This window comes from Camelus dromedarius, chromosome 2 (assembly GCF_036321535.1).
Source record: "Camelus dromedarius isolate mCamDro1 chromosome 2, mCamDro1.pat, whole genome shotgun sequence".
Taxonomy (NCBI): Eukaryota; Metazoa; Chordata; class Mammalia; order Artiodactyla; family Camelidae; genus Camelus; species Camelus dromedarius.
The window spans coordinates 61,177,794-61,301,838 of record NC_087437.1 but is presented as its reverse complement, the minus strand read 5'-3'; the positions used below and the strand labels follow the sequence as shown (position 1 = coordinate 61,301,838).

The following is a 124,045-nucleotide window of genomic DNA, read 5'->3' as shown; positions in this document are numbered from 1 at the left end:
TATATCTTCCCCCTCGTGATTTACTTTTAACTTTCTGAGCAACCCCCCCTCCCCCACACACACAGAACGTAAACTCCACAATAACAGGGAGTTTTGTCCAGAAATAGACTGGCACAGGCACCTAGAACAATGCTGAGCACACAGTAGGTGCCAACAATATTTATTGAATGGATGAGAGTGCATCACAGGTAGTGTAACAGAGCAGGACCCTCTGCGGCCTTCCCCAGACAGACCCCCACCCATCATGTCCTCTGCCTGCCTCTTGTCTGTAGAAAAAACTTTAGCCTCCTAGGCCTTCCCCAAGTTCCAGAGAATAAATTTAATCAGAGAAGTGAGAAAATGCAGAAAGAACGGAAAACAGTCAAGTATGAGAAATGATAATAGTTTAGCCATTAAACAAGGACACGGACCTTTGAAAGTTGCTCCTCAAGGGCTATAAATTGAGCCCTGTCCTTTGAGCTGTTTTGCAGATACTGAAACCCCCACCAAGTTGAAGTTAACTGTATGCTGCCCACACGCACATAGACCCCAAGTGAGTTGAACCCAAAAGGTTGATGATGTTGACTCCCAATTACTTCACCAACCAATCGGAAGAGTCTCCGCAAACTGATCACACATTCCACAACCCCCCTCCCTCATCCTGCCTTTAAAAACCTTTCCCTGAAAGCCACTGGGGAGTTGAGGTCTTTTGAGCACTAGCTGCCTGGATTCCTTGTCTGGCGTGCTGCAGTAAACACTTCTCTTTCCTTCCTCACAACCCCGTGTCAGTAGCTTGGTTTTACTGCCCACGGGCCCATGCTCCCAAGCTTGGTTCAGTGACAATAGTAAAGGTATGGTTTTTGTGATATTTTTGTTTCATTGTATATACACATTCTACGTCTTGATGTAAAATGTGTTCCTTTCAGTAGGCAAAACTTCTGAAGGCCAGTTCTCCAACTTGAGAAAGTTGTGGAGGCTGTGGTTTGGGCCAGGGAGGTGAGCATGGGTGAGGCAGGACAGTGTGCTGAGTAGACCAGTGCTTCTCAAACGTCAGTGTGCCACTGAGTGACCTGGGCACCTCGTTGAAAGGCAGGTCCTGATTCAGCAAGTTGGGAAGGGGATGCTGAGAGTCTACATTTCAGTCAAGTTCCTCCACTTTGGGTAGCAAGGCCTTGAACTCAAAGATTCTCAATAATGCTGCGTTTAAGAATCCCATGGGAAGCTTTTAAAAACATTGCTGCCCAGGCCCCACCCCAGAACCATTAAATTGGAATCTCTAGGGTGGGGCTCAGCATCCGTAGGTTTTAAAAGTTTCCCAGGTGATTTCCACGTGCAACCAGAAACGGTAAGTTCTGGTTCCCTCGAGTACCCGCAGTGCCTGAGCAGAGGTGGGAGGGAAGTGAGGTGTGGGGTCACACCTGGTATCTGAGCAAACGATCAGTTTGACAACAAGCATAAGATTTCTTAGGAATGGACCATTTGCCTCTTAGTGGAGGTGAAGGGAGGGATTTCTGAAGGAATTTTTAGGCATGGGGCTGTCTGCTAACTGAAGTCGCTTCCTCCCAGGACCAAGAACAGACCGTGCCTTCACCTTATCCAGAGAGTCAGAACTCCCCAGAGCTGGCCACGGGGCTGGGCTCACCTGCCCCCACACAGTTCAGACAGTTTCAAAACCTTCCTAGGGCATTGGCAGGAGGTGCTGCCAGCTGCTCCCCGGCGCCTACACCCTCTGCCCAGATAGAGAAAAGGTCAGAGGAGCCAAGAGATTACAAGCCCCGGATCAACGTGGACTATTCAGGATGAAGCGCCTTAGTTCTGGGTTCTCACGCCCCCTGGTGGACACCTAGAGTTGAAGTTGGAGACCAATGGACTACCAAATCCAGGTATTCTTTTTAATTTTTTATACAATTTTTAAAGGTTAATTTCCATTTACCCTTATTATGAAATATTGGCTATATTCCCCATGTTCTGCAAGATATCCTTGAGCCTATCTTACCTATACCCAATGGTTTGTACCACCCACTCTCCAACCCCTATGTTACCTTCTCTCCCCTCCCCTGTTCCCCAGTGGTAACCATTCGTTTACTCTCTGTATCTGTAAGTCGGCTTCTGTTTTTGCTTTACTCACTAGTTTGTTGTATTTTTGATTACACACTTAATTAATATCATACAATATTGGTCTTTCTCTGACTTATTTCACATAGCAAAATGCCCTCCAAGTCTATCAATGTTGCTGCAAGTGGCAAAATTTTGTCTTAATGGCTGAATAGTACTCCACTGTGTGTGTGTGTGTGTGTGTGTGTGTGTGTGTAATATTTACATCTTCTTTATCCAGTCATCTGTTGATAGAAGGTACAATTTTTTTTGGCCTCAGAAAATTTGTAATTTTTATTGTATAGTTGATTTACAATATTGTGTTCGTGTCTGGTGTACAGCATAGTGATTCAGTTATACATATATATATTCTTTTTCATATTCTTTTCCATTATAGTATATCACAAGATAGTGAATATAGATCCCTGTGCTATACAGTAGGACTTTGTTGTTTATTTTATATATAGTAGTTTGTATCTGCTAATCTCAAACTCCTTATTTATCCCTCCCCCTCCTTCTCCTTTGGTAATCATATGTTTGTTTTCTATGTCTGTGAGTCTGTTTCTGCTTTGTAATTAATTTCATTTGTGTCATTTTTTAAGATTTCACATATGTGATATCATATGATATTTGACTTATTTCACTTAGTATGATAATCTCTCTCTGTCCATCCATGTTGCTGCAAATGGCATTACCTCATTATGGCTGAGTAATATTCCATTGTGTGTGTGTGTGTGCACGCACATGTGCACACACACACATCATCTTTATCCATTCATCTATTGATGGACATTAGGTTGCTTCCATGTCTTGACTATTGTAAATAGTGCTGCTGAAAACATTGGGGCACATGTATCTTTTTGAATTAGAGTTTTTGTCTTTTCTGATACATACCCAGGAGTGGGATTGTTGGATCATATGATGACTTTATTTTTAGTTTTTTAAGGAACCTCTCTACTGTCCTCCATAGTGGCTGTACCAATTTCCATTCCCACCAACAGTGTAGGAGGGTTCCCTTTTCTCTACACCCTCTCCAGTATTTGTTATTTGTAGACTTTTTGATGATGGCCATTCTGACCATTGTGAAGAGATACCTCATTGCAGTTTTGAGTTGCATTTCTCTAATAGTGATGTTGAGCATCTTTTCATGTGCCTATTGGCCGTCTTCTTGGAGAAATGTCTGTTTAGGTCTTTGGTCCATTTTTTGATTGGGTTTGGTTTTTTTTTTTATATTGAGCTGTGTAAACTGTTTTTATATTCTGGAAATTAATCCTTGTCAGTTGCATCATTTGCAAATATTTTTTCCCTTTCCATAAGTTGTCTTTTTGTTTGTTTATGGTTTCCTTTGCTGTGCAAAAGCTCTTAAGTTTAATGAGGTCCCATTTGTTTGTTCTTGTTTCCATTACTCTGGGAGAAAGATCCAAAAAAATATTGCTGCAATTTATGTCAAAGAGTGTTCTGCCTATGTTTTCCTCGGGAATTTTGTAGTATCCAGTCTTATACTTAGGTCTTTCATTCATTTTGAGTTTATTTTTGTATGTGGTGTTAGAGAATGTTCTAATTTCTTTCTTTTACATGTAGCTGTCCAGTTTTCCCAGCACCACTTACTGAAGAGACTGTCTTTTCTCCATTGTATATTCTTGTCTCCTTTGTCATAGATTAATCGACCATAAGTGTATAAGTTTATTTCTGGGCTTTCTATCCTTTTCCTTTGATCCATGTGTCTGTTTTTGTGCCCGTATGATACTGTTTTGGTTACTGTAGCTTTGTAGTATAGTCTGCAGCCAGGGAGCAGATTCCTCCAGCATTGTTCTTCTTTCTCAAGATTGTTTTGGCTATTTAGGGTCTTTTGTGTTTCCATACAAATTTAAACATTTTTTGTTCCAGTTCTGTGAAAAATGTCACTGGTAATTTGATAGTGATTGCATTGAATCTGGATATTGCCTTAAGTAGTATGGCCATTTTAACAATATTGTTGCTTACAATCCAAGAACATAGTGTATCTTTCCATCTGTTCGTGACATCTTCAGTTTCTTTCATCAGTGTCTTATAGTTTTCAGAGTACAGGTCTTTTGCCTCCGTAGGTAGGTTTATTCCTAGGGGTTTGTTTGTTTGTTTGGCTTCAGTGGTAAATGGAATTGTTTCTGTATGGTCAGGCCACTCATGATGGCTTTCTCTTGCTCTCTGTACATCCCTTGCTCAACCAGTGCCTGCTTCACCTGCACCCTGTTCACACAACTGGCCTTCCTACATACTTGGCCCAGACCCCAGCTAGTGATTGTTCTAACTTTAGATAAGAACTCTTCACTTCACTTATCACAGTGGCAGTGAGGGGCATACCCCTCTGCTGGTATCCCTGGTAACCAATGAGCCAACCTGACATCAATTCTCCCTATAAATGCTGACCTCCCCTCACCCCAGGAGTAACGACTGCTGCTCTGTCATGCCCACTGCCATCTGCCACACACTGTGGGGTGTTGCTGTAGGACCTTACTTCAGATGTGTAAGATCCCCCTATCCATTTAACTATTGACTTCTTTGTCACTGACTTCAGGCTATTTCTTCAGTCTTGAAGCTGGTCAAGTACAGGCCTGTAGGGTACAGCCCCAAATTCCCTTGATTTCTTTTTCCTATATTTCATTGTTAGCATATAGAAGTGCAACAGATTTCTGTATATTAATTTTGTATCCTGCAACTTTACCAAGTTCATTGATGAGCTCTAGTAGTTTTCTGGTGGCATCTTTAGGATTTTCTGTGTATAACATGTCATCTGCAAACAGTGACAGTCTTACTTCTTCCTTTCCAAATTGGATTCCTTTTATATCTTTTTCTTCTCTGATTGCTATGGCTAGGACTTCCAAAACTATATTGAATAAAAGTGGCGAGAATGGGCATCCTTGTCTTGTTCCTGATCTTAGAATGCTTTCAGTTTTTCACTGTTCAGTATGATGTTAGCTGTGGGTTTGTCGTATATGGCCCTAATTATGTTGAGCTATGTTCCCTCTGTGCCCACTTTCTGGAGAGTTTTTATCATAAATGGTTTTTGAAGTTTTTCAAAAGCTTTTTCTGCATCTATTGAGATGATCGTACAGTTTTTATTCAATTTGTTAATGTGGTCTATCACATTGATAAATTTGCGGATATTCAAAGATCCTTGTGTCCCTGAGATAAATCCTATTTAGGCATAGTGTATGATCCTTTTAATGTATTGTTGGATTCTTTTTGCTAGTATTTTGTTGAGGATTTTTGCATCTATGTTCATCAGTGATAATGGCTTGTAATTTTCTTTTTGTGATATCTTTGGTTTTCGTATCAGGGTGATCCTGCCTCATAGAATGAGTTTGGAAGTGTTCCTTCTTCTGCAATTTTTTGGAATAGTTTCAGAAGGATAGGTGTTTAATTCTTCTCTGTTTGGTAGTATTCACTTGTGAAGCCATCTGGCCCTGGGCTTTTGTTTGTTAGGAGTTTTTAAATTACTGATTCAATTTCAGTACTTGAAGATCGTACCTTTCTAAGAATTTGCCCATTTCTTCCAGGTGGTTCATTTTACTGGTATATAGTCACTCAACTATTGTTGGCTCACCAGTGGGTGGAGTCAGGATCTCAAAGACTCTAGAGCTGTTGCCCACCCCCTGGCTGGTGAAGCCAGATCCTGGGGTTAGTGCCAGACTACTGGCAGGCAGAGCTGGTTCCTGGAGTCTCACTGCAGAGCCCAGGGATCCCTGAGCTTGTTTCAGATTGTTGGGTGGAAGGGAGGGGGGTTTCCTGACACATTTGGGTATGGAGCCCAGGGTGTCTCACAGGTTGCATTGGCCTGCCAGCTGGTCCCAGGGTAGAGTCTGGCCTGCTATTTGTTGGTGGACTCAGTCCGCAGGCTGCAGGATCATAATTTTCTTGCTTCTGGTGTCTGCTCCCTCTTGAGTGAGCCTGGTCTAGAGGTTAGTACAGGCTTCCTGGCAGGAAAGGCTAGTGCCTCTCCACTGGTGGTGGAGCTGGGTCTTGGCCCTCTGGTGGTCTGGGCTGTGTCTAGGGGTGTGTCTAGAGGTGGCTGTGGATACAGGAAGTCTTTAGGCAGCCCGTCTGCTGATGGGTGGGGCTGTGTCCCCTCTTAGTTAGTTGTTTGGCCTGAGATGTCCCAGCATATGGGCTGTTGGGTGGGACCAGGTCTTGGTACTAATGAGCCAAGATGACTGCTGCTGGCAGCAACAGTGTTCATGCAGCTGAAAACTCCCCAACATGTCCAGTACCAGTGTCTACATCCCCAGGGTGAGCCACAGCCACCCCATACCTCCCCAGGAGACTCTCCAAGACCAGCAGGTAGGGCTGGTCCAGGCTCCTGTTAAATCCGTTTTTGCCCTGTGTCTTGGTGTGTGTGAGATTTTGTGTGTGCCTTTTAAGAGTGGAGTCTCTGTTTCCCCCAGTCCGGGGGCTCCTGCAATTCAGCCCTGTTGGCCTTCAAAGCCAAGTGCTCTGTCTGGGTTCGTCTTCCCAATGCTGGAACCCCAGGCTGTGGAGCCTGGCATGGGACTCAGAACTCTCACTCCTGTGGGAGATCCTCTGCAGTATAATTATTCTCCAGTTTGTGGGTAACCCACCAAGGGGATCTGGGATGATTATATCATGATTCTACCCCTCCTACCCATCTCATTGTGGTCCCTTCCTTATGTGTTTAGTTGTAGAAGATCTTTTCTGGTAGGTTCCAGTCTTTTTCATCAATGCTTGTTTTGTAGATTGTTGTGATTTTTGCTGTGCTTATGAGAGGAGGTGAGCTTTCTACTCTGCCATCTTGGCCGCTCTCCTCTTCTCTTTTCTTTCTACTCCTCAGACTGGTTAATTTCAATTGTTTTATCTTTAAGTGCGCTGATCCTTTCTTCTGTCTGTTCAAACTTGATGTTGAATATGTCTAATGAATTCTTCACTTCTGTTATTTCACTTTTAATCTCCAGAATTTGTTTGGTCCTTCTTATAATTTCTGTCTCTTTATTGATATTTTCTTTTGTTCTCCGTAGTTTTCCTGACTTCCTTTACTTCTTTGCCCATAGCTTCCTTTAGCTCATTAAACATATTTAACACAGTTGATTTAACATCTTTAACTGGTAATTCCAATGTCTGGGCTTCCTCGGGAATGGTTTCTGTCCAATTCTTTTTTTCCTCCATGATAGGGCTATACCTTCCTGTTTCCATTTCTTGTAACTTTTTAAAATTGAGAAATAGACATGTTGAACATTATATTGTCTTAATTCTAAAATCTTATTATTCTACTCCTCAATGATTGGTAAATCTTGCTTGTTGAGGGCTGGAGCCATTGTTTATGACTCTTCCAAACTATTTTTGCAAAGTGTATATTCCTTGTGGTGTGTGGTCACTGAAGTTTCTGTTTTATCTCCATACTCAGCCAGTGACCTGACAAAGATTTCCTTAAATGTCTGGCTCCCAAAGGGAAATATTGTCTCTAATCTTCTGTAAACCACTTCAGTCCATGGGGTTGAAACAGTGACCAGCCTCTGTGCTGGCCCCTCAGTGATCAAAAGCAGTAATCATCAATCAAAACACACAATCCTGATATTTGGAGGACAAGGTACTTGTTGCCCACGCTGGCTCCAGGAAGCTACACCAGGAATGTGGGCCACTGTCTTTCCTCTCTGCTGCCTGCTGCAGAGGATGGTAGCTGGGGAATGGTATCCACTATGTGAAAGACCAACACTGGCTAGAATTTACTGAAATTTACCAGCCTCTTCATCAAGCTCTACCTTGGACATTCCAAGTGTTTAACTAGGCTTCAGAGTTTTCAAAATCGTTGCTTTAGACAACTCAATAGTTGTTTAGGTGGAGAAACGGCTTCCTACCCTGCCGTCTTCTCTGATGTCATTTCATTTGTTTTTACTGTCAGATAATAGTCCATTTTGTTTATCCATTCATCAGGTAATAAACATTTGGGTTTTCAATTTTTGACTATTATGAATAGTGCTGTTATGAACTCTCACATATACATTTTTATGTGGACTTATGTTTTCATTTCTCTTGGGCATGAGATTGCTGGGTACAGTGATAGTATTATTAACAATGATTACTGTTATTAAGCCTGCATTCCTAGAATAAACCCTACATGGTCATAATATATTATCCTTTTATATTGCTAGTATTTTGTTAAAGATTTTTGCATCTACATTCATGACATTGTTCCTGTAATTTTTGTTTTTGTAATGTCTTTGTCAGGTTTTGGTATGTTGTATTGTGGTTTCCTCCACCTCTATTTTCTGAAAAAGTTTGTGTAAGATTGGTAATATTCCTTCCTTGAATGTTTGATAGACTTCACCATTGAAACTGAGTCTAGTTCTATGGAAAGTTTTGATAAATTCTATTTATTTGATACAGAGCCATTCAGATGTCCTGATTTTTCATTTATTAATTTGGTAAATTGAATTTATCAATACATTGTCTACTTCATGTAAGCAGTCTAATTTGTTGGCATATAGTTGTTCATGATACACCTTTATTACTTTCTAATGTCCATAGAGTATGTAATGATAACCTTTTCATTCTTGATATTGGTAATTGTGTTGTCTTTTTTTCCCTTGATCTTGATTGGTGTGGCTTGGGGTTTTTCAATTTTGTTTTTCATTGCAAAGAATCAGATTTTGGCTTTGTTAGTTTTATCTATTGTATGATTTCCATTTCACTGACTTTTGTTCTTTATTATATTTCTTTCTTTCATTTCATGTGAGCTTAGTTTGCTTTTCTTTCTCTAACTTGTTAAGGTGGAAATTTAGGTCATTGATTTTAGATGTTTTTCTAATGTAAATATTTAAAACTGCAAGTTTCCCTCTAAGCCACGGCTGTGCAACAGAACTTTCTGCAGTGATGGAAATATTCTCTTTTATACTGTCCAATATAGTAGCCACTTGCCATATGTAGCTACTGAGCACTTGAAAGGTGACAGTGTGTCTAAGGAATTAAACTTTTTAATTAAATCAATTACATTTAATCACATGTGACCGGTGGCTGCTGTATTAGGCAATGCATCTCAAAGCACTGCTTTATCTGTATCCACAAATTTTATGTTGTAATTATCATTAAATTCAAAATATTTTCTAATTTCCCTGTGATTTCATCTTTGATACATAAATTAGTTACAAATGTGCTGTTTAATTTCCTCGTGTGTTAGAGGGTTTCTGGTTATCTTGTTACTGACTTCTAATCCCATTGTGAGCAGAAAATACACCGTCTATAATTTCAGTACTATTCTATTTATTGAGACTTGTTGTACAGCCAACATATGACCTATCTTGAATTTACCATGCATACCTGAAAAAATATTTTGCAGTTGTTAGATGTAGTGTCCTATAAATGTCAATTAGATTGAGGTGGTTTATAAACTGGTTCTATTTACTGCTAAGTTAAAATCTACTTTGGCAGAATTATCTGTTTCTCCCCACAATTCTGTAACTTTTAATTCATGTATTTTAAGGCTGTCAGGCAGCCTACATACATAAAATTGTACTATCTTCCCAATTAATTATCCCTTTTATCATCATGAAATGTTCCCATTTTTATCTATGGTAATTGTTGTCTTGAAGTCTATTTTATCTGGTGTTTATATAGCCACTCTAGTCTTATGCTAATTTGCATGTTTCTTTTTTCCCATTTTCTGACTTTCAAGTAATCTGTATCTTTAAAGTGTTTCTTGTAGGCAGCATTTAAATGGGCTTTTTAAAAGCCCACTGTTATGGGGAGGGTATAGCTCAAGTGGTAGAGCACATTCTTAGCATGCATGAGGTCCTGGGTTTGAACCCCAGTACCTCCTCTAAAAATAGACAACAAAACCTAGTCACCTACCCCGTGCAAAAACAAACAACAACAAAAAGTTAATTATAAAAAATGTTATTTTTTAAAAATTAAAAAGTAAAAATAAAAACCTAACATCAGTATCTTAATTAGAATGTTAACACGTCCATAACATACTAATTATTGATACAGTTGGACCTTGGCATACCATTATGTTATTGGTTCTTTGTCCCCTCTTCGCCTCACCAACTCTCACCTTTTTTTTTAAGGTCACTGTTCCAAGCTTTACTCTTGTCCACAGTCTGCTTGCCTTTGTTTACTTCTTAAAGTCTGCAGGTGGTTCTCTTTTCCTTTCTTCTTTTCTATTTTGCCCAGAGTTTATCATCGTAAGCAGTGGGAGGGATGGGTTACACCAGCCACATTGTGATAGTGGAACCAAAACCCTTTTTATGAAAGTTTCACAGCTCTTCCCCCTTCGCACGGACTACTTTGAAAGTATGCACAAGAAATTGGTGACTGGAAATTTTGAGGGAGAAACTGTGAGGACCAAGAGGAAAAACTTACTTTTCAACACAGACCCTTCTGCACTTTGACTGTCAATACGTGAACATTTTTCAAAAAAGGCACTAACAACTAGTCAAAACAGTCACTTTGGGATGGGTGAAACATTAGGCAGTTTAAAGGACAGATGTAGCAAACTTCAGAGGTTTTAACTCAAGCACCTAAGAAGGTAAACCCATTGGGAGCTACAAGAAAGATAATGGTATTTGATGTGTTAAAGTCCAAGGGAAGGTATACCTTGCAGATAACCAGATGTCTCTTCAAATATTTGTTTAGGGCTGCCTCCTGGCCCATCACCTCAAGATGATTCACAGACCTAAATATAAAATGCAAAACCGTAAAACTCCTAGAAGATAATGCAGGAGAAAATCTAGATGATGTTGGGTTTGGTGATAGATGAAAGAAAGAATTGATAAGCTGGACTTCATTAAAATGAAAATTTTCTGTTCTACAAAAGATACTATCAAGAGAATGAGTAGACAAGCCACAAACTGGGAAAAAATACTTATAAAACATAAATAATAAAGGACTGATAATCAAAATATACAAAGAATTCTTAAAACTCAATGATAAAAAATAAACAACCTGCTTAAAATACAGGCAAAAGATCTGAACAGACACCTCACCAAAGATACACACTCGGTAAATAAGAGTAGGAAAAGATGCTCAACATCTTGACATCAGGGAAATACAAATTAAAACGAGATACCACTATGCACCTACTAGAACGACCAAAATCCAAAACACTGACACCACCAAATGTTGGCAAGGATGTGGAGAAACAGGAACTCATTCATTACTAGTGGGAATGCAAAATGGTACAGCCACTTTGGAGGACAGTTTGACAGTTTCTTAAAAAAGTAAATATACTCTTCTCAAGTGATCCAGCAATTGTACTGCTTGGTATTTAACCAAATGAACTGAAAACTTATGTCCACATAAGTATCTGTACATATGTTTATAGCAGCTTTATTCATAATCGCCAAAGTCTGGAAGCAACAAAGATGTCCTTTAGTAGGTGAATGGATAATGTCATATCCAGACAATGGAACATTATTCAGCGCTGAAAAGAAATGAGCTATCAAGCCATGAAAAGACATGGAGGAAACTTAAATGCATATTGCTAAGTGAAATAAGCCAATCTGAAAAAGCTACTAATTGAATGAAATGTATGATTCCAACTACATGGCATTCTGGAAAAGGCAAAACTATGAGACAGTAAAAAGATTAGTGGTTACCAGGGAGGGAAGAGGAAGAGGCAGAGCACAGAGGATTTTCAGGGAAGTAAAATTATTCTGTATAGTACAATACAGTACTATACAATACATTATTCACCGATAATGGTGAATATGTCATTATACCTTTGTCCCAACACATAGAATTACACCACCAAGAGCAACCCTTAATATTAACTATGGTCATTGGATGATAATGATGTGTCAAGGTAGGTTCACTGAAACAAATGTACTTCTCTGTAGGGGTTTGGGGACAGGAATGTTGATAGTGGGGGAAACTGGGGTGGGGGAAGTATGAAACAGAGTATTTGGGAACTCTGTACTTTCTGATCAGTTTTACTGGGAACATAAAACTGCTCTAAAAGACTAAAATCTATTTAAAAAGGACAACTCAGTGTTCAAGCATTTTATTAAATCAGATAATCTCCACATTGTTGCACATAGCAGCTTGTATACAATTATAAGGGCATATCACTCATTTACAAATATACAGCTGAGTGATAAGTTGCCAAGTCTAATAAGCCATCTTTAGCCAACTAAAATTTCAAGAACATGCAAAGAGGAAACACAGTAAAGGTCATGCAAGTTCTAGAATAGGTGACTCATGACAAAGCTCACTCATTTTATTCTTTACCTTCAAAATGCACATGACATCTGAAACCAAAAAAAATTCTGAAGACCAGCAGGTTGTCACCAGTCAGATATATATTTCATTCAGGAATATTAAGCCCCTTGCCACTTACTTGTTTGATTGGAAATAACCTGATCCTTACCACAGAAAGATTTTCCAGAAGAGATTTACTGCTGTAAAATGTATACCCATTCATATTCTGCCTTGAAGTCACTGAGCTTTCAGTAAAGTATGATAAAGCATGATGCCCAAACCAGGAGTCCCAGCTATGACCTTTTCACTTACCTACACTAAAGTATCAGTTCAAGAGAAACTCTGTGAAGACTAAAACAGACTGAGTAGCGAAATGAATCAGCGAGGCTGTAATAATCTAGATCTATTTTAGTTTACATAAGAGACGCTAAGTTTAAGAACCTTAAGAGACCCTATGGGACTTTCTCTTAGGTGACAGTAGTAAACTGCCCCACAATAAAACCTTTGATTATCAGGTTTATAACAATGGCTGACTAGAAAATAAAGCCCTACCTGATGAAGCCTCAAACTTACTTGTTCACATCTACATATAACTTATAACCACCAAATGCTAACGGTTAGGGAGACATGATCAAAGATCCTTTTGCAAGCTTTGCCTCCTCACACCCTTCACTCTCCCCTCCCCCCAAACTCCCATAGAAATTTCCCCTGCTTTAAGCTAAAAGGTCAATTCTGGATTCAAACTTGTATGAATTAAGTTTATAGGAGATAACATGCAAATAAGGGATAAAGTTCAATTCATTTGACAACAGCAAACATTATAAATGTATGCTATTATCCCACTAAACAGACGACCTGGGGAAACCACAAATACAACAAAATATTAGGTTTAAAAACAAAGAATGTTGAAGGAAGTAATTTTCCAGTGGTTGAAGTTATCCACCAAATATGCTTCATGACCACAAAATTTTCTGCCACTAAAACTAAAAGATAGAGAATTATAGAGAGCTGGGAATACATGTTAGATACTAACGATCTTCAAGCTTTGAAGATGTCATTGCATGAAGACAATTATGGGAAACACTGTTCCCGATAATTACGTACACCCTTAGTGTAACATATGGAGATCACTGTCTCCGATATAGACACTGTGGTAGGCAAAAACTACCTTGTTCTTTATACATTATGGAAGACACTGCTCCCGATAATGTGAGTTAGGTTTGTGACAAAGGTACTGGAAATTTTGCAAAATCGAATTAAAGTTACACCTTAGATAAACTGAGCTGTAAAATTTTGCACATATGAGTACAATCACAGCCTTTAAGTGACATTAATTTATAACTTGGTCACAATTCATTGCATTTCGGAGAACTGCCTAATCTGGTTGGCTAGATAGACGTCTAACTTGATTAGCAACCACTGATTAAATTTAATTCTTCTCTAAGATTTAGCTTTATAAATTTTATTTTGCTTGCAGTTGTTTTCTAACACCCTCAGGTGTTGACCATATATGCAAAACTTCCAGTATCTGTTGGGTTTTACTAGCAGATGCTGCTTTTATTTAAAAAAAAACGACAGTATAACTGTCATAATTATGGAAGGCACTGCTTCCGATAATTATCTTCTATAAAAAAAAAAACACCATTTATAGTGAACTCTGTCACTGATAAATAAACAATAAATATCTCAGTGCCAAAATGACAGGAAGCTTTTCCAAAAAATTAACACTTTGGCCAGAATTTGGCAGTGTGTTCTTTAAAGTCTGACAAACTGAGTATGAAATTAAACACCTAAAACTGGTTCTCTTTCAAAATACCTTGAAAAAACAAAAAACAACAAAAAACTTACAAAGGCTTATGGGACAGGGGACAGAAGAAAAGAAAATATACTAGGTCTTTGGCTTCTGGTATCCTCTTTTCATTAAGAATCTTAACACATTAAGGCCTTACTCCTGTAATAAACAGTTGAACCTCATTTTACACAGTTGAAGGACCTCTATTTCACACATCACTGGCAGGAAAACAAGTTTCATCTCTTCTGAAACTGAATTGTTTCACTCAGGGATGTGGAAACCAGCTAAATCCTTAAAGGAGACAGATCTCACTTGGAGTAAAGCCTTACAACCCAGAATCTCCTAATTAGCATCAAATGAAAATGGAGGATCACACTAAGCTACCACTTTTCACCTTTAGCAGATGTCACCTTCCTCCTCCAATTCAAACAGATACCAGTTCACATCCTTAGGATTTAGAGCAATAGTTCATGTAACTGGTTCCGACTTTTTCATAACTATAACAGGAAAGATTTTAAGTGGTTATTCAGTTTAACTTGAAGTGCAGGTACCTATCCTGTATTAAAAGTTGCTGCCTAAAGACATCTAGTAGTACCAAGATGATCATGTAGAATTTTAACAACATTGGGTTTTGTAGCCCTACTGAAAATTTAGCACAACCAGCACAAGTCTACAAACAACATTACCCTGATGTTCTTAGATAAGTTATGGGTATCACATTTAAAGATCATTGTCAATGTCCCAAATGTCACCAGAGAGGGCATTTGCAGCTCCCTGAATAGTCCAAGTTGCTAGAGCCAACTGGTTTTTCAACAGTGTTTGATTAAAAGCACTGTTATTTTTCCGACGCAGCTTCAAGTGTTCTAGTAAAGCTGATGCAGTGTGAAAGCCAAAACCCCAAAAGATATGTCGGAAAGGAGACTCTCTTGGAGATACGTAAGGTGAGAGGAAGTGATACTCCACCTATGAAAACAAAACATACAAGTGTTTACATGGTGCTATAATATTGTTGTGATGAATGGACACGATATAGTAAAACAACTGTCATTCTCTCACTTCAAGCGTTAAAATTTCCACAAATTTAAGAATGTTGAGAACCAGGCTACCGATCTTCTAATGTTAAAATTGTAAAGCAAACTTTCAATTTCTTTGTGAACTCTAACTGCATTGGTTTTTTTTTTTTTTTTTTTGGTTGGAACCTATATATGGAAAGTTTATAACAAGTTTCCACTGTAATGAAATCTTCTGCTTCTTCCAAGCAGACTAGTATAAAAGCAGCTAAGGGCTGAATTAAACAGAAATAGAGAGAAAATGAACAGCTAAAAATCATTAACGATCCCTTCTTTGAAATGTTTTTAAAACCTAAAAAAATTAATACTAGGTCAAACATCTCATATTTCCAGTTTAGATATGTTGGCTTTAGATCTTGCTAAGAAGTAAAAGTTAAAATTTGTGCTGAAGTCTAAAGCAGCAAAGGATTCTAGGCTCCTGGAATTGTTACTCTACTTTTTAGAAACACAAGATTTACCATTTAAAAATGATCATACTTGAGTACCTCCTCTTCTACGAGTTTACTTACTTTCATGATACGGTCATTGATTTCCCTCATAACAAATCTGTTTGTTCTCTCAGCGTTCTTATAATCTGTTGTTAGTCTGGACGTAGCCCGGAAAAAGTCTCCACGAGCAGAATACAGCCACTGTAGACTCAGACCCATCTCCTGAAGCAGAAGGACATCAAATCACTACCAGACGTTATATTTCCAAGAATGTTATTCTATATACCTTTCTAAATTTAGGTGTAGTAACTGAAAAGATTCTGATAAAAGGCAGTGACTCAAGGTTCAGTGAAAGCTAGACTTAAGCATTTGTACAAGAGATTCCAAGCCTATAAACTTGGAGTTTTACAACTAGAGTAATATGGTTTTATTTAAGCTCAGCAGATAGTACAATTATCCATTCTTAGTCTCCTATGAAAACCGTCCTCAACAAGAAATTTAAAATAATTCGTAAAAGTTTATAATCCTGGGGGAGGGTATAGCTCAGTGGCAGAGTGCATGCTTAGCATGCACGAGGTACTGGGCTCAATCCCCAGTGTCTCCATTAAGATAAGTAAATAAAGAAACTTAATTATCTCCTCCACCCCACAAAAAAACCAATTAAAAAAAAGTATATAACTCTGTGTTGTGTATCCTTTCCATTTCAACCTCCCTATGGTGACAAACTTCAAACATTTTGGTTTAACGAACTTCAGAATCTAGTTATTTCCATCTGGTAAGTCCCATTCTCTGATCAGTTGTAATTAGTTTCAAGAAAGCCAATCGTAATAATTAAGATTAGGTTATCAGTTACTTACTTCACTTACGGGATCTGTTAAAATGACTTCTAATACCATAATACCACCAATTGGAAGCCACTTATTAACTTGATTTTTATCAAATGTTTGACTGTCAGACACCAATGATCAACACTGAATAAGAGTTTAACTACTGGCTATGTTCTCTCTCTGTCCGTGTCATCTCTGAAAGGCATATATGCCCCAAACTCACAGATTCAAAAGTCATAATTGAGATCTTTATATTCTCTAGGTCCAACCTCTTTATGGGTTGCCTGGAATACATGAACAAGAGAAAGCTTAACACTGGTTTTGATTGTGAAATACTTGCTGTGGTCTATCCTATATCTATAACCCACAGCCTCCCGACTTCTCTTTCAACTGAATTATGGATTCTAAGCAAATGTACTTCACTTCACTTTATAACACAGTTTGGCTACCAATCATGTCTCCCCAAGAACAGCTAAACATTATTCTTCAAACTGCTTGATACTTCAGCAGTAAGAACTTGATTTTAATTAGTGCTCACCTTTATGTCTGTTCTGAATTGGCTCATATCCTTCACAAATGAAAGTATTTTGTCGTTATACATCTCATAGTTCAGGTTCAGCTCAACATCATGGATAAGTTTAATCACAAGCTGACCGGCTACTTCTGCTGCTGCACGTAACATTTTGTTCAGCTGAGGAACCTCTTGATTCAGGACCTCATAGGTATCCATGGTAGTACCCAAATAAGGGTAATCTGTGTTCTGGAAAACAAAGCTGGGTTAATGTACTCAGCTGGGTCATAAGACTAGGAGCCTCAAATTCCGGTTTCCCCATCAAGGTTAACAGTAACTATAATTCTTCCTTTGCTTCTAATATATTCCTAGTCCTCCTTCATGTCATATTTACTACTTAAAGAAGACAGCACTTTGCTAGTTCCTCTGAACCTAACCTGCCCCTAGAATGACTGCTTTCTTCTAGGACCTACAGAATCCCTGTTCTACCACATCATGGACTCTAAACAGATTTCTAGCCAAATTGCTTGAAGTTACATCTTTGTTCTCTTCCCTCTGGGAAGTTTGGCCCGTATTAATGAAAGAATAGGAGAGCATGCATGAAATGCACTTTCAATATGAAGTGCTACTTTTAGACAGAAATCTACTTTCTTCCTAACTGTGTAGCATTCATCCACTCATATGTTACCCTTCTAACAAGAATGTTTGATGCTCACAAGGTCTTCTCTCTGTCTTCACTAGACGACTTTAGTAACTATTTCTTCAACTCTATTCCCTACCATTGTCCTTGATGACAATTTCATTGGCAATCCTTTGGTCTGACCTCAATTCTTTACTTTCAGACTATACCATATACCTCTGAACCAGCATTGCTAGGTTTTTGAGATCTAAGGAGTCATTAAGTTTTTTAAAACATGACTTTTTTTTTAATATGTATTTTTTATTGAAGTATAGTCAGTTTACAATGTTGTGTCAATTTCTGGTATACAGCATACCAGTCATACATGACTTCAGTCATACATGAACATACATATATTCATTTTCATATTCTTTTTCACCATAGTTACTAAAAGATACTGAATATAGTTCCCTGTGCTATACAGTATGAATTTGTTATTTGTCTATTTTATATATATTAACTAAAAACATGACTTCTGAAGGTCAATTTAAATCATCCATAAATTCCCTCAAGCCTAGGACTTGACACTCAGTTCTTCCTAATGTACTAAACAGACAGACATCATGACCAGATATTTCAGTATCATTCATACTGATACTGTAGCAGAAATTTAAGGGAATTCCAGCTATGTTAATCTCCAAATCCAGATCTTTCATCACTCCCTCACTTCATGCCTTTCCCATCCTAGTCCCAGGCTAAAACACCCAGTGATAAGAAATCTAGGAAGGACCTGGTCTCTACTGGATCAACAATTTGATGGCAAAGTCAACAGCTTCCACCCTGACCTCCTCCTATAGTAACTCTGGGATCTCTTCACACCTTGGAAGAACCTGCTACAGAGCCAATTTTCCAAATCTAGAACTTTAGCATGCAAGCCTTCAAACCTTAGCACACAAGCCTTCATCATTCTTTTTACCCTGCCTGGTTTTCAGTGCCTTCTAGTTGGCTCTTGTACCAAGCTCATTAGAAGCCAAGTTGGTCAGTTCTAAGCTCTGTGTCTTGAAAATCTTACCTCTGTTTGACTTTTGTGCTTTTATCCATTATCCCTGCTTAAGAAACTAACATCTCGGGATAAACATCTACAACCATATTTCAACAGGTATTGAGAACAGCATTATCCAGTAGAACTTTCTGTTTGAAGGAAATATTCTACACCTGCACTGTTCAATAGGCCGCCTTGTTATTAAAGCTCATCATACACAACTGAAGAAGTTTTAGCAAGTAAATTCAAATACTAACTAAGCTCAGATAACAATTTTATGTTAAGACTGATAATAAGGGAGATTATAATAACTACACGCATATAAACTTCTTAAGACATACCAAGCACTCTAGGAAGCTTGGTCTCAAAATTGACAAAAGAAGATCTAAGATACAATGCTTAGCACTCTTCAGACTTACCTCACAAAAACAGAAAGAAACTGCTGGGATTCCAGAATATGCAAGGAAAGGGAAAGCAGCATTATCAAAAGAAAGTTTCTCGCTGCAAGGAAAGCAAGAATGTGTCTTTAGAAGGTTTTCTAAAGAACAGACTGTGCTACATGCAACCTGCCCTACCCCCAAAGAAATCCTTAAATTCAGTCTCTAGGTACAGGTCAGGTACACTCACTCCAAGGTTATGTTTAAACCTCTGCCTCACATCGAAGGTGCTACTGAATGACTCTGCTTTTCTATTAGCTATTTATTCACTTTTCTCAACTTACACTTTGTTGATCCAGTTGCTGTCCCGATATAGAGACAGTCCGGTAACTGGATTTTTCACCTGAAAAATAAGAAATTAATTTATCATTAAAATGAAACTTTCTGGACTTATTCAAGCTAGTCACTAACATATTTCTCTCTATAAATATTTAAAATATTAAATGTTTATTTTATCTTCTTGATAAGAATTTCTTCAAGGCAGTTAAAACAATCCCAAATTTCTGAGGTTATTCCTACCAGGCTCGTGCTGCTAGTTCCCTTACTTATGATGAGAAAAAAAAAATGTTTCCTTCTTAACATTTTAAAGGTGGTGTCACCACAATTTTAAAAGCCCTCTCTGGCCTTCACGATATGCCTATCTTGTTTCTGGTTTCTTCCTTCTAGCACATTTTATACTGCTGCCAGCCTAACCTGCAAACACATTACTGCCCTGTTGGAGACCTTGTAGTAATCCCTAGTTTCCCATGGGATCAAGGTCAAGTTCCCTGACCCTTGTTTCTCTCCAACTTTAATCACTCCAGGATAGTCTCTAATCCCACGAGGTAAATCTTGTTCCTTGATCATTCAAAACTATGGTCATTCTCCCTGTTTTTATTCAATGAGTATTTCATCTGGTCTTATTTAAGTCTTAGGTATAGTTCAAGTTCATTTAAAACTTCCTTAACACTGATTCTACAGAAAACCCCTTATGGGCACCTGCAGTACACTTAGCCCTCATGTAATTCTCCTATATATTTCTAAGTAGACTACATATTGTTTGAGATCAGAGCCTTCATATATCACCTCCCTCACTTCACATGGTTCAGAAGGCTTGGGGCAAATAAGCCAAGAGCATGACTTTAATGCTGCTATAGAATTTATTCTAAAATCCTGTTATTGGTTACTTATAATGGTTTAAATATCAATGTTTTTCATCCTAATTTTTTGTGTACTTTACATTACACTTTCATAATTAAGTATACTCACATCTTGCATCGTTTTCTCGATAAGCGAATACAACAACGGGCTGGCAGAAACCCTGAAGTTGTTGGTACCTGCAAAGAGATTATTTTTTCATTGCTCCTTCTCTAGTCAAGCAATTTTCACACTGCTATTTCTACAACTAAAACTACTTGGCAAACAGGAAGACAATAATCTAGATCAGTGGCATATACAACAACTATCCTCGTAATGAAGTATACAAGAAAGTGATCGAGGAGTCAAGCTCTTTATTGCTGCTGACCTAATTTCATTCAACTGAACTCTTACTCTTTGAGTTTGTATATTTAATGTTAATAATTTGTTTTTTGGTAACTTTCTGGTTCACCCATGTTAGGGCAGTCCATCTATTAGCTATAGTAAGTTTGCTATAGTCAATACATTCTGCTGGAAAGGTAAAATGGCAATGACTAATAAAATTTAGTTTAAAACAACTCCTTCCTTTTTCTTCCCAATGTAGACATTTCATTATTCTCCAGTTCATCCACTGGCTACATCTATACCTTTAATAATACCAAACTCTTTTAGAAGTTTGATTATCTGGTATCTTTATCCATGTCAATCTAGCACAATGTGAATTAGTCTCTAGAAGTACCATTCTATTGGTATGGTTTAGTTACTTCTGGTCCAAAATATTGAACTAGTGGTTCTCAAACTTCAGTGCATCAGAATCACTGGAGCGTTGTTCGAACAGTTTGCTGGACTTATGCTCCAGATTCTAATTCAAAAAGGCTAGGGTAGGGCTTGAAATTTTGCATTTCTATCAGTTCCCAGGTGATCCTGATGCTGTTGATGTGGGGACCACATTAAGAACCACTGCTCTAGACAAGGCAATCCACACCCATCCTGTAATTTAACACACTACTTAAGAGAAAGCTAAGTCAATCTTTTGATCTGGTTACGTCCAATGTAAATTGTAAAAACTAGTGCTGCACACACACAAAAAAGCTTTCTTCTGCTGTTTTATAAGTAATTTATAAACAGCTAATGAAAGGATACTTACCAAGAACAGCTTTGTCCAAATTAATGTAAGTGAAAGCTTTTAAATGCAACGAGGAAAGGTATCCCTAGAAGAGAAAGAAAAATACTAATGTACTAATATGTATTAATCTAATTCTCACAGACAGTAGCTATTATTAGAGATTTCTATTTAAATCCGGATTCTATTGAAACTAAATATACAAAGACAAATGATATAATCAACTCTAAAAAGAACACAGTTTCTAGGTAGCTTAAGCCAACATAAAGTTCAAGAGCCCATTCTGAGTATAGATGATATATAGATAATACCTCTAGCCATTCAGTGGCACCAATAGCTCCAAAGTCTCCAGCACTCCAGCTGGCAAAGACAATGCTTCTGCTGGGTTTAAACTGACCTAAAAGACAACAGAAAATTTTATCCTGGGAAATGTTATAGGTAGGTAACTAATTCAAGACTGCAGATGCAAAAATATTTCTTTTCCTTTTGAGGCCCCAGGTGAAAGAACCAAAAAAAGGAGTAAGAATAAATTTCAAAAGTAATTTACAAAGAACAGGATAGGAGATTGTTTGCAAATAAGATCTTAAGTACATGGTAGGGAACAGCTTACTAGAAGTCACTCTTGCAACTCCATTCTTGGAGTCTCTTAACTTCCAGATATTTGGAATCACAGTATAAGTATCTTCTTTAAAGACTGTTTGCTTAGAGGTAAGTCACTTACAACACTAGATTACTTTAAAAATAATTGTTATGAAATAGAATTAAAACTCACAAATTTAAGTTGAGGAAAGAGTGAGTTTTCAGAGAAATTACATTAGTGACAGCTACTCTGGGGGCTTATTTGCCACTACCCTCCATCCCTCCCCTTTCCCTGGGTATGTATTTTTCTGCATTAATGTACTTTTGTATAAAAGTACTGCAACTCACCCTCTGACCCAAAGATTCAAGAATGTGATGGGGGTTTGCATGTGCAGGTGGGGATAGCGGAGTGGCAAGTACCAAGGAAGAAACACTTGAGCCTTTCTTCCCTAAATGTATTACATATTATTATATATTTATAAATCAAATGTATAAATATGTATTCTATATTATATGTATAAATATAATATATAAAATTATATATTATTAGTTTATAACAAACCTATAGAACATTAGTACAGAGGTATGACACTGCTTGCTTTCAAATAGATTCCACAGGGACCACGTTAGATTTGCGATATCATTCCAGATAAGTCAAACGAAGACTTTAGGGCCCAATATAATGCTTTCCAGTGTCTCAGAGATTCCCTATATGATGAAGACACTGCATAGAAAGCTGTTTCAAAGTCAAAGGCAGATACAACAAAATACAAACCTGCTTGGTACTTAAGAATTCAGGGTCTAGCACAAGTGAACCATAAGAATATAGGCAAAAGTGAACAAAGCATATTATAACATTTAGAAATACAGATAGCACATAGATGTTCAGGTCCTCAAATTTGTACTCTACCTTTTAAGACCATATCAGAAAGTATCTGGGCAAGTTTCAACAGAAGACCTGTTCCTACACCGGACTTAGCAGCTCCAGGACCCCAGGCATCCCTCTGGGCCCCTATGACAACATAGCGATCTCAAAAAAAAAAAAAAAAAAAAAAAAAAAAAAGGATAAATTAGGTAATCAGTTTTTAAACTGTTTTCTAACTTGAAGTCCAGAATAAGCACATTAGTAGAAGGGTTGAAAAAAAAAATGTATTATGGGTGAGAGAGCCTTACTTCAGATCTGACTTAGAACTCCAGGGATTAAAAATTCACAAGATGATAATAAGATCTTTTTCCTTATTAGTATTGCTACTCTTTTTTCCTACATTACCATTTAAGTTTATTCACTTACTTTTGCAATCTAATAAGCACTGAAGTCCAAGGGCTTTCCTTACTAAATGACTATTCGATTGCATTCAAATAGATAAATCGGCAAACTACAGCCTTCAGGCCCATCTGTTACATATTGTCTATGGCTGTTTTCATGCTACAGTGGCAGAGCTGAAGAGCTGCAACAGACTGTATGGCCTACAAAATGTGTATTATTTGCCCCCTTGAGAAGAAATTTGCTTACCTCTGGCCTATTTAGTAACTTAAATGAGATTTTCTAGTCATGATGGTCAATTTTTGACAAGTTAATATCCTAGGACTTTATTACCTCCCAATAAAACTGACACCTGAGCAGTTCACTTTAGGACAGCTAAGATTTAGCATTTCACAAAACCAAACCAAGTCAGCCTTCCTGCACTCCTTCCCTCTGGCCACATCCTTAAGAGTGAAGAAAATAGAAAAACAAAAAACAAAAAACCAAAAACCCCAAGGTCTTTACCTGGTTCTTCAAAGCCCTTAATAACTCCAAAGACGTTAAAAATCCTTATCTCTTTCAGTACATTGTTCACAGTGAGCTTCACACTCTTATTCTCTGAGGATTCCAGCTTACATGAAGAGTCTGTTCTCCAACTGGAAGGACAGTCTCCTTCCATATTTCTACAGGTACAAAACAGAGATCAGGGTTCTGAGTTACTGTTACTTTGCCCAAGTTTACAAAATCATTCCTTCCTACTGTCCAGTAAAGCTCTAGGTTAAGAGGACATATAAAGAGACCATATAAAATTACTCACTAGTGGCCAAACATTTGTGTTTTACTTTGCTCTGTAGGTTAGTCATTTGAAAATCATGAGTTACTTCCTAGTTTAACCAATTTTTTTTTAAAAAATGTATTATTTATTCCTCATCTGATGTGTGCCTTTCTGCTAGGGACACAGCTATAGTTTACGTTTGAAACAGATACCAAGATGGACTCAGAATGAAGTCCTTATATAAAAGTCCATTAATATATTATTTCCTAGCTCTCCCCACTAATAGGGGTAGTATATATTCTTATTTCAGTTATAAAATAATACTCTCATGCTGATAGTAGTTAGGTTAGATATCTTCTCCTATTTGATTCCTCATGTGTTATGCAACCAATGACTGCTCTAAAAGGGCTTACGTAAATATGTCAAAACATTATTAACCCCCACTTCACAAGAATAAGATAGGGAGCTGGCTTCACAGGTCAGGAAAGATTTGTAGGTGGTAGGAAGAATTAGCTGATTCTTAGTCAAAAAGAATCACCTGTTACAAAAACCTTTTAGACAGCATTATTAATAGTCACATAGGATTTTACAAAGTCCTTACACGTAGATGTAGGCTCTTCATTTGATACCAATAACCTTGCTAAGCAGAATATATTTTAGCTATCCAATGAAGTCGAAGAAACATGACCAGAGGGGGTTAGAGTAACTTGTTCTATGTCACATAGCCAATAAATGCTCACATGAGTGTTTGAAACTAGACTGACATCCCATGCCAATACCAAGATAAAAATTAATGATTTGTACTCTAATCAGACTGGGTTCTATTTTTAAAGAGGGATACTAATACATTAGGGAGGATATTAAAGACTAATTATGAATATAAAGCCTCTGGAAACTGTCATGAGAACTGAGGATATTGAATCTATAGAAAAGGAAACTTGAACCATTCTGTTGCTAAAAAGAAAATCTAGGACTAATGAGTGTTACAGGGAATAAGATTTCAGCTCATTGTGAATTCTAACAGCTCTCCAATAACTGAATGAGTTGCCATAGGCAACAAAGTGCTTTACCACAGGAAGTACTCAAGCTATGTGGGGAATATTACACAAGGAATTCACTGGGTAGACTAAACAAGGCCTCCTTGAGTTTATAAATCCAATGTCTTATTAAGATCACTTTATGGAAGAAGAATTTCATTTTTATCTATACCAAATTAACAGCCAGCCAACCATCTCCAAAATGTCCCAAATGTGGAAAATTATAGCCAATTATTTTTAAATGTTATCAAATCAACTTAAACAGATTATTATTTCTCCCTAATCAGAAAACTTGACCCTTCAAGACAGTTTTCAAATAAGAAAGAACTTACTCAAATAGCTTTTCTGCACCGGCTCTGGAAATTGTTTGGACAGGTATGTTAGGCAATCCTGATGACTGGGATGGTGGAAACTGAGTGTGATTGAAAGAAGGGAATCCAGGTGTGTAAGGGTCACCTGTTCCCCGATGAGCCTAGAAAAATAAAAGAGTAATTAGCTCTATCAGACATTTATTCAAGAAATCCCTATAAGATCCAACTACACTATAAGGCTATAACCTGCGTTTAGTTTAGCAACTTAAAGCCTGAAAGTCTGAGCGGTTCTACAACACACGACTCTTGTTTTCATATGGCATGTCAAATTCTCAACTCAAGATACTACTGACAGAGTTCTTTTAGCAATAAGTAATAATTAGGCCTCAAAGTCATGTAAGTCATCTTTTCACTTACTGCTAAAACTCTCCAAGAAAAAAAGAGTATTTAAGGAAGGCACAGTTCTATTTCTATTAATGTAGATGGAATCTAGCAACAATTTGGAGAATCCAGTAACTCATTTACTCAAGAAACAAAAACTCACATGTCCAAAAACTGGAAGATTTGCATTAACAACAGGAAATTTAGTCTGGTCCATGTATATCAAGACACCAATTGCACTGAAACGTTCAGCATTTGCAACCTAAAGAAAAACATGTAAAGCTCAGAAAATGAAGATCTAATCAACCAAAATTAGAATACATAGTGGACTTATGCTGAAAGACAAAAGGTTACAGAAGACTACACCAGTACTTCCAATGTTTCAAATAGCTTGTCTTAAAATTTAACTTTTTAAAAAATTTTTAACTGAAATTTTTATTGAGATAATCATAGATTCATCTGCAGTTTTGATAAATAATACAGAGAGGCCTCTCTTGCTCCTTCACCTTCTAAGATGGCCTGCACTCTGTCTATGGAGTGTATATCTTTCTAAATAAATCTACTTTTACAAAAAAAAAAAAAAAGAAAAGAAAAGAAAAGAAAAGAAAAGAAAAGAAAAGAAAAGAAAAGAAATAATACAGAGAGATCCATTATAAACTTTGCCCAGTTTCTCCCAATAGTCAAATTTTGCAGAACTACAGTATAATGTAACAGCCTGAATACTGATGTTGATACAATACAATCCACTAATATTATTCAGATTTCCCCAGTTTTACTTGTACTCATTTGTGTGTTTGTGTATATTAAGTTCTAAACAATCAATCAAAATACTGAAAAGTAGTTGTGACACCACAAAGATCCTTCCCATTGCCATTTGATATCCATACCCACTTCCTTCCCACCCTCAACTCCTGGCAACCACTAACCTCTCTTCCATTTCTACCATGTCATTTCAAAAATGTTATTTTGGATGACCTGTAACATTATGCTAAGCAAACTAAGCCAGTCACAAGAGGCAACATGTTGTATGATTCCATTCACTTAAAATACCCAGAAGAGGCAAATCCATAGAAACAGAGAGTAGATTAGCGATTGCCCGGACTAAGAGGAGGTGAAGAATGGGGAGTGACTACTAATGGGTGTGGGGTTTCTTTAGGGGATAATGAAAATGTCCTGGATTAGATCATGGTGATGGTTGCACAACCTGTGAATATACTAAAAACTGAATTGTGCACTTTAAAGGATGAGTTTTATGGTATGTGAATTATATCTCAATTTAAAAAGTAAAAAATAAAACAGTTCAATATGGCTGCACAGCAAAACTTAACTAACTCTTAAGGAGAGTTCAAAAGATAAAAGAAATATCTTTTATCCATCCAAGACAACCATTGTCTTTTGATACGCTCCATTCAAGGCCCTTGTGTAGGTCTGACTTTTAATTTTCCTTTTTACAAAACATAGTTATAAATGAATTCTATACATACATATAAATAAAACTCTGTTACAAAGACATAATTTAAACCTCTTTCACTTAAGTATTTCTGATTACTTCATTTTCATCAAAAGACAACAGCCACAAAATACTCCAAGTGGATAGGCTAGTTTTGGAAGTACCCTGTAACTTTAGATAATTGGAACTTATTTTATTTGCATGTAAAGTACTTTAATAAATTATGTTATCAGGCATGAGAGTTTAAGACCGATGGTTTTCAAAATGTAAGAAAATCAACAATACCATTTAGCTAAAGAATGATAGGATACCAATGTATTTAATAACTCATACTCACCTTTTCAGCAAAAGTGATTTTCCCTGCTCTAACAATCACTAAAGATCCATTCACAGGCGTGTTTAAATCCTCAAAGTCTTTTTCAGTGCCAAAATTAGCATGGACCAGTTTACCCTAGAATAAAGACATTAGATTCAATGAGTATTATCGTATTAGAACAACCAGAGTCTGCTACAAAATGATTTTACAGGTCATATCCAAGAAAGAGAAGAAAAAGACCAGGGCCTAGAAAGGATATATAAGAGTTCTAAAGTCAAAACTGGTCAGGGTTAACAGTAGCGAAGTCAAGATTTCTGGTCCCCTATATTCATGTCTTTCATTATCCCATGATGTCTTTAATCTAATTAACATTGATCTATTTACGTCAATTAATTTACATTCCTTCAGATATTTTGGAGGAAGAGAAAGGATAATAAGATATCTTTTAAAAAAAAAGACATATATCAATATAAATATTGTAGGCTAGCCATGGCAGCATGAATTATATAATGTTCCCACACTTGAACCCCAGACAACTGAGGATATATACATAAGAATTAACTGAAAATGCTGATAATAAATCTGTCCAAAAGTTGGTTTACAGTAAAATGACCTGCATAGATCAACTTGTAGATGTTTATATAAGCTGTCATCATAATGTTCCTTAACTCCATCAGAGTTCACATGTACAGCCATAAACTGACATTAACAACCAAATATCTAAATATAGAAAGCTAGCAGGTGAACCAAAACTCCAAATGTTCTTTAATAGAACAATCTACCCATCTCCAAACCACTGGCTTGTGGGTAGCCACGGAAAGTGATACAGCACAGGTAACTAAGAAGACACAGAACCACTGTAAAACTTCATTTGACTTGGAAGGCATTCTCTGCAGACACCCCTGGCACACAAATATGTAATTTTTAACCTAAAAACATAGATAGATTTATGTAGCTGTTTTTTAATTTCCATAGTAGTTTGGCCATATTTGCCTAAATTTTAAAAGATCAAGCATTAAAGAATCAAGCTAAGATTAGATGCCAGTGAAGATGGTTATTCATATCTGTCCCCACATAAGGGGGTATCTGATATACGAATTCATTCAGCAAATAGTACCATGCATCAGGCACTGTCCAAGGCTCTGAGACACAGCAGAAAATGAAACCAACCCCTAGCTCTTCCTATAGCTTACATTCTAGTGTGGAAACAAATGGATAATGTCAGGTGCTGTGGGTCCTAGGAAGAAAAGTAAAGCAGGATGGGGAGAAATGATTAGAGGAAGGCCATTTTTGATAAGATAATGTTGGAGAAGAGACTTGCACAAAGTGAGGGGAAAAGCCATGCTGATATTTTAGGGAAGAGTGGACCAGGCAAAGGGAAAGACGATTTCTATAAAGGTCTTGAGGTAGGACTATGCTTGAGTTTGAGAGTTTGAGGAACAGCAGGGAGGTATGAGTGGCCAGAGCAGAGTAAGCAAAGAAGAGAGCAGTAGAATTACTTTGGGCCTTGCTGACCAAGAGGAGGACTTGAGATTTTATTTTAATTGTGGCATAGGAGGGTTGAGAACAAGAATATCCCATGATCAGTTACATTTTATAAGTAAATTTATACTGTAACTACTAAGAACAGTAAAGACAATGAGTTTTCGAGCTACTCAGCAGGGAAGTCTCGTGCACGGTTTGCCTTACTCACAGTAACTGTCGTAGTCTTACTATACGCCACGTAACCCTCAGGATTCTCCACCGAGTGTATCAAGCTGCCACTGCTTGAATCCACTATGATCACCGAGTTTTGAGCATTGCTAAAAAAAAAAAGATTAAGTTAAAATGAAGCTAAGGCATCCTTAGGGAAAAATTAAATGGCTTTAACACATTTAGCATTTGACTTGCATTATTTATTTTAAAGGTCTTAGCTATAATCAGCACACCTGAAGGTAGCTGCTTCTATAAAATAAGTTTACTATTGTTCAACATACCTGTCTTTGACCTGAATTTTAACAAAATGTTCATCATGCCAGACTTTGCTGAGTTTAAATTCACGGAACTGATTTTCAATGAAAAATGCAAGACTTTCATCTTTTTGAGATCCAGCCTCACGAGGGACGTAAGAATTTCCATTCAGCATCCTGAAGAAAAAAAGTCACTGTTAAATGAACTGACGTTTAACTGAAAATAAACAATGAACTCAAATATCAAGCAAATTGTTTTAAAAGCACCCCAAATCCTGGACTAACCAGATAGAGACAAACTTAGAAGAAAAAAAAATGTGTGCCCATATTTGAAGGAATTTATGATTTCAAACTTATTAAAACTTCTTTATCTACTGTAAAGCCCATTCCAATATCACATATCTGCTTAGGGTGGTTTTAGGGGAAATGAGCAGCTTCCAGGAGATCTGCTATAAGCGAAATGAAACAGGATTGATGAACTCAAGATGTAGTGCTTCAAGTTCACTTACTTTGAAGCATTCTGAATACCCTGGAAGAAAACTGCTCTTCGTTCTGAGTTCCCATGACTCTTTGTAAATATACACCCCATATTAGTTATACAATTTTTTTTTTCTGGTAGACTATATCCTCACTTTATCCATAATGCCTAGTGCACAGTATACACAAAAGTACTCATCAGATGAAGTAAAAATACCAAGATTCCTCATTTAAGACCAGAAGAATTACTGTACCATTGAAACTATAGGAAGCTAGCAAAAGGTGAAAGATGAGGTGTTCTTTATGCAGAGTTAGATATATATCTTAAGGAAGATCTTAAAAATCTAAGAACAAAAACCTTAAGGACACTTCTTGGAGTATGACTGAGTGAGAACCATAAAAAATCAAGAAATACTAGAGATGTATCAAGATGGGCAGACAAGTTAGTCCCGAGTTAGAGGATGAAAAAGGCTACCAGTGCTCTTGTGGATAGTAGCAGGGCTCAGCATGACTTACAAGGGGTTAAGATGGAAAATGAGAGCAGAAGAAAGTCTGACAGCAAGCACCAAGCTACAAAGAACCAAATGATCAAGAATCCGTGAATTTTCTTAGGAAAAAGGAGAGTTATGCAAAAGTTCTAACTTTTTTCCCTATCAATATAGTTTGAATTCTTTACGGATTCTTTACCCTCTAACTAAACATGGGAAGATCCCTATTTTAAAAAGCTTTTCCTCCAGATTATCACCTTTGTTTTATCTCACTGCACTTAATAATCACTGTTTGTTTGGGTGTTGAGGTTGAACTTGTGAAGTAGCTCAAGCTTACCTGAGGGTACCGATGAAGTCTGTGGTATCCAGTCTCTCTGACAACATTGATTTGAGGTCTGCCCAAAATAGACGAGGTGTTTCAGGAAGGTGCTCTTCTGGCTCAAAAGATTCTGTACCCTCTGTGCACGGAGACTCTGTTCCTGCTGGTCTCTCACATTGGGCTTTTGTTTCTGCACGTCTACAATAGCCCAAGTAGCCAATCATAAATCCTAAGGATAAAAAGTTTCAGAGCTGAATTCAGAATTTCATTTATAATCTATTCCTGTAAGAACTGTTAATGTATTGAACTAACCCTTGAAAAGACTGGTTTTAAATCAAATTGTAAGCAGTTTCAAAATTAAACAATGCATCTCAGTTTTGTCTATTTTAAACCATTCAATATATTACATAATAACTTTATTTTAAATAGTCATCTTTTCAAAGCAAAGGTAACTTTTCTTCCCAGAAGCCTTCCTTGAATCCTCAGTCAAGCTTCTATGCTACCAATATCCTGTACATATTCCTAGTGGAGCATTTGCACATCACACTGAAATGATTCATGCACCTCTCTTCTCCCACCAGGCTAACCTCAAAGGCAGGTATAGAAAATCCTAGCCATCATTATATTCCTAGTGCCTTGCATAATGGAATGTAAAGAGGTATGAAATAAATGTTTGCTGGGCGGGATCAGGAGAATTCCTAGAGCTGGTGACAAGGAACATTTAAGTTTTGAATGGCCACTCTTACCAATCAAGAAAAAGATGATTATAGCAGTAGTCCCATAGCAGATATATCCATTTAACCTTCTTGGTTTTGTGACACTGGTGTGGTTACCCATCGTGTTATTGTCAACATTTTCTTCTTCATCGGCAGCTAGTTTCATCTCCACGTGACTATTATCGCCATCCACTTGCCGAGCCAGACTAAACCGGGTATATGACAGCGGTTCTCCACCAAACTGAGATTTTTTTAAAAGACGGAAAGAAAGCATTATGAAGGAGAAGAAAGGGAATAGGGACATTTAAACAAAGTTTGGCCAGATGCGATACTTATTATTGGGCCATTGCTATGACTTGCTATACATTCTTAAGGAGAAAGAAGTTCCCCTTTCAAATCAGCATTCTGCCCTGTGCCCAGTTGTGTCAATGGCAGATGAGGCCTGGATCACACTGGCCCTCTTCATCTCATTTAGCCTTTTCACAGAGGGTTTCTGTTACGTGTGTCTACTGGTATACATTCTGACGTGTTTTCTTTAGTTCATCTTATCTATTTGGTTGTCTCTCTTTAGCATGCCCTGAAACTTTTTATAAGATTTTCCATGAAAACCCTACCCAAGACTGAATATACCCTTCTTTTGTGGGATCAGTTATACCTCAAGACTACCATTTCAAATGTAAATGAATACCTGATGATCGCTTTAGGTATTATTTCATGCTTACTAGGTGAAAGCCATTCTTGTGTACTTCATATTCATCCAAACTGGTGACACAGTAATACAACTTAAATCTTACCAAGTTAGAGAATGCTGATCTGGCTTGATCCATCATTCTGAGCTGTCACACAGAAGAGCCTAGTATTAAAACAGAGAATTAATATAATGAGTTAGATCCTACTGTATCAGATTAGTAAGGGCTTTTCATTACCACACTAGATTAAGTATTACTTATCATTGTATATTAAATTTAATTTTAAATATATTATCACCTTTCTAGAAAGACTCTTTAACCAAGATGTTTAGTTTATGTGACAACTAAATTTAGTGTGATCCTTGATTAGATCCTGAACTGAGGTGAGGTGGGAGTAGAGACAGCTTGGAGGACATTATTGAGAGAAATAATAAATTTGAATGCAGACTATATACTGGGTAATGTACTGTATCAATATTAGATTTAGGAGTGTGATAATGGTGTTGCTTTTTTGGAGGAGAACATCCTTGTTCTTAGGAGATTAATGCCAGTAATTTAAGAATGAAATGTTGTGATATCTGTAACTTCCAAATAGTTCAGTTAAAAAAAGTATACAAGAAATAAAGCAAATGTGGAAATCTGTAAAGAGTACATGGATATACACTGTAGTGTTTCAGTATTTCTTGTAGGTTTGAAGTTTTTTTTTAATTAAAATGTGAGGAAAACTAGTTAGAATGTCATCCATGGTAAGCAGAATTAAGTAACTGAATTTAGTAGTCAAAGAAAAGGGACAAATACAAAAGACAATAGACCAGAACCTTTAAAAAAAAAACTAAACTAAAATTAAGACTGGTCACATGCTACACAGATCAGTAACAAACCATCTCCAATAGAAAAGGAGAGACAACTTGATACCTCTGATTAAATGAATAGTTCCTAACAAATAATTTGACAGATCCTTCATGCAAAAAGAATAGATAAAAAAAAAACACAGAGTGTGCTATTTTATAGATGAAAAGGCCAGTTATTTGAGATATTAAGTGACTTGTTCAAGGCTGAAAACTGATAATCTAAAAATGAAGTCCAGTGGTTAGTGGGTTTTACAGAAGGCATGTTCTCATCTCCAGAAATTAAAGAAATTAATTTTAACTTTTTTCAAAGCAAACTACATCTCTGTAACCAAGAGTCTTAAAGCATAGGTATTAACTGAAATCTCGATTTTCCAATTAATTTGGTTTGAGTGCATCTAGACACTTGAAAGTGATATTATGTTAAGATGTATAAAATAGACACTTATTTCATACTATGTTAAAGCTTTTCCTATACTACAAGTACACTAACAGTGCATTTAACACCCACATAGCGCAAGGCACGCTGAGATACATAGGCAAATTGCAAAACAAAGACATATCAACTGGCACTAGGAAAGTCTTCCTATCAAAACCTAAAAACAAAAAAGTAATTTTTAATCCCCAAGCTTTAAAGACCAGAGCCAATAAGCAATAGATCTTATTCTTAGAAGCACAATCTCTTGCCCCCACCTGGTACAAAAAGCTTATCACTATCACTGCTCGAGAACTGTGCAGACCCAATCACTAGAGCCAGAGCTAGAAGGCTCCACCCTGAACCAATTTTAATCACCCTTTTCTAGGAAAAAACAGCTCACCAGTTTAACATTCATCTGACCCAGCCATCCTTCAAGGTTTCTAGTTTTAAACTAACGTTAAGACTAACATGACAACATATTTAACTAAATGATCTAAGTAAAGAATTTAAATAAATAAGAGACTGAGTGATTGCAAGTCTGCAGAAATAGATAGATATTAATAGCACACGTAATTATGATTTTGTATAACTAAAATCTAAGTATACTTTTTACTGAGAAAACAAATATATTATTTCTACTTCAATCCCCAGACACAAAATTAAGACTATAACATAAAAGAAATCAAGTCAGAGGAAAACAATTGTGACCTAGGTAATTCCCATTTTAACTCCATCATTTAACCTCACATCTGTGAAAAACACAGTTAATTCTATGGTATCTACAGAAGTTATTCTTGAAGTTTTACATATAAATGTGAGTCATTCTTTCAAAATAATCTCACACTTAGTAAAGCTTTCTAATTAAAAGAACCCCTTAATGAATTTTCTTCCAACTGAAATAACTCTAATTCATGTGCTCTGAAAGCATGAAAGAGAAACTTTTCATACCAGTTATATACTAGTCTATAAACAGGTAGTTCTGTTACAAGACTACATGTAAAAGCCAAACAACTCTTATTTGGCTTATTTCAAGATGTCACCACCAATGCTGATAATCTATTACAAGAGACAAACCAAACATCACCTTGATTTTTATTCATATTAGCACCTTGTATATCTTTGGTGTTCTCAATGGTAACGAAAAACAATTCAGTTTCCCACAATAATAAAAATTAAGGTGAGCAAAAACAGAGCCCTACATATTTCAAATATGAAATGGAAGCTCTAAAATGTCTTTAAGCCATGGGATGGGGGACAGGAGGTATGCAAAGGTACTAGCTACACTACTGTCCCAAACTTCTTTCAAGTTCAAATCATCCTATTCCTACTTTCTTGAAATGTGGCATTAATTTTTATTTAATTTTCAAAAATACGGTAGTTATCTTGAGGTCTTGAGGTCTTAAGCTATTTTGGGGTGTCTCAAAACCAAGGGTCTGCACAAAATACATACAGCTAAATGAGTGTGGGGATCAGGTGCCAAAATACACTTGCACATATATATAACATCCAGAGCTGCTACTCCATTTCACCTGAAATAAAAATAAGACACTTGTTTGTGACTACTGACAAGCCCACTTCAATTTAGAAAACAAGCCACAGTTTTAAGCCCTTGGAGCTCACATAAAATGAAGTTCCTCTGATTGCTTTTGAGGCTCTTGTTCCAGAGATCTTCACTTCTCACTATCTTCTCCAAAATGAGACAGAATCCAGCCCCTGCCTGTACCTAACATTCTCCCTCTGTTCTTGAAATCCTACTCATTTCTTACAGGATCAGCTCAAGGGCCATCTCTATGAAGCCTTCTCTGGCTGATTTCCCTATCCTATAATACCTGAGATGGAATTACGTGGTAACTGACAAAGAGTAAAGATACTTTATTTCTTAACAGTTATTAGGGCATGCCTAATGTATATGAGGTGCATTTTTCTTATCATTTGGAAATTATATGAAAGAGAATATAATGAAAGCCTTGGATGCCGACTCTTCTCATCCCTGCCACCATTTTGATTCATCCTGAAATCACTGGGTCATAGGGAAACTTTAAAAAGTAGAAAAATGTTAAACTTTACCTGGCAGGGCTCCAAGATCTCAAGCAACTGGTTATAGATACCCATTTTGCAAACAATTTCCCTAAACAATTATGCATTTGCAGGTGAAAATGAAAAGATTCCAGGAACTTACAAAAACTTCTGCACAGCTCTCAGAGTTCATATAATTGTGTATACGCAGAATGACTTGTAAAGAGATGGTTGGTCAAGGTTTCTTTACTAGCTTTAAGAGTCTAACTTTGTGGACCTCAAATGAAAAGGCAGTGAAGGAAATCAAAGAAACAAGCAAAAATCTTCATTCTTATTTAGCTTTCTGGAAAAAAAATTGCTCAACTCAAAGGTCGGGAACTTGAAGTCACTGCAGTCTATTTGAGTAGTGTTCATCTGAGAGAGCAGACAGACAGCACATACAGAGAAGAGTTCCAAAAGGCCTCAGAGGATCATTTTTAACTGGCTTTCAATTGTCTGATTCAAGTTTAGCTGGGAACCTTCTCCATTCCAGATAACTACATTATCAGAGGCAAATAACTGCCACTCCTTAGGGCAGAGTTAGCTGAGTTGTTCTCTGTCCAACAATCTTCAGCACAGGCTAGGTTCACAACCACCATTATTGACAAGATCATTCTATCAAAGAAAAGTTAAAGAGTGCTATGCTATACATAGACTTTGGAAAATATTTCAGCTCAATGATAAAAAATTTTAAATTCTGGATTTGCTTGTGAAGCATATTGAGTTTCTTATAGTCCAAAATTGAGAAGAAAAGAAATAAAACAAAACAGCAGGGCCAACAAATACTTTAGATAACCTACACTTAATTTCCAAAGTAGAAAACCACTTCTAGAAATCACTTTAAATAAACGTCTTTGACAATGTCAAATGCCCAAGCTCAGAGACAACTGAATCAGCATCCAGTATTCCAAATTCATAGCTAAGCCTCAAATGAAGATATCAGGTATTCAAATACTTCTGTAACAGGACCACCATTTCCTACTTCAATCTTCTTATCCGAAAAAGCAGCAATCAATTTCCCTGATATACCCAAGGTCGCCAAAAAGCAGTGGGCAAGGGGAAAATGTTAACCCAAGAATCAGGTCACAAAATATTATTTTCTTACCCACCCTCCCTAGTACTACCTTAGAGAGCTGTCCACCAGAAGCAGTGACACAATGGGCCTCTAAGGCATTTGTCAATACAGCACAGCACTTTTATACCATACCTCTAATTTCCTGAAGGCAAAAGCTGATTCCAATCCAAATAGCTTTTACTTAGCCTCTAGACCATAGCTTTCACAAAGCATAAGTCTTATCCCCAGTGGTCTCCCATCTTATAGTGAGGAGAGCCCAGTAACCTGAATATTCTTAATGTGAACACATGCGGCGTTCAGTTGGCTTCTGCCTCGGGAAAACTGAGAGCCCACACACAAGGCCAACAGGCAGCGCTGAAAGATCAGGTTGCACCAGAGTTCAAATATACAGCTTACAGAAACGCCCACCTAAATGCCCAGGACACAGTCGTAATGCAGTTGAGGACAGCTTTGTCCGTTTCAGAGTCTAGGGCCTGGGTGGGCCCCGAGGAATCCAAGGGCTATGAGCTCAAGGTCACCCACCACCCCGACAGCCATTCCCAGGGACACTTCCTGAGAGCCACGTGCTCCCCAGAGCGGGTCAGCTCCGCGGCAGCGTGGCTCACGCTTTGCTCCCGAGCCTGCAGCCTAGGGCTGTCCCACGAGGGCCTGCATCTTTTAAGGTTGAGTTAGTGAGGCCAAGAGATCTGGGTGGCCTGAGGAGGCTGAAGCAGAATGGCAAGGCGCAGAGCGACAGTGGGGCATCCCTCATCCAGCCCTCGGGGCCTTAACAGAGAATCCCCTACGCCTCTCGGCTATCGAGAGGAGGAGGGCACACAGATGAAGAGAAAGAAAGGGTAACCTCTCTTCGCAGCGCCGCTCCACCGGCGGCTCCCCGAGGCTGCTGGACCGCAGGCTGAAGGGAGGACTGGAGGGGTCGGCGAGATTCTAGCAGCAGCTTGTCACTCACACAGGCGCCTCCCCGTCTGCTACTCCCGTACCCGCCGCCCGTCGATGGTGAAGCTCTCTGATGGGACGGTCAATCCTCAACCAACCGTTTATTGCTTGGCCCCGCCCTCTCCCGCCCCGTGGAGCTTGCGTCACTTCCTGCGTCACGTACACCTTAGGAGGCGTCTTTCCTTTCGGAGCTCCAGGTCTAACCTTGGCCGATCTTCAGGTCCTGCAGTGCAAGGTTAAATGATGTTGGCATTTACTCCTCGTGCTGGGTACTTACACTGAGATAATTCCTTGAAGTGTATTTTGTTGGTGGCGTATTAGGTAGTCGCTAAAGCCATGTCTAAATGTTTTGCAGCGTCAGAAATACTTAGGATAAGAAAAAGGGGAAAAGAATTAAAAGCAAAATGCACATTTGTATTTAAGATGTGTGAAAGCTGCCCATGAATCACCAAGACTAGCACAGAGCTTTGCGGAGTGTTTTAATGCGTGAGGGGATGGAAGGAAAAATAGAAACAAGCGATTAGTTAGGGTGGTAGAATTGTAGAAAAGCTTTCATGTTCATTGTCATTATTATTATAGGACTGTACAATGCATAATAAATAAATAAAATGAGATTGTTATCACTTTCTAAACCTGCAAACGTTCTCACTCTCTCCCACTCTCTCCTTCGGTAACCTTTGAGCGAAGTTAGACAAGTTTACAAACAGCCACAAAATGAAAATAGGACTGGGGCCATAAAAGGGTTACAGATAAAGCACTTTCCAGGTTAGAGGGACGCACAACGGCTCTTTGAAATGCAAATCTGCTTTCCCGCCCTCAGCTTTCTGCCTTTCCCTTTAAGTGCCAAAATGAGGAAATACATGCGGTCTGCTCGCTGACCTTCGTTATGCTCCCCATTCCCTAAAATCTCTCCCTAAGGAGAAATGTTTTAAAATCTTATAAGCAGGAATATCACCACACCTTAGTGGATCTACACAGGAAAAAGTTAAAGCACGGGAAGGGATGGATAGGGATTCACTGTGTTGAGGCTACAGTGGAAAAGAATCTGAAAAAAGAATATATATACATATAGCTGAATCACTATGCTGTACACCAGAAACTAACACAACATTGTAAATCAACTATACTTTGATTTAAAAAAACCAACTATCCAGCATAACTGAAATTGATATTATTCAATTTCCAACCTTCCACAGACTTACATAAGACGTACCTTACAGTGGACTGAAAATTGTTGCAGTTCTTCCAAAAGTTACGCAGAAAAATTTTTAAAAATCATGCATGCTAGGATTTTGCATAAAGCAAACTGGAGGTTGGAGGGGAATGTACAATGTGCTTAAATAATAATAATAATAATAATAATAATAACAATAACAATAATAATAATAATAATAATAATAATACATACATACATACATACATACATACATACATACATACATGCAGGCCCTGGAGATCTAGGGGAAGAGCACAAAGCCTGGAGTCAAGGAACTGGAATTCTCAAATTTTTTGAACCTGGATTGAACCAGCTCTTAAATGAGAATAAAAATACTTGCCTCACAGGTTTTCTGTGGGTTTAAATGAGACAAGGCAGGTGCAATCTCCTAAAAACACACAGTAAACTGGCACATGGTAGACTCTTGGTTGAGTCTGTCGAGGTGGAACAGAATAGAATCAGACAGGAAAGTAACATGGGAGATGTCTGAAGGCCAGATTTGAGCTGATGAGGAAGAAATAAAGCATTCAGCTATAGGAGACCAGCTTGCTGTGGTGTGTATTAAAAATCCTACTCTACATAAACACCTCAGGGGAATTACATCTTCTGAGATGTTTACAAGAATCATCAGCTGCAAAATTGTCCCTCTCTCTCTCTTTTTCTTCACCTTGAGCTGAAAGCAGGAGTCTTCCTATTTCGTGAGGGAGGAATAGCAGGAAAAAGCAAACCAGGAAAGCCACTGAGGTAGTGAAAAGAGCCCCAGCCTAGAAGTCAGCAGCTGGTCCAGAGCTGTCACCCACTTGTGCTGTAGAACCATGCACTTAATGGCTCTACACCTGTTTCCCCATTGACCACATGGAGATAATGTCCCTTTCTTTCCTTACCAGTAAATTAAAAAGTAGGAAAACTCCTTAAACTACATGGCTATAGAAATATAAGGTGCTGCTAGTTCCGAGCCCAAGCCAAGTGAGTAAATATGGCCTGATGGAGGAAGTCTGGAAACTGAATATTTCTAAGCAACTAGCAATGAGGTTATGGCTCCAGAAAAGGAAAGTTGTCTTCAATGGCTTTTGAGCCCTGATTCCAGTAAAAATGACTCAGTTATTGAACAATGGCTGAGAAAGAAAGGTAATTAATTACCATCATTATTAACATTTTTTTGGAGTAGTATTGTGTGTCAGGCAAAGACATGTAGAGATTTGAAAGGAAGCTTTATCCCTGAAAAGGCAAACCATGTAGCTGAGGAAACAATTTATACTTAAAGGACAAACAGCAAGGATGCAAGTGTGAAATGTAAACAAAAATAAAAGCAAGTCAGGGTCTGTGACAGCCACATGCCCAGATCTGAAAAAAAGGGGGGGTGGGGAGACTTTGATATGCTCACCAAGGCACCCTGTAGTTCTCTAAATCTTGTTCCAAGTTATAAGCCTATTTAGATTCTAGTTAATTTTTATGCTTATCTGTTTTTTAATGTACAATTTTATAATGTACAATTGAATGTAAACACACTCTCCTCTCTAACTCAGTCACAGGTCCAAGACGGAACTTTTGCTACTTGCCCCATAAGATCAAGATCAAAACATATACCTCTTACGGAGATACAGACCAGGAACCTCGGAGGAAAAACAAGGGGGATGGAGGACAGCATTGTAAACCCAAACCTTCAGTATGATGCAAATTGGGGATGGAAGGTTTTTAGTTTTTAGACAAAGGCATTTAGGACTTTTACCCCTTATATTTTAAAACATTAATCTGTTTATGGTATGTATATTTAATCACAATTTATAAGAATACATTAATCTGTCAACTCAGTAATAGAGGATCCCAAAACGTTTGCTCTTTTTGGGATCCTCTCTGTGGCCCAGTGCTAAATGGGGTATCTTAGGTCAGCATTTCTCAAACATTCGTGACTGCGCTCCACAGTAAACATTCACTTTACTGCACTACTCAGTGTATGTGAGTGTGCGTGCACGTGAGTATGTGTGTGTATTCATACACAACACACAAGTTTCATGAAATAGTACCATTGCTGTGTGCAAAGCAGTCTGGAATTTTCTATTTAATTTTTTTAAATGCTGATTTCAACCCATTAACTGATTTCTCAGTGGGCTATAACCTGTGTTTGAAAACCACAGTGCTAATCCATAACCCTTCTCAGAGCATAGATCTTTCTAGTGAACAGGACAAGCAACTTGCTCAAGTTAAATATCAACTCCCAAGGCTTATCCCTGTTACTTTGCCCACTGTTTCAACTTCCTATCACCCTGCACTTCAACAAATATTGATTGAGGTTTTATGAGTTGGGAGGCAGAGTTAGAACACGTAAAGTCTTTTCAAATGCTTTTAAATACGTTTTGGTCAATGATGGCAAAACTCTGCCCAGTCACACAGAAGTTCTTCCCAGCCACCACTCGAGAAGCACTCCAACCTACATTCAGCTCCTATTTGACAAACTGTATCCACTGTCTTTACTTTGGAATTTGAAGCCCCGGGCAATTACGTTAGGACCAGAATCATAAAATAAAAATGTGGAGCTCTGCACATTGGAACGGGATGTGTTCCAGAGAATGAAGGTGAATGGTCAGCTCATATATTTGGGGTTGCTTTTTGAGGTTGGTACTATTTTCCATTTTATTTTGCATTTTTTCCTTTAAAATGTACTTGGAAACCTTCAGTTTCCTACCCTAATACTGCTGACTAAATTATTTTTTGTTTCCTCTGTGCTAAGAGGAAGCTCACAGAGGAAAACATGGAACAGGAGTAATCCAGATGACTAGGAATTTGCCTGTATGTTATAGCAAGTGGCAAAGGTTACTCAGGGCAGGGAAAGCAGAATATATAATTAATTTTTAAATTAATTACAAGAATATTTGTGCCAACATATATAGTGGTCAAAGTCGGAGTTTTGAGCAGGATATAAGGTCCTATTTAGCCCCATCTGGGCAAAATAGATCTAGTTTCATAACAGAACTTAAAGTTTGGAAGGAACTTTAACTCATGTATCAACCATGGCCTATAACAGATGTTCAATAAATATATATTGAACTCATTTAACAAAATTCCTCTACCCCATCAAGTGGTTGTCTAGCTTCTCCTCAGCCTTTCCAGTGAGATCAAATTTATTACTCCCCAAACCAGACTGTTAAAAAGTTTTTATCTATATTAAACTGAATTCTTTTTCTCTCTGCTTTCAATAATTTGGTTATTGTTTGAAAACTGCTCTTATGTCCACAGCTGTCTTCTCTCCTTAGGCTAAATACCCTAATCCCTTCTAAGGACCACCCCAGGACACAATTCCATGTCTCCCCACCCACTAGTCACTTTTGGAAGCACAGTTTGACCAATCCAGATTGTCAAATAGAGGAACAGAGCAGGGCCACAATTCCTCTGTTCTAGAGGCTACTGTCTTTACAAATCCCATCTGTCTGCCGCCGCATTCATTACCTTAAAAGCCACTGCACATGGTCATCTCGTGCTGAGCGCTCAGTAGGGTTCAATGGAAACAGATTGGCCTTTGGAGCAGAGACCTGGGTTCACAATATAGTTTTGCCATGTACTAGCTAATTGTGTTACTATTTCATAGTCTTCTCTTTTCCATGGATAATGTGATATCCACATATGGTTGCAGTCTAATAACACTGTACATAGACTACCTTCTCCAGTTTATCACCAGTCTAGTTAGGGAATGATGGGAAAGAACCTGGTCCATCTGGCTGAGAACATCCTTGATATTAGAGCTGAATGACAGACAACAGCTAAGATTTATTGAGCATCTATTGTTTGCTGGGAACAATTCTGATCCCTTTACAGTATTAGCTCATGCAATCTTCATAACAGCCCTTAAAAATAAGAATTAATATTATCTCCATTTTCCAGGTGTGGAAAGTGGATTTATACAGAAGGAACTTACTGCAGGTCACATGACTAATTAGTGGTGACAACCAGAAGTTAAACATAGGCAATCTAGCTTCTTGAACCCAGTCCTAAACAACACCACTGCACTGCCTCATTATGAAACTAACCATGACACAGACTAACTGCATACATACAAGGCTCTACAGACTTCTCCCCAAGGCAGAATTTTTTCCGCCTTAACGGAAGCACTGGAGATTGAATCCAGGATCTTGTGCAACCCAAGTACGTGCTCTACCACTGAGTTATACCTCCTACCCCTGCCCAAGGCAGAATTTTTGTTAAAAAGGTTCAGGGACCATCCGAGTGGGACAATTTGAGAAGATTTGAATATTTATGGGATCCATTGATTTTTCATTTGAGACTTCATTTTATTTCAAAATTTGGATTCATATTCATGCTGGTGGAAAATCTCAAATAATTCTAAAAATAAGACTTCATAGGTGTAACTGATGCTACAGAAATCTAGGTACATGTTTGACAGCATTGCAGCGTATGCATATTGTCCCTACAAGACAGCTGATTTATTTAAATTCTCAGAATGTATACTTCCCTTTGATAAGCAGAGTTATTGAATTTAAAGAATTGTATTAACTGTGTTTCCAAAATATCAATGGAATCAGTTTGGTTTTTCTTATTTTCATCTTCCTCATTTTGACATCTGCAGCCTGTAACTCTCACTTATAACTGAGTTTCCCTTCCTCTATGGTGCAAATCTGGCATCTTAAGCAATAATACTTCTGATAAACTGTGTGCCCTATGGCCCAACACAGCCTAAGTTGAGGTCTTTAAAAAAAAGTTTTAAAAAAGAGGTCTTGGAAAGGACAGTGTGAAGTTCTGGGTGGCCGCTGATGTAAAGGGGGAAAATGAACAAATGTGTAAAGAAAACACTTGCAAACAGATGATTAAATCTAAATCCTAAATCAGCAAATCCAGTGTTTGGAAAAATATCATGTCATCAGAAACTTTTTGGTTTCTTCAGCAAATAGACAAATGTTACTTTGGTTTAGAAAAGAATCCTGCCAAAACTTTTATTTCTCATACATGCAAACAAGAGAGGTGGTAAGGCAGGCTTACTGACCCTGGCTGATCAACAAGGGAAAGGAAGTGCCCAGCTGATGAAAAGACAGGACATTTCTCTCATCTCACAGCTGGCTCCTTAAAATCCAAGGATATACCCCATTATCTCTTCCTTTGTTCCTGCCGAAGTTTCTGCTAATTGCTTTTTGTTTCAGGGCTGAGCTCTGAGAAAGGACCCTGTTGCAGAAAATAATTATCACCACCGATGGCAGAGCCTTCTATCAAAAGACCCCTCAGCCCACGGGGGCCTGTCCCTACTGGCCATCGTGGCTGACAGCTCACCACTTGTAGTGCTTCCTTTCCCTGCTCGAGCACCCTTCTTTCCTTCTCTCTGCTCAAGCACTTTCCTTCTGTTTCCCCTTCTGAGCAATAAAGGGGCTGTTCACTTCGTCCCACTGCCTCTGCTGTGTGAATTCTTTCACAACCGGTGGCAAGGACCCACACTTTGGTGGGCTTCCTAATTTAGGGGTCTCTCTATCTGCTAACAGAAATGTGGTCAAGGAGGCAACTGTTTGGTGGTTACATCTGTGAGGCTGGCCTGGCTCCCCAGTTCATCTCACACAGTCTTTTACATGGGAGGGAAGCCATGTTCCCAGGTGTCAGTCTATTAATATTCACTGAGCCCCTGCCCTGTTCGGGACACTGGGCTGAGTGCTTATACTGAGTCAATTGCATCCCAACAATTCTGTCAAGCAGGTACCGTACCCATTCTATAGATGAATATGTGGGAGTGCAAAGAATACAAAATAACTGATCCCAAGTTGCATAGTTTTTAAGTGGCACAGCCTAGCTTTGAGACCTTCTATCTTAAAACCAGCTTTCACTACATCTCAGGTGTTGAAACCTTGAAATACTATCCAGCAGGCAGATGGTTGAAGTAGGTAGTGACTTACTGCCAGGTTCCAGCCTGGACCTTATAGCCATCTTAGGGAAGTTTGAATCCAGTTTGAATCTGATGCCTCAGGCACAAAATACAAGACCCCAAAATATATGGACCAGGTCACTAAGGGCAGTGGGCCAGGGATAACTATCTCCCAGAATGTTTCCTAGAAGTAACCTATGCTCAAGTGAAGTTTGGAATTTGCTTAACTGAAGACATAAAAATCCACAGCCTCCAGTGAGGTAATCAGAAAGCAGCTAACCTAAAATATAATCATGATAAACTGTCTCTAAACGTCATGAGATTACTGCCTCTGAGACTGGATTCAAACAGTGAAGCTTTTGAAGAGACCCGCTGACTCTGTAACAAAGTCCAAGCCAGGACTCAAAAATAGGCAAGGCAGCAGAGAGCTCCAGAGAGAGACTCCGGGGAACAGGAGGCAGCCCCGCCCAGCCCGGTGCCCTCGCAGCTGAGGCGGGAGATCCAGGGTCCAGCCCTGAGGGACCCTGCCGACAGGAAGGGTTCCCTGAGGGTGTTGAGATGAATCAAGCTGAAGTGGATTTTGAGATCCACGTGGAGCCTGGACTCTAGCCCAGGGCTTCTTAAACTATAATGTGCATGGACGTCCTGAGGGGGTCTGTTAAAATGCAGATTGTGACACAGAAGGTCCATGTGGGGGCCCCTGACTCTGCGTCTCTAACAAGATCCCTCGCGGTGCCCAGGCAGCTGGTCCTCAGAACGCACCTGAGTAGGTTTTAGAGGAAGAAGAAGTTTTTATTAGCAGTTTCTCCAGTACTCCCACAGAGAGGACACACTGTGTGGCCAGCTGGCATGAGAGTGGTTTCTGCTTGGCAGCTATTTTTGTGTGGCTGTAGTAGCCTATTATTCTCCAAAGCTTTTCAGTGGACAAGGGCATTCACTGGGGAGCAGCTTGAGTAAAACAACCCTTGAGACCACTCAGCTCCTTTGCTGGGACTCTACAATTTCCAAACAACCCACTCATGCTAGGGGCCCTGGTCTGGGAAGACTAGCTGAATAGACAGTCCTAGCAGATTCTACTCTAGAACCTCTCCTGGGACAGGGCCAGGGCTGGAGCAAGGATTGGATTTTTCAAAAACAAACACTACCACCAAATCCCCTCCATCTCCACCCCAAACAAACAACAAAAATGCTTACTGAGAAACTAAAGGGAAACAAATACTAAATCACTATTCTGGCTCTTCCCCCAACCCACTCACACATTCATAGGTTATGAAACACTATTCTGGCTCTTCCCCCAACCCACTCACACATTCATAGCTTATGAAACAAACAGATCACAGAGTATGTATTGACGGAATTTGGTTTTAGAGCCCAGTTAAAAGTCAGCTTGAGTGGGACACCAGCCTTGACCTGTTTCCTTTCCTTCGCCTCTCTCAGAGTTGGCAGAGGGGAGTGGCTTCTGGGCAAGGACACTCATACTCAGAGCTGGGAGGGTTGGTGCTGGCACAGTGTAGTTGGCACCGTCAGCTCCTGCTGGGGAATGTGCTCTCAAGGTTACCCTTTTTTCCCTCACCAGGTTGCCCTGACCTGAAATATCCCTAGCCACCCAGCCCCCACTCCCAGAGGATGAACCTCAAGGGAGCCTCTGATTCCTCCCCTGAGGCCCTGCCCCTCTGCACAGCAACTGCAGACACCACTGCAGCCTGTTTGGATATCTCTGTGGACGTCTGCATATCTGCCAGGCAGGCCAGCCCCTACCCTGACTCATTTCTCTCTGGCCACTTAGCAGCCACTAGGCTGGGTCAGGAATGGCCCTAAACCAGCATCCTGCCTGAGTGGCAGGGGGCACCTGTCCTGTGCTCGTCTGCATGGCATCAGCTCCCTCTGCCAGAGGCATTGCATTACCTCATCCTGTTCCTAAGCCTGAGCCTGATTTGGGGCCATCAGTCAAGTCCCTTCTCCCTGTTTAAGGGGTACCTCTGATTTTCCACATGTTCAGAGAACAGAGAAACTTTTTTCCATTCTTCTCACATTATTCACAGTGGATTTGATTAACATTTTCCAGGGATCTACTGTATGTCAGGCACTGTGCTGAGCCCTGATGATAAAGAGCTGCCTCTGAATTCTTCCCTTGGGTTCTCTCTAGTGACTTACCCATCTTCCAGAAGCCTATCATTCCACTTCTATAGTATCAAACGCCTTTGAAACATTAAGAGAAGTGTCCTTGTTTCATATTTAGATATCACTTAAAACAGACAAATGACCAGCACAGAGGGCCCAAGAAGTGCTTCATTACTATCCACTTCCAAGAATTTTTGTAAAAACAAGCTAGGCAACAGATGTACCTAATTATCAGTGTGAGTCGTCAGAAAGAAGGTGTGTGATGAGCAGAAGGTCAAGTACCCACGTGTTCCCATCTGGACCTCTCCATGGGATTCCTCCTGCTCACTATACAAATACCACTTTGTGCCTCCTCTCTCTCCAAGTGCCAGGTCTTTGTCCTCTGGTGCCTGCTGGACACCTCCACCTGGATGACCTGCTCAAATTCAACCTGTCCCAATGAGAACCCAACACCCCCCTCCCCAAACCTGGTTCTCCTGCCTCCAGTCTTCCCTGTTCCATGACACAGTGCTTTATAGACTCAAGGTCCAGTGCTGACAGTCCTGGGGACTCTCCCCACAGCCATCTGTAGGTGCTCAACACATGTTTATTGAATGGAGTTCCTTTGGCATCAGTTTGATGCCAAATGAAACCACCAATGCAAATGAAATACCAATGAAACCGCTCATTTATTGGATTACTTCCCCAAACTGGCTGCCCAGAGTTAAGAGATAATCACTAAGTGGGGTAATGGTTTCTCACTGCAGAGCACTGGGCTTAGCTCCAAGAGGAGGCAGAGACACACTAACCAAATGGCATTTGTAAAAGTGCATCAGTGTTTACATAAGTGCATAGAAAATGGTTGAAAGGGAAACACACCACACTAACAGCAAATAATAAGGAAAGCTAAGGGTGGGGGATATACAGGAACGCTGGACTGCCTTCACAATGTTTCTGTCAGCCTAAAACTGTTCTAAAAGATAACTCAATTTAAAGAAAAAAAAAGTAGGAAAAAAATGAAAAAGTGAGTTGTTGAAAGTTCAAAAGTTGCATAATGTATGCAAAAGCTGAAACTCAAGGCAAGAAGTGCTTGCTGAGGAGTCTTGAGACAAGGGCATCTGGGAGTGCAGAGGAGGGGAGGGTGTGACCAGGGATCTCTGGGAGGCTCCTGGAAGGAACAGATCTGGGGAGCCCTGAAGGTACCACCTCATCAGGCTGTGAGCATTTGATACCCCATTGCTGGAGTATGGAAGGTGTTCAAAGGAGGTCAAATGCAAAAAAAAGGCAGTTTTGAGTCAAACAAGCCTTGGTTGGAATCTCAAGCTCTCTAAGTATCTTAGACATACTTATCTCTAAGTAGCTTAAGCTCTCTAAATCTCTATGATCTCATGTCTGTAAAATGGAAATAATGATGCTTACCTCATAGGTTTAAGTGAGATAATGCATGTAATGTTCTGAGCGTGGTGTGGGCACCTTAGAAGAGCTCAAAACATGTTAGCTATTTTAGATGCTACTATCAAAACCTCAGGTCAGAATGACTCCTAAACTAACTGCGTTCCCAGTTTCTTCTCCCCAAGTCTCTCAGTCTCTGCTCCCATTGGGGTCTGACTGCATTTGCCCTCCTATCCTGACTTTCTAGGCTGATTTCTTGCATCTTTCTCTCTATCTTCTCCACTGAGGCCCCTGGGGTTCTCTGCCATGGTGATCACCCACTTCTGCCACGGACCCCTTTCCTCTTCTGCAAATAGGCTCTTTTTTTTTTTTTTTTTTTTTTTTTTGTCTCTGCCCATCACTGATTGTGGCTTCCTGACTCCATTTCCCCACACTCGTCCTAATACCTGTCAGTCCCTCTGGATCTTGTTACAACCAGCACTCCCAATGCCATATTTATTTGCCCCAGCATAGCTGTATCTTAAGATTCATCTTTAATTGGAATTCAAAATTAATAAGAAAGGGACCATCTTATCCTGTGATACTTCAATCCAAATTAATACTTTTCCTACATAAAAGACAAAACCAAAAGGGATAGCTAAAGCATTTTCTGAGAAATATACCTGTAGTACCCTATGGCAAGATACCATCTGGTTTATTGGCAAGAGGTGCAAAATATACATGGCCTGAGAGAAACCTCATATGAGAGGTTGAGATTATTAGTTTCGTGAGGAAAGAACACTTTCTGTCTCTGACAATAGTCCTTTAGTATTGGCAGAATGAGATGTCCTTGGACATCTGATGTTTATAAGGTGAGCCATTGACAAGGAAACATAAAATTAATCAAAGGGTCCATATCTCCCTCCTAGGCACACCCTTACTTTCCTGCGGTTTCTCATGGCCTTAGATCCATCAGAGCAGTTAAGAGTAAGATTAGCAGAGGGCCATAAATTTAGATCTTGGGTCATTTTAGCTGAAAAGTCCTCTATCGTAGTGTGTAAGAACTCTCATTCATTGCTGGTGGGGGTGCAAAATGGTAAGGCCACTCCAGAAGAGAGGCTGGCAGTTTCTTATAAAGTTAAACACAATTTTACAGAACAATCCAGCAATCATACTCCTAGGCATTTACTCAACTGATTTGAAAACAGGTCCACGCAAAAATCCTCACCTGACTGTTTCAAGCAGCATTATTTATAATCTCCAAAAACTGGGAGCAACCAATATAGACTTCAATAGGTGGTACAGCCATACAATGAAGTACTATTCAGCAATAAAAAGTTACAGGCTGTCAATTCATGCAACAAAATGGAAAATATTGCTAAGTGAAAGAAGTTGATCTTAAAAGGCTACATATGATATGATTCCATTTATACAACTTTCTGGAAAAGGTAAAAATATAGAGACTGAAAATATGTCAATAGTTGCCAGGAGCTTGGGGAGTGGGAAGGGCTGAATAAATGCACAATATTTTAGGGCAGTAAAACTATTCTGTATGATACCTGGGACTATGCATTTGCTAAAACCCATAGAACTTTACAGCACAAAGACTCAACTTTAATATATGCTAATTAAAAAAATAAATTCGTAGGTCAGGGGGATCCCAGAGTAGAATACAGACTGTGATAAAAGAATCTAACTGTTACTAAAATGTATGATATAACCTCACTGATGTAAATAAGTGCTGATCTAAGTGACTTTGGAAATAAGTGGAGATTGTAAGAGTAAAGACCAAAGGAACTGTACATGAGCACTATGCTCTAATTGACTGCTCCACATGGGGGTATGGATTAACAATTCTGAAACCACTATGCATGTAAGCTGGGATTGAACAAATAAGTAAATGGATGGCAGATAGTGGGAGGCAGGTTTCTCACTCTTGGAGTGTGAAGCAAGATAAACAAGAGGGAATTCTAGAGTGAATCATGCGATACTAGGTAGTTGCAGATATCAGTATGAATCTGTGTTTAGTTTAATATAGATACAGATGGATATATGTAATAACAATTATGGATGTGTGTATATACAGATTAGTATTTGCATATGAAAAAATAGAGAAAGTCCACAAAACCAAAGTTGGTCCTTTTGAAAAGATCAGCAAAATTGACACAACTTTAACTAAACTGACCAAATTTAAAAGAGAAAAAAAAATCACTCAAAATATGAAAATAGATATGAAAGAAAGGACATCATTACCAAACCTACAGAAGTAAAAAAAAAAAAAATTATGAAGTAATACTGTGAACAACTGTATGCCAACAAATTAGATAACTTGAGGTGAAATTTATAAATTCCTAGAAACACAAACTATTAAAACTGCCTCAAGAAGAAACAGAAAATCTAGATTGACCTATATAGCAAGGAAAGAGATTGAATTAGTAATTTTAAAACTTCCCACAATTTAAAGCCCAAACCCAGATGGTTTTACAGGTGAATTCTAACAAATAATTAAAGAGGAATGAATAACAACCCTTCACAAACTCTTTCAAAAAAAATTAAAGTGGAGGAAACACTTTCCAACTCATTCTATGAGGATAGTATTATCCTGATTCCAAAATCAAAGACTTTACAAGAAAAACAGAGCAATATCTCTTATGAATATAGATGGAAAAATCTTCAACAAAATAGTAGCAAACTGAAATCAATAGCATATAAAAGGGATTATACACCATGACTAAGCAGGATTTATCCCAGGAATGCAAGATTGGTTTAACATCTGAAAATCAATAGAATATCATATAGAATATCAATATCAATATCAATAGAATAAAGAATCAAAACCATATGCTCATTTCAACAGATACAGAAAAAGCTTGACAAAATCCAACACCCTTTCATATAAAAACACTCAACAAATAAAAAGGAACTACCTTAACCTGATAAAGAGCATTTGCAAAAATACCACAGCTAATGTCATACTTGGTGGTGAAACTGAATGGTTTTCCCCAGATCAGGAAAATGACAAAGATGTTCCTCTCTCGCCACTTCTATTCAATATTGTGCTAGAAGTTCTAACCAAAGCAATAACTCAAAGGGAAAAAGGTATCCAGATGTAAAGGAAGAAGTGAGACTACTTCCATTTGCAGATAATATGATTTTGTCTATAGAAAATCTTAATAAGTCCACTAAGAAACTATCAGGATACACATGTATATTTCCTAGCTCTGCCCACAGAGAAGGCTAGAAGCAACAACATCCAAGTAAAATACGTACAACCAGTGCCCAGATCTTGGTTTCTAATACCATTCTCCAATAAAAATAAAGCAGACTTTTTGGGGAAATGACTGGGGGAGGGAATACACAAGAAGAATCTGGAGTATCTTCTGGATCCAAGAGTAAGGGAGTGTTCAAGGTCCTGGGTTCAATTCCCAGTATTTGCTCTAATAATGAATGAATGAATAAATAAATAAACAAACAAACCTAATTACCTCCCCCCCCCAAAAAAAGCAGTTTTGGGGAGGAGGACACAGCTCAGTGGTAGACTGCATGCTTAGCATGCATGAGCTCCTGGGTTCAATCCCTAGCTCTTCTATTAAAATAAATGAATAAGCCTAATTACCCTACCCCCCCAAAAAAAAACCCCCAAAATAAAGGAGTGCTCAAAGGACAAAATGATGGAGATGTGTCTTTGGCACAAGAGACAACTAAAGGAGTTCCCAGTGGCCAAAGCTTGGAACAAAATAGCATAATACTGGGTTATTAGCCAAAATATAAAATAAATATTGATAAGATCCTGCAAATATAAATAAATGATTGACTACATAAATAAGTGGGAAAGATAGACAAATCTGTGCAAAAGAATTCCTATACAAGTTTGGAATTTGCAGATACTAACTACTATATAGAAAATAGATAAACAACAAGGTCCTACCATATAGCACAAAGAACCTATATTCAATACATTATAATAATAAATAATATGGAAAAGAACATATATATATGTATAATTGAACTGCTATGCTGTATACCAGAAACCAGCACAAAATTGTAAACCGACTATACTTAAATAAAGAAAAGAATTCTTATACAAATAATACATGTAGATACTGTTCCATTAAGGAGGTGCAGCATAACTCCCTGCCCCTAAAGTGTGGACCTCACATAGTGCATAGTGACTTCTCTCCAAAGAGTACAGTATGAAAAGGGGAGAAAAAAGAAAACCTTACAAATAGTACCTCAACTAGATAATCAAAGTCAACATCAACAAAGATAAGTAACATTGATAGTACCTTTGCTATAATGTGATGAAAATGGCACTTTACTTCTGTGGTTTTTCTCCCAGAAACACTTAACCCCAGTGTAATCAGAGGAGAACAATAGACAAACCATGATCGGAGCACATTGTACAAAATATTTGACCAACGCTCCTTAAAACTGTCAAGTTCACCAAAAACAAGTCTGAGAAACATTTACAGTCTAGAGGCACCTAAGGAGACAAGACTACATGTAATGTGGTATCCTGGATGAAATCCCAGAACAGAAATGGAACATTAAGTACAAACAAAGAAATCCAAATTAACAATAGACTTTAGTTAAGACTATGCATCAATTTGGGTTCACTGGTTGTGATAAATGTACCTTAGTAATACAACAGTAGGAGATAGTGGGCGTGGGGTGTATGAGAACTCTCTGTATTACCCCTGTAACTTTTCTGTAAGTCAACAAGTAATTTATAGTAAAAAGTTTATGTAAAAAAAAAATACAAGGGTGAAGGAGGTCAAAAAGCTATAAAGTTTCACTTTTAAAATAAATAAGTCATAAGTAAGTCATGGGGATGTAATCTACAGCATAGTGACTATAGTTAATAATACTGTATTGCATATTTGAAAGTTGCTTAAAAAACCTGCCATCTTAGCAAATCTCAAGTACACAAGATTATTAACTATAGCCATACTGTTGTACATTAGGCCTCTAGAACTTATTCTTTGCATAATTGGTATTTTATATCCTTTGATCCTCAAGGGAGTTCTCCTTGCACAACTATTCCTTAAAATCAAAAAAGAGAAAATGATTATTTGTTTATAAACCAAAGCTAGATTTCTCACTTCTATTTTATATCTACTTCTATTATATGTCAGGAAGCACCTCTTTCTCTTATGCTGAACATGATGCAGATAATGGATTCACGTAGGCAGCCAACTCGTACTGAGCACATACGATGTACCTATACATGTCAATCAATTCTCATAACAACTCAGTGAGGTGTGTTCTAATGTAATCATCATGCCCATTTTCCAGCTGAGAAAATTTAGAGAAGTTTGCCCAAGTAGTGAGAGATAGAGTTAGAATTTAAATCTGGGTCAAATGACTCCAGAGCCCATGTTGGCCTGTGCTATCATGAAATCTGCAGCCTAAGGGCTGGCTGGTGTTGGTTAGCACCCAAGGTTCAGAGTGATGGCAGAAGAGTAGGTAGGCAGGTCCTGAGCAACTCTGCCGGGCAGCCATCCAGGCCACTGTCCCCTTAGAGTTTCCTGGTCCCCCCAGGGCCCAACCACTGTGGACCCTTGGGGATGAGGTGGAGCCTGTTCTTCCCTCCTCAGTGGTAAGCCCCTTCTCCCAGGAGAGAGTGAGGTGAAATAAGGCCATCGTTAACAGGGTCACCGCATTACACAACATCCGCATTTGTGAATGGTGCTCCCTAAGCCGTGCAGCGCAGAGGTGTGGTGGCTGGTGGCACAGTCTGTGAGGTGAAGGGGCCGTCCCAAGTGAGGGAGCAGAGGGGGCTACAGTCTGGGGCAGCCTGGGCTTGGGCAGGACAAGTGAACCCAGGTTTCCCAGCCACTGAATCACCCTGTGCTCCCAGTGTGTGTGCACTGACAGCTTCTCTGTAGCAACGGGTCTGAGCCTGAGACACAGAGCCGCCTTGGAGAGAGCAGTCACCCCTCTCAAGAACCCTCATCAGCACTGTGAACACCAACTTAACAATAATGAGAAAAAGAACACAGAGCTCTGGCTTGGGACCACACTGTTGGCATCTCAAGCCTTCCCTTAATTCTTCTTTGGCATCATGCTATCTGCTTTTTTTGAGGGACTTTACAATGAATAAATCACATGAAACTCACTGTTGAGCTTCTGGAGCCATTAAAGAAGGTGGCCATCATCACATCGTGCCACGTGTGTCTCTTGTGAAGTTCTATGAGTTTTTCTGGGGTTTCGTTATCAAAAAAGGCTGAGCTTCTTCTGATCAACTGCAGGAGAGCGGCTGTGAATCTTGTTCCTGATTGTGTTTCTTTCTCGGCTGTAGCCCGAAGAAGTCAGAATCACTTCTGGAGCCCTATTCTAGCAACCGTGCAGGACTCCAGGATATGTATTTTTTAGATACAGGCCCTACCCACCTGGTTTCATCTTATCCTGTCATTCTCAGTAGGACTCCATGGTTAAAACAACAGACTTGGAGTCAGTCCAACCATCTACAATGCCATTTACCAACTGTGTGACCTTAGGCAGGATACTTAACCTCTTTGAGTCTGTATCCTTATCTATAAGATAATAGTACTGACCCTACAGGGTTGTTCTTAGAATTAATAAAATAATCTATGTAAAATAATTAGCCCAGTATACATCCTATAATAATGCTCAATAAATGAGCATTTTAAAAGTTGTATTTCAATTTTAAATTTGTATTTATTTGCCATTGCCACCTCAAGTCCTTTTTTTGGAATAGCATAGAGGTAAAAACAAGTATAAAGAGGAAACTGTTAGGTAGTCCAGGCTTTTTCCATGCACCTGCGTGGGGCATTCTTTCCCTGTTAGACAAACGCAGAAGAAATCGCAGGGTAATCAGAAGGGTGGTTGGTAGAATGGATTTAGGACAAGTTAAGTCTCTCTCTGAAGACTACCCGAGGCTGAAGAGACCTGCCTCCCCAAGATCATACCATCCCCATGGAAAGGGTTACCCCAGCTCCAGGGCTTCCTGATGTAGGTTCAGCCGAGGCCTTGGTTCTACCTGTAACCCAAGCCAACCTCTCTCAATTCTGCTGCCCTCCCTCCTCTGCAGATCTTAATCCTGAGGACATCTTTAATAAACTTCCTATGCACAAAGCTCCTTCTCAGTCTGTTTGCCAGACACCCTCCCTGCGACAGTTGTAAGGTTTGATTACTAAATGGCCCCATCTCTGACAGTCTAATGGGTTTGTCTCCACGATGGGCATGTACACTCCTGGTTCCCCTCATCAGGGATGCCTCTAGACCTGGCAACCTGTAGAAGTTGATCAAAATTAGAGACTGGGAGAAAATGCAGATGTCCTAGGTCTTCCTACATAAATGAAAAAAAAATTAATGATCCCACAAACCACTTAAGAGGAACAATTCAAATCATACTTCTCAGAAGTATTTGGCATTGAAGTTGCTTCACCCTGAAAGGTTCTTTAGTAACAACTGACTTTTTTGCTTCCCACACCTCCACCTCCATCTCAAGTTAAGCCAAAAGGAAAAACCTACTGTTTGTTCTGGGTAAGCAACTGTGCAAAAATCTTGAAGGCTAATCAAGATTTTAAATTTTAATAATAAGTTCCTTAATGGAGCTCTAACTGCCAGGAATTCAGCAGAGAGGGAACATACACAGAGGTGTCAAATTCCAGCAGGCAAGATGAAGCTTAACCCTGAAAATACAATAGAAACTAATTTCTATTCTCCAGGGCACTTTGCAGGTCACTGATTCAGCTACAGATACTAAAAATAATGCATCTGTAGTGGTTCAGTTGAAGGACTGTAGGTAGTAGTAAATCTTATGGGACCCAGAGATGTGTATTTTAGATTTCTAAAGAGTCCTCAGAGGTCCTTGACACAGTTTATAACTGTGCACACATGAAGTGTGAACATGTCTTTAAATGTGTATTTTACCACTTCTTTTGGCCATAGCCATAATAATAATAATTTAGCTGGGCAAAACTTTCTCAGTACGTTATTGGGGTGTAGAGTGGGTGCTGGCAAGTGGAGGAGCAGCTGAGGGAAGCTCTCTTCTCAGAGGAAATGGCTCCCAGTCCTCTGGTCTACAATGCCAGCTTTAGTTTTATCTATTTTTAGAGGAAGCAGGTCTTGGGTCTGTTGACCAAGCTCATTGTGATAATCTATTGTCAGATGAGATATGTTCTGGATTTCTAACTGACGCCATGCATGGGTTTCGCATCCTAATTCTAGTTATCAAGACCACACTGAGGGGAGGGTATAGCTCAGTGCTAGAGTGCATGCTTCGCATGCATGAAGTCCTAGGTTCAATTCCCAGTACTTCCATTAAAATAAATAAATAAACCTAATTATGTCCCCTCAAACTAAATAAATAAGTTAAAAAGTAAGCAAGTAAATAAATAAATAAATAATGAAAAGATCACACTGGCTTTATTTTGAGATAACTTAATTTTATGGTTTGCTTTTACTCACACCAGAATCACATATTTGTTCACTTTTTTGTATATGCTCTAGAATGTGCTTACTACTTAAGTTGGATATCACATTAGCCATTCCTCTGCACTATATACTTTATTAAATATCAAAATAGCCTTTCTTTTTCAAGGATTTATTGGTTGACGTTGCCTCTACTTCAGTTCCTATTGGTTGGTTATTTAAAAAAAAATTTTTTTTAAATTTATGGCCATAATATTTATTTGCCCACTTAGGTCTCTTGAGCAGCAGAACTTGGAAGAGAGATCCTTAGTGATCATCTCATCCCGCCCCATAAAGTACAGATGCACAAACCAAAGCCCAGTGAGTCTCTCTTTGAAGAGGAGTAGTTGCTGGTACAAGATTTCAGACACATTGTATTAACTAGATACTAAGATTAACAGTGTCTACTTTTTCTTCTTATGATCTTTCAATAGTTGCATCACCTTACACAGACAAAGGGGGACTTGGAATTTAACTAGGTAGACCAAGGTTTGCCAAACACAACCCGAGGAAGGATGAGACCAAAGGTCTAGGCTGAAGCAGAAGACCCAGGGCCTTCATGCTGAGAGACTGCCTTGTTGGCACTTGGAATTTAATCCATTACATTTATATTGTTTGTAATTTTATTAATGTGTATCTATAAGGAACTCTGATATAACCATATCATGCATACTATATAACTATTTAAAAGAATGAGGTAGGGCTCAGTGCACTGATAGCAAATCACATCCAAGATAGATGCAGTCGAAAAAGTAAGCTGCAACGTGGTTGTCTTTGAGAGGGCAGGAAGTGGGGGCAGTGGGAACTGACTGGAAAGGGGCATGAGGAAACCTCTGGGGGATGGAAATGTTATGTATCTCCTTTTGGGAAGTGGTTACATAGATGTATACAATAGTCAAAACCCTTTCACTGAATAATTAAGAACAGTGAATTTTATCACATATAAATTATATCATAATAAAAGAAAGTAAGCTAAAACAGAAAATAAGCTGCAGAGTAGCATATTCAATGTGATTCCATTTGTGTTATAAAAGAGGAGATATAAATATTTTTCCTTATATATGTTAAAAACAATTTCTGAAAGGACACATATGATACTATTGATAGTGATTAACTCTAGGGAGTGGGCCAGGGAGAAATTTTTCATTTTATAAACTTCTGTAGTATTTAAGATGTTTTCTTCCCTTTTATGCATATATTAGATACATAATATAGTATGTCATATATACAGGTATATATATATATAATATATAACATATATATATAAACTTGATTGTAAACATTTCTCTTACTTGTGAAAAAGTAGAGGACAATTATAAGATCTTAAGAAAAATTTCTGGACCACAGCATATCTCTGTGGAGAAAGATAAGTAACAAAATAGAATGTGAACAAAACCATAGGTTCACCATGACATACAGTGTTTACCAGACACATTCCAAAAGAAGTGAGTCTGGAAATCCCCTACAACCCCTGGAACCCCTATAAACTTCTATATGTGAAAACAATGAATCAGGAAGCTTGAAAATACGTGATGTTCTCCTTAACAGTAAATTCCTAATTAATGATCCAAACTTTGGCAATCCATAATTTCCTTTTTTGTTTCTATACAAAACCAACTTCTAGAGAGGCCCACAGTAGATACTAGATAAAAATCTTATAAAATCAAATTGAAAGAAGCCTTGTAATTCCTGTGTAAATTTAGAAAGTAAACACATTGTCTTCAATTAAGATAATGGAAAGAACAAGAACTCTCCCTTACAGCATGCTTTAAAAAATTCTGGGTGGTTTATAGACATAAATGTGAAAGACCAAACTAAAAAACAATACAGAAAATCATATCAATATTTTTTGATCCATCTCCTAAAGCAAAGGAAATAAAAATAAAAATTAACAAATGGGACCTAATTAAACATAAAAGTTTTGCACAGCAAAAGAGACCATCAACCAAACAAAAAGACAACCTACTGAATAAGAGAAAATATTTGCAAATGATATGAGTGATAAGGGGTTAATACCCAACAACCCAATTAAAACATAGGCAGAAAAACTGAATAGACATTTTTCCAAAAAGGAAATGCAGATGGCCAAGAGGCACATGAAAAGATGCTCAACATCGCTAATCATCAGGGAAATGCAAATCAAAACCACAATGAGATATCACCTCACAACTGTCAGAATGGCCATCATCAAAAAGAACACAAAGAACAAATGCTGGCGAGGATGTGGAGAAAAGGGAACCCTTGTGCACTGTTGTTGGGAATGTAAATTGGTGCAGCCACTGCAGAAAATAGTATGGAGGTTTCTCAAAAAACTAAAAATTGAACTATCCTATGACCCAGCAATTCCACTCCTGGGTATATATCTGAAAAAAAAAATTAAAACACTTATTCAAAAAGATAAATGCACTCCATAGCAGCATTATTTACAACTGTCAAGATATGGAAGAAACCTAAGTGTCCATCAACAGAAGAATGGATAAAGGAGATGTAATAGATATATATACACATACATACACACAATGGAATAGTACTCAGTCATAAAAAGGGATGAAATTCTGCAATTTGCAGCAACATGGATGGACTTGGTGGGCATTATTCTAAGTGAAATAAGTCAGATAGAGAAGACAAAGGCTGTAGGATATCACTTTTTGGTGGAATCAAAAAAATACAACAAACTAGCGACTATAACAAAAAAGAAGCAGACTCACAGATATAGAGAACAAACTTGTGGTTACCTGTGAGGAGAAGGAAGGGGGGAGGATCAGTATGGGGTGGGGGATTAAAAGGTACAAACTATTAAGTATAAAATAAGCTACAAGGATATATTGTATAACACAAGGAATACAGCCAGTATTTTATAAGAAGTATAAATGGAGTATAACCTTTAAAAATTGTGGACCACTATATTATACACCTATAATTTGGATTATATTGTACATGAACTATACCTCAATAAAAAAAGAAAAAATATAGAAAACCATCTTTATGACTTTAGAATAGGAAATGATTTTTAAAATAATTTGTAAAAAGTATAAACCATAAAACAAAACATTAATTCTATTCCATTAGGAATCTGTTTTTATTAAAATATCCTATAAAGAAAGCAAAAAGCAAGCTACAAACATTTCTAACATACATAACCAATAAATTATTTGTATATAAAATATATAATTTGTTAAACCGTTTATATATGTTATATATACTATTTTGAGAATATATTTTACAGTAAAAAGAAAATCAAGAATGACAAGGTTCAGCTCTGTAGATTCAGAGCTGGAGTGAACTTGGCTCTGTGACTAAGTGGCTGAATCTCTTCAACATCAGTTTTGTCACATTCTAAGTGACTGTAATAATAGTTCTTTCCTCCTAGGGCTCTCAGAGCGAGGCAAGTATGTGTAAACAAACATCTGATACATGGCAAGGGTGCAACAAAATGTTAATGATTACAACTATAAATAAGTAATAGTGTCAGAGCAGGATCGGAATCAAATACAGCTACCGAAATCCTCCTAATCTAAAGCGGGACTGTTTCCAGAACGCGTGGCTGGAGTTAACCAGCCTTGGCCATGGAGGGAAGGGGCAAGCAGGTACTGACCGCGTAGAACCCGCCCACCAGGCGGCCGCCTGCGTGGCCAGTGACGTAAGGTCCCGGGTCATTGCTCCTGTTCTTTCCATTCACTGGCTCCGAGGCAGGAGCCTTTTACAACACTTCCCACATGAGTCCCTGTAGAGAGCCACCGGCCCCACTGCCTGGAGGTGGGGGGTGTGGCTTGATTTGGGGCTGGACACCTGGGAGGAGAAACCATCCCAATTAAGACCCGTTCCAGGATCAAACGTCTCCAGGCTGTGAGGCTCTCTGGTCAGCAAAAATACTCCTTAAGGGTGAATAACCACCTTACATTTTTAAATAGGAGAAACCGACTTCCAAAACTCACTAGGCCCTGACTCACCAGCACTGAAACTGAGAACTCTTACTCCAAACAGGCTTAGCTTTGGAGAGAAATTCCTCCAAATTACGGGCCCATTTGTAAATTGTCTGTCTTGTTGATAATCACATTTAGAAATGTCAAGTAGGAAAAAAGTACGAAAATTAAAAGCAAAAGAAAAGAAGGAGGAGGAGGAGGAGAAGAAGATGAATGAGGCTGGCTTCAATCCTTATGGTCAAGACAATCGGGGCCAGGCCTGCTGAGAAAGTCCAGGGCTCCGGGGGGCACTTCTCCATGGAAGGACCAGAATTAGACATGCCCCTTCCCTGCTGGGATGTGGAGCCAGGAGTCCTCTCCTCTGGAGCCTTTAACAAAAAGCTCAGAGTTCAGTGGCTGGGGGTGGATAGAGAGTGGTACCCTGTGGAGGCTGGAACAAATGAACTCCATGGAATGAGCAGAGACAGCCCCGTTCACACCATAAATAAGCCCCTTCCTATCTGATTCCTGTGTCCGAACTTTTTATTCCAAAAAGATAGTCACCATATCCCTCTCATTCTCAGGCTTTTGAGGAGTTGTTTGTGTAATGAGAGCTTAGGTCAAGGAAATTTGGTTCCTCTCCAAAACAGAGTGGGGAAATGGGATCATTGTAAGTGGCCCAAGTAACTCTGGCCCAGTGGGCACAGGCCACACAGTCCTAGTGCCCCATGGCCCCCAGCGGGGATGGCAGCTTTACCCACATTATCCCATTCTCATAGTTTAGAGTCCGGAGAATTGGGTAGGATCATCAGAACCTGGGAGTGGGGGCCACTCTGGATCTGCTGGGCTGTAGCTCGGCACAGGGCTTCAGCTGGGGCCAAGGGAGGCCCAGAGCTGAAGCTCAAGCAAATGCTTTCCCTCTCTGACCCTTGCAACCCCCACTCCAACTGCTACCTTGGCTCCCAGCCCAGGGAGGCTCTAGACAGACCAAGGGTCAGACACGTGCCAGGGAGGTCTCCCAGGGTGGTTGCTGACAGGGAGCCAACCAGGAGATCAAGAAGGGAACACTCCAGTTTTTCCAAATCCACATGGCAGGTGATGGCAAACAACGGTGGGGCTTCCCCAGGGAATTTCTGGAGAGGAAGTTGATCCACAGAGGCACGGGTTGGTAACTTCCTTCCTAGGAGCCTCTACTCTCATTTTGCCACTCTTCCAGTTTTTATCTAAACCACACAGCATTGCCTCTGATGCCATGGGAAGAATTTGCTGTATCAGGAAAATATATTGCAATACCATTCCCAGCATTAATGCGCCTGTGTTGTTTTTTTTTTTAGATCTTTATCTCTCAGCCAGGTCTTTAAAACAGGTCCTGAAGAATTATCCTCACACTCCAGACACCTATCCCTGGTTCTCAGCCAACTGGCTTTAATGCAAGCACCAATTTGTGCCCTCAAAACAGAACAATAGTTTATACATTCAAACTCTGACACTTCACAGAAATCCAGGCAAAATCTGGAACTCCATTACAATATCTAGAGAATTATCCCTCAAATTGTTCTCAGTGGTTTCTTTCCTTGATGGGTAAATTTGGAAGTGATTCCCACAGGGCACCATTCAAAGATAAACTAAATCTGTAGTTGCTTCCCTCCTCACTTTGAGAAGTGTTGTTCAGTAGAGGTACGATGCAATTCACATATATATAACTCAAAATCTTGTATAGCCATATTAAAAAGATTTTGTAAAAGAAACAGGTGAAATCAGCTTTAATGAAATGTTATTTCACCCAACATATCCAAAATATTATTTCAGCATGTAATCAACATAATATCAATGAGCTATTTTAATTTCTTTTTTTTTTTGTCACATGAAGCCTCAAAATCTGGTGTGTATTTTATACTTGCAGCATATCTCAATCCAGAGTAGCTACATTTCAGGTGTTCAGAGCCACACGTGGCTAGTGGTTACTGTATCAGATAGTGCAGGCTAGAGCCTCAAGTCTGAATGTCACAAGTTGGCCTTTCAAGGCCTTCTTAACTTGGCCTCCATTTACGGATTCAGGCATATTTACTCTTACTCCTGAAAAGGAATCTTAGAGAACTTCCCTCATTGTACATCTAATCCCATGTGAGCCCAGCCATGGAAAGTGACTTGCTTGAGGTCACTCAAATATTTAGCGGCAACACCAAGGCTTTCCTGACTTATAAAGCAGGTGGAACCTCTTGAGCCAATTAAGTACAGTATAAAAAATGTTACTGGACAGAATTAATGGACGAATAGTTCCTTCTCTGCTCTGCTGATGATTTTTAGTGGACTCCAGCTTCTCAGAATGAGTCATCCCCACAGCCAGCCCCATGACTGTCTCAGTGGCAGGGTGGGCAGGCTGTCGGATGGCTATCGGGAAAGTTGCCTCAAGCTCTGCGTGCCCCAGGAATTTGTACACGGTCACCCTAGAGCGAAGCTGGAGCCTCCACAGAAGGGGCACCACCAACTCCCAGTTGCAGGGTCTCCCACGTCCTCCCACCTGTTGGGCCCAAACCAGAGAAGACGAAATGGAAGTGACATTGAGACTTGCAGAAAGCAGCAGGCAGGGTGAACAGGCCCTGGGGCCAGGCATCTCAGAGGGCGGGAAGGAGACAACACAGCAGCTCCAGAAGCCCTGGTCTCAGGACCAGGAGAGCCAGTGGGGGTCTGGCTGCAAAGGGGCCGAGGCGCCCCCACTTGGAGATGCCTTTAGTGCTCATGTCAGTGCACTATCCCAGTGCTCACCTGAATCCTCTGGGGATCTTGCTGAAATGAAGATTCTGCCTCAGTAGGCTTGGGGTGGGGCCTCAGATTCAGCCTTCCTAACCACCTCTCAGATGACGGTTCCCACTGGTCCAGGGACCATCCTTAAGAGCAAAGGCTTATCCCACCTGCTCGCAGGCGAGTGGTCAGCGACTGAGGAGGCCCAGTCAGGCTGGCTGCCACTGGGCTCTTTCTCCCCACTGAGATTTTGGAACTCATGATGATAGCTGACACCAAGCAAGTGCAACCCCACGCTTAGGCCTTATGCTAACTCAGTCTTCACAACAGCTCTGTCAGCTGGTGACTAGTTACAGACAAGGAAACCAAAGCAAGAGAAGTGAGGCAACTTGCCTACAGCTGGTAAGTGATGAAATGGGGCTTTGAACCCAGACCGGCTGGGTAGCTCTGCACGTTAGGACAATGCAACAAGAAGCCTGTCGAACACTCTGGCTGTCGTGTGTTGTCTGAGCTGGGCAGTGACAGACCCGTCTGCGGTCTGCTAGCAAAATCCTTCCAAACTGTCATGAGCTCTCCAAAGTTTGTTTCAAAATACCTGTAAGCCTTCCCCTCACCAGCCTTGGCCCCTAAAATACTTTTTATCTTCAAACAAATTCAAAGCTTGTTTGTATTTTTTTTAAATAAAAGTTTAGTTTCTTAGGAATTCTAAAAGAGGATTAAAAGTAATCAGTATGAGCTGAAGGAATTTTATCTCTAACTTCCTCACTCTGGGGGAATGGGCCCTATTAATATGCTTCAAACGTTGTTGATCTGCCTTGTCTTTGTCGGCTGTGTCATCCTGTTGGGCCCAGGGTTTTCTCGTTTGTTCTCTTTGATCTGTGGCCATGTGTAGCTAGGGGAGGAGATGAGGGGTGGTGGGGCTGGTGCTAGTCCAAGAACCAGGCTTGCCACAGTGCAGTCCTGCTCTGCCCACATCCCTGCTCAGGACTCTTTGTCCTCATCTGTGCCGTGAAGGGTCTGGCCAGATGCTCTGAAGAGCTAGCACACGCCAAGTTCTTTTTGAGGGTTCCTGATCTTTATCAGGCTTTCTCCAACAGCTGCTGATTTTCTGTGGATTGACTGTTTCCAACATCAGGGTGATTGGTTCCTGCAAAACAAAGAGCCCCTAGAGAAGGTTTGAAACAAAGATGAGAAATTCTTTGGCAAAAAAGCTTGATGCTGACTCTGGCTCTCTTTCAGGGGTCTAGTCCCTTTGACTGTCTTCAACACTCACCCTTCCTCATGGAGCCCAACCACGTGGATATTTTGTAACGTGCTTGAATTCCTCCAGCTCCTACTTCTAGCCCCTTGCATAAATTCTCTCACTGGCTCCCTACTGCCCACTCAGCCAAGTCCAAACATCCTATCCTAGCTCCACGTTCCTCCAGATGCCCTCTCATCTCTCAGCCACGTGTGAGTGGGCCCTCGAACCTGCATCCTCCTCCTTGCATCCATGCCTTTTCACGTGCTGTCCTACTGCCTGGCATGACCTTCCTTTCCCTGCCTGCCTAGCAAACTCCTACTCATCCTTCAAGACCCTCCTCAAGGGTGTTTTCTGAGAAGCCTTTTATGATCCACCTGGGTAAAACAAGTCATCCATCCTTTGTGCTCCCACTGTATCCCATGCTGATGGCAATGAGCTTTCATTTTATCCATTTGAATGCATTCAGCTGCAAGTAACAGAACAGCTGACTAATAGTGGCTTAAGCAATAGAAACATTTCATTATCTCTCAGACAGTTGATGGTGGGCTCTTCAGGTTTGGATCAGCAGCTCACCTCTGTCATCAAGGACCTAGGCCCCTTCTCTTCTGTCATCCTCAGTTTGTTGGGTGTGTTTTACCTCATGGCCACAAGATAGTGGCTGTGGCTCCAAATATCACATCATCATACCTCAGCATCCAAGAAGGAAGAAAGAGGGTAGGAAAAAATGGGCCTTTTACTCCTACACTTGCTCTTGGCCTGCTGATGCCGGTCCTTTCCTACCCCTTGTCCCTGTACTCTATCTGATGCTCCAGTTTTAACTACTCAAACTAATCAGGCACCTTTAAATGTTCACATTCAAGGCCTGGCCCTCTCAAGTACCTCAGGTCAAAGACCTCTTTTGTCCTTAAAAAGCAAAATCAGTCTCACAGTCTGAAAATCTTGAAAGGTTTGACTGTCTGAACATTTATTCACTTTTGAATAGTTGCATAGTATGTGTGCCTTTTATTGTGAGCCACCTCAAATATGTTTTAGAAGTTGGTGTGGTATAAATAATAAATAAATGAATGAATATCTGGAAGTGTGGCTGTTTTTATTTAATCCTGGGAAAATCTTGGTTACCTCTGTGATAAGCCCCTCTGGCTGAGTAAACAGGATGGCCTGATCTCTGTCTAGAATCTAAATACTGCAAGCTAATGTAAAGGGGAAAGGCCGGTGACGGGTGGAGGTGGAGGGCATTTGGGACTTGACCTTGCTTTTTGGTGAAGATTGTTGGATGCATAGTGTGTAAACTTCGGAGATGGAAAAGGTCTAAGGCCTCATCACTGACTTCATAGCAACTGCCTGTGTGATGGAAGGATCCCTCTCTCTGGGCCTTATTTTCCCAAGTGTATGACAAGGAGTTTGGGCTAGATGGCCTCAAAGGGCCTGTCTGTCTTGGCTGCTATATGTGCACTGGAAAGGGGGTTTATGAGTTGCCTCCCAAGGAGGTAGTGGGAACAGGCAGTGGGGTCCCTGACCACTTTGTCTCTCAGTCACTGTGGCCTTAACTTCTCACAGGAGCTGGGACAAGGGTTCACTACCCACCACCTGCCTTGGAAGGATAGGGTTCCATCTTAAGGCTCTTCTTTCCTTGGCAGGAGGCTCAGCAACAGAGCCTCAGACACGCCTGCTCTGTGCTCTCGGCTTGGGGACTGCCCCCTCCAGGCTCCAAGTGGCTCAGGCGCCACCCTTTCCCTCCCCTTAACTAGGACACGGGGGATGCCAGGGGGCAATGGACATCTCTCAGGTGCCTGGGGGATTCAAGGAGATTCATAACTGCAGAGAGAGCAGGCATGGAGGCTGGAAGCTTGGTGCCCTGGGAGGCACGGAGGGACTCACATTTCCTTGGAGTCTGTCTTTGCTTCCTCTTCACGCATGGCAAGGCCTGGCTTGCTGAAGAGAAGCAGGAAGAGAAGGGAAGGGCTGGGAGAAGTGTTCTGTCTTCTCACCTGACCCACCTTGCCTTACCTCACCCCAGGTGTGCCTACCAGCAGCATGGCTTTTCAAGACTGAGACTGAAGGGAGGCCAGGAGAGGCTCCTCACCTTCTCTGACCCGGGCCCCTCCCTTCCCTGCAGCTTTGGCCGCAGTCACAGAGAGGAAGGGGCCACACCTCCGACTAGCCTCCAAACATCAGAGCCCTTCACCAGGACTCGAACATATCTGAAATTCTGGTCTATTCCAAGTAGTCAGTTGAGCTTTCCTCTCTTTGCCTTTCCGGGTTGAGAGATTAGCTTATGACTCCTAAAGGGAAGAATACGCAATTATAGAATAACTTCGAGTCTTCTGTTGACGCTCCAGCCTACACAGAACCTACCTACTTGTTATTTGGTTTCGTTACTACAGCAAGTCAGCAAGATGGATCTCATAAGCATTGTCTCCATTTTACAGTTGAGAAAATCAAGGCTCAGAGAGAATATTCATTTTCTGTTCCCGCTGTGACAAATCAACACATTTAGCAGCTTAAAACCACACACGTGCATCATCTTAGCCTTCTGTAGGTCAGCAGTCCGGGTGGGGAGGACAGAGATGGAGACTCTCCTGGGCCCCATAAGCGGACTGAGCCATGCAAATCGCCCAGCATCCAAGCCAGGAGGTGGGAACAGCCTGCTTCCAAGTCAGACTCAGCAACGGTTAAGTTTGTGAGGGTAGCCAGTCAGAACCTCTAGCTTTTTCTGTGTGAGTTACCAGCAGCACAAGCAAGCAAAATCAGAATGGTCTCGTTGGGCCCATGAGGGGGATCCTGGGAGGTCTATGTAGAGCCAGAGCTGGACCACGGAAGTGATGAGGTGCATGTCATGTGAAACAAAGGTTGTGGCAGTATTATTGGTGTTCCGTTGTGCAGGAACATTGATTTGATTATGTTTATACACAATAACACACTGTAAGAGGGGCTTTCATGGGCTTAATCCTAATTTGATGTCTTTCCCCTCCAAGTGCCCTTCCCTATGAGAGTTTAGTCCCCAGCTGAGGAAATCTTAGCAGGATTTCAGGACAGTGTACACCGAGGGGAAGAGGTATCTGCATCTCTACAAGCAGGTGTTCCAGTCAGCAGCCCGTGGGCACTGGCCATGCCCTGCCTGGGGAGCTGGGGCCGCGGGTGCGGCTGCAAGGCCCTTTCCCAGGGTCTTGGGGAGCCTGCATGCTTGATGGTAAATGATGAGCTGAGAACCCCACAGGGGGACACAGGGTGATGCCAATTGTTCCTATACATATGAATCCAAGTGAAGGAAATCTGAAAAAAATGAGTGGTTATATTCCAGGACATGGGTTTACCAGTGATGTTTCTTCCTTATAATTCAGATCTATTCCAAGCATATGCATTTTTATATCTTTTAAAGATTCTATAATGAGAAGAAAGTAATGACAATATTACATTTTCAATAATAGTGGCAGAAAACTTAATTTTGTGTGTGGAAGAACCCCATGAGTGGCATTGACAGGAAAGAGGTCTCCAGGGAGGAGGCTCTGCCACCCATCTGTCCCCTTGAGGGTCAGATACCCTGGTGCCTAGAAAGGCTGGCACTTGCTTGGAGTCCTGGGATGGAGTGCTGCCACTCCCAGATTCTGTGGTCCTGAAATCAATTCTGCATACTAAGCCAATTATCCCTGCACCTGGCAGGCTAAGACTTGAGTATATTGAATGAACACTAAGCTGATTAGAGTTAGTTGCCTGGGTTTCAATACCTTCCAGGTTTGGGGAAGGTTTTGTTTCCTCTGAGGCTGGATGAGGCCTGAAGCTCTTCCCCTGGGGATACTGCTCCCTGGAATCACGTGTGCTTGTCCCTCCATTCAACTCACACTGTCAGGTCGTGCCCCCTAACCCCGACCTCCAGAGATTAGATAGTATTTATCTTGGATCGTATTTATCTTTATTTTCTTTTCATTTTTATTATCCAAGTCATTTATTCTTATTGCAGAAATTTTAAGGAAAAAAATAAGCAAAAATGTATAAAAATCACTGGTTAATTTGGTTTATTATCCCTCCCCAACTGGAATGCAACTCTACCAGAATTTTCAGCTGTTTTGTTCACTACCTCTCCCATCAACAATGCCTGGCTACTCAGGTAATTATCAAATGAAAAACAAAGTCACTGTTAACATTAGAAAATTACAGACATTCATTTCAACTTTAAATTTAACAGAAGAAAAAGAAAATACTGCAGTACATTTGCTGAACATCAGATTATGGTTCCTAAAAGACCCTTCTACAGTTTAAAGAAAGGTATATGAAAACCATCAAGGTTGGAGGCATTCATTTTTTTTTTTTTTTACTATTCATTTCTTAATGGCCATAAGTTTGAACTTCCAGGCAGTAAAACTTAGTAACTGCTTCATAAACATCAGAATAAATATCACTAATATTTAAAGAAACAAACAAACCTTATCTTTTATTTACAAGATCACCAAGAAAAAAAGTAGAAAATATTTTAGAGTGGTCCCCTAGACGAAAGAAATAGGGGAAGGCAGATCTGTGAGCGAAATATCCTATAACAGCCTCGCTGAGGGGAGAAAGCCACCCATCATGAAGAGATGATGAGAACTACTGAATTTCCTTTGTGGTTCTTTTCACTTCTTTTTAAAAGAAACCAGTACAGGCCTTTAATCACTGGCATGTCTGGAAACATATATACGTGGGCAGACCTAGCCAGAGAGAAGAGAAAAATGCTCTCTGGCCGCAGCTTCTCCCACCTTCTTCCCCTGCCATCCTCACCTTGGCCTAAGTCTTCCCAATGTGGCTCCTGGCTTTGTCCCCGCTTCTCCTAGCCCACCCTCAGCTCCTTCCTTCACCCGCATGTTGGTTTCCAAGCCTGGGGATCGGGCTCACCTGAGAAGCAATAAAAACACAGACTCTACCCCTGCCTCCTTAAGCCCCATCTTTGCAGATCCTGACCTGTAGGTCTGGGTGGGGGTTGGGAGTTTGTCTTTTCTGCAGCCCCACATGTGATTCTGATCAGCAGGTTCAGGGCCCACTCCATCAGTGTCTTCTATTCCTCTGCACACACCCCAGAACCTACCACAATGACTGGCAAACCACAGGAGTTTAATAAATATGAAACAAAATGAATGAACTGAAGGAAAAAAATTGTTAAGTCCTTGTATATGTGTCCAGAAGTTGGTGTCCCCTCTTCTGATTTTCACAACCATGTTGTGAAGCAGAGAATAAAGTGGATATTAGTGGGGAGGGTACACCTCAGTGGTAGAGCACATGCCCAGCATGCACAAGGTCCTGGGTTCGATCCCCAGTACCTCCATTAAAAATAAATAAATAAAAACCTAATTATCTCCTCCAACCCCAAACAATTTAAAAATTAATAAATAAAAATTTTTAAATAAAATTAAAAAATAATAAAGTGCATATTATTTTCCCCATTTCACTGAGGCCCAGAGATGAGAAGGAACTTACCCAATGTCACAGATGGAGGGACCAGAGGCTGCCTCCCTCCACCAGGACAAGTCCTAGAGGCTTAGGGTCAGGGGCAGAGTTTAAGGAGAGGAGAAAGGAATTCCCATCCCCATTACTTAGTCGGTAGAGGGGAGTTGAGGCAAGGAGGGAAAAACAGGAAAAGGAAGATGAGAAGGAACCAGAAAAGAAGAAGTAGAAGGTTAGAGGTGCCTAAAAGTATGGAAAGGGAAAGAGACATTAAAAAAACCCAAAAAGCAAGACTCCAGTGTAGGCCCAGGTGGAGACCAGCCAGGCTGATGGAGGAGGCAGGGTGACAGCAGCTTTCTCAGAGGAAGAGGCAAAGGGAGACAGAGCAGGTTCTAGAGGAAACAGTTCAGAGGGTGTTAAGCCACAAAACCTATCTCTGGGGAGCAGGCATATACCACTTGTCCCCGAGTTTGATGTTTCCCATGGGGTCAGAGCACTGGGCCCAAAGTCCCCATGGAAAAACACATCCTTCTTCTGACCGTGGTCTCTGCCCCCAGCCTTGTCCTCTAGGGCTGTGTGTTTAGGCAGCTGCACTGCATTTTTAGAACAATTTTTAACTTGCAGGCTGTACCTGTGGAACCAGAATGTCTGGCCAAGACCAGTTACATAATATCCTCAGACTTTCTGTTCTCCAAGGGCAACTGCAGATCTGGGCCAAGGCAGGTGTGGGCTGGGCCTAGTCAGAGAGCACAGGAGGGAAAAGCAAGAGTTGTCTTTCTATCTAGAGGCCTGGTAGGAAGGCCTCCCTCTGGTGAGGGAAAGCTGAATGGGGTGGGACTCAGTCTGAGTCTTCTAACCAGGAGCCCTTAGAGTGCAGCTTTGTTCTCTTTTACGGCTCCCTAAAGGATTTAGGCTAGATCTAAGAAAGAACCTCACCACTGAGAATCCAAAATATGAACGTGTTACCATGAAGGTGTGAGTTTTTCTTCTGTACTTATTTAAAGATGATCTCTGATGAATAAAGTCATTCTGTCTGGAGTAGGAGGTAGACTGTATGACTTCTGGAAGACTGTGTCTGGCTGATGCTTCCTGGTGTGCTGGGCAAATCCCAGGCCCGGACACCCTGGTCCAAACATGCAAGTGCTCCCCTGGAAACAAGACCAAACCTCAAAAACAGTTTGCAGGATGAAGATGAGGGGCTGAGCTCAATGCAGCCTCTCTGGGCTCCCCAGGGCAGGCCTGAGCAAAGGCAAGGAGACAGCCATCAGGGTGGCTGGAATGCATATTGTAGAATCAGCATGAAGCCCATAGAACCCAGAGAAGTGTGTGGGAGATGGAATCCCAGCAAGTCAGCGCTAGCAGGAATGACAGGGAGCAGCTGGCCCATCCCCTTCATTTTATAGATAGAAGACTGAGAAGTGACTCACTTGCCCACGGTCATGTAGAGAAAGAGGAGGTGATAAGACTGTTACATCAGCATCAGTGGGGGGCATTAAGGTTCGAGGCCTCAAGGTCTTCCAGGAACTTCAGAAGGGCAAAGGTGGGCCAAGCTCTGAAGGCCACTGGGGTGGGTTGGAGTTCTCAGCCACAGACAGGCAACCATCAAAGAGGCAGAGTAAGAGCAATCAGTAGGACTTAGGGATGGACAGCCTGGGGCCAAACCCAGGACCAAAAGTGGCAATGACATCTCTACCCGACCTTTCTTTCCAGCCTCCCAAAGTTACCATCCAACCCTGCCAACCTTCACATAATGCAGGAGCAAGACCCTGCCTGCTCACCTTTTGCTTACTAGTCAACCAGCTCCTCAAAGCCTGCTCTGGGCTGTGCGACACCTCTCTCCACTCACATCCATTTCCTCCTCCCTCCCTTCTTCCCTCCCCTCCATTCACCTGGCTCACAGACAGGCTGAATTTATTTTCACTGACACTGTAGAAGCCCCATTGGCCACATTTACCTGGCCCCAGGTCACCACCCCCACATTCACCTGGACACCTGCCACAGCCTCCTCATTGGTCCCCTGCTTCCCACCTCTGCTCCTCCAGTCCTCCCCACTTAGCCAGCAACTAGGGAGTGTACTAAAACATAGACCTAGTCGTATCACTCCCCTGAAAGCTAGTCATAGTTCCCCAGAGCCTCTAAGATAAAGCACCAACTCCTTGGGAAAGCATGCAAGTCCTTCATGAACCAAGCTTGCATCTCACCCTTCTGCTCCACGCTCTGTCATCTTGCTCCCAGAGTCCACCAAGCATTCCAAAGCTCTGGCTTTTGCATGTTTTTTCTTTGCTTGGAATGCTCTTATACCCCTTGGTCCACCTGGGATATCTCCCATTCATCTTTCACATTTCAACCCAAAGCTTCTTCCTCCAGGAAGCCCTCCCCAATCTCCTCAGGTGGCACCTGCCTTTGCCTCTCTCGGCACTTAACACACGTGCCCTAATCACCCATTTGCCTGGTGTGGTAGGTGGCTGCTAATAGGATGGCTCTCAATGACCCCTGCCTCTTGGTATTTCTCCTTGTGCAATACTCTTCTCTTGAGTGTAGACTAAGTTCACTGACTCCCTTCTAATGAGAAGAATAAGGCAAAAGTTAGGGTTGGTTACAAAAAGAATGTCTGTGCCCCTGATTTCAGCACCTCTCTCTCTGCCAGAGCCTTCACTCTGGAGGAAGCACACTGCCATTCTGGAGAAGTCCTATGGAGAGGCCCATGTAGCAAGGAACAGATGTCTCTAGCTAATTGTCAGTAAGGTGGGTCTATTGGCATGTGAGTAAGCTGGAAGCAAAACTCCCCTCAGTCAGGCCTCTGAGATGATGCCCACCCTAGTGGTAGCTTGATTGGTTTTGGAATGGAGACTGAGTTAGAGGAACATCCCTAAGCTGTGCCCAGATTCCTGCCCCATCGAAACTGTGAGATAACAAATGCATGTTATTTTAAGCATCTAACTTTTGGGGTAATTCGTTACAGAGTAAGATAACCAACACATGTGTGTTCTCCATTGGCCTTGGGGGCTCCTTGGGGACTGATTTGTTTATCTTTAGATCTGCTGGGGCAGCTCATGAAGGACAATGAGAAGATCCTACAAGTTTTGAGGAAGCAGAACCAAACCAAAGCAAAACTACAGGTTTCATACAAAGGATTCAGAATCAGAATTGCCTCACCCTTCTCAATAGTTCCTCTGGAAGCAAGAACACAATGGAACAAGATCTTCACAATTATGAGGGGAAAGGATGTCCAACCTACAGCAATTAAGTGTGAGTGTGAAACAGTTTCAGAGAAGATCTCAAACATTTACGCCCCATAAACCCATTTCCCAGGAAACTACTTGAGGATGTGCTCTGGCAAAACAACAGAATAAACCATGAAGAAGAAGAAATGGAATCCAGGAACCAAGAGCCAATAAAATGAGAAGCAATGGGACTCTCTAGCTGATGGTGAGGAGAGATCCCAGGATAACAGCTGTGGCCAAGGCCAACAAGGCAACTGGTCTGGACCAGAGCCAATCAGAAGGTCTGTTAGGGAAGATGCAACTGACAGACCACCTAATGTTTCCAACATATTGACTAGAGATTTGCATCCATGGGAAAGAGTTTGGGGTTGAATTAGTAACAAGTATATAGACTACTAAGCAAATGAAAAATGGAAGACAATTGTTAACTCTAGCAAACAAGATGTTATTGCAGAAAAAGTAATCATAGTATACTAGATGAGCTGTGAATAGAGTTTACATAGTCAAAAATATAAACAGTGAAATTGATCTAAACAAAATTACAACATAACTAAATGGGGAGGAAGCAAGGATGGGAAGTGTGCTGTGTGGTGGGCACAGGGAGAGTGAAAACAAGCTAAATCCTCACCTTCCACAGTGAAAAGTCAAGAGATTAAAAATTAGATGAACAGGGAACTATATTCAATTTCTTGTAATAACATACAATGGAAAAGAATCTGAAAAGAAAAAAAATGTATATATATGTATAACTGGATCACTTTGCTGTACACCTGAAAGTAACATTGTAAATCAACTACATTTCAATTAAAATTTTTTTAATTAGCTGAAAAAGTTGATTTGCACAGCAAAGGAAACCATAAGCAAAACAAAGTGACAATGTATGCAATGGGAGAAAATATTTGCAAATGATGAGACTGACAAAGGTTTAATTTCCAGAATATATAAACAGCTCATATAACTTAATAAGAAAAAAACAAACAACGCAGTCCAAAAATGGGCAGAAGACCTAAACAAGGAATTCTCCAATGAAGACATACAAATGGCCAATAGGCACATGAAAAATGCTCAGTATCGCTAATTATCAGAGAAATGCAAATCAAAACTACAATGAGGTGTCACCTCACACCAGTCAGAATGGCCATCATTCAAAAGTCCACAAATGAAAAATGCTGGAGAGGGTGTGGAGAAAAGGGAACCCTCCCATACTGTTGGTGGGAATGCAGTTTGGTGCAGCCATTATGGAAAACAGTATGAAGATTCCTCAAAAAACTAAAAATAGACTTACCATATGATCCAGCAATCCCACTCCTGAGCATATGTCTGGAGGGAACTCTAATTCGAGAAGATACATGTACCCCAATGTTCATAGCAGCACTATTTACAATAGTCAAGACATGGAAACAACCTACATGTCAACAGATGACTGGATAAAGCAGTTATGATATATTTATACAATGGAATACTACTCAGCCATAAAAAAGAATAAAATAATGCCATTTGCAGCAACATGGATGGATCAGGAGATCATCATTCTAAGTGAGGTAAGCCAGAAAGAGAAAGGAAAATACCATAAGCTATCACTCATATGTGGAATCTAAAAAAAGAAAAAAGAAGACTCTAATGAACTTATCTACAGAACATAGTAAACAATATTATGGTTACTGGGAAAGGGAGTGGGAAGGGATAAATTGGGAGTTTGAGATTCACACTTATTAGTATATACAAAATAGATAAACAACAAGTTTCTTCTGTATAGCACAGGGAACTGTACTCAGTATCTTGTAGTAATCTATAATAAAAAAGGAATATGAAAACGAATGTATGTATGTATATGTATGGCTGAAACATTATGCTGTACACCAGAAATTGACACATCATAAACTGACTATACTTCAATTTAAAAAAATTAGCTGAAAAACTTGAAAGTGGTTGCTTCTGAAGCATTGGAAATGGGATCTGAGTCGCAAGAGACAGTTGTTTTTCACAAGCCTTACAGAAATATTTAACTTGTTGAACTATATACAAGCATAACTCTATTAAAAATTAACTTTAAATAAAAATATACCACAATTTCTACATATAGATGGTGCTCAATAAATGTCGACCATTACAATTCCTTCTGTGTGAGGTCATCAGACAGCTTGCTATTCTTGCAGCTGTCTTATTATATATTTCACACTTGATTGCAAATGACCAACCCTTGACTCAAACTGATGAAAGCATAAAGGGAATTGTATCAGTAATGGCTGGATCCAGGCATTCACATGATGCGAGCAGAAATCTTTGTCTCCATTTCTTAGCCCTACTTCCTGTGTTGATTTCTTTCTCAAGCAGTCTCCTCTCCCACCTTGGCCTCCAGTATCTCCAGGTTTCTATCCCACCAGCTTCGTTATCTTAATGGAAGGAGAAGGTCTCTGTCTAGTAGTTGCAACAATATGCCTGAGATAGACACTCAGTAATCTGGCTTGGATCAGATGCCCATCCCTGAGCAGATTGCTATGGCCAAAAGATTGAGCACTCTGATTGGCTAAGCCTGAGTCATATGCCCACCCAGGAACCATGGACAACGTGGGGATGGAGTGGTCTCACCATGGAAATCTGGGTGCTGTTATTAGAAAAAGAGCAGATAAATGCTGCAAAACCAACAGTTGTGCCCCGTGCCCAAAGACTGAGGTGGCTGCTCACCATCAGTGCCGAAGCCACTGGTTAGGAACCTTCTCCTCAAACACTACACCACTGGCCCATTTCCTCTGCTTCATGAGAGCTGTTAGCATTTAAAGATATGCCCCATATTCCCACATCTTCTCATCTCCAGGGAAAGTAAGCCTAGATCCCCTGGTTTTCCTTGCATAACAGTTTCTGGATCCCTCAGTTTCCTGGCCTTCTTCCCCTACATACTGAGTAGTGTCAAAATACTAAAACGTGGTACCCAGAGCTGAATAAAGCATTAGACGTGGCCTGACTAGTCCAGGGGCCCATGGGATGCTTGTCTCATTTCTCCTTGAGAATAGTGCACCCTAAAGACACACTAGCTTTTGTAGTGACTGCTATATGAGGTACTGTTGGATTATACTCAACTGAGGGCAACACCTTTTATTATATGAGCTATCATTAAGCCAGGGGTTCCTCATTCTGCATCCCCGCAGTTGGTTCTTTGAATCTAAATAAAGAACTTTGTCCTCATTAAATTTCAACTTACAAAATCTGGTCCATTATTGCAGTTCACTGAGGTGTTTCTGAATTTAAATCCTGTCTTCAGTACTAGCCTCCTTTCCAGGTTTTGCATAATCCACCTATTTTATTGGCAGATAGTCTCTTTATTTTCATCCAAGGGGATAATAAAATGAATTAGGGCCAAGGATCAAGCCCTTTGTCTCACTACCCAAGTCCACGTGATATGTTGTGATTGCTCAATCATCTATGGAGCAATCATTTTGTTTGAATTTCCCAGGGCTGCCAGAACACATTAGCACAGACTGGGTGGCTTAGACAACATAAATTCATCCTCTCACAGATCTACAGGCTAGAAGTCTTACATCGAGGTGTCAGCAGGGCCATGTTCCCTCCAAGGGCTCTAGGGGAAACTACTTCCTTGCCTCTTCCTAGCTTCCGTTGGTTGCTGGCAATCCTAGATGTTCCTTGGCTCAGAGCTGCATCATTCCATCTCAGCCAACATCGTCACGTGGCCTTCTTCTACATGTGTCTTCTTTGTATCTCTGCGTCCAAATCTCCCTCTTCTTATCAGGGCACCAGTCATTGGATCTATGGCTCACCCTGACCCAGTTTGAGTTCATCTAACTAGATTACATCTGCAAAGACCCTAGTTCCAAATAGGGTCACCTATATAGGCACCAGGCACCTATATAGGCACTATATAGGCACCTTCATGGATCTTTTTAGGAGACACAATGCAACCCACTACACAAGCAGTATCGGTTTTCATCTCCCACGTCCCCTTCATGTCCTCTTGTGTCTGAAGAAGCCATACTTCAATCCAGGTGGCCGTGGGATTCCATGCACCCACCCCCAGAAACCCGCCAACCTGATCTACTAATACAGTCTAGAGCAGTGGTTGCCTCCAGGTGTACGTGGCTACCCTCTCCCTTTCCACTTTTCTGAGATTCTGATAGAATCTCCCTGGGGGAGGAAGCCAGAATCTCCTAGGGGAGGAGAGAGGGGATGTAGGGTAGAGGAGGGAGGCCACAGAGCAGCATGGTTTAGAGCTTGGACTTTGGAGTGAGACAGACCTGGGACTTAGGGCTAGCTTATTCCATCTCTCTTGCATCTCGCTTTCTTCACTTGTAAAATGTGAGTAATAAAACTTTTCTTTATGATGATTAAATGACATCCCAGTGTGATAGTGGCTGTTGCCATTGTTGCTGCTGCTGCTCCTGCTGTTAGCTGTTTGGGATTTGGGGGAATCAAAATCTGAATCCAGAACTTCCCCCGGGGCAAGATTCTGTTCAACGTCGCTGAACCTGTTTCAGGGTCCACATCTGTAAAGTGAACTCTGAGTACACCCAGTACAGAGCCTGGGGCGCAGTAAAACCATCGTAAATGTTTGCTTTTCTCCCTTCTTTTCCCAGGGTCTTTCTACTCCGCCATCCTGGCCGCTCTCCTGATCGCTCTCTTTTCTCTGTCCTTGGGGAGTGATCTTAGATTTTATTTTGAGCCTGTCTTTACTGAGACTCTAATTGTTTTTTAAAACAAAATGCTAATTATAACTAGGATATATATATATCTTTGTCCACCAGTCCACTGAATTCTTCAGAAAGCCTATCTGAGTCACTCTTTTTATTAAGCCATTCACCCAGGTAGTAATGGAGGCAGGCGGTAAACTAACAGCCCCGCAGGCACGGAGTAACAAGGGGTGGAGCAGGGCTTCAACCCACACCCTCCAACTCCACACTTTATGTTTTGCCTTTACCAAAAGAAGTTTAGGTGTTTTTAAAAATAGGTTGACTTACATACATAAATGAGTTTTCTTTTAAAAATTAGAATATTACTGTTATATCTAAAGTTTCTTTGTCCATCACTTTCAATCCTTGTCATCCTATCCACCCCTCCAGGGGTAACTAAGTTTTATGGGTTTGATGTGTATGCTCCAGAACTTTAAGAAAATGTAGACATTTCCATTCCTTTATTTATATACAAATCTGTACAACATGTACTGTGTTTGTGGGGGTTCTTTCACATAGATGGCATCACACACCACCCAGAGTTTGGCAACTTGCATTTTTTCCTCCACAGTATGTTTTGAGAGTTGTCCCTGTTGAAACACATGAATCTGGTTTGTTCCTTTGGCCTGCTGTATTCCACCGTCAAACTTGCCATGCTTGACCACCCCTATCCTTGTTGATAGACCCCTGTTCCTGTCCCCTTTTCCGCTGCTTCTGAGAGCTGGAGGCTTGCAGCAGCGCGGGGGTGGGAGGGCAGATCAGGAGCAGCTTTGAGGAAGCCTCCTGGGCTCACAGACTTCCTCAGCTGGAAAGGCCAGAAGCCCCAGGAGTTCACTTTGAAAGTGAGGCCACCCACAGACCCTAACCGGCTGGGTTCAAGATCAAGGACTTCCAGGGGGAGAGTATAGCTCAAGGTAGAGTGCATGCAGGAGGTCCTGGGTTCAATCCCCAGTACCTCCTCCAAAAATAAACTAACAAACCAAATACCTCCGCCCCCTGAAAAAAAAAAAGATCAAGGACGTCCCCCAGGCCACCTGCTGCAGGGGCAGGAAGGCCCAGCAAAGCCCCAGGAGCTTGCTTCTGGCCTTCAGTTCCTCCCAGCTGGGCCCAGCCCTCCTCACCTCTGCTTGCCAACAGGACCTATTAACAGTGAAAGATAAAAAGGGAAGTAAAATAAATTCAATAAATCAACTGAAGGGTAGTGAATAAAATGGCAGCAGTAAAACAATAAAGACAAACCAACTGACTACAGCGCAAATTCAAAAACATAGTGGTTAAACCCTGTTTGACTAGTCTTTGATCTACATTAGTACTTACCAAGAACAAGACCTGAGGCTGGAGGCCAGGGGCACTTCCCTAAGGGGGCACTTCCCTAAGGGAGCACTCCCTCTTTCCCGCAGGGATTCATCCTTCCTGAGGGAATGGAACTGAATCTGGGTTCCCCTTGGGCCACAGCCCCTGTGAGGGCCCATCGCAGTGGACTCTCAGCTTTGAATTTCTTGGAGATCAGGGGCTACACATTTGAATCACCCAGGAAGATTTAAAACAAACAATTTCAGTGGTTGGGAGTAAATCAGTTCAAGGGTAGAGAGCTATGAATTAACACTACACTGACTTGTCATTTTTGGCAATTTTCATGTGTAATTACTCCCACGAAAATGCTAATGATTTCCCAACTGGCTTACACATTAACTCATTCAAAATTCAAGACAATGGCCCTACATTTAGAACCCTTTGTAGCTTTTCTCACTTGCTAAGAATTTCCAATAAACACCATGATTACTGAAAAGTCAGCCAGTTAAAATTCAGTAAGTTGTGTATAGCCAAATAATATATAAAGCAACTTGCTTTAAACTCTTTCCAAAAGTTGACAGCAAAAAAATTTACTATGGGCTGTAGGCATGTTCCACTGTGTTTGATGTGATGTGTGTGAAGCTTCCACAAGGAAGTATTTCCAGGGCCTACAGAGGGAATAGAAGAGGAGGGGAGCCCCACCCTGTGGAGGTGGACAAGAGAAGCACCCGCTGACTGCAGACGTCCTCCTCCGCGGGCTCCGTGGTTCCTGGAGCACTTCCACAAGAAGGAAGCTGAGATTCCAAGACGCCACGTCTCGACTCAGGCCTCTGTCACTAGAACTAGGCCTCTTTCCAAAACATGCTGGAATCCCCCCCACCAGTGGGGTCTGAGACCCCGCTCAGGTCTGGGATCTTTAAAGGTGGGGTGCGCTTCCCTTCACCCCTTTCCTGAGCTGGCAGATCACAGGCTGAGCCCACCTGAGCCAGGAGAGATCAAGGGGAGAGCCTGTGAGCTGGCAGCCTCCTGACACCCAGGAGAAAGCCTTGATTACCGATCCCCAGCCACCTAGAAAGGCTCCCCAGGACAGGAGAGGTGGCTTCAGGGCAGGAGTAGTAGGGGAAGCAGGAGAGCTTTCAGACCTCCTACCAAGTGAGGGTCAGGAGGCATCTCAATGTGGCTGAGGAGCCAGAGCTGTGGGTCCCCAGGGCAGGCCCACACAGCGGGGGCTGCTCCCTGCAGCTCAGCCAGGCAGGGTGGCAGTTCCCAAGGAGAAAGCATTCCCATGAGAAAGAAAGCCATTCCTTCGTCCCCTGCAGTGAGCACCACCCCCGCCAAAAGCTCCTTGTAGGCTCACCCCTTCCTGTAGCAAAGCCATCCCCCCTTTCCCGCACTGGAGAGAGCTGAGGACTGGAGTGGGTCAGGACCTCCTCAGCCAGAAGCGCAGCACATCCTCAGTCTGAGTGAGTCTAAGCAGAAGAAAATAGTTGCTTCTCTCAAGTATCAGCCTCTCAGGCCAGCTCTGGGCCTGCCCAGGGAAGTATCCCCAAATAGCCCTCAGGGTGTCCTGGGCGCTCTGATCTCCAGGGTCAGCACTCAACTGAGAACCCGGGAGAGGCTCTGTTCTCATACGTTCCTTGGCAAGGCCCCTCGGGTAGGCCAGCTGGGCACAGCTGCGGGGCGGAGAATGGACAGGCTCCCTGTGTGCGGCTGGTGGTGTCCGGTCCTCGTGGCAACCTCTCCTGTCTCTAAAATTATATGCAGATTAAGAGCACTCCATCTGGCCAGAGCAGATGGAATCAGACAGAAGCATAATCAGGACACTAGATTTCAGCTCTGTGGCTCTCAGTTTATCAAGAAGACAAAAATAAAAGACAAAGAGGCCAGGAGAGAGGTGCAGGGGGTGTGACTTGTGTGTGTGCGGGCTTGTAGATGCATGTGTGTTGTTTACGTGCCACATGATGTTGGGAGAGGACACTGACTCAGTACACGTGATAGGAAGGTGATTCTGGGGGGAGGGGATTAACCAAAGGAAACGGAAAATGGAGGTCAGAATAGATGAGCGGAAAACAGAGCAAACTCGGTGGTCAGAGAAAGGCCAGAATGTCACCAAGGCCCCAAGAGCACAAAAAGGCCTGACAAAAGTCTGAATAAGGAGAGGAGAGAAACACTGCAGCACCGGGAGTTCCTCGAGGCCCTTAGGGCATCCTTCCCACAGCACACCAGAGTGAAAGCACACCAGAGTGAACGCAGAAGGAAATGCCACACGTCAATCAAGAGTAAACGTGGCTACAAGCAACAGAAAACCTGACTTGCAGGTATTTGAACAAACAAGGGCTTCTTTGTCTCACAAAATAAAATATCTGAAAGTGGGTGGGGGCTGGTGCTCAGGGGTGTCAGGGCTGGCATCTCTGTGGTTCTCCTGGCCTTCTTCCGTGGAAGTATAGTTACCGCAGCTCCAAAAATCAGGAACCTTTTCAAAGAAGGAAGACAAAGGAACTGCACCAGGCAGCCTCTCCTGGGAGCTCCTCCCACTTAAGTCCCATTGGCCAGAACTGGTCACGTGGTCTCCCTCAGCCACCAGGCAGGCTGGGAAAGGAGAGGGCTGGGTTACCATGACCAGGGCTTAGCTTGTTGGACATTCAATTGCCCCAAATAAAATCAGGGTTCTGTTAGTAAGGAAAAAGGGGAATTGGGTATTGGGAAGACCACCAAGTCAAGAAGTAAGACCCTTAGTGGCAAATATTTTTTGTAAAGACTAAATTAATATTCCAAAGTAGAGCTGAAACAATCTCCAGAAAGCAGTGAAGCTCTGCTTTGGGAATGGCAGTTCAAGACCCCAAGGTCTAGTCCTTTGATGCAGTCATTTCAGCCACGACTAATTGTCTCAGTTAATCTTCACAGCACCCCGATGAGGTCAATGCTATTATCTCTCCCCTCCTGCAGGCAGGAAAGACTAGTTCCACATTTTTCACATCACACTTTGCAGGAACACTACTGAGTCAAGGTTTTACAGGGTCTAATCCGGATACTCCGTTGCTGCTTGGTGCTGAACTGACTGCTCCTTATAGGAAGCTGTCCCACCCCTCCTTTACTCAGTTACTGTCTCTGGCCTTTCCCAGGATTAAAGCACCAGTAACAAGGCCTTTGAAGTCAGACAGACCTGCATTCAAATCCCCATTCTTCTCCTTGACAGAGTGTGGCCATGGACAATCTGCTTGGCTCTCTGAGCCTCGCAGACCTCGAAAGGTTGTAGGATTAAATAGGAGACGATGGATTACAGCACCGCTGTTGGATAACATCAGTACCTTTCTAGAGATGCAGCAATGGGGAAATGCAGCTGTGGACCAGCTCTGGTTTTGCGTAAGCCAAGATCACATAATTTCCCACAGACTTTCCTGACAAAATCCAACTTTTTATAATCAGGAGTCATCTGTTTTGTTTTCCTTTGCCTCTAAAAAAGTTGACCTGACTTGACATCTTCAGAAGTTTCTTCAACTAGCATTTATTGAGCATCTGCCAAGTGCCTGGCACTCTGCTGCTTGGAGGCCTGGCCCTCGCCCTAGGAATCTACAGTCCAGTTGCAGAATGGCACATGCAGTCAAAGAAGTCTAAAACAAGGCAGAGCCTAGTGACAATTATGTGTTGTGATCATTCAAATTGCTGCGACTTCAGAGATGGCAGAGGCTGTGTGGGTGCAGCATGGTCTTGTCTTTCATGCCCTGGGAAGCAGTCCTCTAGGGCTGGTGCAGAAGAGGTGCCGCCAGGACCAGCTACATAACTTGCAGGGCACCTTGTTTAAAATTAAGAATTTTGGTGACAGCAGAGCCTTAAACCCAAGTGGGGCTCTTCTGAGCACAGGACCCCATGTGACTGCACAGGTCACATACCCATGCAGCCAGCCCTGGCTACTGCCACCCACCACCCCTTGCTGGTCCCTCAGATCCTGCTTAGAGGACAGCTGCTGCTGTTGCGAAATTTGGGCACAGGGCAGACCCGTGGGAGATGGGACCATGAGTCACAGCTCCCTACTTCTGCCTGGGAGAGTCATTTCTGTCTGGTGAGAGTCACCAGAGGTAGAGGTGACTGTGGGTTTCCACAAGCTGAAATGGATGCTAATTTCCCCAGCGTGAGAAAGAACTGTTCCATGATAGTCCAGGGGCCATTGACAATGGCCTGTACTTCATTATGCCTTCTGCCTCACCTCAGAGCACCCGCAGAAGGTTCAGGGACCAGGAAAAGGGACACAAACCACTGATGCTAACAATCCCAAATAAAGGAAGTTCCAAGGACTCTCTGGTCTCAGAGACAGATGCCAGGGACAGAAACCAAAATAGGACATATAATAAGCTGTACTGTCCACATAAATATTTACGATAGGCATTAGTATGAGAGTGAAATAGCAAGTGACATCCTTGGGCTGGTTGGGCCCTTTAGACATCAGCTAGGCCATCCCCCTGCCCTCAGCTATTTCAAGGCAAATGCAGAAAGTTCTGTGCTGTGGAGCATTCTTGGGTATCAACTATCTGGGAGGCCGACTTGGCTGCTTCCTGCCTACTGCTCTGCTGTCCACTAATGACTTATTTTGGCCCTCCTCAGAGTCCAACAACAGATCCCTGTCAACGCCCCAGTTTGCCTGGGGACCTCCATTTCTCTGCAAAGCCTTTGGGAGCAGCTCTGACTGGAGGCAACCCAGCCCCACTCCTTCTGCTTCAGCCCCACAGACCAGGCCAGGAAGACCTAAGGCCAGGCCTGGCATCCTCCTGGTAGTGATGCCAGAAGCTGTAAGTGTGCCATGGTTAATCCTGCTGTGCTTGCCAAGCCAGGCCCTCATGTATACCTTTACAGCCCATGGTTACAGAGCGGGTTATAACCCTCCTCTGGCACGGGGCCTTCCTGAATGCCTTTCCTTTGAAATGAGTTTAGGGTATGTGGCCAGATACCTCCAGGGGGGATCCTGAGTGGTGAGGGCAGTTCTCCTGGCTGGTCCACAAGCTCCAGGGAGGCTGGGACTTTGTAATGTGCTTTTGTGTACCCTCTCTACACCAAGCCCAGGAATCAGCATCTGGCACACAGAAAGTATGGGCAGCATTGCAACTTGGCCTGCCTCTTTTAAAAACAACACTTTTGTTGAGATGCTCAACATCGCTAATTATTAGAGAATTGCAAATCAAAACTGCAATGAGGTACCACCCCACACCAGTCAGAATGGCCATCATTCAAAAGTCTACAAATAACAAATGTTGGAGCGGGTGTGGAGAGAAGGGAACCCTCGTACACTGTTGGTGGGAATGTAATTTGGTGCAGCCACTATGGAAAACAGTACGGAGGTTCCTTAAAAAACTAAAAATAGACTTATCATATGATCCAGCAATCCCACTTCTGGGCATATATCTGAAGGGAACTCCAATTCAAAAAGATACATGTACCTCAATGTTCATAGCAGAACTATTTACAATAGCCAAGACATAGAAGCAACCTAAATGTCCATTGACAGATGATTGGATAAAGAAGCTGTGGTATACACATACAATGGAATACCACTCAGCCATAAAAAAAGAATGAAATAATGCCATTTGCAGCAACATGGATGGACATAGAGATTATCGTACTAAGTGAAGTAAGTCAGAAAAAGAAAGACAAATTTCATATGGTATTACTTATATATGGCATCTAAAATATGAGACAAATGTACTTACTTACAAAATAGAAATGTATTGACAGACATAGAAAACAAACTTACGGTTACTAAAGAGGAAAGGGAATGGGGGAGGGATAAATAGGAGTTTGGGATAGGAGATTCAAACCACTATATATACAATAGATAAACAATAAGGTCCTACTGTATAGCACAGTGAATTATACTCAATATTCTGTAATAAACTACAATGGAAAAGAATAAAAAAATAATATGCATATATATATATGTACAAGTGAATCACTTTGCTGTACACCAGAAACTAACACAATATTGTAAATCAACTATAGTTCAATTTTAAAAATGACATTTTTTTTTGGCCATTATCAAAAAAAGACAGGAGGGGAGGCTGTAGCTCACTGGTCGAGTGCATGCTTAACACACACAAGGTCCTGGGTTCAATCCCCAGTACCTCCATTCAAATAAATAAGCAAATAAATGAACCTAATTACTTTCTCCAAAACAAAAACAAACAAACAAAATTAAAAAAATAAAAAAACAGAGAGTAACATTAACCAGGATGTAGAGAAATTGGAACCCTTGTGCACTGTTGGTGGGAAACGGTATGGTAGGTCCTTAAAAAATTAAAAACAGAATTACCATATGATTCAGCAATTGCACTTCTGGGTATATACCCAAAAGAACTGAAAGAAGGATCTTGAAGAGATATTTGTAAATCCATGTTCATAGAGGCAATATTCATAATAGCCAAAAGGTGGAAGCAACCCAAGTGTCCACTGACAGACAAATGTAAAAACAAAATGTGGTCTATACACACAACAGAATATTATTCAGCCTTACAAAGGAAGGAAATTCTGACACAGGCTATGACATAGATGAACCATAAGGTCATCATGCTAAGTGAAATGAGCCAGCCACATGGAAACAAAGACTATGTGTTCACTTACATGAGGGACCTGGAGTAGTAAGATTCATAGAGACAGAGAGCAGAATGGTGGTTGCCAGGGGTGGGTGTGGAGAGCTTTTGTTCAATGGGTAGAGTCTTAGTTTTGCAAGATGAAAAGAGTTCTTAAAAAAAAAAAAGATGGAAAAAGTTCAGGAGTTTGGTCACATGACAATGTCAATGTACTTAACACTACAGTTTAAAATGGCTAACTTAAAAATGGTTAAGGTGCTAAATTTTATGTTATATGTATTTTCCCATTATTAAAAATACTTACCACAGAGGTGCCAAAGTGGCAGAGTAGACCCACAGCTCACCCTCTCCCACAAATACACCAAGAATTACACGTACAAACCCACTGAATCACACAGAGCAACTGAACTCTGGCAGTGTCTCTCACTTTGAAATACAGGAGGATTCTCACAAAATCCAGTAAGAGAAAAAAAGAAAAAGAAAATTGGTGTGGGAGCAGTCCTGCAGGGAGGGAGTGGCATAGGAAGAAAGGCACCCTCATGCTGGGACACCGCCTCTCCAGCTGAGTGGTCAGCAGGGACGAAAGCAGAGCTTCTGAGGCTCCGAAGAAAAAGTGGCAGCCACTTGGGAGACAGAACCAAGAGAAACTGGTATGGAGGGTCCCTGCAGTCCTCAGCCTTAGATGTGAGTCAGCAGGGACACGCCGGGACTGGCTGCTGGAGATCTGTGAGGAGCCCGGGCAGAGGGCTGGGGCCCACTGCACAGAGGCAGCCTCAGGGGACTGGAGGGCAGTGTGAGCTCTGGCTGGGGTGTGTGCAGAACAGAACAGCCTGGGACCCCCATACAAAAGCACCACTGCTGGTGACGTTGAGGGGAGGGGTGCAATGCAGCTGTGCCATGGCGGATTCCTCTGCTTGCCTCCACGGTTGGTGTGTTCTCGAGAGAAGAGAGGTGGGGCTTGGTCATAGCCATTGCTGCTATGGGCTGGGCTGAAAGCTGAATCCATACCCAGCGGCCTAGCAACTTCACAGGTGGGACTGAGTTTTGTTTACAGCCCCAGGCAGAGAGGGTGGATCTGCTCTCTCTGCACCCTTGTAGACCCACGCCTCTGGCAGTGAGTGGAGTTCTGGCACATGGCAGGGGCGAGTACTAGTATTTATAACAGGCCGGCATACCACACCCTGTGTGGAGGTGGGGCTGGGGTCTGCACTGACCCTGTGGTGCACCACAGGTTCAGGTGTGGGACTGCATACTTGCTACGGTGGGTCCTAGCACCTGACATTGGCAGATCTGCGCTGGTGGTTCCTGGAGCTCAGAACCAGAGCAGGTGGCAGACATTCCAGCAGCTAAGGCAGGGACAAAGGCAGCGTCAACAAAGAGTACTTTCTAAGCCCACATAACAAGTGACAGACAACAACACAGAGGGCACCTCCCAGGGGACATCTGCAGAGGTACACTCAGCGACTCTTCTTCCCAGCTGTAGTGCTCCGACCCTGCCTACCATACACCACAGCTCAGAAACGGGTCTAGAAGCCTCTATTCCAGCAACAGGGAAGCAGACCTGGCCCCTGTCAAGGCTGTGACAACCACAGAACAAAAAAGGAGGCCCTGCTCAACAACAACAATCAGGGCAGGCTCTGATCCCCACAACACCAACCACACCCCCAATCAAAAGGATAATAGCCAACACACATGGAAGATGTGGCAACCATCCATACTAAGAACAGCCCTCACAACAAAGCTATTAAATGAACACAGTCTGCACAGGAACACTCCCACTTTAAATAAAAACAAACAAACAAAAAATAGCCCTTCAAGACCACAGTAGATGGAGAAATGTAAGTAAAATGAAGAAGCAGAGGAACCACTCCCAATTTAAAAAACAAAACAAAAACAGAAGTCCCCTGAAAGAATGAACAATGAGATAGACCTCGACAGTCTACTGGATCATGACTTCAAAAAGGGGGTGATAAAAGCACTGACAGAAATAAGAGAGTCTATGAATAGAGACAGAGAATACTATGGAAAGGAAATAGAAACTATAAAGAGGAGCCAATTAAAAACAAAACTCAATGGCTGAGATAAGGGCCAAGCTAAAGGCAGTCAAAAGCAGACCAGATAATGCAGAGGAATGAATAAGTGACTTAGAAGACACCCAATCAGAACAGCAGACAGAAAAGCAAGTAAAAAACAATGAAAGCAATATAAGGAATCTTTGAGATAACATAAAGTGTGCCAGTCTATGCATAATAGGAGTCCCAGAAGGAGAAGAAAGAGAAAGGGAGATTGAAAAGCTATTTGAAGAAATCATGACTGAAAACTTTCTAAACCTAAAGAAGGAAACAGATATCCAAGTACAGGAAGCACAGAAGGTCCCCAACAAGAAGAACCCAAATAGACCCACACTAAGACATATTATAATTAAGATGGTCAAAATTAAAGACAAAGAAATGATTCTAAAGGCAAGAGAAAAACGAAGAGTTAGTTATAAGGGAACCCCAATAAGGCTTTCAGCTGATTTCTCTACACAAACACTGCTGGCCAGAAAGAAGTGGCAAGATACTTTGAAAGTCCTCAATGAGAAAAGGCTGCAACCTAGGATACTCTATCTGGCAAGACTATCCTTTAGAGTAGGAGAAAGAATTTCACAGACAAGCAAAAACTGAAAGAATTCAGCGATACTAAACCTATGCTAAAAGAAATGTTGAAAGGTCTACTCTAAATAGAAAAGAAGCAGGAAGCTACAGAAACAAGACAATCTTAATTGGAAATGCAATAACTACAACGAGTTGCAAGAGAATAAACATGAAGATGTAAAAAAAAAAGACATCAAAATCATAAAAGGTGGGAGATGGGAGCAAGAAAATAGATCTTTTTCTCTCTTATTTTTTTCTCCATTCTTTTTAGGATGTGACTATCAGTTTAAAGCAAATGACTATCAGTTTAAAGCAAATAGATACAGTAAGGGGTTAACATACTTGAAAAACGGGGTACACAACCAGAAAAATTGTGCTGTACACCAGAAATTGACACAACATTGTAAACTGACTATAACTCAATAAAAATTAAAAAAAAAAAACGGTACACAAATCAAAAGCATAGAACAGAGTGACAGAAACCAAGCTAGTACCAAAGAAAATTATCAAACCAGAAAAATACTATATGATATCACTTATATGTGAAATCTAAAAAAAAAGACAAATGAACTTATTTACAAAACAGAAATAGACTCAGACATAGAAAACAAACTTATAGCTACCAGAGGGGGAAGTGGGTAGGAAGGAATAAACTGGGAGTTCAAGATTTGCAGATACTAACTTCTATATATAAAACAGATAAACAAGTTCATACTGTATAGCACAGGGAACTATATTCAATATCTTGTAGTAACTTATGGTGAAAAAGAATATGAAAATGAACATACGTATGTTCATGTATGACTGAAGCATTATGCTGTACACCAGAAATTGACACAACATTGTAAACTGACTATACTTCAATAAAAATATATATTAAAAAAACTTGTCACTATTAAAAATAAAAATTTTAATGACACTTTGTTGTTTTTCTGCATATAAAAGAAATATTTATTTAAAATCATACAGTTATAGAAAAGTCTAAAGAGGTAAAGATGTAAATAACATATCTCATATATTACATATAAAAACTCATAAAGAAATAAAAATTACCAATAACCCCACTACCCAGAGACAGCTGCCTCTAATAACATGATATATTTATCTTGAACACTGACATGTATGCACAGCTATCTGTCCATCTGTAGTTTATATCATTCAATAGATACAATTACATATGCTACTTTTTCACTTAACGTATTATAAGTATTTCCAAAATCTCCTATAATGTGATTTTTAATAGCTTCCTGTTATGTGTTCATAGAGACAAAAAATTTATTCAATTAGTCTTCTTTTTCTAACTATTTTGGTTATTTACAAAGTTTTTCAATATTTTAAACAGTACTAAGATAAACATCTCTATGTATATACTGTTACTCATCTTTCTGAGCATTTCAGTAGACTCATTTCCCAGAAGTGAAGGTATTGAGGCAAAGACTGCGTATCTTGAGGCCGATGGGGGCCACACGCTGATGGAGGCCTTCTCTGCCGAGCCTGTTCTTGTTCACAGGGCACAGCTGGCCAGGTGCTCGGTGCTCTGTCCCTGCCTGTGTTCAGAGGGCCCCAGACTTTCTCTCCTTTGACTTCTGCTAGATTTGACTCCTGCAGGTGCTGGGGAACTAAATGCTCTGGAATTTAAGCAAAGTAAAACAGGGCCCCCGTGTCTGACAGCTTACAAAAAGTCTAGCATCTACATTGCTGGCAGGAACTCAGAGATGGTCCCATCCAACGGTTATTTCATGGAAGAAAATGAGGCATGCAGAGGGGAGTGATATTCCCTTTTCTTGATGGATGAACTGAGCTAAAACTGAGCTTAGGCCATCACCCCAGGCCATCACCCCAGGGAGGGCTGGGGTCACAGCAGAGAGTAAATTCTCCAGCTCCCTGGACTAAGTGCCAGGTTCCAGAACAGCTGCAGGGTCACTCAGGGCCATCATTTGGCAGCCTCAGTGACAACCGCCTCATGACCACATATTGGCTCTCAAGAGGAGCCAGGAAAACTCTCCAGGACACTGGCTCAGACCCTCTTCCTACGGTAAAACCTGGTCTTAAGATTACCAGCACAGGCAGGCATGTGGTGGATGGTCTGCACTTGGCCAAACAGAGGCAGAGAAGACCCAGACTCGCCCTGTGCAAGAAATGGAGTGGGGACGGGGCAGGGAAGGGACCCTGCCTTCACCGAGCACCTGCTGTGTGTCATGCTCTGTGCTGGGCACTCTACCGTCTCTCCCTCAGTCCTCAATTCTACCCTGGGATGTAGGCATTAGCCCCCTTTTGCAGATTAGGCTCAGAAAAGTTAAAGAACTTGGCCGAAGGTCAAACCGATAGCAAATGCAGTCAGGATTCCAACGCAGGGTGCCTGCCTACGGCTGCAGTGTTCTGAGCACTCACTGCTCATGAAGACTCTGAACACTCGTCAGCATACAGAATAAAAAAACAGATACACAAGCATACACGCATCTGGAAACTGATTCCATATCACAGTAAGAGGACAAATGAGAGGGAAGTTCAGTCAAGTATGTCAAGAGGTGGCACTGGTCCCTCTAGCTCCAAGGCTCCGAGTCCTGGAATGCTGCTAGGAGCAGGAGGACCAATCTGAGGGCCTGTGTCCAAAGACCCTCATGATGACCTCGAGAAAGAGGCAGCAGCTGTGGGGAAGGAAAGGGCATTGTGCGGGGGCCAGGGACTGGATGCCACTCCCGGCTGAGCCAGGAGGGCTGTGTGAGCCTCAGTGAGACACTCCACCTCTCTGAACTTAGCTCTTCACATATAAAATGGGAAAACTCCCCTCATCCTCCTCCAGCCATCACCCCATTTCACTCCTCCCCACAACAGCAAAACTCCTTCAGAATGTTGTCTATCCTTGCCTCCAAATCTTTTTTCTAATTCTTTTTAAAATTTTTCTCTTTTTATGAGTTACTTCTTAGATAAAAATAACATATTATATGTTATAAAAGAAATTAAAACAAACCGATGCACCTCCCAGTCAGCTTTAGACAAAGAGAATATGAAGGCATCTGAAGTCCCCAGTCACATCCCTCTCCCCTCCACCCAAGTACCCACTATTCCAAAGGTGGCATCTATCATTCCTTTCCTTTTCACTAAACTTGGTGTTTCTAACTGAAGTATAATTTACCTAAACACTACGTTAGCTTCAGGTATACAACACAGTGATTGGGTATTTCCATACATTACAAAACGATCACCACAATAAGTTTACTCACCGTCTGTCATCCTACAAAGGTATTATAACACTGCTGACTATATTCCCCATGCTGTATATTTCACCCCTGTGCTCATTTACTTTGTAAATGGAAGTCTACCTCTTAATCGTCCTCAACTATTCTACTCCTCCCCGACTCCCTCCCCTCTGGCAACCACCTGTTTGTTCTCTGTATCTAGGAGTCTGTTTCTGTTTTGTAATGTTTGCTCACTTGCTGTGGTTTTTAGATTCCACACAGAAGTGAATTCTTATGACATTTGTCTTTCTCTAACTTATTTCACTTTGTGTAATACCTTCAAGGTCTATCCACGTTGTTACAAATGGCAGGATTTCATTCTTTCTTACGGCTCAGTACTGTTCTATTGTATACATACCATATCTTTTTTTATCCATTCATCTATTAATGGACACTTAGGTTGCTTTCATATTATGGCTATTGCAAATAAAGCTGCAGTGAACATAGGGCTGCATATATCTTTTCAAATTATGTTTACTATTATGTTAAATTATGTATATTATTATGTTTTCATTTTCTTTGGAAAAATACCCAGAAGTGAAATAGCTAAATCGTATGGTGGTTCCACTTTTAATGTTTGAGAAACCTCCATACTGTTTTTCCAATGGCTGCACAAATTCCCACCAACAGTGCACAAGGGTTCCCTTTCCTCCACATTCTTGCCAATATTTATTTTTCTTTTTGATAAGCCATTCTGCAGGTGTGAAGTGATATGTTATTGTAGTTTTGATTTGCATTTCCCTGATTAGCGATGCTGAGCATCTTTTCATGTGTCTGTTGGCCACCTGTGTGTTTTCTTGAGAAAATGTCTATTCAGTTCTTCTGTTTTCTTCCCCACTTTAAAGAAGTTTTGAGCTATTATCTCTTTAAATAAGTTCTCTGCCCCTTTCTCTCTCCTCCTTCTAGGACCCCTATAATGCAAATCTTTGTATGCTTGATGTTGTCCCGGAGGTCTCTTAAACTATCCTCATTTTTAAAAATTCTTTTGTTTTGTTTAACTTGGGTGGTTTCTACTATTCTGTCTTCCAGTTTGCTGATTTGTTCCTCTGTACTGTCTAGTCTACTGTTGATTCCTTCTAGTGTTTTTTTTTTTATTTCAGTTATTGTATTCTTTAGCTCTATTTGGTCTTCTTTGTATTTTATAACTCTTCATTAAAGTTCTTTCTGTGTTCACCCATTCTTCTCCAATGTTCATTGAGTATCTATGTGATCATTACTTTTAACTCTTTATTGGGTAGATTATCTCCATGTTGCTTAGTTCTTTTTCTGGGGTTTTATTTTATTCCTTCATTTGGGACATACTTCTCTGTTGCCTCATTTTGCCCAATTCTCTGCTTTTATTTCTATGTATTGGGTAGTTTGGTTACACTTCCCAATCTTGGAGAAGTGGCCTTATATAGGAGTCATCCCACAGAGCCCAGCAGCACACTCCTCTCTGGTCGCCAGAGCTGTATGTTCTAGGCATGCCCTCTATGTGAGCTGTGTGGGGCCTTCTGTTGTGGCAGGGCCAGCCACTGTGGGTGCACTGATAGGCAGGGCTGGCCCGTGTGGAGGCTGCCAGCCCACTGGTGGGTGGGGCTGGGTTTCCAGGTCCTAGGGGTTCCTGGGGCTGGTGCTGGCCCATTGGTGGGCAGGTAAGCCCCCAATGCTAACAGGCTAAGGGGAGGACTCCAAAATGGCACTAGCCAGTACCAGTGTCCTTGTGGTAGAATAACCTCCCCAAAACGGCTGCCAACAGCATCTGTGTCCCCACGGGAAGTCCCTGTTGCCTCCTGCCTCTCCAGGAGGCTCTCCAAGATCATCTAGTGGAGCTGACCCAGTCTCCTTCCAAACTACCGCCTCTGCACAAGGTCTTCGAGCATGTGAGATTTTGCATGTGCTCTTTGGGAGCGGAGTCTCTATTTCTTAAGCCCTCCAGCTCTCCCGTACACAAGCCCTGCTGGCCTTCAGAGCTAGATGTTCTGGGGGCCCATCTTCCCAGTGCAGGACTCCTAGGCTGGGGAGCCCGATGTGGAGCTCAGACCTCTCACTCCTTGGGGAGACCCTCCACAATGATAGTTAGCTACTGTTTGTGGGTTGCCCATCCAGCTGTGTGGGTCTGACTATATAGCATCTCCACCTCTCCTGCCCATCTCATAGGTTCCTTCTTTATATTTTTAGTTGTGGAAAATCTTTTCCACTTGTCTTCAGGTCATTCTCATCAATAGTTTTTCTGTAAATAGTTGTACTTCTGGTGTGCCTGTGGGAAGAGGTGAACTCAAGGTCTTCCTACTCTGCCATCTTGGCCACTCCCCTCTCGTCAAACCTGTAAGTATTTTTGTATCCCTAAATTTTATATAAATGGTATTTCATTAAATGTATTCTGCCACTTTCGAAATTTGTTATGGATTGAATTGTGCTCCCCTACCCCCAGAAAAGATTGTGTTATGAGTCTTAACCCCTAGTATTTCAGAACATGTCCTTTTTTGGAGATAAGGTCTTCACAGAGATAGTCAAGTTAAAATGACATTAGAGTGGGCTCTAATCCAATATGACTGGTCGCCTTATAAAAAGGGGGAAATTTGAACACAGAGCTACAAACACATGGAAGACACCATGTGAAGAATGGAGTAATGTCGCCAGCTGCCAAAGAACTACCAGATGCTCAGAGAAAGGCCAGATCCTTCCCTAGTGCCTCCAGAGGGAGCATGGCCCTGCCAACACCTTGATCTTGGACTTCTAGCCCCCAGAACTGTGAGAGAATATACTTATTGTTCAAGCCACCCAGTCTGTGGCACTTTGTTATGGCAGTCCCAAGAAAGGAATACATCATTCAACAACATAATCTTGAAATTCACTTGTTAATGAAGGAAGCTGAGGTTTATTCGTTTTCTCTGCCATGTTCCATTACATGATAGATCACCATTTATCCATTTTACTTTGAAAAGCTATATGGCTTGCTTATAGGTTTTTGATATGGCAAATGGTGCTGCCCTGAACCTCCTGCACGGTGTGTCCTACAGGGAACTGCCCTTTGGGTCTAGAAGGCAGGCGCAGGCCTTGACTGGGCAGCAACAACAGCAGCAAGAACATACTCAGCACAAAAACCCTAACTGTTATCTCCTTTGCCAATATGGTGGGTGTAAAATGGTATTTCCTAGTGTCTTCAATTTGTGTTTTCCTGGTTTTTAATAAAGTTAGGCATCTTTTTATGTTTACCAACAATGTACATTTTCTCTTCACAAAACACCTCGTTGCACTTTCCTTGTCTTTTTCCTTACTTATTTCCAGAAGTTTTTTATGGACACTGGACTCTAATCCTACCTTGGCTGCGTGTTGCAAGTATCTTCTCCAGTTTTGCACTTTTTTGCTTTATTTATAGGATCCTTTGAGGAACAGAAATTTTTTTTTTTTCCTTTTAAATGGACTTGATTTTTTTTTAGGGCAGTTTTAGGTTCAGGGCAAAATTACAGAGCAGAGAGTACAGAGGGTTCCCATATACCCCTGACCCTCACACAGGCACAGCTCCCCCACCTCCAAAATCCTCCACCAGAATGGTACATTTGTTACAATTGATTTACCTCCATTGATACATCATTATCAGCTTTTCATTTTAATGTAGTAGAATTTATTCATATTTTTCTTAACAGTTAGTGCTTTCAATAAATTCTTTGTATCTCAAGGTCATAGAGATATACTCCTATGCTCCGTTCTTAAGCATTTATATTCTGCCTGTCATGTCGTTAATGGACCTGGAATTGATTTCTGAGACTGCTGTGTAGCAGGAATCTAAAATAGGCAGGAGCACCTATCCTGCTTTTCTTATAGGGTTATTGTGAAGATCAGAAAAGAAAATGTGTGTGAAAGGACACTGAGAGCTGTCCAACAATGTGCAGATCCGGGTGCCCATGATGCTAATTTGATGAGAAAGCCATTTGAGAGAAGGTTGCTTCAGCCCTTGACTTGCTAATAAATTGTTTGCATGTTAGATTGCCAATAGGGCAGGCAGAAACAAAACCTCCTTCCCTCTTCTGAGGCTAGAGGACATGTGTAGCCTTTGTAAGAAAGCAAGTTCCAGTAAAACCTCTGGTGTTGGTCTCCCCTTCACCCACATTGCACACTCCATCAGCCACCTGACGTTAGCAAATGTGGTTGCAAAGACAAGCCCTGAGTCATAGAGAAAAGATTAAATTACACTCAGGAAATCTGCTCATCAAAGTGCATGAGTAATAAGATTCAGAAAGATGTCTGTCAAAAGTAGCAAAAAGCAAGCATGGGTGCTTCCCAGAGAGCCTGCTGTACCCCTTCCCAGGCTGATGGCTCCACCCCAGCTCCTGGAGAAGCGGCAATAGCTAAGGATGCGACTGTGACACTTGCGACTGGGGACCCCAGCAACCTTCCTGGATGAGGTAAGTGAGCTCAAGGAGGAGATGGGGCCAACTTCTGGGAGCTGGGAGATTCAGATCCAAGAAGGCAGGTCTGCAGTGACTGAGGGCTGGTTAGAGGTGGAGGGCTGAGAGCCCCGGGGGCGGGGGTGGGGGAGGGCAGGCCCAAGGGGAGGCCATGCTGCTGGGGGAAGCTGATAAACTCAAAAGCACCTTTTAGCCTCAGAAGGTGGCATTGTTCGTGCTCTTTGAAGCATACCATGACTGAGAGACAGAGCTTAGGCAAGCCCTGGCCAGATGCCTGCTACCCAGGCCTGTGCCACTGGCATGTAATAGGAATAAATCTGACCCCATATTGGATCTGTTTCTTTTACTTTAACTTTTGTATTCTATTGTATTTGCTACGATTTAATAACTAAAAAAATGTTACCTATAGCCTAAAATATACAAAATAGCCCATTCTCAAAGCTCTGGTCTTTAAAGGTATAACACTTTTCCATTCATATAGAGGCAAAATTTGCAGAACAAAGAATAACATTTGTCTTGTTGGAGGTCTGTAGGAACACTGTGACCAGACCTACACGGACAGCTCAAGAACAAAGGATTCTAGCACCAAGAAGTTTGCAACGACCAACCACGCCCCTCCCCTTTTAGTATAAAAGCCTGAATTCTAACACAGGGAAGATGGTTCTTTGAGACACTAGTCCACCATCTTCTTGGTCTGCTGGCTTTCCAAATAAAGTCACTATTCCTTGCCGCAACAACTAGTCTCTCGATTTATTGGCCTGTTGAGCAGTATAAGCTAGGACTCGGTAACAGCCTCACTGGGAGGGACTGGAGGAAGGGAGGGCTGTAAAAGGGCCTTGGGGAATGGTTTGGGGGTGACAGGTGTGTTCAGTATCTTGATTGTGGTGGCATTTCACACATGATGTACATGTGTCAAAACTTACCAAATTGTACCCTTTAAATATGTCCAGTGTTGTTAATTATATCTCCATAAAGCTGTTAAAAATTACAAAAGAGCATGGTGGTAATTTTTATTACATATGCATGTTGATACACAGAAGAAAGACTGGAAGGATGTTCCCCCAAATGTTAACAGTGGTTAGTTCTGGGGGTATAGCTCAGTGGTAGAGCGTGTGCTTAGCATGCACAAGGTCCTGGGTTTAATCCCCGTACCTCCATTAAATTTTTTTAAAATAAATAAATAAATAAATAAATAAATAAATCTAATTACCTCCTCCCCACAAACAAAGAAAAAAACAATGGTTAGTTCTGGGTTGTGGGATTAGAGAGAATTTAACTTTTCTTCTTTGTGTTTTGCTATACATTAAAAAATTTCAAAAACAGATGTTTTACTTTTGTAGTCAGGTTAAAAAAAAAAGTGTTTACTTCCCAGTAAGAGCAGTCTCCAAGTCACAGGGATCCTGTGAAGACAGGCATCCGTGGAGCCAAGGCGAGCAGCGGGCTGCCGGCAGAGGGGCTGCAGTACCTGAGGCAACCAGCTTCATACAGAACAAGCCGGCCCTGGGTCAAAGTTCAGCGCTGCCATTTCTTTGCTGAGTGGCCTTGAGCGAGGAATTTGACCATTTGGCGCCTCAGTTTCCCCGATTATAACATGGGGATGATTGTAGCAGCCTCTGAAGGTGGCTGAGAGGTTGAGCGAGCTCTCAGCAGTGTTCCCACAGCACAGTAGAGACGGGGCTGGTGGGGGGGGGGGGCGGGTAGTAGCTGCTGTTCCCTCCCTCTCTCAGCTTCAAAGTATTAGAAAGAATCTAGAACTGACTTACAAAAAGCTTCATTTTTTAAAAGATAAAAATAAAGAGAGTTGACTAATCTCTAGAACAAAGTTCTGGAATTGAAAGTTTTTGAGGTTTCTCTTACCTAGTACCAGAAATCTTTATCTCTCAACCAACTGTAAGCACCATTTGTGCCCTCCCCCATCCCCGCCAGCAAGTGTGCCCCCTCCCATTCCCCTTGAACATCCCCCTTCCCTGACGCTCTGATGTGAGTTACCCCAGGTCCCTTCTCTTGCAGCTGCTTTTTGGGGGCAAAGACTAAACTTCACCCCCCTCTTTGTTCCTTTTCTGCAGACACGAGAGTAACCATCTGTGCCCTCCCTGCCCTCCATGCCCTCCATGCCCTGCCCAATCTTTGGCTTGGCTTACCCTTCAGGGGTCTGAGTGCTGTCCCTAACTGCCGGAGTCTGCTGTCCTGGGCAGCTTACCATGCTTCCCTGAGCCTCAGCACCCTCATCCATCTACTGGGGCTGATTCCTCCTGCCCGACTTGGCTCAAGTGTTTTGTGACTTGTGCATTAAGCCTCACACAACACAAGTGAGACCAAATTTTCTTCAGTTGCCACCAGTCCCGGGGCAGAGGAAACCCTCTCTGACAACCACCCTCCACCTGAGGGTGGGGTCCAGCCCCTGAGGACATCACACACTTCACTGTGACCGCCCTTTTATGGTCAGTTGTCTTCAAGTTTTGGACAAAAATTTCCACATTTCAGTAAACAATGAACGTGGCCTGCCATCAAGCCATCAGCCACTGCAGCCACGCCAGCAGTACACCCTGAGGGGGATTCAGGATTGAGGAAACAGAACTCTGGTCCTAGACAGTTGGGATGCATATCTAAGGAATGATTTCAATGAGCCCAGACTCTTGCATCTTCCCAAACACAGAAAAGCACTAAAATCATTAACTTGAGATGTCTGGTTTTTGTAACTAGCAGTAATCCTTTGATGTTTTGACTATATGTTTTGGTTTGTTTTTGTTTTTGTTTTTTTCCAGCAAAACCTCCTATATATCCTGGCTCCTCCCTTACCTCTTCGGAGTAGTTCTTCAGATCTTTCTGAGAGGCTGTCTCTTGGGCTATAGTCTTCAGTAAGTTTCCTGAATAAAACACAACTAGTGACTTTCAGGTTGTGTGTTCTTACGCAGCCTACAAGTCTTACTGAAATCTTCTGCTGGCTGGTCATTAAAGCTTCAAGCACATGCCCTTCTCCTCCCTCTCAGGGGACTCCAAGTCCCTTGAGGCCAAGGCCACCTCATTCATCTTTCAGCCCCTCCCCCTTTGCTTTTCACTCAACAAATCCACCCCTTGCATAGAGGCAGCTCATCATGTGCGTTCATTACTGGTTTGTTAGTTCTGTTTTAACCAGTGTTTACGTCTCTGGCAGCCGTAGCCAGAGACTATTAAAACTATTGAATTTTATCATGACAATAGAACAAAGGCAGAGGGTCAGGTCAGCAACTGATCATTCCAAAGGTGAAAGCACACCCTAAGGGCTGTACAAGAGGCACTAGGACAAAAGGTCTGCAATGGTGCTCCTATAGGAAGGGCCCCTGACCCCACATCACCCATGCTGTGTGTGTGTGTGTGTGTGTTTGTGTGTTGGGGGAAGGGGGTGACCGTGGCGGGGACAGTGTCTGAGTGTCTGGATTTGTGGGTGGGGATGCATTTGCAAAGTTTACAGCTTTCTTTTGACTTAAATCCTTCTCACTTACCACCACATTGCATGTTAAAGGCCTGTTGGAGGTCAATTCTAGGCCAGACCAGTGGTTAAAAGAACCTGAAGGGGTGAGTTATTAAGTTCCTCCTCCAAGTTCAAGATCCCTGAGGGGCCCAGCCTGGCAGGCCTCTGCCTGTCTTTTGTCTCTGCCTGATTCTCCTTCTCACCATCTCCCCACCCCACTCCCCACCTCCTTAATCACCAATCAGTCTTGCTATCTGCCCTACCACAGGCATGAGGTCAGCCAGTCTGATGCAACCGTTTCTGGTCCAAAAACAAACCCCTGCCTGGCACAGTTCACCAATAGAGAGGTGAGCTTTGAACTGCCAGCCCAGGGCTCCACAGCCCACCGCTTCACCGCCCAACCTCCTCAGTGGTCCTGCGGGGAGCCCTCTCTCCAGGCCAACTACCCCTGGTCATGGCCATTGACCATGGCCACTTCCTCACTGAGAGACCTTGGGCAACTCGCCTCTCAGCACCTGTTTCTGCCTCTGGAAAAGGAGACAATAACACCTACTCATAAGACTTTCATGAGCATTAAATGAGAAAACAGTGTTTCCCAAACTTCAGTCATTCAACTTCCCGACACAATTTTTACCATAAGCACACATCACCTACTCTATTTTCCACTTAGTGTTTGTCATCAAATCAACTTTAAATCATCTCACTTTGTAAACAAATACACTTTGCTGAAGAACACAGAGCACACGTAATAGATTAATATATGCAGCCACTCTCATTTCTTTCACTTGATCTGTTTTAAAAACTCCTGTTTCCAAATCCTTCAATTTTTTGTCAGGTCAAGCCTCTTTTCAGCTAGCTATATTCTTTTCTAATACTCATTGCCATAAATGCTGAACTATGAGTATACAAAGTCCTCTGGGGAAGAGACGTGCTTTGGGAGACCCAGACGGGCAGCCCTGAGCCCGCTCCCAAGGCAGGGTGCAGTGGCTGTGGACCGTGGGGAAACCTTAGTCTGGGGGAACTGCCAGCCACCTGGAGAGCCAGGACTGGGGCCCTCCACTCCCACCCCACCCCAGCCAGGAGACAGAGGGGCACAGGGGACCACGAGCCCTAGGGCCTAACTGAAGTGAGATGTCAGCTCATCCAGGGAGTCCCACCTTCAGGCACCAATAGACCGCATACCTCCGACAAGTCGGTGCCTGTGGACCAAGTGCTGGAAAAGCTGAGATGGGGCAAGGGGGTGAGGGCAGATCTGGCCTTCATTAAGCCCTAGAACTGTGTGGGCAGGCAGGGCCTGACTCCATGAGCTCAGAGCGGCCTGCCCTATCAAGGATTTAAGGGTGTGGGGACTGGAGCTTTATCTCTTCAAAAATAAGTCAATTAAGTGGCACACAGGGCCTCGTGTAACAACCCTGTGACTGCCCTCTGCACTGTCAGTTTATAAAGCACTTTCACACTCTGCCTGGTACCTCACCCTATGAGGTAGTCGCGGCAACTCCAGGACTGTTACCCAGTTCACAGATGATGAAACCAGGGCTCAGAGATGCTGAGGCGTGAGTTCTCCCAAGACAGCAGGGAGTGGGAGGGGGTGTGGGATATTTACCGGGCACCTATTATGAGCCGGATGTTCCCATATCATACCTCATTTAATCCTTGGGACAGTCCTGTGGGGTATGGACTTTTTTTTTTTTTTTTTTGCTTGTATTGTTTGTTTCATGAGGGGGAGGTAATTAGGTTTATTCATTTATTTCTGCTTGGAGGGGGTACTGAGGATTGAATCCAGGACCTCTTGCATACTGAGCATGCGCTCTACCACTTGAGCTATACACTTCCCCTAGGCTGTGGACTATTAGTCAAATAAGCAAAGTTAAAAATCCTACCCTAGATGTAGCAGATTTGAATTTGTAAAGAATTAAAGAGACAGCCCCCAACTTCCAACTAAGTTATATTCCAAGATGTGGCCAAAAGACATTTTCCTACTGAAACAGGGTTACTATGGTATTTAGGTACTCAGGCTAGCCCAAGGAGGGCCAATTAACCCATAAGCCTCCAGAATTCTTGAACATGTGCAAAGAACATTAGAAAAACGACTAACGCCAGTGGTCAAAACAGAAAAGCAATAGCACTTGATAAGAAACTGCTTTTTCTTCATCTTGAGTGCCTGCCTGAAGGTCTAAGGCCAGGGGGAGGGATGGACGTCATTTCCCCTGCCTTCCAATTTTAGAATTTAAAGAAGAAAAGAAAAGGTGTTATGTGGGGGCAGGACACAGCATCCAGTGGGGAGCAGCCTGGAGAAGAAAGGACAGAGTTGACCAAGTAGCGACATTATGAAAGGAAGCAGCAGGTCCCTGGGAGCCAGCTGGGTGTGAGGGGGCCGGCAGGACGGCCGGGGACCCTAAATTCTCTCCCGTTCAAGAGGCTGCTTCCTGTAAGGACAGGAGTTCCAGCCTGCACAGAAAGATGACAGAAGGTACTGGATCCGACAACTGCTGGGCAGACAGGGTGACTCGGAGGCCTGAGAACAAGGAGGGAAAAGGCAATTTTGCCAATGGGATTTTCTAGAGAAGAGAAATGTGTTTCCAATGGATAGAACCAGAAGTGGATTTAAACTCCTGCCACCACATACAAAATTCTGTAAGTAGGAGCAGAAGCAGGGTCTGACGGCAGCTGGAAATCCCCCTCAGTCATCAGAAGAGCCACCTGGGCGTCTGGCTACTTTTAGCTCTAATTTCCAGTCCTGGAGCTGCACTTACCAGCTGTCTGACCAGGCAGGCACACAACCTCTCAGAACCTCACCTCCTCCTCTGTGAGACAAGGTGATAAACTCCCACCAGGGCTGCAGCAGAGGAGAATGAATGTGCTAACACCTGCAGAATTCACATTAGAGTTGGGCACACTTGAGGGATGGGGAGGGGATAGATAATCAATGTACTGGCTCCCTCACTTCCCAACTAAGGCTTTGAGGCCTTTGACGCAGGTCATGAGGCTGCAACTGAAGGGTAGAGGAGGACTTTCATGATACAAAGTGGGTTTAAAGAGATGAGCACTGTGATTCTAATTTGAGATCAGAGCCTGACAGATGGTCAGACTGTGGGTGGCCACTACCTCCCATCAGCGGGGCCCTGCCCGCGAGGGGCCGGCAGTAGGGGCAGGCACAGCTCCCAGGCCAAGCAGAGCAGCCCCAGCCATGACAATAAAAGTGTCCATAACCTCTAGTTTCGAATGTTCTCAGGTAAAATCAGAGCTGGAAAGAGCCGTGGATCTTCTGGTTCTACACTCTGATTGCACAGATGAGGGAACAGGCTCAGAGAGGCGAAGGGCTTTTCCTAGTCACACAGCCAGGCAGAGGAAGGGCTGGTCCCAGAAATCAGGCGTCCTGACACCCCGAATGGCAGCCAGAATCCCCCTCATTAGGAAACACTAGCTCATCCACCACAAGCATTTGATGAAATTGGCTTCTAGTCTTTTTAAAATACATAAATATCATTTTAAATTATATTTTAATATGGTATGACTTAAATAATATAGTATAATTTTAAATTAAATTACACATGAACACATTCTTTTTAAAATTAATTTCATTAACTCTTGGGTACATTGTGGTTATTTGGTGTTTACTGAATGAATGAATGAACGAATGGATGAATGTTTATTCTCACTATCTCAGTTCAGGCCTCAGTCTTTCTATCAGCTCCTCCCTGGATGACGGAATAAGCCTTTGATCAGTCCCTTCTTCTGGGTGCCCCTTCACCCAGTGTCCTTCCTCCCTACACTACCCCTAGTCCTACCACAGCCCCACCGCAGGGACCCAGGGGCAAGGAAGGCAAATGAGGCTGCTCAGAGGAGTCCTCTCATCTGCTCCTCTCTTAGTCAACATGAGCCTTGGGACACCCTTTGGATGAGACTTGGGACAGTCCCCAGCATCCCAATCAGCTTCTCCCTCTTGCTAATAAGTGCTGCCCTCACTCAACAGCTGGTTTTGCCCTTGCTTTTTCTCTCCTTTCCCCCTGATGCCCGGTCTTGGAAAGACCCCAAGCCTCTGGTGGGACTTCAGGAGAATCATTCAATCACAGAAAACTAAGGCCAATTTGATGGGGGAAAGTTTTCACAATGTATACATATATAACAAATCATTTTGTGTCATGTAAATATCTCAGAATTTTGTCCATTATATCCCCAATAAAGCTAAAAAAGAGAAGACATTCAGGACAGATCCTGGAGCACTGGCAGGGCCTGAGAGCCTGGAGATAGAGGCTTGGCCAGGCCCAGCACTGCTGAAGGCAAGGGAGTGAGTGGGTTCTCCAAGAGGGGGCACAGCTCAAGGATGGGTTCTGGGAGATTTCCTGGCAGGAGGTGACAGGAAGAGTCACAGACAGAGCAACCAGGACTCAGGAGGAGAGTCAGAAGTGTGTCTGATCCCCAAGGTCAAAGAGATGGTTCAAAAAAGAGGGTGTGGCCAACAGTGGGAATCCAGCTGAGGATGGACAAACAGTGGCCTCCCCTTCCGGAGATGGACGTGCACCGCCGTCCCCTGGGCCTGGTTGTGACTAGAGGCCCTCGGGCTGGATCTGGCACTGAACAGCCTCCTAGTGAGGCTGGACAGTGAGCCTGGAAGGGAGGGGACCCTCCATCAAACCCCAGGGACAAGTGCCCAAGACCCCACTGAGCAGAAACAGGGTGGGACGGAAACCAAACAAATTGCTCCTTTAAAGCCACCTGAAATTCAAGTTTCAGGAATGTTTGATTTGGGGCTTCTCTTTCCTGCAGCAGGATATTTAAAGAAAACAAATCTTTAAAAGCTTCAGCTCCAAAGCAAAGAGCCCTCTGTGTGCCTATGTCTGGTCTCGGCTTCAGGAACAAACCTCCTTTACTCTTTGGTCTGGATTGTATCCAAGGCAGATAGAACCTCTGGGCCAAGGTGGGCGCAGCCCAAGGCCCTGCTGACAGTTCAGAGTAGAACCAGCACAACCAGACCCTGGGGCCTTCCAGAGGCTTCCACACCAGGGGTACAGTGGGGCTGGCAGACGAGGGTACCAGCTGGGAGCCGAGAGGGCCACATCCCTGCCCCAAACCCGAGTCTGGTCAGCTCTTCCCCCAGGGACAGATACTTGGTGGCGAAGAGAGGGAGCTGAGAAGTCACCCAAGGAGGTGACCCAGGCTGGGTCTGTCTGGGATTCAAAAGGAGGCAGCCCATTCTTGGCCTTGGCTACTTCCATAGGGTCCAAATTCAGAGCCTGCAAAAGGGCAGGGGAAATGGAGACAGAGGGACAGGGAGTTACTCCTGCCAAGCTCCCCACGCCAGAGTCCAGCCATCTCACTGCTCCCTTTACAGCAACCCCACGCCCACGGGGCTGGGCCCGTGTGAAGAAGTGAAAGTCCAGAGCACCTCCGGCCGTGCCCTGTCAGCCCACGTGCTAGGAGGGCCTGGGCTCTGGTCTCACTCTGCAGATGCAGTAACAGCGGCTCCGAGAGGCTACAGGCTTTTCTGGGGCCACACCACCAGGAAGCACAGGGCCTGCTTTCCAGCCCAGGTCTCCTGATGCCCAGTCTTGGCATCCACTGCCCTGGGTAGGAAAAGGGTAGGCAGGAGAGGGTCTTTCCATGCTGTTTGTCAAGGGCGAAGAAACAGATATTGAGGAACTACTGGGCAGGGGACTTTCTCAGTCAGATGGCCAAGGGTCCTGCCCAGGGGTCAGTACTCTTCCTTGGTGACATAAGGTCCCCTTCCCCCACTACCAGGGGACAGATGAGGTTCAGGGAAAGGTCCTTAATGAGTCACTGAATAAGCCCTGCCAAGGGCCTGGCACACCTCAGGGCTTGTCCCCAGACCAGGACCTTCCTCTCTGTCCGCTAGGTCGTGGACTCCCAGGAGGGCAGGGTAGGAGTAGCCCCAAGGATCCCTAGAAGACCCTGCCCTTGCCGACAGGGAGACGGAGGCCCGAGGACTGTCCAAGGTCATGCCCACAGAAGTAATAGCAGCACCCTCCCCACAATTTACATTGAGGATTAAATGAGATAATACAAGCCAAGCACTCAGCCCACAGCTAGCCTTCAAACCGATACTGTTATTACTGTCATCACTTTTGTGAGTTTGCCCATGGGAGCCACGTTACCAGGTCTGCAGGAGAAGAAAGAGTGCCCTCCCTGTTTGCAGGCCAGGCCTCTGACCCAGCCGGTTTCTCACAGTGGAGGTGGAAAGGGCTGAGATGCAGGAGACGGGGACCCAGCCTCGCCTGGCCTCTACTTAGCTGCCTGACCCCGGGGCAAGCCCTGCTGCCCACTCCCTGTTTTCTTCCCACTGAAAAATAAGCTAGATGTTCAGTGTGGGAAGATTTCTTCCCGTGTGGGGACTTCCAACTTCAGCAGCACCAGTCCCACCAGGGGCAGCTGGGAAAGCGTGTGCCTGGCTCGGAGGAAGAAGCCCGGCTCAGAGACAGACAAAGGCGCCCTGTGCAGGCCTTGCCTCTGGCCGGGCCCAGAGTTCTGGAGGCTTCCATACCCAGTCCGAGAGCTTCCAAGAATCACAGTTGCAAGTTATTACTTGAAAGTTGTCAGACAGTTTACTTTGTGTTCCTGGAAGCTATAGTCCAGGAAAGTTGGTGGAGGGGCGGAGAGAGAGAGTGAAAGAGTGTGGAAGTCAGTGAAAGAAGGAAGAGCAGGGAGAGAGGAGACAGAGTGGAAAGATGGGAAGAGGCGAGGCAAAGACAGACTCAGAGAGACAGACTGGGACATGGAGAGGGCAGAGAGGGCAGGAGCGGTGGGCGGTGGCTGTGAGCGAGGCCAGGACACAGGCTCAAATGACCACAGCTTTGACTTTCTTCAGCCTGGGACACTGCCTGGCCTCAGAACAGAAGCAACAAGGTGCTTTCTTAACAGGAAACTCCCTCGCCTGTGTGGGAGGGCAGAGCCATTTAGGTGGTTTCTCTTGCTGCTCCCTTGAACACTCAGCCCACACCTTCACTCCCTTTTGGCCTGGGGACACAAATAGTGCTTGATTTTCGTTAAAACAGCACCACAAACATCCCCTCCGAAGCAGCACACTTCCCCTTTGCTGCCTGGCCTCTAGGAAACATGCTCCAAACGGCAAGAGCGGGCTGCTGTTGCCACAGTGACCAGCATCTCCAAGGCCCCGGCAGGTCACAAAGTCCTGACTCGGGCATCACCTGGATCCTATTGTGGGGACAATCACTACCACGATTTAGCACCTGTCACATGCCAGAACGCGGGTCAAGCTCTCCACGTGCACTGAATAAAGAATCCTCATACAAGCACAACAGAGGCCACGATTCATCCCATGTTACAGTGGGAAACCTTGGCCATCTGGCTTCTGAGCCCAGGCCTTAACCACTACTCTCAGCTGAAATAAAACAGAACCGCCTATGAGGCACATCATAAAGACAAAGGCTAAAGGAGCTTTGGCTCTGCCACTTAGAAGCAATGTGACCTTGGGGAAGTGGCTTGTTTGCTCAGTTCTGGCTTCCTCATCTCTAGGACCAGAATAACCGCCTCAGGGGGGTTGTCACAAGAACTAAGGGAGATCCTGTGAACGACCTAGCCCAGGCCCTGGCCCCAGGGGCACTCAGGAAAGTTTTGTGACCCAGCACGAGCCTGGCAAACCTTCAGCCCAGCCACCTCCCTCCACCACGCTCTGCGTGCAGGACTGAAGGAGGACATGGGTGTCGCTGGAGCATCACCTGGGTGCCAGGGACTGGGTGCCCAGGAGGGTCAGCCAGCGAGGGGCCCCTGACTTGGGAGGTGTTAGGCTTCTGGCCCCCGATCCCAGCTCCAGCCGCCTCCTCTGCCCTCTCTGTCCAGGCCCCACCCCACCCTCAGCCACTGGCAGGGTCCCCTTGGGTGGGGTGGGCAAGGCAGGGTAGGGCGGAGCTGAGCACAAGGGAGCGGGCGTCATTATCACTCCCAGCAGAGCTGGAGTTAAGCCTGCCTTCTTATCAGGGCCTCAGGTCCTGTGCTGATACACCCTGCCTGGCTCTGTGGGGGCTAGTGGGGGGCAGTGGTGGCTCCCCAAGTCTTTCCTCCTCTGAAATGGTCACCAGAGCAGGAATAGGAGAGGCAACCTGGGCTTGGACAACGTGCCATCCTAGGCAATCCCGTTCCTCTCTGGTAAAAATCTGTGAAATCGAGGGTGGAGAGGCAGCTAGATGAGATGACTCCTAAGTCCCTTCTAGCTCCAAAGACTTAGGACCCTGTGACCACCTGTGAGCTGGCCATAGTGGTCATCCTGTTACGGACGAGGGACCTGAGGCCGAGCAGAGGACAGAAACCTGCTCCCATGGCACACTAGCTGAGTGACACCCAGGCCTCCTGACTTCAGCCCGCTGCTCTTCCCAGCCCCGTGCCCTGAACTTCGGAAGGCCCATGGAGGAAACGGCTGGAGATGACAAGGGGTGGCTGCTTCTGGGCTCCCCCTCCTTCCATCAGGCTCCAGGAATGGGCAGGGTATCTCTCAGAGTGGCTCCAGACCTGTGGGCACATGCTAGCCCTGCTTGGGGATCACTCCTTGGCTCCTGCCTAAGGGAATGCAGGCTTCCAGGGTGTGTGGAGAGCTGGCCCCGTTTTCAGGCCCTGATAACACCCCTCCCCATATCAGTGAGCCAAGGATTGAGAGGTGTGTCTGGGAGTCAAGAGCAGGTTCAGCAGAAATGTGGAGGTGGCTGAAAGCAAAGGTGGGTGCAGATCAACCAAGGCCTACAGGACAGGAAAGAATCTCCGAGGGATGTCCAAGGCTTAGGGGAGAGGGAGTCAAAGGAAGGGGTGAGCTAGGTCCCACTTACCGCTTGGGAGATGAAATGCTTAATCCAAGGTGCTTTCCTAAGGGAATCCTAGAAATCTCAGAGACCCAGAGAGAGAGACCCAGAATCTACATCCCAGGGCAGGAGGGAACATGGCTGCCTTTGAGAAAGTTATGTCCTTGCCCAGTGAGGAAACTGAGGCCCAGGCTGTTGAGGGAGATGACTCACACGTGGCTTAGGACTTGGAAGTCCCTACCTGAGACTGGGTGAGTCCCCCTACAGCTGGAGGCAGGGACCTGGTGGGTGCAGTCCTGATGAACCAGGCAGAGTAGCAGAGAGACGGGCAGCAGGACAAGGCAGGGCTAGGCCTGGCCTTCTCGGCCCCCATGGAGCTGGGGCTCTAGGCAGGCTCCATTCAGGCACCCAGTCAGTTCCATGAATATCCTCCATCCAGGCCTTGGCCCGGGTTCCTGAATTCTTGTCCTCTCTGGCCGAGGCCCAGACCATCCTGAGGACTCCCATTTGGGAGCTGACCTCAGAGCCTCTCCTCACTGCAGGGCAGCCTGGGCTGAGCTGGGCTCTCTGAACACACACAGACACAAGACTCACACAGATTTGTGCACCACATACATACCTGGGTCCAGGGCCCAAAAGGTCTCATGCCCTCATCCCCTCACCATGCGAACACGGACTGTGGGCTACCCAGACAGGCAACGCTGCTTCAGCTTTGCTTGAAAATACGAGCCTTAAGGATTTTAAATGTGTCCATGGAAGCCACATACCATAAGGCCAAAACTGGGCTGCCTTTTTCTTTGCCAGTGAATACCCCACACCCCTCCCAGGAATCCAAGGTTAACCCTGAGTGCTGAGAAAAGGCTTGAGCCCCAAGGGAGGTTGGGACTTGAGAGACACTGGGACCAGGGCAAAGGGGGCGAGAAAGAGCTGGAGTCCTTAGGTTGAACAAGGCTGGCCAAGACCCAGAGCCAGAGCCAGTGCCGTGGGGGAGGCTGGGCCTGGACATGGAAGGGCCTGAGGCTGCCACAGACAGGATGGGAGGAAGAAGGAAAGAGCCTCAAAGGGGACTCAATGTGGAGAGAACCTGAGCCATGCCCTGCATCATCGGTCACCCACCTCCCCAGCTGGGCTGACACATGTGGAGGATGAGCTCCTGTCCCCAGGACACAAGCACACACGTGCACACACAGGCACACACCTTCACAGGCCCCTGGGGTGTTCATCTGACCCTTCGGTGACGTCCTTCCCTCTCTCCCTCAACACACCTCATTTTGCCTGAATACAGGGGTGGTAGGAAACAGAGTGGTCGGAGCCCATCCTCACCTCCTAAGGCAGCAGGTCTGAAAGCTCAGGGTGGCAGGACCCCATGGGGCCCTTGAGATTCAGGGATGGGGCACTTCAGATTCTGACTCCGCCCCTCTCCCCACCAGAGATGCTGAGTCAGTGGTCTGGGGCTCAGGTAATTCTGATGTGGTGTGGTAGCTGCGTGGTGGACAAAATAATCATCATCATAGTGGCTGCATTCATTGTGTGCCTACTGCATACCTGGTGTTTTACATGAACCACCTCATTTCATCTTCTAACAACTTTCCTGGAAGGTGCCATTAGTTCTATTCCCAAGGTCACTCTGGCCACTTGAGGAACCACAGTTCGACTTGGTTCCCTCGCACTCACCCTATCCCCGCCCCTCCTTCCCCTACAGACTCACAGGGCCTGGAACCCACCCTAGACACAGGACCGGAACAAGCACCTGACTCCCCAAAAAGAGGGAGTGGCCAGGATGAGACCGGCTTGCAGGAAAGATGCAGGATTGGACTATGATGGAGAACAATCCCACACCTCCACCTCCTGGGATGAGGCAGGAGGAGGGCCTGCTCCCAGCCTGAGAGCCAGCCCCAACCCACCCCGGAGGCGCCAGTGTGGCAGGGCTGGACCAGGCCAGGCTTGGCGAATTCCCAGGAGGCGGGCGCCCCCTGCAGCCAGACGGGGGTGCAGCAGGGCGTCGGCCGGGACTTTCCCGCGGCTGACACCCTCACGGCTGGGTTTTCTCTTATAACATCCCCAGCCCTCGCCGTGGTTGTTATGGTTGCCCCATTTTAACGATGAGAGCAATGTTGAGTGTCTTGCCCAAGGTCGGAGTCAGTCAGTATTGGATCTTGGCTCCTCCCTCCCAGCCCCTCAGAGCCCGCCACATCCCCATAATCCCTCGCACTCAGGACAGACAGCGCAGCAAGGCAGTCGGAGGAGGCAGGCAAAGGGTATTTAATGGGCTTTGGGGCCTCCCAGCACTCCCGCCAGGGGGGTGGGTAAGGGCAGGGCACAGAGGTCTCCACGAGGGGCTCAAGAGGTGGGGTTCGGGTGCAGGGGCTCCTGGCATCGGCCAGTGCGAAAGGGCGAGAGGCAGACGGAGCTTCGCCTGGGGGCCTCCCGCAGCGGGGGCAGCACCGGGCCAGCCTGGAGCTAAACATAGAGTGGGGGATGGGTGCTTTCCCCGAAACCCGCCCCCCAGCCCACCCAACCGGGGAGCAAGAAACCGTCCAAGCCACCGCCCCCTACAGGCAGAGCAAAGGGAGTGGGTTGGCACCCAGAATGTCCCTGCAGGTGCCTGGTGTGTGGGACATCCTAATGCTCCACTTCCATATGGTTCACAGACTGGGCTTCAGCGCAAAAGGTGCCTTTAAATAGGGGAATCTGCCCCCCAACCCAATTATAAACCACTGAACTAGTCTCAGTCCTCATTAATAGCTGAAGAAACTGAGGCCCAGAAGGAATAAATGACTGGCCCAAGGCCATCCGGCAAGTGAATGGTGTGGCCTTTTCCCTTTGTGTCTCCAGGGACCCCTGGTGTTTTCTGGAGACCTGTGACTCTACCTCCAACACTCCTCCAGCCTAAAATCTCCATCCCCTGAGCTCTGAGTGCTCCAGCTTCAGGGCAGCCCAACATGGGAGGGAGGGGGGTCCCCGACACCCGTACTATGGGCAGACGCCCCCTCCCAGCACACACAGGCACACACTCCTCACCTCCTGGAGGGCTGCAGCCTCACCACTCCCTGGGGGACCCTTCCCTGGTTTGTAAAGACCCAGAGGTTGGGGCTGGGAGCCAGACCCAGGCCCAGGGAGGGTTGGAGGACTGAGCACAGGAGGGCACACGGAGATGTGCGGATTGTGCACGGGCACCCAGTCAGGCATCTCCACTCTCTGCAGCCAGACAGCTTTGGCCATGTACCTAGGGAGTGACAAGCCAGATGCAAGGGGTCCCTGGCCCTCCTGGCCCTGCAGGGAGCAGGGGACCAGTCTCAACCAGGCTGCAGTGCCCCTCTACCCCATTTCTTGGTGAAAGAACCCACAGAGGCAAGGAAGAGGAGGCTCGAGAGGCTCCCACAATGCCTTGGAGAAAATCCCAAAAGAAGAACCATGAGTGTAAGGAGCTGGGAGCTGTGCTAAGGGGTCAGGGGAGATGACCCAGCCGCACACCACCCCCCCAGCCCCCCGGGCCACCACTCAGGCCTCTGGTTTGCCAACTCACTTGGGTCCTAGCGGTGCACAGATTGTTAAATACCAGTTGCTGGCACAGCCATGGTCGAAGGGGTTGTATCCCTGCAGGTGTTGGCACTGGAGTGGGGGGTGAGGACAGGAAGAGGAGCTCAGATCTAGCAGGAATGGGCGGACCAGCCCCCTCACCTGCCCTCCCTGCACAGGCCAGCTCAGTCCAGGGCTGCAGCAAGACTCCAAGGACAGAGAAGCCAGGAGAGTCAGGCAAGGCCTCCCCCAACACACTTCTGGCATTGCTCTGGCATTGCTCCCACCTCCCCTGCCTTTTCAGGGGTCCTCCCCCATCACCTTGTAGCCTCCCGTTCTCAGTATCCTCCCCTTCTCTGTCTCCTTTGACCACACACATCCTCCAGGTACTTCCTTCCGGGTACACTTTCAGATCTTCCTTTTGCTGCTAAACTGCTCCAAAGACAGTTCCACCCCTGCTCCCTCAACTTCTCTACTTTCTCATGTTTCATTTTTTGCTAAAATTGTGCCTTCCCTGAATTTCACTGTCAGTGAAGGGCAGCTGTATGGGGTGCAACCATATTGCCCTAACCAAAAGCACATGGGCCTGAAAGTCTGGGCTGAAGGTCTTGAGCACCCAGTGCTTGACCAATGAATGTAAAGATCAAGGCAAAGGTCAAGTCCTCCTCTGGTCACTCTTGACCATGTTCTCTTCCTCTCCTCCTGCCACCTATCAGTCTCGCCCCCTCCTCCTCCCCAGCACAGCGAGACACTGGGACTTCAAGAGCCTTAGCTACAGAATGTTAGTCATGACACAAAGTGGCCCAGGAGCACCTCGGCCCCACCAGCTCCCCTGTGTCGCGTGCCCCTGTTATGAAGATTTTTATCTTCAACACTATTCTGCACCAGAGGGAACCAGGACTCCATGCAGGGCAGCTGACACCTAGGGGAGGAGAAGTCAAGACCCCAGAACATCCCGTTGTTGCCAAAAAGCAATACTATCATGATATTTTGAGTTCTGCCTACTTTATGGTGTGTAAAGCATTTAAGAAAAACCAGTATTCTATTCTATTCTAATTAAATGGTTATAAGAGTTTGATCAAACTGACAGTCAGAATTTAAAATCTAGAGAAATAAATTTTTATTTGCTAGATGTACATGATGTATAGAAAAATGTTGATTGCTCAGTGCTTAAGGAGTGGTAATTGTTTAATGAAATCCTAAGAACTGACCAATAAAGTAGAACTCCTCCCTCTCCCCACATGGGACCCTCAGACGTGAATGGAATCCAACAGCTCGGAAGTTCCCAGACTGTCCTCTCTCATGGGCTCCAGACCTGGTCTCTGGCTCCAATTCTGTGTCTCAAACGCACTCACACCCCACAGGACCAAAACCGAAGTGAGGGCCATGTCTCCTGCTCAATTCCCTGATGCCTCTGCTCTCTCACCTTCTACCCCAAGGATTGGAGCATCAGGCTTCTCTCTCTTCTTCTCTTTCTTTCTCTCCCAAAGCATTATACATTCCTTTATAGGTTCACTCATTTGTTCATAAATATTTAGGGACCTCAACACTGTTCCAGGCATTGCGCTGGGGACTGAGGACACACCACAGACAACAAAGCCAGCCTTAACTTTCAGGGTGGTGAGAGCAGCGCAGAGAGGGCTTTGGTGAGAAGGGCAGGCAGCCCAGGCCAAGACTCCAAGGTGCAGGCAGGGGACTAGCAGCCTAGACAGCAGAGAGCGCTGAGCCCTGAGCAGCTGGGGAAGGACCCCTGCAGGGACATTCTGTCTCAGGTTCTGCTGTGTCCAGGCTGGAAAGGTTAGTCTGAGGACTGCCTGCTGCTTGGGCCACCTGCAGCACCCGTGTGACAGTGAGGATGGATGCAGTGCTGGAGTGGGTTGAGGAGGGTGAAGAATGACACTAATGAGCACAGCCAACTCTTTCAGGAAATATGGCTACGCTGGAGAGGAGAGCACAGCAGGTGGAGTGGAGGGCTGTGATGTTAAGGGATGTCTGCTTTGTTGTTAAGATGCGAGTGACGTGAACATGTGTAATGACGATGGGAAGGAATGGTAATAACGGTAACATGCAAGCTGCTTATTCATACCAACCACCATTCTGTGTATCTTACACATACTCATCTATGCTGTCCTCTTTTACAGATGGGGAAACTGAGGCACCAGATGGCTAAGTAACACAGCCAAGATCTCCCTGCTGGTATGTCATGGAGCTGTGATTTGAATTCATGTGGTCTGGCTCCAGAGCCCTTGCTGTCTAAGCAAGTGGCCCAGCAGAAGTTGTGGTCAAGGGGTGGAGGCAGGAAGGAAATGCAGCTGAGGTGTGTGAAGAATGCCTGGAATGGGTTCTGGTAATGGAAGAGCCCTGCCTGGTGAATCACAGAGTGCAGACCACACTTAGGTTTCCTATAAGGCCTATAAGAGGCTATAAGATCCTGGTTTCGTATAGACAGCCCCATCTGAACAGTGGAAGGAGGGCAGGCCTATGGCCTGACCTGGGATGGAAGAATCACAGGATGTGGGAAGGGAGAGTACTGCCCAGGAGAGGCTGAAATGATGGACTGAGGCTGGAGAGAGAAGACATGCAGACCACACGGAGCTGATGAGTAAGGGCTGAGCAGAGGAGTCACAGGTGGGCTGAGAACCAAATATGGGTAGGGTAGAGTGATTAAGTGGTGACTGGAAGGATGGAAAATGGTGAGCAAAGAAGGCTCCTCTGTCCTTTCAGCTGTCTCAATGTCTCCAGCCTCTCCCTCATTGATGTGGCCCACTACAGTCTTCCTAAAACAGCCTTTAGTCAAGTCATTGTCATGTGGAAGGAATCCCTTGGCAAGGATGTTCATTTTTACCACTCCTAGTCAGCACAGTACTCCAAGACAGTGCAGTAAGAAAAGAAAAAGAAATAAAGCCATACATGTTGGAAAGGAAGAAATGAAACTGCCCTTTTCACAGATGACATGATTTTCTATGTAGAATCAACAAAAAAGCTATTAGAACTAAAAAATGAGTCCAGAAAAATTGCAAGATTCAAGACTAATATCAAAAATCCATTGATTTTTCTTTAATAAATAAATGGAAATGAAATTTTTAAAAATCATAATAACACGAAAACTTACTTAGAAAAAATCTAACACAATGTAGGCAAGATCTATATGCTAAAAACTATAAGACACTAATGAAAGAAATCAAAGAAGACCCTAAATAAATGGAGAGGTATACCACATTCATGGAATTATGAACTCTTAAAACTCAATATTGTTAAATTGACAATTTTCAAAATTGATCCATAGGTTCAACACAATCCAAATGAAAATCTCAGCAAATTTTTTTTGCAGAAAATGACAAATTGATTCTAAAATTTTTATGGAAAGTCAAGGTAACTAGGATAGCCAAAAGAACTCTGAAAAAGAACAAAGTTGGAGAATTCACATTGCATGATTTCAGACCAAAGCTACTAATCAAGATAGTGTGGTAGTGGCAAAAGAATAGAGTGTCCAGAAATACACCCACACCTAATAGATTTTTGACAAATGTGCAAAGGCAACTCAATGGAAGGGACAGTCTTTTTTTTTTAATGGTGCTGGCACAACCCACATGCAAAAAAATAAATCTTGACCCATGCCTTGCATCATATACAAAATTTAACCCCAAATGAATCATAGTCCTAAATATAAAACCTAAAACTATAAAACTTCTAGAAGAAGACATATAAGAAGATCTTTGTGACCTTGGGTTAAGATAAGACTTCTTAATTACACACAAAAACACAATTCATAAAAGAAAAATTGATAATGTACTTCATCAAAACTTAAAACTTGATCTTTGGAGGACACTGTTTTAAAAATGAGATGATAAGCCACAAACTGGGAGAAAATATTTGCAAAACACATATCTGAATCCTGAATACATAAATAACTCTTAAAACTCAATATTAAGAAAACAATTTTTTTAATGGGCAGAAGATTGGAATAGACATTTAATCAAAGATACACTGATGGCAGAAAAGAACATAAAATGATGTTCAAAAATCATTAGTCATTAGGAAAATGCAAATTAAAACCACAATGAGATATCACTACACATCTACACATTTATTAGACTGGCTAAGTTAAAAAAAAAAAAAAACAAAAACTGACAACTTCAGATGTCAATGATGCAGAGCAACTGGAATTTCTCATCCATTGCTTATGGGAATGCAAAATGGTACAGCCATTTTGGAAGACAATTTGGGAGATTCTTATAAAGTTAAACATACAGTTACTCAGCAATGTCACCCTTAAGTATATACCCCTCACCAGAATGAAAACTTGTATTCACATGCCTGTACACCAATGTTTATAGTGGCTTTATTTATAAACACCAAAAACTGGAAACAACTCAAATATCCTTCAGCTGGCGAATGGGTAAACAAGCTGTGTGTGCCATAGCCACATGACAGAACACCACAAGCAATTAAAAAGGAGGAAACTACTAATATGGGCAACAACATGGATGAATCTCAAATGCATTATGCTAAGTGCAAGAAATGAGGCTCAAAAAGCTATGACTGCATTTACATGAGATTCTGAAAAAGGGAAAACTATTGGAATAGAAGACAGACCAGTGGTTGCCAGGGGCTGAAGGTAGGGAGAGAAGCTGACTATGAAAGGCCGTGGGGAACTTCCGGGGAAGATGGAACCGTTCTAAATCTTGATTGTGGCGGTGATTAGTGGGCTGTATGTATTTCTCAAAACTCATACAACTGTGCACTAAAAAAGGGTGAATTTTACTGTATGTAAAGAAAACAAAATCCTATCAAGGCTTCCAGGTTCTACTGCACCAAGATTAAATTATCCGCATGACTCTTTTGCCTTTTAAATCTGGCCAATCCCAGGCGTTCCACTTGCTTTCCCATGCCACCTTCTGCTCCAATTAGAACTGTTTCCTCATCATCCTATCAACATTCCACAGACTTTCAGGCCTCCCTGCTTTTTTTTTTTTTTTTTTTTGCAAGCTTCGCCCCACACTGCAGTGCCCTCCCCACAGACTTCCTCCAAACCACTGCGTGGCACGTCCTAGTTCACCCTGCGGTCCTCACTGCACTCTCGATGCCCTCTCCGAGTCTGTACTGCACTACGTAGGGTAGGCCCCTCTCAGTGTTTACGGATGTCTGGAGGGTGTTCCTCGGATTTAAGGTTCCTTGTGAACACGAGCGTAGGATGCAGCCTTACACACCTCTAAGCCCGTCGCGCAAAATAATGCGTACGCGGCCCACACAGAGTAGTCCCTCCACGCAGTGCACCCAGAAAGGAGAGTGACCACCGAGCTCCAGAGGGAGGTGAGATTTGAGCTGAATCTGGGTCTGGAAGGGCTAATGAGGCACCTTCCAGGGAGGTCAGGCAATCAAGGACCAGGGAGAAGGAGAAAGACTGGAAGTGCGGAAGTCCCGGAGGCGCCAGGGAACCGCCCACAGCCCGGTATCTTGGCGCCCCGCTCGGCCCCGCGTACCTTGCCTTCGTAGGAACGCTCGGCCGCGCTCACCGACATGGCCTGGATCAGCAGGAGCAGGAAGAGTGGCACCAGGAAACCGGTGGCGGGTACAGCCACCACGATGCTGCGCACAAGCTAAGGAGCAGCGCAACCAGAATGTCCTCCCTGGTCCCGCCCCTCAGCCGGTCCCCGCCCCCGCTCCAGCAGCCCCTCCCGCAACCAGCCCGGCGCATCCTCTCCCCAGGCTGTAAACTTCAACCTCGACCTACCCTGCGGTCCAGGCCCCCGTGCCACCTCTAGCACTCCTCATCCAGGGTCCTGCTAAATGCTCAACGCTTCATAGGCCCTCCTAGCCCCATCCCTCTTCCCTGACCTCACCTGGTCCCAGACTGGTCCTCCGGAGCGGCTTCTCTGTTTAACCCTGCCCATCATTAGCTCTGTCCGCGTGACTCCGCCCCTCGGCTGTCCCCGCGCTCCCCACGACTCCCCTAGTGGGTCCCGCAGCCTGGCGGATACGCGATAGCCTTGTCCATGGAGAACGGCAGGTGGGTCGTGCGCACCAGGAAAATCAGACAGGTGACTAAAATGGCGCCCGAGTAAAGGCATAGGGACAGGACGAGCAGCATGAAGAAGCGGAAGTTGCGGTGACCGATGCAGTTATTGACCCACTTGCAGTGGTGGTCAAAGTCCTGGGCAAGTGGGAAAGGGGTCAGGCCTCGAGGACACAACCTCTGACCCAGCCTCCATAGCCCCTAAATCTGAGGTCTTACCCCCACACCCGCTAAGTCACCTGCCCCACGTACTGGCTCCCTTTCCTGGGAAGAAACTGAGCCACAAAGTCCCTAACGATGCTGGCATCTCTGTGGTTAGGGCACCGTAGGGCTCTGAGGCTCACTCACAAAACTGAATGTCAAGAGGCCTTTAGAGGCAAGGCCTGCCCGATCTTCAGTGGGACACATCCTGGTGTAACTTTGAGCAGGACATAGACTACCTCTGGGCCTCCGTTTCCTCATACATTGGCTGAGCGTAATAATAACAGCCTTGTCCAGCCAGCCTCCCAGGTTGTGCACATAAAAGACAAGCATTCAGAGCCCAGGAGACCCACTTGCACGGACAACCAGAAGAGGATAGGCAAGTTCCCCTGCAGTCAGCCTGAGGGTCTTGGGCATCTAGTGTCAGCAAGCCCTGGGTAGGACAGGGGTGTCTTTCCTCCCCTGGGTCTGACCAGGCTCAGCATAGGTGTGGATGCCCTTCTGCATGTCAGCACCAGTGTGGGTAAGGACTAGCCTCCCAGAACAGGTGCAGGCACAGAGGCATTGACCTGCATGAGTGACCAAGAGTGGCTGGGAGTTACTGCCACCCTTGGTCCTTTGCAGTCCTGGAAGTGGTTTCACTCTCATCACCGGCCCCGTGCGAATGGGTCTTCTGATCCCAGGCAGGGGCTGGGAGGGTAGGTAGGCAGGCGAGAGGGGCACTCACCTCCACACAGATGTTGCACCAGGGGCAGTGGTAGGTCCGGGGAGGGCGGTGGAAGCAGCACTTTTGGCACCACTGCAGGCGGAAGGCCCTGTGGTTCACCCATACCACATGCACCATCATGGGGCCCTGTTCGTTGGAGCCTGTCATGGGAAGAGGACTGAGTAGCAGCAAGAGGCCCTTCCCTCAGTCGGCTGCAGCAGAAGGGTGTGGGTAGGCAGCCCCACAGCATCACTGGGCTCCAGGAGGGGTGGGGATGAGGTGGATAGGGGCATCTCTAGTCCCCACTGAGTAAGCTGACCAAGCTCAGAAAGGCTGGCAGTCAAAGGGGAGGTGGGTTGCCAGACCCAGGAGTTCTTTGAGAACTCAGGCCTTTGGCAATGTGATTGATGTTTGAGGGAGCTTATGCAGTGGGCAGAAGGAAGAGAAAACTGAGTGGTTGTGAAAAGCTGGCTTCTCTCTCCAGCCTGCCCTGGCCCTCTCCTCCAAGGCAACTGCAAAACCTCTAGAATCCTGCTTTTCTACATCTCCATGGCTTAGGAAATGAAGTGCCAGAAGCAGGGCCTGAGCGAATGAGAACATGGGGTGAAGGAGTCCTGAGACCCCAAGCAGGGAGATGGGAGGAGCACTTAAGGAACCGCCCCACCCCCGGCAGGCAGGAGCCCTTTAGGGTGCTACCTCCTTCTCCCCGGGGGCCAGTGTTTCACCTTGATGCAAGATGCCAGGGTCTGAGAAGTTGAGAGAAACAAGACTGAAGAAGGTGATGACAAAGAGGAAGCCTGTGATGACGGGAAAGGCCCATTCCCCGTTCTGGGCCAGCCACCTGCAACTGAGATCAGAGCAGGACTCAGCCCTGATCTGGGGAGGCCTGAAGCTCCCCCAGGACCCAGTCCACCTGGTCAGGACCCACAGACCATAAATTCTGCTGTAAATATCCAGGCTAGGGACAGATCCATAGAGACTCCACCACATGTCACCCAGTATTACCAGCCAAATGCACCAAGTGCTCTATGCCTCTGTGCCTTGGCCCATTCAGTTCCCTCGGCCTAGAGCACCCTTCCTTCCCTGACCCTTTTTCAGCAGCCCCCAACACCATTCTATCATTATGTGTTGTCCTTTCTGTCACTCTAGGAAATCTGCCAGCTTGTGTGGGATACACACGGGAATGCGAAGAAGAGGCCACTTAAAACGACCAGCAGCACTACGTTGAAGGCAGCAAACAGGCTTGGGAGGATCCAGGGGAGTAGGGCCTGAGGCAGGGGATGGCTCTCCTTCATGTGGGGTGTGGCATCCTTCAAGAGCGGCATGGCTGGACCTTCTGTGCCCCCAGGGGGGATCAGAGCCTCCAGGCTCCCTCCCCTCTGCTGGCTCCAGGAGCCCCATGGTCACAGCAGCCTTGGAAGCCACAGCCCAGGGTGGAAGGAAAGCAGTCCCAGTGTGACATCACAGAAGCCAAGGAGAATGGGGGCTAGGAACTCTTCCGCTGAACAGTCTGGAGCCTGTGACTGTCCTGTCCGACAGCAACCTCCCCCCACCCTGCTTGTGCTGGGGACTGAGAGGTCCTGCCCATGAGAGGTTGGCTTTGAGACCTCGTGAGATTGGAGAAACTCATGGGGAGAAGGTGATTCTACTCACCCTTTCAGGCTTGCTGCTAATTGAAGCACACAATGCGCATTGCTCTATCTCCACTTTTTTTTCCTTTTTGTTATTACAAAATTGCACTTTGGGGGAAGAGGCAGATAGATCTTCCCTCATTTCCAGGGTTAGCTTCATGACACAGAGACATAAGTGAATGCCCGAGGGTTTCTAGAAAAGTTTTGCTTTCCTGATAAAGGGAGAAAAGACAGTTGGGGCAGCTCTGTCCCTTTCTTCCTGTTCTGAACCTAGACATGCTGGCTGAAGTGTCACCTTGAGCCGTCAGTCATTAAGTCAATATGGGGCACAGACAGAAAGGCACAGATGACATTGAGCCACTGCCCCAGCCTTGGGCCACCTCCCTCTGAGCTGCGCATTGTATGGGAAGTAACTGGATTGTGTGGCGCATACAGCTGATATTTGTCATGTGTTTTAGCCACTGAGTGTCTGAACCCTTGTACTATAAGTCGTGATGAAGGGCAAAGACTGTTTCCCCATCCCACCTGGAACTGAAAAGTGCTACAAACCCGCATTCCAAGCCCCTCCTGCAGCTAGTGCACGGCCTGTGACTCGGGCGCCACCTGTTAGCCTGAGAACTGCTACCACCTACCAACTGAGGAGTATGCGGAGACGCAGCAACTGTCTGTTTAAAACCGGAGCAAGTAAAGTTCAAAGTTCTTAATGTGGCCTTCAAGGCCCTCCCTGATGGGGCCCACTAACTTTCCAACCTCATTTCCTAACACTCAGCCCCTAACTCACTCCATGCCAGTCAGGCACACTGGCCTCCTTGCTGTTCCCCGGACATACCAGGTATGTGCCAGCCCTGGGTCCTTCACATTTGTTCTCCTTCCCTGGAATTCTCTGCCACGTATATTCGCAGAGCTTGCTCCCTCGCTTCCTCGAGTTCTTTGTTCCATTGGTGCCTTCTGCCATTATCCAAATGTCTGCATCTCCAACTGTTTCTTTAGAAGAGATTCCTAACTGTTGGATTTGGGGTCAATGAGTGTGACTTTTTTAAACATCTTTTGCATAATCTGCCAATGCTTCCTAGAAAGTTGGTACATGTTTATATTACTGTTTTGAAGACAGCCATATCATAATACTAACACTGTAGTTAAATAGTAATGTAAAACAATTTCTCTAATTCTATAGATGACAAATGATACCTTGATCTTCTAATTTGTATCTCCTTAAATTACTTATGAGATTAAATATTTTTATACTCTTATGGGTCATTTAATTGTAGTTGTGTTGTGAATTGCCTTTGTACATCTTTTGTTTGCTCACATTTCAAATGGGGAGGTATTTTTCTCTTTTTTTATTGTGGTAAATATATATAACATAAAAGTTACCATTTTAACCATTTTAAGTGTACAGCTCTATGGCATTAAGTACATTTACATTGTTGCACAACCATCACTACCATCCATTCCAGAAATTTTTCATCATCCCAAGTGGAAACTCTATACCCATTAAATAATGACTTCTGATTCCTCCTCTCACCAGTTCCTGGTAACCACTCTTACTTTGTGTCTCTATAAATCTGACTATTTTAAGTACCTCATAAAATTGGAATCATTCAACATCTGTCTTTTGTGTCTGGCTTATTCCACTTCTCAGAATATCCTCAAGATTCATCCTTGGGTTTAACCAGTCCTGGAACTTGGTATTTGTAGCATGTAGCAGAATTTCCTTCCTGAATAACATTTAATTGTAGGTATATGCCACATTTTATTTATCCATTCATCTGTTGATGGACATTTAGGTTGTTTTTTTTCAGGCATTGTAAATAATGCTACTATGAATGTAGGTCCACAAATATTTATTCAAGTTCCTGCTTTCATTCTTTTAGGTATATATCAGAAATAAAATTCCTGGGTCATACGGTAATCCTGTGTTTAATTTTTTGAAGAAGCAGCTGCGTCATTTATTTTACATTCCCACCAATAATGAAGGACTCCAATTTCCCCACATCCTTGCTAACACTTTTTGTTTTCTTTTTAATATTTTGAATATTTTAAAATAACATCCTAATGGATGTGAGGTGGTATCTCATGTGCTTTTAATGGAAGTGTTGGGTTTTTCTAATTTGCAGGAGCTTTTTATATTAAAATTTGGGGCTGTCTTTATTGCAAATATGTTCCCAATTTGTTGTTTGCCTGTTAATTTTGCATGCAGTATTTAATGTAAAGTTTTTGTTGTTTTATGTAATCAAATCTATGGATCATTTCCTTAGCATTGTCTGACCTCACTTCTGTGTCTTTTCCTTTCCTTCTAGCTGATACATATATAACTATATTTCTTGTTTCCTTTTTCATGGAACTCTTTATCTGATATTAACGTAAGGGTAAAGTGTAAGGCAATGGTCTAATCGTATATTTCCCCCACGTTGTTGTAATCAATTGTTCCAGCAGAGAGAAAGCTTTCCTTTCTCTCTTACGACAGATACTAAGTTCTTCATATGTACTAAGGTCTGCGGGGAGCTCTATGAGGTACCTCCCAGACCCCACTTCAGGAACGAAGAATTTATCCCTCTGATTGCTGGAAGAGAGCTTCAGCTTGGGGATTGCCTGCCCTAAAGAAAATTGCCTCACTCAAAGCCCCACCTCCTTCCAGGGGTAGCTTGCATCCAAGGACTGGTCAACATCAGGATATAAAGGGCCAGACACTGCCCCAGTGCAGGACAATTCTGTGGGGCCATCCCAGCCCCCATGTGACCTTCTGGGTGGCTGAGGTTTTATTGGGCCCTTATCACAGATTGGCTTCTCCCTCTGCTCCTCCCTTTCCACAAGTGCTGTTCCCAAAATATTCCCTATTAAATACATGTGCCTGCTAATCTCTAGAATCTGTGGACTTTTTGTTTCATAATTTATTGAATTTAACACCATGTATTTCGATGTTTGTAGTTTAGAATCCAGGGGGCTTTTTGTGTCTTAGTTGTCATCATCTGAGTCCCTAAACTTATGATGTTATGTAGTAAACAAAGACATCAGAACACAAAAATATTCACTAGCGAATGAGAAATGAGGCCCCACTCAAACATCACCTTTAATTTAATACTAGCATCTTCCTTTTCTATCTCAACTGCAATGCAAAACAATACGAAGTGCAGGTACAATGACACTAATCACAAAGTGACATTTAAAATCTTGCAAAGGCAACAGAACTTTGTGATATTGATAGAAGTGGAATTAGAATATAATTTAAAATTTTCAATTTAAAAAAATTATTAAAGTAACATTGGTTTATAACATTATATAAGTTTCATGTGTATGACATTATATTTCTACATCTGTATACACTACAGCATGCTCACCACCAAAAATGTAGTTTCCACCCATCACCATACAGTTAATCCCTTTACCCATTCCACCCTCCCTCCTGCCCTTTCCCTCTGGTAACCGCTAATCTGTTCTATCTGTGTGTTTGGTTTGGCTTGTTGATTTATTTTTGTTTTTTGTTTTTTTAAATAGAGAATACCATTTAAATGCCCCCAAAAGTAATCATCCAATAAGGGGCTAGTCTAAAACAGCTTAAAATTGAAGAAGGGGGAATCAGTAAGGTTGACAACATGGCAGGCTCTTAAAAAAAAAAAATGGCCTATGGCTTCACTGGTAAAGTATACTAAATATTAAAGAATGAACACCAATTTTCTCAAACTCTTCTAAGAAATAGAAGGGGAAAGAAGAAAGAACAGTTCCTAATTTATTATATGAAGTTAACATTGCAATGATACCAAAGCCAGATGAAGATATTACATACACGCACCCAAAATACAGACCAATATCCTTTATGAATATGATGCAAAATCCTCAAAAAAAATTAGCAAACTGAATCCAGCAGCATATTAAAAGGATTATATACTATGACCAATGGAGATTTATCCCAGGAATGCAAGAGCGGCTCATCATACAAAAATCAATGTACTACTCCACATTAGTAAAGTGAAAGAAAAAAAAAATCAATCTCAATGCAGAAAAAGCATTTGGCAAAATTCTTCCATGATTCCTCAACAGGCTAGGAATAGAAGGGAACTTCCTCAACCTGATGAAGGGCATTTATGAAAAATCCACAGCTAACATCATAATTAATAATGAAAGACTGAAAATTTTCCCTATAAGATTAGAAAGAAG

At 43.0% G+C, this 124,045-nt stretch overlaps 2 protein-coding genes across 4 annotated transcripts; both read right to left on the bottom strand.

The window, feature by feature from the left end:
• Window positions 1-12,045: 12,045 nt before the first annotated feature.
• On the bottom strand, window positions 12,046-116,948 carry TFRC (transferrin receptor). 3 transcript variants are annotated; one of them, XM_031454175.2, is made up of 19 exons: window positions 116,820-116,948; window positions 32,059-32,117; window positions 31,295-31,505; window positions 30,567-30,777; window positions 29,292-29,441; window positions 29,009-29,117; window positions 27,337-27,450; window positions 25,713-25,811; window positions 25,190-25,329; window positions 23,571-23,728; window positions 22,713-22,832; window positions 21,535-21,620; window positions 21,248-21,311; window positions 20,233-20,300; window positions 19,269-19,327; window positions 18,967-19,048; window positions 16,914-17,135; window positions 15,630-15,770; window positions 12,046-15,013 (listed from the first exon to the last, which is right to left on the bottom strand). In XM_031454175.2, exons 2-19 carry the CDS (start codon window positions 32,092-32,094, stop codon window positions 14,771-14,773), a joined length of 2,313 nt encoding a protein of 770 aa, XP_031310035.1. In that variant the 5' UTR covers window positions 32,095-32,117; window positions 116,820-116,948; the 3' UTR covers window positions 12,046-14,770. The 3 variants fall into 3 exon arrangements, with proteins under 3 accessions (XP_031310035.1, XP_010992734.1, XP_010992736.1); XM_010994432.3 differs by lacking the exon at window positions 116,820-116,948 and adding an exon at window positions 37,191-37,409; XM_010994434.3 differs by lacking the exon at window positions 116,820-116,948 and adding an exon at window positions 34,670-36,580.
• ZDHHC19 (zinc finger DHHC-type palmitoyltransferase 19) lies at window positions 110,067-119,739 on the bottom strand. The gene is given in 8 exon segments (XM_031454193.2): window positions 110,067-110,941; window positions 110,944-111,043; window positions 111,344-111,429; window positions 116,820-116,925; window positions 117,318-117,490; window positions 118,281-118,420; window positions 118,985-119,106; window positions 119,439-119,739. Coding segments are annotated over 8 exon segments (957 nt in total). The 5' UTR covers window positions 119,585-119,739; the 3' UTR covers window positions 110,067-110,857.
• Window positions 119,740-124,045: the final 4,306 nt, after the last annotated feature.

What these genes read in the sequence shown, in the direction of transcription:
- TFRC (XM_031454175.2), bottom strand. Translation starts at nt 32,094, where the DNA reads ATGATGGATCAAGCCAGATCAGCATTCTCTAACTTG. An exon ending in GTAAGACTACGACAGTTACT is followed by an intron (nt 27,451 to 29,008) that starts GTGAGTAAGGCA and finishes TCTTTATTCTAG; the next exon opens with GGTAAACTGGTCCATGCTAA. An exon ending in TCGAGAAAACGATGCAAGAT is followed by an intron (nt 19,328 to 20,232) that starts GTGAGTATACTT and finishes CTTATTTTTCAG; the next exon opens with GTGAAAAATCCAGTTACCGG.